The 107,263-nt window shown below is 48.6% G+C and overlaps 2 long non-coding RNA genes across 2 annotated transcripts; one reads left to right on the forward strand and one right to left on the reverse strand.

The window, feature by feature from the left end:
• The first annotated feature begins 31,954 nt into the window (after nt 1–31,954).
• LOC144110161 (uncharacterized) lies at nt 31,955–58,996 on the forward strand. Its single transcript, XR_013309732.1, has 5 exons — nt 31,955–34,152; nt 37,950–38,066; nt 40,243–40,339; nt 57,200–57,410; nt 58,773–58,996. It is a non-coding gene; the product is annotated as an uncharacterized LOC144110161 (long non-coding RNA).
• Nucleotides 58,997–60,680: 1,684 nt separating this feature from the next.
• Nucleotides 60,681–97,633, reverse strand: LOC144109515 (uncharacterized). Its single transcript, XR_013309614.1, has 5 exons — nt 96,907–97,633; nt 92,947–93,063; nt 80,039–80,183; nt 76,535–76,633; nt 60,681–61,047 (listed from the first exon to the last, which is right to left on the reverse strand). It is a non-coding gene; the product is annotated as an uncharacterized LOC144109515 (long non-coding RNA).
• Between the last annotated feature and the right edge of the window lie 9,630 nt (nt 97,634–107,263).

The raw sequence follows: 107,263 nt of genomic DNA on the forward strand, positions 1-107,263 counted from the left end.
TATAAAATATCCTTTTTGAGTTGTTTCTTATTACAACTAGGTAATTTTAATCTGAGACCCGCTTAAATTTAGCCTCCTTAGTCTTCCTTCAATACTTGGCAAAATTTTCAGAATAACAATACCAGTTTAGACGACTGGACGAATTAAGCTTTTCAGTTTATAATTAAGTGCTACATTACTGTAAGCCAGAACAAACGCTTTACCTGAGATTGGACATTAGCGACATCCTATATTTTGCATATGGCGTAATAATCCTTCCAAAGGTAAACTTAAATCTGCTCAGATGAGAAGATTAACCAGTAATTTACCACGCAAAAACTTCCTATCACTGCCAGTCTGCAAAATTCTGGCTTCTCGTAATACAAAAAAAAATATTTGCACGCTATGCTGGTCGGAAATTACAAAAAAAAAGCAGTTATACCCTCTTTATTCTGTGTAGTTTATTCCTATGCCCCCCCCCCCCCCCCCCAAGCCAGAGTTCATAATACCACATGTGTAAGTTATCAAATCAAATCAATTTATTCAAACATCCTGAGATGCTTAGGGGCACGGACAAAAAGCCAAAGGTGGCTTGACGAGGTCCGTGCCCCTTACAAGGCATACAGTGGAATACGCGGAATATTTAAAATACATGCAGTGAAATCAGCAGAAAACGGAGAAAACGCAGAAAACGCAGCTGCCCACAAGGCAGAAAGGCGTACAAAATAAAAAAAAACGAAAAATGCAGATAACGAAAGGCAAACAGAAACTTGAGGTGTACGGATCATGAAAAATGTAGTGCACAAAAGTGGCTAAGAATAAAAAAATGCACGGCACGAAAGTGAAGTGAAGAAACAAACGAGAACAAAATAACACACATCTCTGTAACTGGGCTTATTTCACAAACAAAACAAAGAATCAAGGCGGAAAGCTGGGCTAGTTGGTGTTTCATCATGAATTAAAAGACTAGCGCATATAACAGAGACACAGACAAAGAAGTAGACAGGACGAGCGCTAAAGAAACTCATAATATTGCCACGTACATTTCTTTGGTTAGAGAAACATGCTGCGCAGATCGCTGAACGACTTGTTGAAGACATCTCGGTTATCTTCACCGGACATTTCGTCAAGGATAGCTGGCAGACGATATTTCAACATTTGTTTCCCGTAATTTGTGCGGCATACATAAACTTTCCATTTTTCCGGATTTCGTGTACAATACACAGGATAATTTGTAACAAGTTCGGCTAGCACTGCTAAAGAATTGTCGTGTTTAATTATTTCTGACTTGTCGTGACGGATTAGTCTGCAGGAATATAAAGATTCTATACCAATTATATTAAATTTCTTAAATAATTCGGCTCTGTGTGAATAACGAGGGACTTTTGCAATAATGCGGATAGCACGTTTCTGTAAACGCAGCAGTTTATTAGTATTATTAAGCGTTGTGGTTCCCCAGACAAGCGCGCCATAATTCATTACCGAGGAAAAAAGGGAATTGTAAAATAATACGTTAACTGATATAGGAAAAGATGAACCGTAGCGGCGCAAATAGCCAGTCGTACGCGAGAGCTTCCCGGAGAGGTAGGTGATGTGGTCGTCCCACGACATATTTTCTGAAAAAATGACCCCTAGTGTTTTAAAATGGCGAACCACCTCAATTGTAATGTTGTTTATTGCAAGGGATGGAATACAAATGTCTTTTTGACGGGGATGAAAGATCACTGCTTTTGTCTTTGCAACGTTTATCTTTAAGTCATTCTCCGTTGCCCAAGTATTTATATGTCCCAGTGTCCTGTATGCTCGATCGGCTAAATTGATGCTCGATTGTCCAGAAAAAACACACTTGTGCAATCGGCGTATATAATATAGTCAGCAGATTTGTCGATATTAACAATATCATTGACATAAATGAAAAACAGGAAGGGCCCTAAGACCGTACTATTCCATCTTCTTAAGCAGGATGCGGTGATTGATGAGATCAAAAGCTTTCGTGAAATCTAAAAAGAGGCCTAACACGATATTTTTATTTTCAAAATTCTGTAATATCAGCTCCTTTTGAGCAAGCAAAGCTAACTCGGTTGATTTATTTTTTCCGAAGCCGTACTGAGCCGGTGTTAAAATGTTATGTTTGTCAGAAAAAGCCATCAAGCTTTGTAGAATTAATTTTTCGAATCCTTTGGAAATGACAGGAAGGATAGAAATAGGACGATGATTTGATAATTCATCTCGGTTCCCTTTTTTATAGATCACGGTTACCCTTGCGGATTGCATGCCAACCGGGAACAGACCGAACGACAGGCAGGCGTTATAAATGTGCATCAAATAGGGTGCTATTACATCAATAACATATTTAACTGGTGTGATTTGAAGACCAAGAGCATCTTCTGACTTACTATTCCTAAGCGATACAAACGCTGCAATAACTTCATCAATAGTGACGGGCTTCAAAAACATACTGTGGCCGGTACTTTGTTCCATGTAGCTGTAATTAGCAGTGGTGTTTCGTGCCTGTGCAACAGAGAGGAAGTAATCGCTGAAGGCATTGGCTAGGTCAACCCCGGTTAATTCTACATTATCTAACGTTACTTTCGAGACTGTTTCGGGTGACTCTCTGGTCAAAAGACTCAATATCCTCCATATGTCCTCTGATCGGCCAGTCGAGGAGTTGAAAAGATTTTCGTGATAATTCTTTTTAGCTGCACGTAGTTCTTTGTTGACAAAATTTCGGTACTCTTTAAAAAGTTTTAATGTGTCATGGTTCCTGGCTTGGAGAAATTTAGCATACAGTCGATCTCGTTTTCTTATAAGCTTTAGCATGTCGGTGGTAACCCATGGCTTACGAGCCTTTTTAGGTCGTTTTAGCGTAACAAGTGGAAAGCAGTCGTAATAGGCATCAGTAATTTTTTTCCATTAATTTACCGTAAGCTTCTTCAGGGTTTCTCAACTCAAGTACATCGGCCCAATTAAAGCCGGTTAAGCGGGTGCGAAAGGATGACAGCTTTTCTGGGTTGATTACACGGTACTGGAAAGGTCGTCTTGAGTGTCTGTTGGTGTTAACAATATGCTCAATAGACATAAAGATTGGATGATGATCGCTGAACGCGTAATTTATGACTCCACCTTTCTCACGAGATATATCAATATTTGTGATAAAGAGATCTAACACAGACTGTGAAGTTACTGTTATTCTTCTGAGTGACGCTATTACATTCTTGCATAGGTGAATGTTTAACAGTGTTTCGAAAGTTTCTTTTACGCTGGTTTCACCAAGCCAGTTTATGTTGAAGTCCCCACCTAGAATTAAGTGGTATTTGTTCTCGTTTACGTACTCCAAAATAGGATCCAGAAATGAAAGAAAACTGGCAGGTATCTCCAGATGGCGGACGATAGCAAACACAGAAAATGGTTGACCCTGACTTCAGCGTCAGTGTTTCGTAGTCTGGTGGGACAACACAGAATTCTGGCTGCAGCTCACAGTTCGTATTGTTCGAGGTCAGGGCACAAACACCGCCACCTCGTTGGTCAGTGCGATTAATAAAATATGATCGGTATCCAGGCATACGAAACACATCATTCTCAGTGTTGAACCAAGTCTCAGAAAACATTACTACATCAAACAGTACTCCTACTTCGCGAAAAAAACATTCTAAATTCGCGTATTTATTTCTACCAGACTGCAGATTGAAGTGAACGCAGGTAAACCGTGTCTGTGTGTTGGTGGTGGCATAGTTTCTAAGTTCCGACATATCCAGATAACTACCATACGGCGAAGCCATTATGAAGACAATAAAAAGTAAGGGAATGCAATCGGGTGTTACATCGTGTGTCTGGAGGTTCTTTGATGTAAGGCGTTTGTTGATCCATGTAGTCATCTAGAGCCACCCAAAAGCACGCACCTGTGTTTACGTTTATCAGTTTCGGTCGAAGCATAGGAATAGGGCGCCTGCCTTCGCTATCATTTGCATTGATAATCGGCCAAGGCAAGTTTTTAAGGTATTTGCTTTTCAGTAGTCTCATTCTGAATGCGCGCTGAGCAGCGCCCTTAGTAATTCTGCAGCTGTTTTCTAGTTCAGAAGACAAGCGGTGACCCATACTTATTTTTTTCAAGCAGTCTGTTCTACGCACGCGCAGGCTATCTGTGTGTCTCTACTGAATCCTGTGTAGGTCATTGTCGTTCTTGATAACAATCAATTCCGAGCCGTCAGACTGCCTGGCATATATCTTTCCTCCTCTGCTCCAGACATACTTCCATCCGGCTGCCTTTTTCTTAGCTAGGGCCAAGCTCAGAAGGCGCCGAAGAAAGGGACAAAGGTGATCATTAACGAAGACCGGCGATGTTGATGTGTTTCCGAAGTCTTTGCTGCTGAGTCGGCGTTTCCTTGCCTTTTCAACCAGTGTGTCCCTTTTCTGACGCCTAGTGAATTGTACAATTATGTTATTTGGTTTAGATTTCGAGGGAACACGACGACGCGCCTCTACGTCCTCAGCATTAACGGGTACACCAGTGAGCACTCCAAGTTTGCATACAATGTCAGTGATGTCTTCATCGGGGCTTTCCTCTATTCCTTTGATTTCAATGTTTTTGCTGCGTGAGTACTGCTCTGAGAACACTAGGCGGGACTCAGCATCAGCGAGGCGAGTTTGGGTGGCCTGTAGTGCAGCATGCAATGCAATGTTCTCTTCTTTCAGGGCAGAATTCTCTACCTTGGCAGCATTATAGTTTTCCCGCATTTCTTCAAAGACGCCGTTCATGTATTCCAAGCTCCGAGTATGTTCGGAGAGTTCGTTCCGAAGCGCTCTAATTTCTGCACGCAAGTCGCGGTCTACCGCTTCTCGCGCAGCTTTAATTTCAAGGCGGAGTTCATCACGCAGGTCACTTATCTTCTGCGACATGGCCCCTTTAGCACAACCAACAAGCACACACAATGTAACGCAATACTGGCAGCAGTGGCAGCAGACAGAACATGCAACAATCCTGTACTAACAGAAGGAGAGATTTTGTAAACCAACCTGCAAAATGTGACAGATAAGGCGTCAGGCTGTGAACGATGCGCTGCCACCGCTGCCAAGAAACCGTCGTGTGTCCAGCTGCTCCTTTTAAGCTGTATCCAGTCGTCGGTGGCGCCGCATAGGATGCGCAGAAGCCAGTCCAAGGCGGATTTAAAGTGGTGGCGAAGGCTGGGCCGAAAAGTGGTTTAGCGCGACTGCAGCACAACTAGAGGATGGGGTGCAAAACACTCATATAAAGAAATGATAAAGCTACAAAATTGGAATGTTATCTGCCAATAGAAAAGAAAAAATATATTAGCACCTTGTTTTATGAAAGAGGTAAGTCATTTTATTAAAACCTGGCAAATTTTGTATTTTTGCAACACTCTTGACCTGCCCCCTATTCATGAGTGTGCGGTGCATTACAGCGCGTCTTTGCAGGCCTTGTTTCGATACCCGGCTAACCCGGCCACGCCAGTGTCTGGAAGTGTTGCTGCCTTTCTATGCTGCCCCTCCTTTACCAGTCACTTTCATTGCGTTCCCAATTGCACATTAACAAGGCCATAACTAGCAGGAACTCGAGCACACAAGGCGAGCACATTTGACTGGCAAAGGTTGGGGCGCGCTGAAAGGCAGCAACCTTCGAGAGGTACGGGCTCGAAAACGCGGATTCTACAGAAAGACCGCTTTATAATTCGCGCCAAAGCATACGTATGCGTGACGTCATTCTACGTCACGTTTGCGTAGTTTGCCCCCCAAAATCTAGGGGGCGCTGGAGTGCCCACGAGCCGCCATTTTTTGGGCCAATGGGCGTCTATGGAGCCTTCGCTACCAGTGTACATCTACCTTGGCCAGTCCTTACACCCAGGGCGCAGCGGCACGGTAGATTCCGGTAGATGCCATTATGATATTCCATTGCCTTGGTGGATCAAAGTATACCGGATGTTCCAGTGAACACTCTCAAAAATAGAGTTTTTGGGGATAAAAATATGGATTTTTCGGCATGGTATTATAAGTGTTGGCGGGCACGAGAAAACTGGTGACTCGTCCTAAGTAGTAAGCTGGGTATCTAATGTTTGTAATCAGCTTCTTTGCTAGTAGAAGTAGGCACCTAGTCGCATGAGGAGACTTGCAGCCGGTCATTAGTAATAGACGTATCAGTTTTTAGAATCTCAAAAACGCGATTACCCTTGGTGCTGCGGCTCGACAAAGTATGGGCTTTTCGACTTGTTACGTGCACTGGATCGGTTGCCTTTCCTGCATGATTTCGAAAGCGCATGTATTTTCGCACGATAGAGCCAGACTTTTTGGGGCCAAAGCGGTGAAAGGAGTCGTGTTTTCGGAGTTGTAAAAACTAATTCGGCTATTGATAACGACAGGCTACAAATCTCTCTTCGAAAAGTGTGCCATGACGCATAAGTTGAGAAAAGGGGAAGGAATGCGGGCGATAGAGGGAGTGAAGACCCGTTGCGCATAGGTAGTCGCAGTGGTCCACTTTACATAGTCACGTTCGCGGTTCCACCGCAGGCCCACCTCCCATGGAGGAGCCGTTTTCTAATAGTATACGTCGCTGGGCACGTCCACAACAAGTGCCTCACATCACAAATGTCCGGTGCAGCGCCACAGTGAGGACACCTGTCAGTTGCTGGCATGTCTTTTGCACGCCACCGATGACGGACAGATGGTGTCAGAGCCGCCTCTGCCCGAATCCGGCGCACGGATACCTCCTCCTGCGGAGTAAGACCATGGGGGAGAGGGTGCGAACACGGAGGAGTTAGAGCGCGTGTTCGCTGGCGCAGAACTTCGGAATCGTAAACATGGGACTGGAACGGATCTGGGGGAAGAGGGGAAGTTGGCGGGTCGTCTGATGTGTGAAGATGAGTCATTGCATCCGCTTGAATGTTATGTCAATTTTGAGCATGGCTGCGAATCCAGTGTTTGCGCACATGACATGGATACTTCGCGCAGAGCACATGAATTGATTGTGAAATCTGGAATGTACGTCGAACAGTCTTAAGTTGTTTAAGGGCGGCGCGGGAGTCGGTGTAAATACGAACTGTATTGAATGTTGGAACGAGCGGAAGGGAAGCAATGGCATTATAACTGGCTTGAAGTTCCAATGCCAGGGGAGTGCACGTGTCCGTGGTATACGTCGCGCGAGAGTTGAGATGCGGATGAGATGGACTATACACAGCAGTAACTCCCCTCTCTGCAGTATGGGATGCATCCGTGTATAATATGCACCCTTCAGGCAGATACGCTGCTGATACCGACGGGGAAACAGTGGGGATTATTAGTGAGCTGGCAATATGACCACGGTGGAAGTGTCTTTAAACGATGAAGTTGGAGAGACTGTTTTCGAGCTCTATTTGCTACCTATGGGTCGATGAGTTCACTGAGTGTATTAAGTTGGGCGAACTCCTGTAGCACAGGTATGGGTGCTAAACGAGGCAGATATGTTATGACGCGCATAGACTCACGATTGATAGCTTCAAGGGAGTCTGCGGGTAAGACGTTGAAATTGTGCCTGATATACTATCCGTGGCTGAAGGATAGAGCGCACAAGCTGGCGGGCCGTATGAGCACGTGCGCCACCAGAGCGCATAGCTATGCGACGAATCAGACCTAGAGTAGCGTGAGCCGATCTACGGGTGGCTGTCTGCCACGGGGTGCCAGTCCCAGATGTATGGAGGAGAAGACCAAGAATGCGAACAGTTTCTACCTGAGGAATCGGAGAATTATGTATCGTAATATTTAAAGGGGGTGGGGGGCTTTCCGTTAGCCGGCTTTATTTCCAGTGCGAATGCAACATGATTTAGTAGGAGAGAGTGTTAGACCCAGAGGTAGGAGGCGAGATGTCACTACATCCAGCGCGTGCTGAAAGACCAACTGATGGATAGACGCATTCCAAATCTCCAATTGCGGCTAGGCGCCTAACTCTAGTAGTTAAATGTTACTTATTAAATATTAGATGACCAACTTACTACTTAAGACTGTTCACTGGTTTTCGTGGCTCACGGTCGGCGCTTCCGAATGTAACCTGATGAGGCAGCTGGTGAAGGAGGGGGGGGGGGGGGCGGTACGACGGCCACTGCCTTCACGAAGTTAGCGTGAAAATCAGGAGTGCAGCGGCGGCTCCGTAGAGCCATGCAGAGGTAGAATTTCCAGCTGCGTGGCATCGGGTTGTCACGCCACTGCGCTCGGCGACTGCTTCCATGAAGTGAGCGGGCGGGCTTACGCCTCCTCACACATAAGCTGTCTTACCCGTCTGCGTACACCTTTGTTCCGTTCTTTCGCGTGAAAAAAATGTCGTTTTATATTTCTCCCACTTTTCTTATCTCTTGCATCCTTTGAAATTACAGTGGTATTGAGGGCCCCCGAAGTGTGGCGGAGTTTTTGTGCCCTTCCACTTTCAGGGGTTGTACCCTTCCATGCAACTGATTGAAAATAGGTGTGCTCTTGTTTCACTTTCATCGATACAGCATTTTCGCTTTGCCCAGTGACGCGTACGCTTGCGATAGATGAGTTTTGTACATTTTTTTTCTTTGGAGCTCTCTACGCCTCTCTTGTGGATTGACTTTTTGCATGCGGTGCCTTTCGGTGAATTCGGTCTATGATTAGCCGCTTTTTGGGTTCTCAGCCATTGAAAGATGAAAATCATACGGTGTGCGGCCAGTGTCGCGTGCTGTCATCTTCTCTATATGTTTCGCTCACCTTTTCGTGATGACTGTTTGGTTAACACAAATGTACTGGACACACGGGTCCCTTGAGTTAACCACCGTTCCGTTACTGACGACTTGCCCATCTGGCAACCTAACACGCTAACACGCGCATTGTGTGCCAAAAATGATCCTGAGTTATAGGCATTCAAGAACTCATCTAACGTTGTCGGAGATGAGAAAGGCGGCTTTTCGTAACATTTCTAAATGTTCGTTGCTAATGGTTCCAACCTGAAAGTGTGTTTAATAAGGTTCTCGCTCGCTGCACCCTATGATTGAAGACCTGGTTTTCCTTATTAGAGGATTTTATCAGTAAACACGCAAGAAAACCGCTATTACCTCGATTTCTATTCTGTATGATGCGTGTATTTTCTAAGGATCTGGCCTCGCCTTACAAAACGCCCGTCTTTATGGGAAATTTTTATTTCGTGTCTAAAAATGAATCTGTAAGCTTTGCCAACAAGCGCTACGTAGCATAATACTGATATTTATTGCTGTAGCCGGAATACTGCACTGTATTGGTTACGCTAAGGAATCGGCCTCTACTCCTGCACAATGATAGACGGTATTGCGCATATTAGTTTTTGTTGCTAGTGTTCGCGGAGAGTAAGCTTATGTAAGCGGGACGACTATGCTATTGTAAACTCACGGTTGAAAAAAAAATTTCATGACATAAGCACGAAGATGCTGATCAGAAGTACTCTCGCAAAGATTATTTGAACTCGTGTAGTAAGCTTTAGGTGACAGGTGGCAGATATAGCGAGATGATACTTAGAATTTCAGGAGCATGCTAAGCCTCAGTTACCTAAGTAGCTTCATTGAGAGAATGCGAGGGTATTTTTCACCCCATTACAATACCTGCAGATTTGAACTAGCATTTAGGGCACGGCCCAAGTGTTTACTTTACTTCAGCTGCTGCCTCGCCAGGAGTATGGCTTCCCCGCATAGTTGTAACTGGCGCAATGAGATGTGGCGCCAACAGCATAACAGCACTTAACGCAGGAAAAACGGAACAACCAGACGATTATGATGCAGTTCTTGATCTGCAAATGAGAAGATTCGTCTGAGAAATTAGGTTCTATCGGTCATTATATGTAAGTAAATTACAAAACAATGAATGCTACAGCCTTCTGCCTCCATGCGGTGTCCGGAATATTCGTTGAAGGTCACTGATTTCCACAAAAGGGAAGACGTGCGTGACCGCGCACTTCAGATATTTAATTCACTTCTTTTTATTTCCGGCCTTTTAAATATTTTCGACTTGGTTAATTATTGGTCTAAGGTGCATTTTCAAATATCCAATGCATTATTTTTAAGTATTGGCGTTCCTTGCGCCGAGTCCACATTCTTAGCAAAACGCCAGCTTAATAGGAGCGTGAACTTCTCGTTTTTCTCATGGCAGCCGAACCGCCGCAGCGACAGGTTCGCCTTGTACTAAGGAGCACTTTAACAGGAACGAACTGACCAAATTAAAGTCGCTGCCCTCTAAACAGGAGTTCCGTTGAGGACGGGAATTGGAATGCGAGTCGCCCTTGCTTCGTACACTACGCGATACCATCTGCCGTGCAGATACAATACAGCAACTTAAGCACGACTTTCCTGCGCATTTCTCAAGCGTGCTTATATGAGCTCGAGACATAGCAATAGCTACATATGTGTTAATGCGCCGCAAAGCAAATTTATAAGGTGCCTCAAGTCGTCTTGCCATTCGAGGGCTCTTAAGAAATACTTTGCATGGCCATTAAAAACGGTGGTTTTTATATATCAGTAGCTTAAAATGGTTCGTCTGAACATTATTTTATTCAGAGGGCCGCCACCTTGTTCGCTAAGCAAAGAAATAGCGAGAGAGACCGGCAAACATATCGCAGAGGGAGGAAGAGTCTTCCCTCTGGAGTGTCCACCGCTCTCTCTGACTTCACTGACCCCGTCTCCCGGCGGAGTTTTTCTTTTTTTAACTTCGCTGCTACCTTCTTTTTGAACCGATGTGCGTACGTGGCACGCGGCAGTGAGAAGGATGTTGCACTCGCCCAAAATTTTTAAGAGCACATGTTACGACTCTTCTGTTTAAAGGATACAAATGTATGAATATATAGAACAAAATGAAACACCGCATTAGTGACTTTCTATCCTGCTTATCTAGATTAAAGCAAAACGGAGTCCCCAGATTTCAGCTCACGTAACTCGAATGATCTTGTTCTGAATTCAGACGGGATTAAGAGGAGATGTAGCAGGCTTGCTGCCCAGCTGAAAAACGCTATGTACCAAGGGCTGCACAGCTATTCACAGCGTCACACGATAACAGAGTTTTAGCAATATACGCGAGGTAAAAAACTCCGTAACTTTCCAACTCATTTCAACATTTTGTAGAATACTGACTGCAGAGATTGAAATTGTATTCTTTCTATTGCTTATTGCAGGCATCCATTAACTGGAAGCAAAGTACTGACATTTTTGATAATCGATCTGAACAAAATACTTCGTTTGACATATTTATCCTGAAGTCACGAAGTACTTTACCACACGCACGCTAATCACACTTTACTACCTTCCATTTAGAGTAATCTAAATGATTGCATTACTTCCTATGGATTTGGTTACCAAATTTATTTATTTCAAATTATAAGCATGCGAAATCGAGCTATGCGTTTTATTGAATGTGGAACGTATTACGCTTATGTTCTCCCTTTTTTAAAAGTACTTCATATTCTTGTGAACTAATAAAATATATCCCGGTAATCATTCCAGTTCACCTAGTATTTAGTAGTAACTTCCTTTATATAATTGGTAACACTAGCTTTCAACAATCAAACGAACTTTCCGATACCTAAAGTAAGCACTAAATATGGTCAGCAGATGGTTGGATCCTGTGCAGTTAGCGCCTGGAACAACGTACCTTGCAGTGTTCAGTCTACGCTACCCCTTTCGTCATTTAAGCGGTCGTTACGTGTTTCCATTTTGTAAGAATTTTTTACCGCATGAATTATTCTTCTACTTTGTTCCCATGGGAGAACAATTTTAGTAATCTTTCCTTGGGATTGATTACATGTGTTATGCTGTCGCCTTTTTCTATTGTTAATGCCATCAACAAGAGGACGACTTATGTTAAATGCCTTAGTTTTTATATTTATGTTTTTCAATGCAATGTAATTTATTTTCTGTAGTTTTCTTTTAAAATTCTTCAGTTAATTTTATTGCACATAACATCTCATAAGAGGACCCACTGCGGTATGTCACTTCCGGGCCTCTTCCTGTAATACATTCATCAAAGTCTTGTACGTTTTTCGCATGTTAATATTTGAAATTGAACTTAGTTGCCTTTTCATCAAGGTTTTCATGCTAGCGGGAAAGTTGTTACTTCATATAAGATCCACGATGTCAAAATAGGAACCATATTTTCCAAAGAAGGCCAAGGAAGAGGAATTTGCAGATCATGGTGCCGGTTCTTGAACAGTGCTTGTTATAGTTTATCTGAAATATGAAGTTCCTGAATGTGCAAACGAAACAGGATGATTGTTATGACTTTTAAAATACGCAAAGAAAAAAGGTTGTGCAGTTTTCAGCACAGCATTGTCTTCATGACGCTTTGAACTCAAGAGAGTAGACAGTGGTGCAATACGGAACTATGAAAGCAAATTATCCCGGTCGTCTTCGCCCGCTAGCGTATTGCTTCACTGCCACGTGAACCAAAGAAAAGGAACAGTAAATAATAGGTAAATATATGAACCTTTGATCACACGCAACAACTTTAATTCGCTGAAGTACACAACTTTAGACAATCTTGATGACTAGGGCGTCCTGGTGCTCCATGACCGGGATGTTATGACCGCTTACTCTCTCGCTCTTATCTTGTCGCGCTCTCATCTGAATGCACACGCATGCCACTTTTAGAGCGCAGCTCTTAAACACCCGTTCCCGCTTTGCGCGGCGTCGACGTCATCCTTCGACGTAACCGAACGAACGAGGAGCGCAACGAAGGATGATAGACGGGGTTAGCGTTAAGACGCCAGAGTTGCGTACGCCGCCGTCCCTTCGCCCGAGAACGCTGGGTGCTTGCGGCGCGAACGCCGAAGAAAAAAAAAAAGGAACATATTGTTCTAGAACACGCTGGAAGTCGCGCGCTCCCGCAAGCGTGTCCCATCTCACGGCCCTGGTTCTGCCCTCCCCGCGACCTTAGTTAAGCGGGGCGCGAGGACAGGCAGTTCGAGATGGCTAGAGCCCACTCAAGAAATCATGGGCAGGGAGACGCTGCTTGACGCGAGCTGCGGCGCCTACTACTCCCGTTCTCAGCGCAGCCTACCGCATGCTGAAATTTCGTGCTCGCTGTGCGCGCTGCCCAAGCCCACAACCGTTTCCATTCGGCACTGCTTGCGAGTTGCATATGCGGTCGCCTATGGTTCAAGTACGGCAGCATCTGCACTCGGGAACAACATTACGAGAAGCGTAATCTTCGGCAAATTTTTTAATACCAGTGACAGCCGCACATTTGCAGTGGTCGCTGAATTCATGGACTTGAAATTTTTTAGTTCCTATAATTACGCCGAGATTTATCGCAGCGATTCCTTTGGAGCGTACGTGTGCACTAAATGACATTACATAGTGAAGGTATTAGCTTAGTTAATACCTTTACTCCCTAACATGATGCCGCACATCCGCAGTTATTAGAGTGCGTTGTGAAAGTCCCAATGACCGGACATAATCACATAGAACTCTGATTTGCATATTGTAGCAAAAGAATAGTGGCGTATGTTTTACCTTACTACGTTTCAGACTGAAATGTGTGCGTTCTAACTCCTGGCTGTTTCATGAGATGAAGCAAAGTGTCAAGGACATGCGCGTCGTTTCCGAAGAAGAGCGTAGCAGTGCGCAGGTATCGCCCTCAACCGGCGTCATCAGGTTTTCACGACGGTACACACAGACTAGTGGACTAGTGCATGGTGTCAGAGGCCATTGACCGCCTTAATTAAGGAACTATCAAAAGGCGACACTCTGCTGGCAAAAATTTGTGGCATCTTTCAATTCCCTCTGTTTTTAAGTCACAGCCGGAGGAGCATAACTTAATGGAATATCGCTGCTTTGTTAACGGAGCGTTCCATTTCTTGCTAATTCGAATATTAGCTGCCTGCATAAAAAGAAAACAAAATTTCTTTCAAATTACATTTTTTGTGGCACTAAACTCTGTATTTGCATGCGTCAGCATGTGAAGTGGTTTAGTTTCCCTGATATGCTGCGTATTAAGCTCTGGCAATAACAAGAACATATGCGCCAGCGATGAGGAGGCAAGTCAGCAATACGTACCCGTACTAAATTTTAGCCTCTTCCCCTTTCGTTATGCCCGCTTTTTGATCTATTTTTAGGTATCTCTAAGTAGCCGTCGTTAAGGCGATTTACCATTTGTCGTCAATCAAAAACTACCCTTCTCGCCTCCACTCGCTACATGCTGTTTGGTGGTTTTATTAGATTATTTCGTCTCGAAATGGTACAGACTAAAAAACGGCATTCAAGGTTCGCTGCAGTTCGCAACTAAAATCTGCAGGCCCCATGTGCTTTCTTACATCCTTATTTTGCACTGTCAGAACTGCCACTTGAGCACTTTTATGTATTTCAACATTCCTTCAGCGTTCGCTTCTATTGTTTATGTATATTGACTTAGGGCTTGCGGCACACTTTTCGTCTAAAAACGCGACTAAATTATTGGTCTTCCATATACCTTCTATTTTTTTTCACAATATTATGATTGATCCTGTTCATTTAGGAAAGTACATATGCATTCACAAAAAGTGATTCCTCAGAGCAAGGGGGTGAAAAACTAAACTTAATTTCTTTACTAAACAAGTAATATATCTCACCTGAGAGAAAGAGCAAAGGAGATCCACAAGCGCTGTTTTCCTTCTGGTGTTGTCGGCACGATGAGCCGGCTTTGTAACTCCTTTCCAACGTCAGTAGTCTACGTAACTCCAACCGTCATTGGGAATCGCAGGCAAGTGACGTTTAGTACTCTAGACGTGGCAGTGTTCAAGTGCTTTGAAAGAGCCTTTGTACATTGTTTCTATTCAACCCTTCCACCCAAGACGAGGCAAAGAGCGCCTACCTCTGCTGCTTCTATAGCGAACAATGGGCAGTGTGTAAAAATGCTCTTGTTGATGCTGCAGCGAAGTTTCAGAGAAACTGACTGCTCTTGAGCAACAACAAACAGTAGAACGCTGCGTAAGCTCAGATCTGTAGAAACGAACCTGGGCGAAGATCAGCGCTTTTATGAATGCTTTACTGCTTATTTTGTTCCTGTTCCTCAGCTCCTCCTTGGTGGTTCGGTCCGCGGCTTGTTTTCCTGTTTCGCAGCTTTCTTGCTTACATATTTTGAATGCAAAAGTTCCACAGCACTGCATATCATTTACTTTACTAACAAACATAGAGGCTTGAAAAAAAAGCTGCCTTACGAGCAACTTGGCAATTTTGAATTTCCTTGTGTTTTGGAATGCGCATTTTATTTATTTTATTCAACGTTACTTTTGTGACCCTTCTTTTCATCTTAGCGTAAAGCCCCTTACATTTAAAAATTTACAAGCGACTAGGAGCTCCCGCGTCGTGGCATTAGAGTCATCAAACACACCCTGAGAGAAAGACAGAACTAAGTTGCAATAAGCGTCAGTGATTAAAAGGCCTCTGGTCACGCGCTGGTTCTGCGATGACTGCGGGTACTGCGACCTGCGAAAACCAAGGCGCTGTAGTATAGACGCGAACACTGCAATAAATTATCTGTGCTATGCCGTAAAACGGCGTGGTGGCGCTCGGCTGCTGAGCTCGAGAACACGATACCAATAACGACCACGGCGGCCGCGTTTCTATGGCAGCGAAACGCGAAAGGCTCCCGCGTGCTGTGCGGTGTCAGTGCACGAGAAAGAACCTGAAAGTGGGTCTAAATTAATACGGAGCCCTCTATTATACCACCTCTTTCTTTCATACCTCTTTCATTGCCGCCTCCATTGTTTTCTACCCTCATGGCCGGTTCAGGTGTCGATCGAGAACCGAGATAGTTCCTCCAACTTTCATTTCTTACTCATTGCGATCCTGAGCAACTAAAAGAATTTAAAAGGTACCGTAGTCGTCTTGACAAGCAAATTAAAACGCAAGGATAGATCACTTCAATAGGGACTTTATGACACCTTCGGACACAGCAACAACACGGAAAAGGATAAACGCGCTGTTTGGAACCGGTAGCTCCCAAACTTCAGTCACATGAACTACATATTGGTGGAAAAACTATAACTGGAAGAGAACTGGCAAATACTTTCAGTGATTCCTTCGTTAATATGACTCTTTCAGCGGTCGTTGATGACACTATACACTATGCGATGCAAAAGTGTTCGCAATCGGTTTTCCTGAGTCCTGTTATGGAATCGTAGATTCAAGCAGTAATTGTGAAATTAGGAACAGTACTATTTGCGACTTTTTCGATATTAAAGTTCGCCCAGTGAAATGTGTAGCCGATATCATTGCCTGTCCTTTAACTTACATCTTTAATCTGTGTTTCAATGCCGGTATCTTTCCTTATGAGGTGCAGATTTCTAAAGTCAGCATACTTTATCAGAAAGGAGACAAGAACAACCTAGACAATTACCAGCCCATTTCAATACTGCCTATCTTCTCAGAGGTTTTAGAGAGTGTTCACCTTGATCGTTTGGTATTATTTACAGATAAGCATAATTTCATACATGACTCGCCATTAGGATTTCGAAAAAATCGCTTTACCGAATTTGCTCTGCTAAACCAAAAAGAACTTATCCTACAGAACTTTGAAAAAAAAAACTGCTTTAGGAAGATTTGTTGATTTCAGTAACTCCTTTGATTCTTTTAATCGGGACTTACTCCTGAAAAAGTGGAAAATGTATGGTGTACGGGGCCTCGCTCTTAATATGATATATTTACTGGTGAATGATATCGCATCCTGTTAGTAGTGAGACACATCATAGAAAAGAAAATATGTACACTAATCATTTACACAGACTCCCTAAGTGTTTTAGCTTCCATATGCTCTTGGAAGCGGTACAGGAATCCAGTCTCGAATTCCCTGTTCAACAAGCTCATGTTTGCTCGGAAATCTAAGCTTAAAATTACACTGTGTTGGGTGCCCGGTCACCGTTGCATACCAGGCAATGAGGAAGCTGACAGACTCGCTGTGCCAGCAGCTCTCTAAAAGACTACAGATAATGAGAAAATATCCTACCAGGACCTCAAACCACACATCAGGAACATGATTCGAACAAAGGCAAGAAGAGTGCGACACAGACATCGAAAATAAAAAGCACGCAATAAAGCCAAAGATAGGAATGCATAGTACAGAAAAACGAGAAAGATTAAAAGAAGTCGCTCTGTGCAGGCTGAGAATCGGGCGCACATACACAACACACTAATATATTTTAAACAACGCTTCTGCACCGCATTGCTTGAGATTCGGGGACCGGCTTATAGTTATCCATGTCTTACTAGTATGTCGCTTTGAGCTTTGAACCAGAAAGGAGACGTCATTTCCCTGAGTTTTACATGAATCAAATACCCGCACACCCATTCATCTTTCTCGGCGACATCCATGTTTTCCTTGGAAAGAGGTCTTAAATTTTTTTCAGAAGCAGGCTTTTCACGTGAAATCTCCAACCGACCTGGGCCTCAGCCCATTTCTCTCTCTTGAGACGACGGCTGAGCTTTCTTTCTAATGCGAAGCATCTGGTGCTTCGTCCAGGAAAGAATGGTTTAAAACCCATTAAAACCCACCACCATCATCATATACGTCACTCTATTTGTGGTGTCAAGATGCTTTATATCAGGTTTCTTGAGGCGAAGGTATTGTGCCACATTACGATACAGCTGGTAAAAAATGCCTGTATAAGGCGAGTGGTGTCATTTTCCTTCATACCGTGTTTGCTGGCTGTGATTCGGGCAACTTGTTCACCCCCGTTACGGAGCTTGTGTAGTATGCGTGAAATATTGCCCCTGTTGTTGATGTGAAGGCCGAGAATTTTGAATGTTTCCACATCAGGTATTGCGGTGTTGTTGATCCGGATTTCTATGGTGTCTTTGTTCCTGTACTGTCGAATGATAAGAAACTCTGATATTTCAGGGCGACATGTCAGTCCACAGCCTTGTGCATAAGTTCGAAGAGTCGTTGCCGCTTCCTAGAGAGACCCTTCCATTGTGCCCATACTACCAGTCGTGCTTCATATTCTAATATACAACGCATGATTGATGCCCGGAATCTGATTTAGTTAGGAGGGGGGGGGGGGTACCCGTTGTTCTCAATTTATCTTTATGAGTGTATTGCGTGCCGATGTTGATCTCTTCCTACCGTTCAGTAAGGAAGCTGCGGGTATAAGCATATGTTCATGTACAGTAGTGAAATGCTTGAAGATTGTCAAGTATTGGGGAGTGCTTCATGTTATCAAACGCTCCCTTCAGATCTAATGATAGAACAGTTCTGTTGCTATTTTTCTTTGCTGGATCAGAAACTTATTTCTTCAGTTGGAGGAGGATGTACAGCGTTGGTAGATGAGCCCCAAAGCCGAACATAGTGTGTGGTAGGAGCTCGTTTTCTTCGAGACAGTTTGATAGGTGGTTGTCACCACCTTTTCCATGAGTTTTCCTGCGCACGATGTCAGTGATATTGGGCGTAGGTTCGCTATGCAAACCTTTTTGCCTGGTTTAGGAATGAAATTCACATTAGCCATCTACCAAGGTCGTGGAATGCTGCCTGTTCGCTAAAATTCGTTGTAGTAGTGCGTGAGTTGTTCAAGTACTGTCGTACCCAGGTTCGCAAGCAGTACCACCGTCACCTTGTCTAAGCCCGGAGCACACGTGTACGGCGCGATTGCTGTGAACGGTCGCATGCTGGTGAAACGACAAGCTCTGCGAGATTACCTTCTGTTTTAATGAAACGAGATAATACTTGCATGTTTTTGTGACGGTGGAGTTACACTGCTTTTACAGGCCCGGCTTGGAGGTGCTTCAGCGGTAATTTATATGGCCCCTGGCGTCCAGTGCGTTTTTTCTGTTGTGCCCTCATCTAAATATCTTACGCCGGGCTCAAAACATTACTTTTCTCTTTAGTGCTATCGTCGTGATCACCGATACTTTCGTTTTTATTACTTTTTTATCGTAAGCAAGCCTTTCACCAAAAAGAGGGAAAAATAATTCTTCGCGGCTGATTAATGTGTGCTGCTCTCCCTTCGGAGGGAGGAATAGGAACGGACTGGCACTCTAGTTATCAGGGGGCATTCATGAGCCGCAGCGTCAAGCGTTGCCGCTCCACCGCTACGATGGTCGGTCACTTGCTCCGATCTTTTCTTTACCTTCCCCGCAGGGGGGCGTCTGCAGCTTGCAGGCGTTGGTGAGTGGCGACACCACGGGTTCCCGAGCATGCTCCCACGTCCACGTCCACGTGCCTTCTGCACGGTTGTCCAGCGCCTCTGCAGAGGTGATGGACACGACCCAGGGCAGCCCCGTGCCATCCACGTCGGGTGGTCGGCGGAGCTCTCTGGATCGGTCAAAAAAAGGCAGGCCCGGAATGAAGGGGCCATAAATAACTTAATCTAGTTTTTAACTACATAGGAAAACAAAATTAAGATGGCTTTCATAATGCATTGGAACTGTAGAGGTCTTATGAATAACTATAGTGACATAAAAGATATCCTAGGAGCACACGCTCCTGTTGCGTTATGTCTACAAGAGACAAACTTTGGGCCTCAAAACAATAATTTCTTAAGAATTATACTGTTTTCCGACGCGACCGTGAACAGGCGAGCAGGCGGTCGAGGTGTGGCAATTATAGTGATTAACGGTGTCCCGGCTAGTGAGCTTAAACTCAAAACTAGACTTGAGGCTGCAGCAGCCACTCTGCTTGCACATAAAACGATTACAGTGTGGTCTGTATATATTGAGCCACAGCTGAAAATAACACTCCTTGACTTATAGGGTCTTTTAAAGCAGCTACTAGAGCCATACCTGGTAGTTGGTTACTTTCATGCACATTCTGGTTTTTGGGGAAGCGAGAAAACGGACGCTAGAGGGCAGCTCATCGAGGATTTTATTCTATTCACTAATGTCTGTTTGCTGAACTCGCGTAAACCCACATACTGCTCCCCATCCTCGGGAAGAATGTGTGTTTAAGATTTGTCTTTTAGTTCACCGTCTGTTTTTAGCGTTTTTAACTGGAGTGTTTTCGACAATCTATATGGAAGCGATCATCTCCCTGTTATAATAGGTCTGTCATCTTCGTCAACAGTTATTCCAACAAACCCGCAGCGTTGGAAACTACATTTAGCTGAGTGGGCGTTGTTTAAAAAAAGCCAGTTTACAGGATATAATTTTAGAAAAGAGCATAGATGAGAAAAATGAAATGTTCACAACGTGCATTCTTTCTGCTGCACATGTATCAATTCCAAAATCCACAGGAGTGGTGCGCCAGAAGCACAAAATTTGGTACACACGAGAATGCAAGAAGGCAAAAAAAAAACTGCAGAATAAAGCTTGGGGAGTCTTTTGGAGATACCCAGCTCATGAGAACCTTATTTTTTTTAAAAAAGGCGAGAGCACATGTGAGGTGTATCCGGCGCACGGCCGAGAAAACTTCATAACAAACTTATGTCTCTTCTATAAACAGCTCAACCACATACAAAAAAAATGTGGGAGCAAGTTCGAAAATTAAATGGCCGCTACTCACCTTTCAAAACTCCTCTTCTCACAACACCTGGTACAAAAACGAGTTTAGGGAACAGGCAGACATATTGGGGGAGCACTTCGCTGTAGTTTCCGGTTCAGCACACTACACGCAGTTATTTCTTAAATACAAAAATATATTCGAAAAAAAGGCTCCTAGCAAGTGGAGGTACTAATGAAAAATATAATAGTCTTATTACACTTCAAGAAATCAACACTGTACTGTCTGCCGGAAAGAAAACTGCTCCAGGACCCGACCAAATACACTATGAAATGCTTGCCCATCTTTCCAAGCCTGCTGTAGAAGCACTTTTAAGATTCTTTAACAAAGTATAGATCTCGGGGAAAATACCCGAAGCCTTGAAAAAGCTATTATAGTACCGTTCCTTAAACCTGAAAAACCCCCAACCTCGTGTAGTAGTTGTAGACCCATAGCTCTGACTGGTTGCCTCGCAAAATCTTTTGAAAGTGTCCTTAATATAAGATTAACGCTTTTCCTTGAAACCTGTGAACTTCTTGATGGCGATCAGTGTGGTTTCAGAAAGGAATGCTGCACAACAGATCGGCTAGTTCGTCTTGAAAATACTGTTCGGGGAGCTTTCATTCATAAGCAACACTGTCTCGCTGTATGTTTCGATTTAGAAAGGGCATACGATACGGCCTGGCGGTTCGGGATTCTTCAAGACCTTACCGAGCTTGGCATCTGAGGAAGAATGTTGAACTGCCTAAAAGGCTCCTTATCTATCCGTTCATTTCATGTCCGCCTGGGTAGAACCCTTTGGAGAAATTTCATTCAGGAAAATGGAGTACCTCATGGGTGTATTTTAAGCACAACTCTCTTCGTTGTGAAAATTAACTCTCTTAAGAAAATAATCCAAGGTCCGTTATGTACTCGGTCTATGTGGACGACCTTCAAATAGCTTGTACATCCTCCAATGTATCAACAAGTGAAAGACAAATACAAATAACAATAAATAAACTGGCAACACGGTCGGACAGAAATAGTTTACGGTTTTGCCCACAGAAATCGGTGGCAATTCTGTTCTCACTCAGACGAGGCATACATATAGATCCCACCGTATACACCTGAACGAAATAGAGTTATCAGTGAAAAATGAGCATAAATATCTTCGTATATCATTTTACAGAAAGCTCACTTTCCTACCTCACATAAATGCGTTGAAAAAGAAAGCTTCTCAATACCTAAACATACTCAAAGTGCTGTCGAAAAAACACTGGGGAGCCGATAGGACATGTCTCACAAATTTACCGCTCCGTAGTCCGCTCCACCCTAAATTACGGATGTATAGTGTATGGATCAGTGAGGCCATCGTACCGTAAAAGGCTAGATCCAGTACATAATTTAGACTGGCGTCTTTCCACTAGTGTATACAGGACGTCGCCCATAGACAGTCTGTATGTAGAAACGAACGAACCATCACTTACAGACAGAAGAACGATGCTCACGTGAGCCTACATTCTAAAAATGTTCGCTTCCTAAACACATCTGTCACGAAATAGTCTGAAAGTACGCATCCAGAATACTGTTTCACAACAAAGCGCAAAGCACCAGGCCGCTGCTCTTGCGTTTTGAAGAGATGCGCGAAAATCTCGGCGTACTGAACACATTGCCTGGCATTGCTGGAATACGAGATCCACTGCCGCCATGGTACAATTTCCCGAAAATCTGTGATTTCACTCTTAAACATTTCGGCAAAAAACAAACTCCAGCACAGCGTATAATACAAGAATTTTTTGCACTCCAGGAAAAATACAGTACTTGCACTGCTTTTTATACAGATGACTCAAAAACAGATTTTTACGTTGGAAGTGCAGTCGTACAAGGGAATTGCAATCATATAGTGAAGCTACCACCGTGTGCATCAATCTTCACTGCCGAATGTTACGCTGTGTCTGTAGCCATTGAACAAATAGTAAAAGAGAACCTCGCAAACAGTATTATTTACACAGACTCCCTAAGCTTACTTACAGCTCTACACTCCAGAAATGCAGTCATTCCTATACTTTGTGATATCATACACAACATAGTAATAGCCACAGCTAAAGGACAAAATGTAAAACTCTGCTGGGTACCAAGCCATACCGGAAATAAAGGGAACGAAAGTGCGGGCTTGTGTGCTGCTCAAGCTCGTTATAAGCATGTAAAGAAAGTAAATATACCGTTTAAAGATTGCATTAACTTAATTCATCGTAAAATAAGACAGAAATGGCTGTCCGCGTGGAACATCAAAGTAAAAAAACAAACTACACAATGTAAAATCAGCTATAAGTGAATGGAAGTCCTGCACCCACCAGGAACGTTTCAAGGAAGTGCTTATCTGCCGTCCTCGTATAGGACACACGCACCTCACACACAATTTGCTGCTGACAAAACAAGATCAACCTGTTTGTGAAAAATGCTGACATGAGGTTACGATTAACCACATTTCGACTTCTTGTTCGAAACTGGAAAAACTAAGGAAAAAGTTCTTTACTCAGTTTTATAATGAATACATTCTTTTTCATCCCGCGCAGCTTTGATGAGGTGGTGCAATTGTTGATATCTTGTGTGTTTTTAGCTTTCTTAATGAAACGGGATTTCTCAAGAGACTAAACTTTTTACCCACTGGTTTGTTTGAATTTTAGTACACCCCAGCCACTTTCTCATGCCTGAGAAGAAGGCTGAGGCTTTTATTTTGATTGGTTGGGAGCCTCGATATCCTTGCGCAGCCAAGAAAAGCTGCTGAGGTTACCCAGCTCTCTTTAAAGCTTTCACTAGTAGCAATTTCTAAAATTTTGTGTGTTCACTGGGTAGTATTAAGGTTTGAGGGCCTCTACACCATGGACGATTCTTATATTTCTGTAACATTCAACAAAAGACTGTTCCTATACCTTGTTCTTGGCGCATGATGGCCTCAGTTGCCTATGTGCCATAAAACCCAACACAATACATTTTCTTTACCTGCCTGTAGACTAACTCACTCAACTTGACGTTCTACTCCAGCGATAGTATTCTAGTACATGGTACCATAACAGTACATTTTCAAATTGACAATATCCAATAGTAAATTAATTTGTGCGTACTGACGTAACACAGTGGGCTACGAGTCAAGCCGTGGTTCCTGACTGCGGATTAGTTTCTGGATGCTGGGGTTGTTTTACGTGCGCTGAAATGTTATTGCACGGGCGCACTGACATTTCGCACCTATCGAAATGCGGTCTATATAATAGTATGGTTTGATTTATTGATGGCGTTCTGTATTAAACGCTGCTGACCGTTTTCAGCTCAAACTCTGTGTATGAAATCATAATCGTGAAGTCTATAATGCACCATTTTCTTTCTCCAAATACCAATTTTCATTTTCAAGTTTGTAGCATGGCTACAAGCGAACGGAATGGGACAGCTACTTATCTTACCATTCGGCAAGATTACGTACACTGTTGTCATCGGCGCTACCATCATGATTGTCATCCGCAGTCTAAATATATTCTTAAGAAAAAAGGTGGTCACTTAACCTTGTGGGTAGTAACTGCCTTTCACATAAGTCCTCGTGTAAGGTAGCAATATTTTCTACATATAGAAGCAATGCAGGAGTCTTTCAGTACATTTACTGGTCCTGAAGCTTCAGTGTAACACTATGGGATTCAAAAGAGTATATGGTTCATGCGAACGAAAATCCCTCAACGGAAGTTGTACGCAGAGCGTGTCCACAAATTGTCAAAAGGGAGTGGTACCTCTTACGTACCTAAGGCGTCAGTAAGGTTTAATTGACTCCATGAGGCTCAAATTTGATGACGGTAAAGGCGAAATCCCGGTGATAGCACACTGGTGTACCTCAATGTTGCGGCAGTATTCCCGACTGCATTCGCAAAACATTTTTCAGCCTTTGGTCTTGCAGCGTTGCGGGTGACCTCATAGCATTCCTCTTTGCACATAGTTTGCATGTTTTAGTCAAGTTGGAGGCTAGCTTGCGACAAAGGTTCGGACCGATCACATATATGCACCTTCAGTTGCAGGCTTTCTGAAACTACCTTTTCCCTTAAGGCCCGGTTGAGGTGTCTACGGAGATGTCGAAATGTGAGAGCCACTGCACCCTTTCCTTTCCTCAAAAACATTTTTTTGTAATAAAATTGTAATGTAACCGGAAATGACAAAGTTCAGCATGTCGTAACCGGAAATGTCGAGGTGTCGAAGTATGCTGTGTTTTTTTTTTCCAAAACAGAAAGAGGCAGCCAAAAGGCCTGTTGGCCTGAGGAGGTTCCGATACCCATAAGAGGGGAAGGTTGCACAACAGTGCAGGAATTTTAAAAGTGATAATGAGATCATTTACACAAGAGCCAGGAAGCAAGTATAGCAATACAAGTATTGAGCATATATATAGAGCTTATGAGGAACAATTGTACTGGAAACACTAAAGAAATGCTGTAACTACTGTCCAGAGTAGTAACTGAACATATAAAGAGAAGGTAAAATGACAGCAATGAATACTGATAAATGTGCGACAAAGTACAACAATATGTTAATAAGTGATCATGGTAGACTAGGGTCAGTATCAACCAAATATATTTTTTTTTTCTAGAACAGTTCACAGAGAAGCTATACTCAGTTTGAAAACTAAATACACTCAGAGGGACTACGCGGTACCTCAAACTCGGTTTACCGTAGTTTGTACGGGTTCTTGGAACAGGTTTTTTTCGTTTTCCGATCGGGGTACGTCATTGCGGTGTAATCATTGAGGGTGTCATATAATCGATTTTTGTATTTATACTGCAGTTTTTAGCGGACTATGTTTTCTGAAAAGTGGTAGGGTTGGAAAAATTTTCGGTGTTCCATAATATCGTTCAAATGGCGGCAGTGCTCTTTTTTGAAGCAAGTGAAGTTTTCAGTGTGCCTCTTGTCGTTGTTCCCCAGATTAAAATGCAGCAAGAAAGCCTTCAATTGAAAAGAGCACAATGTATAGCAAGTTTAAGCCAGACAAGTATTAACGATGCAACCTTAGACAGGCATCCAACAGTTTTACATAAATACATAGTTAGTTTGGAGACATGACTGTCCTGTGAGAGGTTTGCAGTGAACGAGAGGCCAAGAGAATTTTTATTAATAACGCGACTTGTTCTTATATTGGCGTATATTATATTGACAGACTGAAATATAGGTACATTTATGGGTTAGGAGATAAGATAGTTTTTATCAGGTTTAAAGTTGCTACTATTTTGTAGTCACATGTGAAGTTTCCTAAGGTAAGAGTATACGCTTGTCTCTGACTCCAACATGGAGCAGGCACTAAAGAAAATATTTGTGCCAACCACATACATAAATAAACGTGGAGATTGTTGTATTTTGGAGATATCATTAATTAAAGAGATGAACAATAGTGTCCCTAATATTTACCCCGAGGTACTCGTTGTCTGATAGTACTGTCAGTAGAATACGCATTATTCACCTGAACGTATTGAGTTCTGCTACTTCAACAAATACGCAGCAATTCTAAAGCAATGCCATGGATGCCTTAGGTTTCTAATTCTTGCAACAAAACTTCATTTTGAACACAGTTGAAGACTTTACTAAACTATAGAAAGAGTCCAAGCGTATATCTTCGCTGTTCTGTAGTTTCAATAATTTTCTCCTCTACTGCCAATAAAGCTTGTTCTGCAGACTTGTTGTTCATAAATCCGTATTGGGAACTGTCAATAGTGTTGCATTTTTCAAAGAAACCTACCAATCTACGATTAATAGTACCTTCAAAAATTTTCCAGAAAATTGTAAAAACAGATATAGGTCGATAATTAGACATTTAATTTCTTACAACGAAAGTGGTGGGCATGTTGGTCACACATGGTTCTTGTAAACCAGCGCAACGGCTCGAAGCCAAAAAAGGAAGAGACTTCTCTTCCTTTTTGTCCCTTCCTTGTTTGGCTTCGAGCTGTTGCGCTGGTTTACAAGAACCATTTCATTTCTATCCCCTCCTTTGCATACCGGAGTAACTCTAGCTATTTTTAACGCCTCTGGAAATATGCCGGTCGCCAACATGAGATTAATGTTATAACTCAGCAGTTCACAAATATATACTGACGGTTACTTGAGTGGTTGTGCCCTTATGTAATCATGTCCCACAGATACATTATACTTTATGTCCGTAAGTGTAATAGGAAATTATGTGAACGATTGGGTTGGAAAATACTCTCAATGCGCAGCAAAATACTAAGATTAAAGTTCCCATTGCCCATTTCCACAGAATATTCATATCGTCAGGCAGTTCAGTGTCCTTGAGTTTACCATTCGGTGTCGTTATTTCAATTATGTCCCTAGATTTTTCCTTCTTAGTTAAATAAGCGACTGTACGCAATAATATCCTTGAGTGAATCTGAATCTGAAAACTCTTGAGTATGTTAATTCTTTTTAGCCACTTTGAAGTCCTTATTGAGTTTGTTTTTATATTTTTTAGTATTCGGCAAGCATAATAGCGTCATGTTTTCAGACGAATTTGTGGAACATTTCACTTTTCTTTGTGATTCTCTTATGCAAGCCCCCGCAAGGCTTCAGTCTCAAGGTGATGCAAGGCGCCACCATGGACCCTTAGCCCCGATACCGAAGCTCTCATCAGCACCGTAGCTAGGCTTCAAGTTGAAGGGTAGAAACCATGAACGGTGGCGGTCAGGGCCATGGTAAAGCTCCGGCCGTCTGTTTACAAGTCGGGGGGCTCCGGGATCTTCCTGAGAGCAAGACAGTGAACCAGCGGCGTCATTTTAGGAACCGTCAGCATACCCATATCGCATGAGTACTTCATTCAAAAAGCCTGATCGGTCCTTGAAAACCAACCGCGCCGCAGAGAGCTTCAAAAATACCCGACATGACTGTGACCGCTTTCCTGATTTCCTAGTTTTTCAATCTCTAGTAGACAACTAGCCAGTTGCTGTAATGTCTGTTTTTGTTATTGCTAGGACACTTGACAAAATGATTGGAAAAAATCACAAAGCAAAAAAACTCATGTGAAGTGTTCTAGAAAAATGACCCTAACACCCTTGTCAAGCAAGAGCAGTTTGCTCATCTCCTGGTGACCATCACCTCCACCGGAATCTAAACACTGTACAAGGTGTCATATTAGAAGCCAGTCGGATCCATGAAGCAGTCTGATCTCCTGGAAGACGTCCGAGATCAAGGTGTCATTGCCCTTCGCCGCTTCACCATAAGGAAAAACCATGAAGAAGTAGTGACACCCCATATCCTCCTAACATTTGAGTCGTCCCGTCTACCAGATGCTTTCAAAGCAGAATCCCTCCACAGTAAAGTTAGTCCATATATCCCAAACCCGAGAAGATCCTTCAACTACCAAATGTACGGACACGGATCTGAAACATGCAGTAGACACTCACTTGTGCGATGTGCGGTGCCCACGAGCACCCAACTGATAACTGCTTTTCAGCTCAAGCAGAATGTCCCAATTGTCACGGGTCACACGCCGCGTGCTCACGAACATGTGAGGCATTCCAGAACAAAAATAAATTAATTCAGATCAAGGTAACAGAAAACAACACTTTCTGAAGCTCGGAAGAAGCTCGCTCTTCTCTACGGAAGATTCTACACTAGCGCAGCACGCCGGGGGGCCAGAGGCGGTCTCATCAGGGTGGGCATTCAATAGAGCACCGCTGATGCGCGCCCATCTCAGAACCCCACCCCAAGCAGCCTCAGGCTGCGCCAACATTTTCATGTCCCAGAGGGGCACAGACTTCTTTGAAAACGCAGATAAACGAGAGAAAGTGCCTCCCTCTTGACAAATTCACATCTGCTTGCGCATCTCAACCGGACGCAATGGAGGTGACGCCGGGATTCTCAACGCCGGAGGCGCTGGGGGAGTCCCCCAAAGAAAGGCAGAGTTCCTTAGACCTCCTTAAACCCAAAAGACATCTGCCAGTCACGCCGTCTGATAAAGACGGCGACGTGTAAATAACTCCCACTAATCTTCGCTTCCTCACTAAAAGTATGACTGTCGAGAGCATTAGCTACTGGATCTGGCGAGGGCTACTTAAGAATATAGAAGACATATATGAAACACTCTCGCAATATCAACCAAACATAGTTTTCTTGCAGGAATAGCACTTAAATACAGCACACACAAACTTTCTAAAAATATGTAGTATACCTGAAGGACACCCAAGGCAGTGCCCACTCATCAGGTAGTGTTGCTTTTGGGGTCCAGGATTCGATTCCATCTCAATGTCTTGAACTGGCTACTGATTTAGAGGCAGTACGAGCCCTCACCTTTGGCTGAGCGGTAACCGCATGTTCCCTATACATCCCACTAGATCATAGCCTGTCCAAACTGACGAAATTGAAAAACTTACTGACCAGCTCCCGGAGCCGTTCCAGCTGGTTTGCAATTTTAGCGTACGCCACCCATTGCAGGGACGTATCGGAACAGATTCTCGAGGAGCGCTAATCCAAAAATTCCTGTTGTCGTCTGGCTTATGCATAATCTATATGAAAGAACCAATATACTTTAATGTAGCACACAACTCACACAGTGACAGACTGCTATTGGCTCTGCATTGCTCTCGGCAGCTACTGAGTGGGCTATTATAGATTATCTCTATGGAAGTGACCACTTTGCCATTCCTTTAAAACACACAGAAGATATCAACCCGAAAGCAATCAATCCTAGGAAGTTTAAGGAACAGATTGCTAATTGGAAGAAGTTCTGGGAACTCACAGCGTTGCCCTATTCATCAATTACAAACATAGGTATAGATGAATCTCAGTCCTTCATCACACTGCGCATTATAGATGCTGCACAGATGTCCTTTTCACAGACATCAGGTAAAGTGCGGAAAAAAACTAGGACCATAGTGGAACGCACAGTGCAAGGAAGATTGTCAGGACCAAAATAGTTGATGGTCAAAATTTCGCTATTTTCCTACTTTTGACAACATAATAAACATTAAGCGAGTTAAAACAAATGGCAGGCGTACTAGACATACATCCAAACGGGAAAGTTGGCAGTCGTTTCCCTCCTCTGTAAATTCTTACACAGATACGCATAAATTGCACAGTATACTAAAAGCACTTAATGGACATAGTGCACATCCAATCCCTCTTGTAAGCACTGCTGACGATACATTGAAGCACTAAGGAGACGCAGAAAAGAACACTTTGAATACACTATTAGCTAAGCGATTTATACAGATTCCTCCTTGCGATATAAGCGAGCTTTGGAGCGGAAACCTATTCACCAGAAAAGACCGTCAATAACAGGATACAACAGCCCATTAAATTTTCAAGTGTTTACGGTTGCCTTAGGCACATGTGGTAGCTCAACAGCAGCACCCCCTGACAGGGTCACATAAGTAATGCTTCGGCACCTGCATGAAGAAATTCTTGAAACTGTCTTGTGTCTGTTTAATAATATTTGGACTACGGGACATCTTCCCAAAACCTCGAAAGAAGCGATTATTGTGCTGGTATTAAAACAATTCTAAGAAGTCACACTCCGCTGCGATTATCGGCCAATCGCACTAACCAGCTGTTTATGTAAACTCTCTGAAAAAATAAATTGTTGCTTTGTGTATTTTTTGAATTCAGCGGTCTTCTTCACCATCACCATGCTTCATTTAGGGCTGGCTGGTCAACCACTGACCAGCTCGTTCCCACTGAATCTAACATAAGGGAAGCTTTTGTGCATAAACAGCACTTCTCATCTGTTTTCTTTGATCTAGAAAAAGCATACGATACCACATGGTGCTATGGTATCATCCGTGATCTGTTCGTCTTTGGGGTCTCGGGGAATATGCTGAACACCATTCAGAGTTATGGCTGAACGGACGTTCAAGGTCCTGGTAGGAAATTCCTTATCTAAGCATTGTACACAAGAGAATGGTGTCCCTCAAGGCGCAGTTCTTAGCTGCACTCTTTTCGCCGTCAAAATGAATTCACTCAAGAACGTTCTACCCTAATTTGTATCCTACTGTTTATGTGGACGATGTAGAAATGAGCTATATATCATGTAATTTGTTCGCCTGTGAGCGGCGAACTTGGCTAGGAGGAAATAGAAAAGCAAAGTGCGCAGAACAAAAGGGATTTAATCTGAACTCAGAAAAGACATTCAAATGACTTAATGGGCAAAAACAATCTAGCAAGGCAAGAGTAAGAAATGCGTTTGGTTACTTGCAGCATGTGCCACTGGCACAAATATTGCCAAAAGTGCTGAATGATGACGCGTAAGAAACGTACAGGGGCCAATCTATGATGAGGCAGGAAACTATATGCACAGCATACACTTGATATTCATACACCTTGCTTCCTGTCTTGTTGCTTTCTGTAAATTGCGCAGAGCTTGATTCGAGTTTACTGTCGGGTGAACTAGTGGCAAGTTGGTACGTCGAACGCACGCGATGGGACGAAGACGACAGAGCAAGAATTGCTACTTTGTGCAGTGGCATTGTTTCCCGTCGTTTTTGTTCCTAACGTAATTTTACCAGCTACAGAGGGCTCATTTTGCAGTCTGCTGTTTAAAAGCGGTGTCAGCTAATGCCAATCATTGTTCTTCAGCCAACAAACTACTGTTCCATACAGCACATCCTTTTAATAATATTTCATGTAGTTTCAGAGATATGTATTTATGTAGTCACTTAATTATCTAAATAACGAAATAATAATTCTTTTGTCATCATCTAAACTGAAAAATTAACCGTAATTTCATGTATACTCATGCCTCGTTTGTACAGGCCTCGTTAATGTGGACTCAAATTATGGGCAATTTTTCTGGGGACAAAACTTTTTCAATGCTTCTATGCTTCATTAACACGGAAACTTGCTAATCAGGTGGACATAGGGAAAATGCATAGAGCCCATTGTCGCATGTGTTCTTGTCGCATTAATGTTCAGAGTGAAAAGACGTAAAACTTTGGATTTGAGTTGATAAATCAAACACTGCCTGAATCATATACCTTTTTTACATATTGGAATTGCCATCACTCTGCTTCCGCCACTGACTGCTCAAAAGTTTTTGTTAACCTGTGAAATGCCAGACACACCGACTTGTCCTGCTCACACACTTTCCGGTTGCCAAAGCACTCCTCTTTTCGGTGTAAACAACATTGTGAGGGTTCGGCGAATCGCATCATAACCTAGATTGCTCATTGCACAAATTGAATTAAGCTACTTAAAAATAAAAAAAATTGAGCCGCTTGCTTAATTTATAACATCACAGGTGCCTATTCACAGGCCAAAACGCTAAGTTCACAGGCCACAACGCTATCGCAGATTAGCGGATAGACGAGAACTAGGTGTGGGAGTAAGCGCAAGTTCGCCGACATAAGGAAGTTTAGTATGGAGAGAATCGAGCATGCTCTAAAGAACGGAGGTAGCCGAAAAGCAGCGAAGAGGAAACTAGGCATAGGTAAAAAACCATATGTATGCGTTAAGAGACAAAGATGGCAGCGTCATAAGCAATATGGATATGAAAGATAAAGTAGCCGAAGATTTCCACACTAATCTAAACAGTAGCCAATGTAATCAGAACGTTATTAAGGGAGACACTGACGAACATCAATGCGTCATCCCGCCAGTAAAGAAAGAGGCAGTAAAGAGAACCTTAGGAGCAATGCAAAGGGGAAAAGCAACTGGTGAGCGTCAGGAAACAGCAGATCTGTTTAAGGACGGAGGGGAGATTGTGCCAGAAAAACTATCCACTCTTTATATGCAACGCCTAGCCTGGGCCTATGACCTGGACTGCACCAGAAGCTTGAAAGAACACTAATATTATCTTAATTTATATGAAAGGAGACGCCAAAGATATGAAAAACTACAGGCCGATAAGTATACTGTGCACTGCCTACAAAGTATTTACTAACGTAATCGCTAATAGAGTGAGGGAAACCTTGGACTTCAAGCAACCAAAGGATCAGGCAGGCTTTCGTCAAAGATATTTCACAATAGATCATATTCAGACTATCAATCAGATGAGAGAGAAGTGCGCAGAATATAACCACACCCTAAATATAGCCTTTATTGATTACGAGAAAGCATTTGACTCCATGGAAACATCTGCAACCATGCAGGAATTGTGCAACCGGGGTGTAGAAGAGCATTATGTGAAAGTACCGGAAGATGTCTATAGAAGCTGCATATCTACAATACTCCTTTAAAGTCAGCGAAAAAATTCCACTAAGGAAGGGCGTCAGGCAGGGAGACACGATCTCACCAATGGTGTTGACCGCCTTTTTACAGGAGGTATTCCGAGGCGTGAATTAGGAACAGTTGGGGATAAGAGTTAACGAAGAATACCTAAATAACCTGCGATTCGCTTATAGGAAATGAACTATAAAGCGTGATCAATGAGTTAGACAGGCAGAAAAAAACGGTGGGTATTATAATTAACATGCAGAAAACAAAAGTAATGTTCAACAGTCCAGCAAGGGAACAGCAGTTCACAATTGGTAGCGAGAGCCTGGACGTTGTAAAGGTAGTGACAGCTGAACCGGATCATGAGAGGGAAATAACTAGAAGAATAAGAATGGGGTGGAGGCTACCAATATCCGTCAAGACAGTGTGCAACAACTGTATCTTACCAGCACTCACTTTTGGGGCAGAAACGTGGAGGCTATCGAAAAGGGTTCAGCTAGAGTCAAGGACAACGCAGCGAGCTATGGAAAGAAAAATGATAGTTGCAACGTAAGAGACAGGAAGCGGACAGAATGGGTAAGCGAACAAACACGGGTTAATGATATCCTTGTGGAAATCAAGAGGAAGAAATAGGTTTTGGCAGGACATGTAATGTGAAGGCAAGAGAACCGCTGGTCCTTAAGGGTAACAGAGTGGATTCCAAGAGAAAGCAAGCGTAGCAGGAGGCGGCAGAATGTTAGGTGGGCGGATGAGATTAAGAAGTTTGCAGGCATAGGGTGGGCGTAGCTGACAAAGGACAGGGTTAATTGGAGAGACGTGGGAGATGACTTCGCGCTGCAGTGGGTGGATATCTCGTTAAACAAAGCTAACCATGCTGCGAAGTTTTAACGCCTTAACGCTAAAGCTCCTGTTTTGCAGAAACTGGGTCGTCGTTGTGGGCGTTGTGAGTGAAAAATCTCCGAAGAAGCAACCAGGTGAGCAACCTAGGTCACGTGACCTTGTGGCGTAATCATAATCTGCCCACCGGATTGTGTTCACGCTCACCACAGTGGCATGTGGCAGTTAATTTAATTATCGGTCGCTCAGGAATAGCAACCTGGGTCGCACTAAAAGCAAAGGTCGCTGCACCTGCCATTGCATTGCAGTAGTGGCGCATCGCTTAATCGCTGCACCACAACAGCAGTAGCGGTATGATGACTGATAGGGATCTATGAATGTAAAGTCGGGAATGACCAATTGTGCATACTTGACCATTAATTAAACCCATTACCTTCTCGCGTCATGTAATGAATGCGGAGCTTAAGTGTCCTCTTCAATTTTTTATTAAATTTTTCCAGGTCAATGGCATCTCTTCCTCGAGGCAGTGTTTTAGCGTTGGTGGTGGTACATGTGCATTGTCAATTGCGAATTCACAGTTTTGGGCCTAGGGCGTGCGCCGACAGAACTGAGAACGACATTGCGTCACCTGCTGACAAAGGCTGTTCATCATCAAGGAGTGTCTCCTGGCTTCGACGGATGACAGGTGCCGGTCTATGAACCAGGCGCAGTGACCATCTTATCATCCGCCTGCAAATACCAGGATCGGTCGGTGGCCTAAAGGAATGCGGAATCCACATGACAAAAGGAATGCTGCTTTTTCAGGTCAGTAACCCTAGCTTGGTTCGACCTTTCTCGCATATTGTTTTGCCGGTTCTACCCCGGTGTTACTTGCTTGCCTTAGAACTCACTCGCAGCTCAAAGATTGCACGCGTCGCGGCTTTCGTTTACTGCCTTGTATTAGTTATATATTTTGCTGCAACTTTTATACTTTTACGTCGAGCTTAGCTCGAGGATATCAAGTTTAGAGATTTTGCTGAGGCTCCTAGATCGAACAAAGTATCATAAAGGTGAAGCCTAATGCTAATGAACTGACTGAAGTTAATAGTAAACTCGCCGTTGACGACTTCAGCGTACGTGTCACGTCACTACAATCAAGAATGTCGAGTCCTGACCAAATCGACAGCGCAGATGATGAATGCAAGAAACGGTGAAAAGAGTTGCCGCGGATGCTGGGTTCAGTGATGGAGAAGTTTGGTCATTTGGACATCCAAAAGAAGCTTTGCGATATGCTCTTCCATGGTGCAACAAATACGATCTCAGTGAGAGAAATGTCGGATCGGAAAAATACGTACCCTATGCCCGTAAATCGAACTTGAGTGCTTAACTGGTAAACATGAAGAGTGCTCACAGGCTGGGCCTGTCCAGGTCTTACAAGGATTGTCCTTTGCTAGGGAGTTTCGTTTTCTAGACTGAGAAGCAGCTTTTACGGCGAACTAATTAATTAAAAGAAAGAAAAGTTAGCATTTCATACGAAGGGGTACGCAAAAAGTACACGCTTATGAAATTTATCGAAATTTAGAAAAACATTGTCAACAAGGTCAATCTCGGGTGCGATAATGTTCACAACTAGGGAGAAGTACGTGTACGGTGGTAATAAAGTGTGATAGCACCTGTCACGTGACAGAACCAGCCTAATGCAGCGGTGGTTTTCTTTCTCGTATTTAACTGCCGAGACATTGAAAAGAATAGTAATGAATTTGGAAGACTCTTTAATAATGTTAAGCCTTCTGCTATTCTGATCACCGATTCATGGTTAGCTAAGGAAGTTGCTGATGAAGTATACTCAGATTGGTTCAGATATAACAAATGGGACAAACTTGCATAGAAGAGGTGCTTTTATTCTTGTGAGTAAAGGGATTTCTTCCCACCAGGTAAATAAAATAATGTAAATCATCGGGTTTGGCGTCCCGAAGAGACACACGGACTATGTGACACACGGACACGGACAGTGCTCCAGGTGAATTTGGACCACATTGCGTAAATTTACGTGCGCTAACATCGTCCTGTACACAGGAGATTTGTATTTATGGCCGGCGCGGCCGTAAGAAGCACTGAGAATAGATTCACAAGCGGCGAAAAACTACTACGCATAAAGTTTTTTGACACTGTTTACTATTTACCTGTAGGGACTCAATGCTAAAAATAGGTGTATCAGCCTTTTTGCAAATCTATTCGTTCTGACCATGATTTTAAGCTGCCTGAATGCGCTATGAAAGAACAGAATTGGTCGGGATGTCCCTCCTTTTGAAGACCATAAGGAAATGGCCTAGATTATGAAGACGCGTTGTGGGTTACATGAAATGATGCTTTCTTGTCTGTGTTGTGAAAGTGCATGTCTCAATAGTGTTTTTCTTGTGTTTCCTGCACCCCTGCCATAATACCTTCAGCACGGTGGGTTCGTGGATAAACAAACAAATAAGGAAATAATGAATAATCACTGAATAAAAAAGAAAAACACGTCTGACTATACAGCCAAACAGGTATAACACCTATGAGAGCTAAAAGAAATCATTGATGCCCTACAGTGCACCTAGGATTGTGAGAGGAGCAAAAATCGGCGGGAAGTGTGCATAACGCAATAAAAAAAAACTTATTAATTGCGAAAATTTCTTAGGAGAAATTGAAAGCAAGTCTCGACACTGGTGCTGTCACCGTCGTTTTTCGCTCCGTTCGTGCAGAAATCAGTCGTGGGGCCTGAATGCATCATGGCCGGGCGTGTAAATCGCGACAAACATGAATATGAACGGGATTTTTTCATCGCGCAGAAAGAACGAAAAACATTATCAGTGCAAGCAGTCAGAAAATGTCGAGCTTACGCTCACTGGCCGACTGCAAAACATGCTGCGTTTCATGTGCAGCGGGGGCGCTGTTATTGCTAAGCACGGCATGCGTTTGTCAGGAGGAACGCTTGGATTGAAATTTCCCCCAAATTTTCGAACATCGCCGCGCTTAGTAAATTCCAAACAGTTTCGTGCGTAAACGCCGGCATTGTTTCATTGCCAGTATCCCGCCAGCAGTGAGATGTTGTCTTCGCTTTTAAAAAAAATTGGTTCTACTCAGTCTATTATTTAATGCTTTTTTTTTCATAGACCGGTGTCAACGTGGCGATTGGAATAGAAACATGCACATAGTAAAAGAGTGTGCCTGCTGTAAAGAGCAAGAAAATGTTCAAAACGTCGCTAAAAATTATGCGTGCATGACAAAGCACACGCTCCGTTCAATGGGACATACTGGAACTTCCTTGCTTACAAATTACGTATTACTGGCCCTGCAGCCGTCAGCAGCGGGAACTTTACTAGTATGCTAACCAAGCGAACGGCTAAATCCAGCACATACTTGTGCATATTTCTAAAACACTCTTTAAGTAACGCAGCCACTGTTGCCTCTTCCCTTGACTGGTTCATAGGGTCATAAAGAACCAATATTCCATCAGAAAAATCCTGCGCAGAGACAAGATATAAGTGGGCAAGGACTGGGCTTAGTAGGTTGTGCGTGATGATTTTTACGCGCTATAGCGAACAAAGAAAAAAAAACAGACACTGGCAGGAGGGAGCGCGGTCCGTTCTGTCAGTGTGTTTCCTTTCATCTGTGTTCGCCCCAAAAAGTGCAGCGCATAATAAACATCAAGACCTAAGTAGTAAGACCAGTGTTTGCAAAAAAAGAACTACTTATTAATTCCAAGCTCCAAACCTATTCTGCCGTTAAAATTACGCAGAGACTATAGCATGTCAAAGCAGGTATACTCCTTCAGTCCTTCGGTGACTTTTCCGAAAAACCGATCTCCCTCAGAAAATTGAATATAAGAGAAGAAAAGCAGCTCGGAACGCCCAAGCTGTATCCGTGTGGAAATCGCTGGGAGCTGTGGTCCCTGCGTCTCCTGCGCTTTCTGCGGCAATGAAATCGACGCATGTTTGCTGTGGGGTCGGTTGTTCGCCACTATAGAATGAAATAACACGCACTTCTCCTTATCTGTTCTTCTGAAACTCACCGCTAATGCTTTCTCGCTTGCACCTTCTTGAGAACATGGGAGGTCCAGCAAGAGGTTTCAGGCGGTGTCGCTTAATTCGTATCCAGAGGGTCCGCACCAGTGCGAGACTAGTCTTGCAGCCGCTGTCGTTGCAATAGTTCGAGCAGAGAAAATCATTCACGCAAAGTGTCCATGTTAATCGTAGTGGCTGTGCTTCACGAACCCATGTCCTCAGTAGATTGGTATCCTTTGGATAGGCTAGAAGGGCTCGTCAGAGGCACAGACGGCGTGTCACAGGGAAGCAAACAGTGGAGGCACACACTATGGGAACTGCTTAGAGCCGAACAGTGTCCTGCTTAGCTGGTCACAAAACTACAAGCGACAGGTTCGAGCGAAGCAGACTTAAGCCACGAGGGATCGTGTACAGCAAGCGACGATGCTATCCGCGCTTCCACTAGTGGAAAGAAGCGCCGACGCAGCTCTAGTAGGGGCATGCTGTAGCTGCACCGGCCTAATTGGGTGCAGTAAAAGCGTGCGACGTCTCGACCACCAACTTGCTGCTGTCTTACACCCCCGGAACGAACTTGTGCAGGTCCCGACTGTGCTTCAGCGTGGCGTTCGGTGACTGGAGGTGGACGACGTGTTGTCCACGCAGCTCCATGAGAAGCTTTGGTCAACAGAGCTCAACGTTCCTGAGGACAGGCACACGGTGAGCACATCACTCATATTATCCTACGTGAGAATGCCACAGATTCAACTAAGTGGTCTGTAGCAGCAGCATGAGCGTGGACAGCGGGGCGAGTACCAGAAGGACGGCGGATGCCTAATGCATGTGCAATCCCCATACTGTCACAGTTGTCTTAGCCATTACGCTTATGAACTATTACGGGTAAATTATTTTTTTATAGTAGCGGCAAATAATGTTTATCAGTGTGATCTTCAAATTTGAGTTTCTACGACTGCTGAACTGGGTTTAAAATGAAGGCCGATCAATATTGAAACTCGCAGCAACACGATGCAATTAGATGCGCAAAAAGTACTGAAAGAGAGGAAGCCTCCGTGGTGGTTCAGTGGATGGGTTTCTCGGGTGCTGACCCGAAAGACACGGGATCGATCCCGGCTTTGGGACGTTAAACTTCATATAAACAAAACCAAGCTAAAACGGAGGCCAAGCTTCTATTTCCAGGGTTAGCTTTCCAGAGCAATTAGTTTTTCAAGACAGAGTGAACCTCATAATTAGAGCAAAAAAAAGAAAGAAACGCTGTTTTGTGTTGACTACTTGCGACATGCACGGACTTCGCAATTGACTCACAGCTCAAGGCATTTCGGAGCTGCTATAAATAAGACCATCCACTATGCTAGTGTACTTTCTCAAAAGGGCATTTACAAAGCGTAGTTTCTCAGACGTAATGCCCGAGGTTCGCCATTTCAGCTGCTTGTTTTATTACCCTGCAATTAGTAGCTATACTGCTGGACCCCGTCTTTTAGGTTCCGTTACCGTACAGGGATTTGTTTGTAGACAGCGATGACCCCACGCACACGTTCTTCCCAGTAATCAGGCTCATCTTCACGTTCTCAGGTACTTTCCGCGGAGAAAGATTTCTAGCTGATGGAGGCTAAAAATACTGCATTTGGTAACTACTCACGACGAGTAGGAACACAATTTAGTTAGCTATTGCGAAGTAACGTTTCATATGCGTGTCATTACCTTTGTGGCGTTCGCACGTGCATGTTCCCTTTCGTGCTTCTCTCGTCAGGACAGCTGCGCTGATAGGTGGTGACTTCCACATCGTACGCTGAAAGCTGATAAGAAATCTGGCTCCTAGCGTCCAATGGTGGCCATTAGGGTCGGGCATGGGAATAGTCGACACGTGGAAGATTCAGATCGCCGATCAGCAGTATTTTATTCTTTGTGTATTTTGACATATGGATTTGTAATTTGACTAAGTAATCATCGTTGACGTCAGGGGGCCTATAAAGCGCATAAAAAATGAAACCATGTCCCCAGCACGACAACTTAAGACACAGGCATTCAAGATCGGGGACGTCTTCAATTAAGGCGGATTCAGTTTGGTTTTTGACAATAACAGCTGCACCGCCGCCCCTTGAGGGCCTGTCCTTCCTGAATACCTTGTATGAGGGTGGAAATACGGCGTCATCACCTATATCATTATGTAGCCAAGTTTCTGTTATAACGCATATGTGGGGATCGTATTCGAGCAGTAAAATTTCAAATTCGTCCGCCTTATTTACAAGGCCTCGGGCATTAACATTGATTATTCTGAACTGTTTTTCGGGCTTTAAAAGGGCCCTACTGTCGTGAATGCGTGTTTTTTGCGCAACCAAATAGGTAGGAGCGGGGACCAGTATGCCATTTCAGTTCAGTGGGGACCTGCTTTCGACTACGCCTGAAGGCGAGTCCTGGGGCGAAGCGGTTCTTCTCCGTCGGTTTTTTTTTGTAATGGTACCTTGTCGTTTTTATCGTCATCCCATATGTAGGACAAAGATACTTTATCACCCTTATCACGGTTCGGTTTGGAACTGTCCCAGAGCTTTTTTCTAATACCTCTGACTTTGTGTGAAAAATCTTCACCAAGAGAAAGCGAGCTGTTTTTAAGTTTGAAAGCGTTTTTCATAATTTCACCCTTGCGTCGCGAATCCAGATGCCTAAAGATAACTGGCCTATCTTCGTTCGGTGCTGGCCTTCCTAAGCGGTGAATTCACTCTATGTCAACTTTGCTGTGTCCGAGCGTTTTTGCAATAATCTTTTCATTAATAGAGCTTTCCAGTGATTCCCTAGTCTCATCTCCCTCTTCTGGGAGGCCGTAAACAATTAAGTTTGACCTCCTGCTGCGATTTTCCAAGTCTTCAATCCTGTTCTCCAGGACTGCAACTAGGCGGTTCAATGAAGCAAGCTGGTCATGGCAGGAGGCGACTTTAGATTCTAGCGCTGACAGGGCGTCTATTTCGTCTTCAATGTCGGTGAGTCCTTTTTATTTTATGTCTTTTATATCTATTGAAATTTCTCTCAGTTGTTTCGCGATTTGGGACAGTTCGGGGCCTGGTTTGAGTTCGACATCTCCGGTCAGTAACAGCAGTCCTTTGAGGAACAGAGCAACTTGGCAGCAGACACTTGGGCACGGCAGCACAAATAGGAAGGGGTCATTGGAACGAAAGCATTTTCCGTAACATTTCCTCACCTGTGGAGTGAACACGAACGGGTTAGACACTTGCATCCTCATAGTGCCGCCGTGCCCAGTGGCCGTGCTGCTTGTCGGAGGGCAATATATAGTGGGACAGCTTGGGGGTGTTGTCCACGGGTCATGCGCACATCCCACGGAGCGTGTAGCCGCCGAGTGGAAAATTGGTGCTGTCAGGATTCTGTGGTGGGCAGCTGCATCAGGAACAGGCGGGCTTGCTGGTCCGATGAAAGCGCACAGGCTTCTCGAATATGGATGTATTTTGACGCAATATAGACGAAATTTGTTAGGGCACAGCGCCAAGCTTAACTGCGTTATAGAAATTGCAAGGACCGGTATGGATACTACTTACACACCTAAGTGGGATACACACCTCTCTGTCAATAAATAAGGAGACTGAGTAATTGCTAAAAAGGTAACTTCTCAACTTTAGTGTAGGAATATATTTAGCGGCTAAATTTTGAACTATTACCGATCATGATTCCACCCACCGAGGCTACAGGATATCCATAGGTGACCTAGTGAGGTTCAGAGAAGTTTCAAAAATTCTTGTGTGCAGTTATTGAAAGTATTACTTCAAATATCGTCAAGTGAAGCAATACTAACTGCGAACGATTTTTTTTTTAAAATTTACTACGCAATGTAACGACATTTCGAAGGCAACAGGTTGTTAGTCTGGAAGAGTTTCTAGTGCGTGCGCCCAGGCGTCAAGGGTTGCCTCCGCCGAACGCTACCTAGCCGTTCAAACAAGAATTGCCCGCGAGGTGGCCGAAAATCCGGTATCTTGGCACTTTGTGTCTTACTTCAGTTACCACATGCTGTTGCTCGCTCTTCTGCGCGGTAGCACAGAACATACACGTGATTAAAAGTAAGTCTTCTCAAGCATTGTACTTTGTTTACGGCAACAGAACATGGGTCAGAATGTATGCATTCCTGTAGTTGAAGAATCTGGGCGTAGGACTGATTAGACCACTAATTTTATTTAACCAGCAAACTTGTTCGCGCGTCTAAGGTGTATTGTGATGTGGTGCATAGCTGACAGTGGTACGCCAATAAATAGCTCTATTCTAAATTAGAAAGATAAAATTAAATAAATAAGCGAAAAAACAAACCAAAATAAAGCCTGGGTAAATTTCCCAGGTACCCGACACAGGAGAACCGGAGACACGAAAGAGCATCGTACGTCAAACCAGCATGCGTCAAAATAGCGCACAAAAAAAACAGCACAGCGACAAAACAGCGCCGGGGAAAATACAGCTCGACAAGAGAAGAAAACAGGAAAAAAAACAGCACGTCGTAAAAACAACCCATTGGTGTACGCTGCCGCGCTGCGTTAGGTGTGAACAATCAAAGCCCTAAACGAACGGTAAATCACAACACATACGGCAGCGACCACTGCAGTTAACGAGTGCTCGTTTCAAAGACTCGGTAAGGAGCAGGGTAGGGTAATATTCACGATCTCAAATATTTACTTTTTTTTTCTGGTGGGTAATGAAATGAATAACTCTGAAAAAGTTCTGTAAGCATCGATTCTGCGTGTTGACCATCGTGGTTCTGAATTCTGGCAAATACGTCCGACCTAGGGCTTTTGGTGTAGAAATTTCTTTTTCTTCAAAACTCTTACTGTAGGCAGTTGAATTTTCAGCAATGTTTTAAGAGGTACAGGCACTTCACACGCTGAAAATATCCAGTATGCGATGATTACTTTCAATGGTGGCAGCATTGCGCGAGCCGACATTTTTCATTTCGTTTCATTTATTGAAGCCTTAAGGGCCCGTGGGCATTACATAAGGCGGGGGCAAGAACAGTGTGTACAACATATGGTAGTAAAGCAGCTGAATGGGCTAGTTGGTTTTGCATCTTAGCGCTTGTCCCCTTCTTTCTGTCTGTGTTTGCTTGTGCGCTGTTTTTCACTAAGAAACATATGGTACCAGCTCAACAAAAACAAAAACAAAAAGCAATGAAACGAAACGAAGCAAAACATTAAAATTAAAACATTAAAATTAAAAACATTAAAGGAGATAGTAACACAGGATCAGATTATTTGATGAAGCCGAATACATCACGTAAGACACAGGTGATTCGCTAATTCAGTGCGGAAAATTGCTCGATCTGTGCAAGAAGCAATATTATCAGGCAGGGCATTCCATCGGGCTATTGCATCTGGGAAGAATGAAACATTCATAGCTGATGTGCGGCCTTTAATGGGAGCTATGGGATGAGTGTGGTTTAGGCGAGGGGATATTCTTGATGGCGGCTGCAGCAAAGGATGCCTGTTAATAGGGCGGTAGAAAAAGGAATGAAGGAGGCATTGGCGTGATACGATGCGACGTGATTGGAGACTTGGGAGGGAAAGGGCTCGTTTTAGTGCAGTGACACTACTATCACGCGAGTACTGTGACATGATGAACCGTGCAGCTCGATTTTGAACGGCTTCTAATTCATTTGTAAGGTATGCTTGTGAAGGGTTCCAGATGGATGAGGCGTATTCAAGCTTTGGGCGTACGTATGTCTGATTAGCTAGTTGTCTGATTTCAGGTGGTGCTGATGCTAGGTTCCGTCGCAGATAACCAAGAGTGCGTGAGGCCTGGGAGCATATTGAATTAATATGAGTGACCCATGATAAGGATGATGTCAGGTGAACGCCAAGGTATTTGTAAGAGGAAGTTCAGGCAATGGGAGTTGAATTAATATGGTATGTGCAGTTAATAGAGGTTTGTTTACGAGAAAAGGACATGAGTTGGCATTTGTCTAGGTTAAGTGGCATGTGCCATTTTTCACACCATGATGCAATTGTGTCTATATCATTTTGTAGCTTAATGGTGTCTTCAGGGGCATGGATGATGTTATAAACGACGCAGTCATCCGCAAAAAGTCGAAGTTTGGTTATTGTGTTAGATGGGAGATCATTTATGTAGATTAAGAATAACAACGGTGATAACCCTGCGCCCTGAGGGACACCTGATGTGACGTCAGTATGCGATGAGCTGCAACAGTTGGCGAATGTAAATTGCACGCGCCCTTTTAGAAAGTGCTCGAGCCAGATAAGTAATGTTTGCGGGATTCCAAGTAAAGCAAGTTTAGCTAGCAGATGATTATGCGGAACACGGTCGAATGCCTTGGAAAAGTTGTTTGCTGTTTAACCAGGACGCTGCACAGGAGTTGTCTGAGACTGACCGGCGGTTATTGCACTTTGCGAAATGGGCTACACTGCTGACCTGATAACTCATACATCAGCGTGCATTTATGGAGTTTAATTTTATTTTGAAGCTTTTTTTTCCACTTTTTTTTCTTTTTTCACGGTGATCTTCATTCAGTGAGCCGGCCCTGTTTCTTAATGAACCAGCGAAACGAGCACTCGTTAGCTACAAAGGCCTCTGTGTTGTGATTTACCTTTCGTTTGTGCCTATCATTGTTCACCCCTCCAGCGCCGCTGCACCGTACTCTGATGTGCTGTCTTGTCGTCGTGCTGTTTTCCCCTGCTTTCTTTTTTCGTCGTGCAGTTTTCTCGCTGTGGGGTTTTGACGTCATGCTGTTTATTCCCTGTGCTATGTTGTTGCGGTTCTGTTTTGTATGTGCTGTTTCGTCGTATGCTCGTTTGATGTGTGCTGTTCTTTCGTGTCCCCGGAAGAAAACCAATATTTTGGCTTTTTTAAAAGTTGGAAGACCTCTCCTAGTGGTTATAGGCAGCAGGTTTACTAGCAGTCTTGCGAAGTACTTTGAAAGTGTCCCGAATATAAGACTACCTTTTGTTTTTACTCCCGTGAGCTTCTTGACATCCATCAGTGTAGTTTTAAAAAATCATGCTCCACAACCGACCATCTTGTTGGTGATGAAAAAAAACAGTCCGGAAGCTTCGGTACATAAAAAACACTACCTTGCTGTCTTTTTCAAATTCGAGACGGCGTATGACACAATCTGGATGTTCAGGATTCACCAAGACCTTGCTGGTCCTGGCATCCGCCACGGGATTTTTAAATGCCTTAAAGAATTTTTGTCTGTTCATTCCATATCCACCTAGATTGAACCCCTTTTAGAGAACTGCTTAGAGAATGGGGTTCGTCAGGTGTGTATTTAAACACAACACTTCTTATTCTAGAGATGAATTTTATTCGCAAAATATTCGCAAGCTTCATTATTGAGTCAGTCTATGTAGACGATAGTCAGATACGCAGTTTACATGTCCTTCAGCATATCAACGTGTGAATGACAAACACAGTTAACAATAAATAAACTGGCCATGTGGGGGACAAAATATTTAGCGCTTTTCTCCACGGAAAACAGTGCCCATCCGTCTCATTCAAACGAGGCTACCAGACAGATCCCACACTACACCTGAATGGCACCATTTATTATGAATAAAAAATGGACACTAATGTTGTGGCATAAGTTTTGACAAAAAACTTACTTTCCTGCCTCTCATAAAATGCATTTAGGAACAAAGCTTCCCAATCGCTGAACAAACTCAAACTGTTTTCGCGCAAACACTGGGGTTCTGATAGGGCACGCCTTTTGCAAATTTATTGGCTTGTTGTACGCTCCTGCTTAGAGTATGATTGCATAGTTTATGGCTCAGCAATACATTCATACTCTTTGTACTCTCTGCCTTCTGTACGCGACTTCACATTAACATAATTTCAGAATAAACAAACGCCACACCCCGCAGGGAGGGGGAGGGGGGGGGGGGGGGGGGCGTCTGCAGCTTGCAGGCGTTGGTGAGTGGCGACACAACGGGTTCCCGAGCATCTGCAGGGACATCCCCGCAAGGGGATGATGGTGAGCAGTGCATCACCACGGACCAGAGCACCCGCGCCTAGCCGTGTGTGGCATCGCCGTGTCCGGTGAAAAGGGGATCCTGGTGGTTGAGCCGATGCCGAGCGTTTGGACCCTTAAGGCCCCTCGGCGGAGGCAACACACCACTTTGGCCCCAGCTTCCTGGAGACGGCACCTCCGGCCTGACCCGACCGGGGGAAATCGGCAGTCGTCTTTTCCTGTCCTTCTCTCCATCTATTTCTTTTCTATCTTCTTTCTGACTACTGTCCTGTCTCCTCCTCGTTTCCCGCTTTTTCCTTCCTTCATGGGCGGCTAGGGTTAACCCTATGTAGAGTAGCTACCCTCAGTTGCCCCATTTTTGGTTATAGTTGAGGTGTACAGCTGGCGTGGGCAGGAATTGCTTTCAAGTTCCTGTCCCGTCCCCTTGTTGGACTCCGTGGTGGGTGGCTGGCACCATGAATGAAAAACTAATTTTTTTTATGGCTCCCCTCCTTTCAAAAACAGATCACTTTCTCAAGACAGGGCGGAATGAAGCAGCAGATTTTTTTAAAAAAGAAACAAACATTTACCAAGTTTCACGTAATCCGCAGTCAAAGCGATGAAAAACAAGCAAGAATAATATCTCCATACCTTGTGTCTAAATGTTTAGCCGATACCTTGGGCCCTGGCAACAGGGGTCTCAAAAATGGCCAGCGGTGACCTTCTCCTTGATCTGCGTGAGTGCATTCAGCGCTCAAAACTTTCAAACACTGATTCTATAGGGGACATCCCGGTCTCACGAAATCTGATGCTTTCCAAATGGCTAAAAGTTTTGCGTACGAAGAAACGTATCGGCTTTGGAGTTTGCCGACACATCAGTACCAATTTCTTCACTCAATCGACCCACACCTTAGATCAAGACTCTCACCCAGAATTCCTCGACAACTCGAAGCACTTTATCACCGACTTCGTCTGAATGCTGCATATACAAATAGCCTGCGATACCGTTTTGGACAAATGAACAGTCCGCATTGTGACAACTGTGCTTCGATAGAAACTGTGGAACATATCCTGCTTGAGTGCCCTGCGTATGCTAACGAGCGTGCGTACTATGAACATTGCATGCAGAAGCTCTGCCCAGTGCCCCTAACAATGGACAAAGTTTTAGGCCCCTTAGCCTGCTTCAGGCAACAGAGACTTGCAATGAACTTTCTTTTTACATATTTAAAAGACATTGGACATCTCGATAAGCTCTAAATTCACTTGCAGGTTACCTTCATGCATTCTTATTGCAGTGAACTTCGTCAGCCCATTCGTCGGACTATGCACTCCATCATTTAATAGGTTACATCAATACTCGCCACTGCATCCTTAGTACCCATTTCATGGCTGCATTTTATCTTCGTTTTTTTTCCACCTCTTCCACGCTGCTCTCCTTCAGTCTTTATCTCCCAAATTCCCCTCCCTACGCAGAGTAGCATGCCAGCGATATTAAAACGCCGGCTAAATTCTCTGTTTCTTCATTAAAGAGTCTCTCTCTCTCTCTCTCCATAACAGCACATCGATCTCTGAACACTGTCCGAGGCGTAATATCAGAAACTGATTTTCGACCCCGCCGCGGTGGCTTAGCGGTTAGGGCGCTCGACTACTGATCCGGAGTTCCCGGGTTCAAACCCGACCGCGGCGGCTGCGTTTTTATGGAGGAAAAACGCTAAGGCGCCCGTGTGCTGTGCGATGTCAGTGCACGTTAAAGATCCCCAGGTGGTCGAAATTATGCTGGAGTCCTCCACTACGGCACCTATTTCTTCCTTTCTTCTTTCACTCCCTCCTCTATCCCTTCCCTTACGGCGCGGTTCAGGTGTCCAAAGAAATATGAGACAGATACTGCGCCATTTCCTTTCCCCAAAAACCAATTATTATTATTATTATTAAACTGATGATCGAAAGGCTCAGCGACCAAGACGTCATAGATGTGCACCGAATCAAGATCCGGAAGGACAATAAGGAAATAGACACAAAACACTTAATCCTTACTTTCAACACCAGCACATTGCCCGACACCATCGATGTGGGATATTTGAAAGGTAATGTAAGACCATATATACCTAACCCCTACAGATATTTCAATTGCCAAAGGGTCGGCCACGGCTCACAGAGTTGCCGCGGTCTCAAAACTTGCGCAAAACGTGCCTCGAAGGATCACCATTGTGATGAATGTGACGCAACCCCGCGCTGCGCAAACTGTGAAGGAGACCACGCTGCATATTCCAGAGCGTGTCCGTCCTGGAAGAAAGAAAGAGATAATCACCATAGAGACGAAGGAAAACATTTTTTTGAAAGAAGCAAGAAGGCGTTTTGCGCTTACGAACACATTCTCTTTCACAGCAAAACAAAACTTCGCTGATGTGGTGCGCAGGGGCGTAGCACCACACACACTCCGGCACTTGCCGAGGCCACTCCCACCGAGCCTATGGCAGGGCCATCCACGTCCAAGGCAGGGTCAGCGAAAGTTGTCCTGCCAGTGTCACAGCAGGGAGCGCCGGTCCATGGGTCGGCACTCCGCAGGACTTCCCCCCTCTTGGGAGGATTGAAACTAACAAACCCCGGCTTCTCCGCGGTCCTCCAGCACTTCTGGCGAGGTGATCAATGTAACCTTCAGTCCGCCCGCTCTGCAGCGGCGAAACAGCTCTCTTGAGCGAAAAAAAGACAGGCCCCACCGCCTAAGTAAATCTCCTTTCATTTCCTCTCAAAAGCAGAAACATGGCTTTTTTAATTCACTGGAATTGTAGAGGACTTATGCGGAATTACAGCGACATAACACATATTTTAGGGTCAATGTTACCCATAGTTTTGTCTTCAGGAGACCAATCTTGGTCCACAACATGTGCATATCCTGAAACAATATAAAAACCTTTAGACGCTATCGAGAGCAGGCAAATCGACTCTCGGGAGGTGTCGCGATTAACGTTCAAAGCGGCGTTCCTGCTCAAGAAATCAAGCTCAAAACAAAACTTGAGGTGGTTGCAGTCAGCATCGTCAGCTACAAAACACCAAAAATCTGTTCCGTATGCATACATCCACATTTTACAATAACAGTTCATGATCTACAAGAACGGATAGATGATCTTCCAGAGCCACATCTTGTAGTTGGGATTTTTAACGCTCACTCCCCTCTTTGGGGAAGCGAGCGCTGTGACACTCAGGGGCAAACAACCGAAGATTTTATTCCCACAAACAATATATGTCTTTTAAACACGGAAAAGGCCACATACTGCTCCCCAAACTCGGACAATATGAGCTGTTTAGATTTGTCTTTTAGTTCACCATCTGTTTTTAACGATTTTAAATGGGATGTTATCGACAACCCATATGGCAGCCATCACCTTCCTGTATTAATAAGTTTGACACCTGCACCAGAAATCATCCCAACGAAACCGCGACGTTGGAAGCTGCATTTAGCAGAATGGAAACTTTTTAGAGCACAAGCCAATTTAGAAGATATAGTTTTAGAAAACGTCAACATCGATGAGATAAACGAAATGTTCACGAATCGTATAATTACTGCCGCACAATTAGCTATTCCTCAGTCTTCAGGAGATGGTGCAGCAAAAACACAGTGTGGTGGACAAAAGAATGCAAGGAAGCAAAAAAAAACATATGATAGTGCTTGGGGTAAATTTCGCAGGTACCCAACACAAGAAAACCTCGTGCATTTTAAAAAGGCAAGAGCCAGAGCTCCGTACGTCCGCCGCAGTGCCGAGAAAGCTTCTTGGCAGAGTTACGTTTCATCTTTAAACAGTCAAAACACATCAGAAACAAAAATGTGGGATTTAGGTTCGAAAATAAATGGCACCTTCTCACAGTTTTTCTTCTAACAGCACCTGGCACACAAACAAGCATAAGGGAACAGTCAGACATTTTGGGGGAACACTTCGCTGCAATCTCCAGTTCTTCGCACTATACGCAATCATTTCTAAACACAAAAATATAGCCAAACAACAAAAAAACTTCGCATAAGTGGAGGGAAATACAATTTAATTACTCTCCAAGAAATAGAGTACTGTCTGCCAAAACAAAACTGCACCAGGACCCGATCAGATACACTACGAAATGCTTGCGCATCTTTCTCAGCCTGCCATAAGGGCACTCTTGAATTTCTTCAACAAAATACTCACACAAGGAAAAATGCTTAAAGCATGGAAAACAGCAGTGATAGTGTTATTCCTGAAACACGGAAAACCACCGACTTCCCCAAGCAGCTATAGGCCGATAGCCCTCACAAGCTGTGTCTCAAAATCATTTGAAAGTGTCCTTAATATAAGATTAACATTTGTCCTTGAAACCCGCAAACTTCTTGATGGCGATCAATGCGGATATAAAAAGGGATGCTCAACGACAGACCATTTAGTTCGCCTGGAAAACACAATATGAGAAGCTTTTTTACACAAACAGCACTGTCTTGCCGTTTTCTTCGATATGGAGAAAGCGTATGATACGACCTGGAGGTTTGGGATCCTCCGCGACCTAGGCGACCTAGTTATTCGCGGTAGGATGTTAAATTTCCTCACTGACTTCCTTTCCGACCGCTCATTTCAAGTACGCCTGGGATCAACCCTGTCCTGGAGCTTCGTTCAAGAGAACGGAGTTCCTCAACGATGTATTTTAAGCACGACATTGTTTATTATAAAATTGAATTCCATAAATAAAATAATCCCAAAGTCCATCCTGTAATCAGTATACGTTGATGATGTTCAAATAGCCTGCACATTCTCATACATTGCAACATGGGCGAGACAAATGCAGTTGACAATGAATAAACTAGTGACATGGGAAGATCAGAACGATTTCCAGTTTTCCACACAGAAAACAGTACCCATCCTTTTCTCGCTGAAACGCGGCACACAAGTCGACCCATTCGTACACCTGAACTGAACACAGATGCCCGTCAAAAATGAGCACAAATTTCTATGGATAACCTTTGATAAAAAACTCGCTTTCCTGCCCCCATATAAACACACTGAAAAAGAAAGCCTCCGGATCCCTAAATATACTCAAGGTACTGTCAGCAAACGTTGGGGTGCTGACAGGACATGCCTTTTGCAAATCTATCGCGCCATTGTACGCTCTACCTTAGATTACGGATGTATAGTATATGGGTCAGCGAGAGCATCGTATATTAAACGACTGGATCCAGTGAATCATTTAGGTTTACGTCTTTCCATTGGTGCATATCGGACATCACCCATAACCAGCCTATATGTAGAAACTAATGAACCATCACTTACAGGCAGAAGAACCATGCTTACCTGCTCGTACATTTTGAAACTCCGTTCCCTACAAAAAACGTCTATGTTACCATATAGCTACGAAGTGCTCATCTCGAACGTTCTTTAACAACAAACCTCAAGCTACCAGGCCACTGCTCTTGCGATTTGAAGAGATGTGCCAGAATCTTGGCGTCCTAAACACATTACCTGGTATTGTGCAAAGACGAGATGCACTACCTCCATGGCAGAATTTCCCTGCAATCTGCGATTTTTCTCTTACACGCTTCCGGAAGGAACAAACTCCAAAACAACATATCATATAACAATTTCTTGCACTAGAGGAAAAGTACAGTACTTTCAGAGCTTTTATAAAGATGGTTCAAAAACAGATGCCTACGTAGGAAGCGCAGTGGTACAAGGGAATTGGATTGAAATAGTAAGGTTTCCACAGTGTGCCTCCATTTTCACTGCCGAATGTTACGCGATCTCTGGAGCCGTGCAAAATATAGTGAATGAGAACCTCGCAAACAGTATCATATACACAGACTCGCTAAGCGTGCTTACAGAACTTCACTCTGGAAATGCAGTCACTCTTATACATGGTGATATCATACACAACATAGTAATAGCCACAGCTAAAGGACAAAACGTAAAACTCTGCTGGATACCAAGCCATACCGGAATTAAAGGCAACGAAAGAGTGGACTTCTGTACTGCTCAAGCTCGTTATAAGCATGTAAAGAAAGTAAATGTACCGTTCAACGATTGCATTAGCTTAATTAATCGTAAAATAAGACAGAAATGGCAGTCCGCGTGGGACAACGAAGTAAACAACAAATCACACAACGTAAAATCAGCTATAGGTGAATGAAAGTCCTGCACTTACCAGGAACGTTTTGAGGAAGTGATTATGTGCCGTCTTCGTATAGGACACATGCACCTCACACACAATTTCCTACTGACAAAACAAGATCAACCTGTCTGCGAAAAATGCGGACATGAAGTTTCGGTTAACCACATATTAATATCTTGTGCGAAGCTGAAAAAACTAAGGAAAAAGTACTTCACTCAGTTTTGTAACGAATACATTCCTTTTCATCCCGCACTTCTTTTAGGAGATGATGCAATTGTTGATGTATCACGTGTTTTTAGCTTTCTTAACGAAACGAAATTTCTCAAAAGACTAAATTTTTTACCCAATGGTCTGTTTGAGTTTCAGTACACCTCAGCCACTTTCTCATGCATGAGAAGAAGGATGAGGCTTTTATATTGATTGGTTGGGAGCCTCGATATCCTTGCACAGCCAAGGAAAGCTACTGAGGTTACCCAGCCGTTTTTAAAGCTTTTACTAAGCCATTTCTACAATTTGTGTATGTGTTCACTAGTTGGTAGTAAAGTTTGATGGCCGTTACACTAGGGATTATTTTTACATTTCTATAACATTCAACAAAAGACTTTTCCTATACCTTGTTCTTGGTGCATGATGGCATCAGTTGCATATGTGCCATAAAACTCAGCACAAAACACAAAAATGCCACATAAACGTATATGACAAGAATTTTCAGCACAGATGGGGAAGTGCAGGTAATGCAACCGATTTTATACCGATGGTTCAAAATCTGATCATTCAGTTCGAAGTGCACTAATAAAAAAACAATTTCGAGAAGACACTAAGGGTGCCACAGTGTGCATCCTTTTTCACAGCCGAGTGTTACGCAGGATCTTTGGCCGTAGAGAACATAATAAATTAGAACATTGTGAACAGCATAATTAAAGCGATTTTTTAAGCATACTAACTGTACTTAACTCTGATTACATTACGTACTGTATTGATTTCTGTAGAACTTTTCGCGTCTGTTAACTGTCTTATCTATATTGCTTATGAGTCTGCCTTCTTTGTCTCTTAAAGTGCACATCTGGTTTTTACCTATGGCTAGTTTCCTTTTCTCCGTTTTTAGGCCGCCTCCGTTCTTTTAAGCATGCTCGATTCTTTCCATATTAAATTTTCATTTGCGGTTGCCTTCGCTTATTTATTGCGTTGATAGCTCTGCCAGTTCTGTTCTGTCTATAGGCTTAGCCGCTTTCATGCTTTGGCGTTTCTTAATGCGATCTTCCGTCTCTTGAGATAGCTTGCCGGTATCATGTAGAATCACACTACCTCCTACTTCTACTGCCCACTCCGTAATGATAGCAGTGAGATTATCATGGTAGTGAAATAAGAGAAAAAGCGGTGCCGTAGTAGTCTCCAGAATGATTTCGTCAACCTGGGGCTCTTTAACGTGCACTCACTGCCTTACTACATTACCATGCAGCGTGGTTGAGGTGTCCACCGCGACTGAGAGTTTTCCATGTGATGTGAGCCGCGGCGGTGGCTGAGTGGTTACGGCGCTCGGCTGCTGGCCCAAAAGACGCGGGTTCGATTCCGGCCGCGGCGGTCGAATTTCGATGGAGGCGAAATTCTAGAGGCCCGTGTACTGTGCGATGTCAGTGCACGTTAAAGAATCCCAGGTGGTCGAAATCTCCGGAGCCCTTCACTACGGCGTCTCTCATAGCCTGAGTCGCTTTGGGACGTTAAACCCCCTAAGCCAAACCAAACCATTCACTGTTGAACATTAATGCCGTCCTTCTCTGTATGCACCGAGGCGTCAGTGACTGCACCAGAGCACCTGTGCAGAATGGCCTACGGCGGTGTCCCCAGCTGAAACTGCCGTCGTAGCACAAGGTCGCAATCGAGCGTCTTCGCCAACAACCGGAGACAGCGCTCGGAGTAGCCGTATGTGGCGTTACCCATTGAGCTTGTCCACGATGGCGCTTGTTGAAGACGGCCGTGGTGTCTCGTCCACACGCGGCCTTCCGGAAGTCACATCACTGCTGCAAAGCCTTGGTTCGACTCCACTTTTGCTGGCACCCGACTTGTCTAGGTTGAAAATTCCGTGCGAAAACCAGTTCTCCTGGCGCCTGGCTAGCCATCTTCGCCGATATATGCGAATATTTTTCCCAGGGGTGAATAATAGGGTTAATGAATACAAGTTTCTGGGTTGAGTAGGGGAGATAATTCGTTCTCCCTCCATTTAATCGCGGCTGTTTCAGTTCAAAAGCGCCCGCACCCCACCGCGTGATCGCGTACAACACCGAGCGCTCGCCGACCACGGCGGGCCGTGCTCTGAGGGAACAAAGGAACGACACACTGGCTTACACAAACAGGCCTTTATTGCTACAACAACAATAATGCCAGCTAGCAACAAAATACGCTGAGGAATCGAGGTCGTCCAAACCACCAGCAATATACCCCCCCCCCCCCCCCCCCAAACAACAAGGTTTGACGCCGACAGACTGAGGGACTTGTTGGCTGTAAGACTTGGGCCTTCGATCGTCACTGCTGAGTTAACTGCGCATCACGCCATGTGGGGAGACATCCGGATGAATTCGAAGGGCAGAAATCTTGTCTGTTTCGCATCTGACCACGACCTACAATGCCTTATACAATAGTTCTCCAACGTACGTTCGCGGGCTGTCTTACAGCAGTTGTCTGGACTTGGCGTTTGTGTCTCGGTGCCTTTCGTGACGCGTCCCGTGGTTTGCCGACGTAGAAACGCATGGAAGTGACCAAATTTCCACATATATTATTGTACCTGGTCTCGCTGGATGCAGATCTGCCATACATTTGCAACCAATAGACTGGTCTATGTTTAAAATCTTTATGGAAGAAGCCTGCAGAGAAGAAATTACAACATGCATTGAAGGGCGCATAAAAGAGGCTATGAAACACGCGAGATGCTTCTTCCCTTCAATGCCAAAGTTCACAGACTTCAATGTGGAGCTGCAGCGCCTCAGATCACCTCGACGAAGAGAAGAGAGAAGATACAGGCGCACAAAGTCGCTGCACGACTTAAGGGGTGCAAGGCGCACACAGAACAAAATTCAGCGCAGAATTCAAATCATGCAGGCTGACCGTTGGAAAGAATTCTGTGAATCACTGAATCCTCGACAGCCTCTCTCCCGCATCTGGAGTGTGGTGCGCGATTTGTGAACATCTCCTCAGCAGCTCCAACTATTCAAGTCTCTCGAAGCGAAGCGGAAATTGGCGAAGATTTTTGCGCAAGAATAGCAGGTCCCACGAACCAATCCACAACCCTGAATTGCTGCGCAGTGCATAGATCTAGGGATTCCCGAGGGAACCCGATGGAGTAACATGCTCTGTGCTTGCAAACCTTGGTCAAGAGGCTCGACGTGTTCTTTTAGACCATTTCAACTCATCATGGTGTGCGGGTACAGTTCCGAACAGTTCCGGACGCGTGGAAATCAAGTCGTCAGGTTCCACTCCTTAAAGTAGGGAAATCGCTGCTTGACCTAGCGTCGTACCGTCCAATCGCATTGGCTAGTTGCGTGGGCAAACTCATGGAAAGGATGGCACTTACGCGAATTGAGTGGTATCTGGAGTGCTATCAAAGATACCCAGATGTAATGTCTGCGTTTCGTTTGGGACGTTTTTCTATTGATTGCGTGAATGACCTGGTGTCATCAATTCAACATCAGAAGCATCTGAAGCGCTTGACCACGGCGTTGTTTCTGGATGTTAAAGGGGCGTATGATAACGTCGCTCATCAATCTATTTTGAACTCTCTGGAAGCTGCAGAACTTGGTGGTCGCATGTTCTGCTGGATACGCAGTTATCTATCCAATCGGTCACTAGTTATGCAGACTGAGGACGGACCAACATCTTGAGATTACACTTCCCGTGGGGTCCCACAGGGTTGAGTACTCAGCCCAACGCTTTTCAATCTTGCGCTTGTCGGCCTTGTTGATGTACTACCACAGTCGGCGAGAGTCCCAGTCGGTGCAGACGATATTTGTATCTGGGCATCAGGAGTTACGCGACCACAACTTCGAGCAAGGCGTCAAAAGGCGGAAAGCATTCTTCCGGCCTACCTCCGCCTGCAAGACCTGGAGATTTCTAATGAAAAATCTTCTGTTGTTGTCTTTGCAGACAAGAACGTGTCCCATTATCTTGTAAACATAGATAGGGTCACAATACCCTCCGAGATAAGCCATCGCTTCCTCGGAGTAATCATCGATCGTAATCTAACATGTAGCCCACATGTCTCGTACATTAAAAGGCGACTGACATCAATCCTTAACGTTCTCTCCTTTCTCGGAGAAAAAGTCATAGGGAGCATCAGTGCAGTCGATGTTCCAGCTGTACACGGCATTATTAATGGGATTCCATCGGTACAGTATCCCTACACAGGAAACTTGAGGAAAACGAACATACGGTGTCTGCAAAGTGTTCAGGCTCAAGCTCTGCGGACGTGCCTAGGAGTGCCAAAATGCGCGTCTACAGCCGCAACAGTACTCATCGCTCAGGAGAATCCAGTGACGACTACCTATGTCACAATCGAAGCCTTGAGAGCACACATTCGTAACCTCTCACGGACTCCCGCACACCATCTTGCCAGTCTTCCTGCTAACCGGTCGAGTAAATTGTTTGCAAAAATTATTGATGCCCATCGCGACTTGCACCAGCCTCTAGACCGTCGTCTTCATTATGGAGATTATGGAGTCTGCACCAACCTCGTGTGGTTCTTTCCACACCGGGCACAAAAAAAGAGGGCTGATTTATCGACCAAAACACTAAAACAGACCACCCTAGAAAATTTGCATGAGAAACACGGACACCGACTGCAAGTACATACCTATGGCTCAGTGACCCCTTCCAGTTCCTCGGGCTCCGTAGTCATCCCCGTAAGGACCATAGTTAAGAAAGTGCAAACATCACACCGGACTTCATCGACGGGTGCAGGACTTACTGCTATTTGTGTCGCCATTGAGCATATCAGTGAAGAAGCACCCCAGCAATTATCTGTTTTCACTGATTCAAAGGAAGCTCTCCAAGCGTTACAATCTGCTGGGTCCCATGAACAACTCGCCGAAATCCGAGAGCTCCACCACACAGCCATCAACAAAGGACACGATATTGTTTACCAATGGCTGCCAGGACACTGCGGGATCGCAAGCAACCACCGCGCGGACGAGGCCGCGCAAACTGCTCACCATGAGGGTGCTTGTGTGTCCATCCCCATCTCGAGAGTTGACGCAGCGGGTAGGCTTAGACCACTGTCCCGGAACAGCACGCTTGCCGTGTGGAATTCAGGCCATTTCTCGCATTCGCGTTTAAAAAACTTAGACCCAGATCTGAAGCTTCGGCTTCCATCCGGCCAACCACGACGTGAAGCAACTTTGTTGAATCGCCTGTGGCTTGGTGTAGCTTTCACCAAGCACTAGTCCTTAATAGGTGTGGCTGACAATCCTGCATGTGCCATCTGCTGGTGTGATGAGACTATAGCCCACATTCTTTGTGAATGCCCTGCCTACAGAGCCGAAAGACTGCCATGCACTGGAGCATCTAGACCTGCGCCCACTGACGGAAACGAAGATTCTCGGCCACTGGCCGCGGCGTTCGTAAGCGGTGATGGCCTCCAAGGCACTCCTCCGCTTTTTGTAGACTTCTGGCCTGCACGATGTGACTTTACTGAACGCTGTGACTTTACATAGTGACGTTAATTTACTGCAACTGTCTTTTCTCCTTCATCTTTTTCTCCCTTCACCCCGTTCCCCCCGCGCAGGGTAGCAAACCAGCTATTCGTCTGGTTAACCTCCTTGCCTTTCCTCCTCCTCCTCGGCCACGCTAGCGCTAGGGACACTTCGAGGCCGGGCGGAACGAGATACGAAGGCATGTCTCCCCGCCGCTTCCTCGCCCCGCTGGCGAAGAGTGGAGCCACGAGCGACGCGTCCGTTCGCGCCGACGATCCCAGACGAAGAGGATGATGCTGTAAGGTGCGTCTTATAATAAACTGCACATCTGCAAGCAAAAAGTTTAATTTTAACGTCCCACGCGCGCGTGCGTGAAGTCTCTGTCGCACTCTCCCTTGTTTGTTACAGTAACTAAACAGAAAATAGAGAGTTATAGCATATCATTGCCGTGTTTACGTTACCGTTTACCGTGTTACCGGACGCCGGATTTTCCGGTTAGCGCGGCGCACGACAGAAGACGTTTTAGCGCACTGTATCTCCCTTAACAAGTTACCGTAAAGCTAAAACTAGTGATGAGGATGGTTGATGCCCAGCTTTTCATTATATAAAAAATAGGGATGCATTGCAATCATTTCTGTGAAGTGAAATGGTACACCGACGACACTTCAACGGCTTTTCAAATGTGCCCGTGAAGCTAGACACCTTTGCCTACCCTGTCCAGTAGACAATTTCACTACGTAGACCTCAGTAAGCTTGCATACACAGCGCACATTGCGTTGCGAGCGCTGTAAAAAAAGCACAACTACGACACATGTTTGCCGTGCCGCATTCTCGCTTCTTTATGTGTTTGGATGTAAACACAGTGGCGCCATCTATTGGCAGTAAGTTAAAACGCGAAAACTCCGGGCCGGAGAAACTTTTTATTTTCTCCAATTACTGATGAATATAGCAAGAGAATTACCAGTTTTTGTTTTGCGAGGAAAAAATAATGGAAATATAGAAAAATGTTAAATCGGGCACTAAACTGAAGAGCTGCAGTGTAGTCGTTGCTATTTGGCTATGTACACAGCATATATTCAGGCTTAACTCCTCAAAAATCGGCAAATAATCTCAAAAGCACGGACTTGTTTTATTACTCAAACCTCACCGTATGAGTGAGAGTTTGCAAATTAAAAGCGAATGCTTTCATGTATAGCGAGAAATGGCGCCGAAGAACGTGGCGGCGGTGCTGTATTTGGTCCGAAACGGCCGTGCAGGACGCCGCTATGTTTGTTTACGAGCGAACGCTAACTCCCCGCAACGCTGAGATTCCGTAAAGTGCTTGCGGACCGGTAAGTGGCGGCGCATGCGCAGACGTCGCTTGCCGGGCCCGGTAAACGGTAACGTAAACACGGTAACGATATGCGCCCCTCCCTTGAGGCGATGCTGTCTCTGCACGGTTCATCGTGGGAAAGGCTACAAATGGGTCTGCAAGGGAGGTGCCCACAAACTGAACAGCGCCCTTTTACTGAGTCAAAGCTTTCTGTTAAAGGTAGGTTTTCTCGGGGCAAAATGTTAGGACTGGTGTCATTTAAATCATGATTTTGCAGTTGTTCTGTGAGCCATGAAACCTTAAATAAAGAATGTTTACAACGAAGGATGTTTTCTTTTTCTCTATTTTTGCAGACACCTTCTGGGACCATCTAAAGGAGCGGGGATGCAGCGATGAAGATATGGTGAATAACCACAAGCTGATGCCGCAATACCTGGCACAGAAGTGCTGGGACATTCGCCGCTAAGTAAGTTTCGCATTTAGTGGAACCTTCTTCCGGGCTAGTTGGTTGATTTTAGAGGATTGATGACCAACAGGATCCAACAGGCGCAGTTTTGTAGCTACTTTCGTGTTCAGTCGCAAGAATTTTATTTGGCGTGCAGACAATTTTATTTTTATGCATAGCTACACGGCAAAGGCCAGGTGTCTCTCAGCTATCGTTCGCATAAGCTAGAATAGCAGAAGAATAGAAATATCGATACAAGCTGCCCCTGGCTCACGGTGAAGAATTTATTTAGGTTTTGTTACTGCACCCGACGTAGCGACCACATCTTGATCGCCGCTCCTCTTGCTTTATCTGGCGCCACGAAATGTGAGCTTGTCAAGTCGCGGCCGCCCTGCAGGTGTTGCTTGACCGTTCAGTGCCTCCACGTCTACGCGCGATTGTTCCAATATGGCAACGCAGAGAAGGATAGATAGTGATGTCGACATCAAGCCATTTTACGCTACTTCGTATTGCGCTAGGTAGATATGATTGAATGAGTACAACAGCAGCCAGGACGTGGCCCTGTGGTACTTCAGCGCTCGTTCCTAGGTATGGAAGGTTTTTTATATTCTTCCGCGTGTCTGCCGAGAGCGTGGTTAACTATACCGTCTTTTAAAGATGGATTAGGAGCCTACGTGTGCAGTTATATATCGCATGAGCAGTAATAAGCGGACGATGAGACGGTATGAGCCTCTCCGTGCAGAAATGGGCTTCTGTGATCCGTGGTTTTCTCTGGTTGTACCAGAAGTTCTCGCGCTAAAGAAACATTAGAACACACCCTCCAACTTCAATCTTTTTTTAATTTCACATTGAATGTATTTGTGCGCACTGCGGCGGTCTGCCGTGCCGTCCTTTTCGAAAGTAAGAGTGGCGTGCAGACAGACGCAGTCTGCACGCCACTCTCACGACTGGAAAGGACGGCATGCACGGACTTCACGGACATGCACGGACACGCCACTTCAGGTGCGACTGCACCAGGGAGAAAAAAAAAACGAGTGAAAGCAGAACGGGAGTGCCCTCCGGGAACAATTCCACAGGAAGCAGCGGCAGGCATCCGCCCTTTGGATGCCCGGGGGACAGCGAGAGGAGATGATGTGTCATAAAGACACACCACCTCGCCTTGTCCACCACACAGAGCGGCCGAGTGTACAGCCGGGCGTCAAATCGCCCGGAGCGACCCTAGACGAAATCTCAGTCCCCACAGCGCAGCGACCGCTGGCATCAGCAGCACTGCAGACGCTGGGATTCGATCCAGGGTCTTCGCGAATGCGTGAGCAAAGCTCAGGCATGTTACCCACTCGGCTACCCTGCGGCACGGCTTCGTCGTGCTTCCAGCCAGTGCTGGAGCGAGAGGAACACGCTGGGCCGAAACGGCGCATGCGCAGTGTCGCTACACCGTTGGGCGACGGCGATGCAATCGCGATAACGACGAGCATAATGCGCGATATCGTGCGCACCTGCTGCACGGTCTTTTCGCGTCGCGGTGCAGACGTGTGGGACGCAAAAGCATTCACTGCCAGCAGCGGAGCACACATAACAGCGGAATAGGATAAGTTGACTGCTGATTTCGCCATGATTGAACGTTTGCAGCGGCAAGGAGATGGTATGAATTGTTTCTCGCCTACCGCAGGCACAGGTAGTAGCACACTGTGGATAGTGGTGGCGGAGATTTATTAAATGTTTTACAAATTCCACCACACCTTCCAAGCGCCTCCAATTTTCGGAAATAAAAACACCAAAAACAAAAACGATCGTCTTGGACGTCCAGACGATTCGTAACTCTTCGTTGTTAATTAGGAGGAGTTGCTATAGGTGCATATACATATGCGCATACAAAAAAGAATAAATTAAGGGCGCCCTGAAGCTAACCCTGAAGCCATGACACGACGACGTTAACTTTTATTTGCTACTGTACTGTACATGGGAGAAAACTATTTATTGTCCTTAAAGTAAATTTGTAGACGCGGACATGAATAAAACTGCGAAGAAAAGCAGACATTGCCGAGCTGCAATAAACCGACGTAATCCAACGCATCTGCAGCTCCAATTCAGTGCAGGGCCTTTTCGGAGCGCAGAGGACCTCTCTCCATCGATAGAATATCGATCTTTTCCTTATGCTCCGCTCCCTTCTGGAATTTTTACGCCTGGAAAGGAGGAGAACACACATTAGCATCTTTATTCAAAACGCGACAAAGACGAGGACGGAACAACTAGGCGAACGCTTGCGCTGAATTTATCTATTTATTTCAGTTACCCTCTTGGCCCCGAGAGCGATACAGTACAAAACAACAAAAAATAAGAAAGGAACAGGAAAATAGAAATACAGGAGAGAACTGGGGAGTAATCTCGTCTGAAAACCGGTAACCTAAAATACTAACAGCGCCTGGGAAACGTGGCTAAGTGGCAACACTCGTCAATGTTTGTCGTTAAAAACGAAGAGAGTAGAACGCAACATGAAACTACATAAAACACACAATATAACTGAAAACGGTCGAACTTAAGGAGTTAGAAAAAAACTTCTATGCGTTATAATGCAAACATAGGTTTTTCCTAAACACCTCTATATTGTTATTAATCACCAGTGCGGCAGGCAGAGGATGGCAACTAAAGATTTATAACTAGGGACGACGTTTATAGATTTTCGCGCAAAACGAATGCACAAAAACCACTGAATCGCATTTTCTGTGGTATTTTTTCTGTAAATACAGTTGGCGTCTCCTCTCCTTTCCAGGTAGGGTTTAGGACCTCGTCATTCGTTCATACACTTCTGCCGCAGCGTAGCAGCGAAAGCCGGACAGGAAGACCCGTGCTGGTGGAGAGTACCAGCTGCAGATATGAGATGGAAATCAATATTGGAATTATTATTGGAATCCGGAGAGGCCTAGAGCACCAAATTACGGTAGGATTTAACCACCCTACTCTACATCAAAATGTTCAAGCGAGTGTAATACTACAGAACATCGCTGGCTTACATTGCGGGCATGGGGGTTGCAGTGCGAAGCCAGATGACGTCTTACCTTAAATTTCAGTGGGCGAGGAAAAGAATGGAGGGCGTTTTTTTCGAATGCCTTGTAAGCCACAGGTAGATCCACAAAGCCGCGCCATTCTCCATGAGAGACACCTCTCCCGCGCCACAGAGAAGCTCTCCTCAGGAAGACCTCCTCCCGAATTTACTCACACAGGAGACACTAGGTCTGCCGGTACCGAACTGTAAGTAGACGAGAGGGACGTATGTTACGGAGTTTCCACTGCAATATAATATGGACGAAAGGTGAGGACAGGTCGCCCGCCTTGCAGCTCGCCTGCAGGTCTCCCGGCCACCGCTCGTCCCTACCTGGCTCGCAACAGGTCGGCGTCTATTCTTCGCCCACGAACACGTCGGAAAAAAGGTAGGCCTCCTGACTACGCGCAAGTCGTAGACGGTCATCTGTTCAACAGGACAGGTCGCGCTCTCCGTCTCCCATGCGTCGCCCGCCCGACAGCTTCGTCCACCCCTCTGCGTGTAGCCCGCGCGACAGGTAGGTCCACCCGTCTGCGCGTCCGCCCGCGCGACAGGTCGGTCTCCGACCGTCCGCGCGTCGCCCGCGCAACAGGTAGATCCACCCGTCTGCGCGTCGCCCGCGCGACAGGTCGGTCTCCGACCGTCCGCGCGTCGCCCGCGCAACAGGTAGATCCACCCGTCTGCTCGTCGCCCCGCGCGACAGGTCAGTGTCCGACCGTCCGCGCGTCGCCCCGCGCGTCGCACCATCCGCCCTTCGCGACACACGGTGCCCCTTGACACCGCGTCGCCTTTCCGCGCGACACGTGCCCCGTCCGGTGCCCCCCGCGACATGATCGCCGCCCCCTCCTCTCCGCGTGACACGCCGCGCCCCATTCCCTGCTTCCCCTGCGCGACACGTTCCCCCCTGCCCGCGTCCGCGTCGCCCCCCCCCCCCTGCTCCACGTCCGCGCGACACGTGCCCCCTGCCACTCGGTGCCCCCGCGACACGACCGCACCGCCCCCCCGTCTCCGCGGGACACGCCGCGACCCCCTGCACGACATGTGCCCCCCTGCCCGTGTCCGCCGCGCGACACCGCCCGTCAGTGCCCCTACCCGTGTACGCGTCGCCCGCGCGACACCCCGCGCCCCATCCCCGCTCCTCATCCGCGTGAAACGCCTTCCCCGCGTCCGCCGCGCGACCCGTGCCCCCTGCCCCTCCGTGCCCCCCGCGACACCACCGCCCCGCCCCCCTTCCCCGTGTCCCCGTCCCCCCGCGCGACACGTGACACGACCGCCGCCCCCTGCACGACACGTGCCCCCCCTGCCCGTGTCCGCGTCGTCCCGCGTCCCCCGCGCGCCACGCGCCCCCCTGCCCGTCGGTGCCCCGGCCCGTGTCCGCGTCCCCCCGCGCGCCACGCGCCCCCCCCTCCTCGTCGGTGCCCCGGCCCATGTCCGCGTCGTCCGCGCGCCACGCGCCCCCTTTCCCGTCCGTGCCCCCCCTTCCCGTCCGTGCCCCGGCCCGTGTCCGCGCGCCACGCGCCCCCCTGCCCGTCGGTGCCCCGGCCCGTGTCTGCGTCCCCCGCGCGCCACGCGCCCCCTTCCCGTCCGTGCCCCCCTTCCCGTCCGTGCCCCGGCCCGTGTCCGCGTCCCCCGTCGGTGCCCCTGCCCGTGTCCGCGTCCCCCGCGCGCCACGCGCCCCCCTGCCCGTCGGTGCCCCCGGCCCGTGTCCGCGTCCCCCGCGCGCCCCCCTGCCCGTCGGTGCCCCGGCCCGTGTCCGCGTCCCCCGCGCGCGCCCCCCTTCCCGTCCGTGCCCCGGCCCGTGTCCGCGTCCCCCGTCGGTGCCCCTGCCCGTGTCCGCGTCCCCCGCGCGCCACGCGCCTCTTCCCGTCCGTGCCCCGGCCCGTGTCCGCGCGCCCCCCCTCCTCGTCGGTGCCCCGGCCCGTGTCCGCGCGCCCCCCCTCCTCGTCGGTGCCCCTGCCCGTGTCCGCGCGCCACGCGCCCCCCTCCCCGTCGGTGCCCCCGGCCCGTGTCCGCGTCCCCCCGCGCGCCCCCGCTTCCCGTCGGTGCCCCGGCCCGTGTCCGCGCGCGCCCCCCTTCCCGTCCGTGCCCCGGCCCGTGTCCGCGCGCCACGCGCCCCCTCCCGTCCGTGCCCCTGCCCGTGTCCGCGCGCCACGCGCCCCCTTCCCGTCCGTGCCCCGGCCCGTGTCCGCGCGCCCCCCTCCTCGTCGGTGCCCCGGCCCGTGTCCGCGCGCCCCCCTCCTCGTCGGTGGCCCCGGCCCGTGTCCGCGCGTCCCCCCTCCCCGTCGGTGCCCCGGCCCATGTCCGCGCGCCCCCCCTTCCCGTCCGTGCCCCGGCCCGTGTCCGCGCGCCCCCCTCCTCGTCGGTGCCCCTGCCCGTGTCCGCGCGCCACGCGCCCCCCTCCCCGTCGGTGCCCCGGCCCGTGTCCGCGTCCCCCGCGCGCCCCGCTTCCCGTCGGTGCCCCGGCCCGTGTCCGCGCGCCCCCCCTTCGCGTCCGTGCCCCGGCCCCGTGTCCGCGCGCCCCCCCTTCCCGTCCGTGCCCCTGCCCGTGTCCGCGCGCCACGCGCCCCCCTCCCGTCCGTGCCCCTGCCCGTGTCCGCGTCCCCCGCGCGCCACGCGCCCCCTTCCCGTCCGTGCCCCGGCCCGTGTCCGCGCGCCCCCCTCCTCGTCGGTGCCCCGGCCCGTGTCCGCGCGCCCCCCCTCCTCGTCGGTGCCCCGGCTCGTGTCCGCGCGCCACGCGCCCCCCTCCTCGTCGGTGCCCCTGCCCGTGTCCGCGCGCCACGCGCCCCCCTTCCCGTCCGTGCCCCGGCCCGTGTCCGCGCGCCCCCCCTCCTCGTCGGTGCCCCTGCCCGTGTCCGCGCGCCCCCCTCCTCGTCGGTGCCCCGGCCCGTGTCCGCGCGCCACGCGCCCCCCCTTCCCGTCCGTGCCCCGGCCCGTGTCCGCGCGCCCCCCTCCTTGTCGGTGCCCCTGTCCGTGTCCGCACGCCACGCGCCCTCCTGCCCGTCGGTGCCCCGGCCCGTGTCCGCACGCCACGCGCCCCCTTCCCGTCCGTGCCCCGGCCCGTGTCCGCGCGCCCCCCTTCCCGTCCGTGCCCCTGCCCGTGTCCGCGCGCCACGCGCCCCCCTCCCGTCCGTGCCCCTGCCCGTGTCCGCGTCCCCCGCGCGCCACGCGCCTCTTCCCGTCCGTGCCCCGGCCCGTGTCCGCGCGCCCCCCTCCTCGTCGGTGCCCCGGCCTGTGTCCGCGCGCCCCCCTCCTCGTCGGTGCCCCTGCCCGTGTCCGCGCGCCACGCGCCCCCCTCCCCGTCGGTGCCCCGGCCCGTGTCCGCGTCCCCCGCGCGCCCCGCTTCCCGTCGGTGCCCCGGCCCGTGTCCGCGCGCCCCCTTCCCGTCCGTGCCCCTGCCCGTGTCCGCGCGCCACGCGCCCCCCTCCCGTCCGTGCCCCTGCCCGTGTCCGCGTCCCCCGCGCGCCACGCGCCCCCTTCCCGTCCGTGCCCCGGCCCGTGTCCGCGCGCCCCCCTCCTCGTCGGTGCCCCGGCCCGTGTCCGCGCGCCCCCCTCCTCGTCGGTGCCCCGGCTCGTGTCCGCGCGCCACGCGCCCCCCTCCTCGTCGGTGCCCCTGCCCGTGTCCGCGCGCCACGCGCCCCCCTTCCCGTCCGTGCCCCGGCCCGTGTCCGCGCGCCCCCCTCCTCGTCGGTGCCCCTGCCCGTGTCCGCGCGCCCCCCTCCTCGTCGGTGCCCCTGCCCGTGTCCGCGCGCCCCCCTCCTCGTCGGTGCCCCGGCCCGTGTCCGCGCGCCACGCGCCCCCCTTCCCGTCCGTGCCCCGGCCCGTGTCCGCGCGCCCCCCTCCTTGTCGGTGCCCCTGTCCGTGTCCGCACGCCACGCGCCCTCCTGCCCGTCGGTGCCCGGCCCGTGTCCGCACGCCACGCGCCCCCTTCCCGTCCGTGCCCCGGCCCGTGTCCGCGCGCCCCCCCTTCCCGTCCGTGCCCCTGCCCGTGTCCGCGCGCCACGCGCCCCCCTCCCGTCCGTGCCCCTGCCCGTGTCCGCGTCCCCCGCGCGCCACGCGCCTCTTCCCGTCCGTGACCCGGCCCGTGTCCGCGCGCCCCCCTCCTCGTGTCGGTGCCCCGGCCCGTGTCCGCGCGCCCCCCTCCTCGTCGGTGCCCCTGCCCGTGTCCGCGCGCCACGCGCCCCCCCTCCCCGTCGGTGCCCCGGCCCGTGTCCGCGTCCCCCGCGCGCCCCGCTTCCCGTCGGTGCCCCGGCCCGTGTCCGCGCGCCCCCCTTCCCGTCCGTGCCCCGGCCCGTGTCCGCGCGCCACGCGCCCCCCTCCCGTCCGTGCCCCTGCCCGTGTCCGCGCGCCACGCGCCCCCTCCCCGTCGGTGCCCGGCCCGTGTCCGCGCGCCCCCCCTTCCCGTCCGTGCCCCGGCCCGTGTCCGCGCGCCCCCCTCCTCGTCGGTGCCCCTGCCCGTGTCCGCGCGCCACGCGCCCCCCTCCCCGTCGGTGCCCCGGCCCGTGTCCGCGTCCCCCGCGCGCCCCGCTTCCCGTCGGTGCCCCGGCCCGTGTCCGCGCGCCCCCCTTCCCGTCCGTGCCCCGGCCCGTGTCCGCGCGCCACGCGCCCCCTCCCGTCCGTGCCCCTGCCCGTGTCCGCGCGCCCCCCTCCTCGTCGGTGCCCCGGCCCGTGTCCGCGCGCCCCCCCTTCCCGTCCGTGCCCCGGCCCGTGTCCGCGCGCCACGCGCCCCCTCCCGTCCGTGCCCCTGCCCGTGTCCGCGCGCCCCCCTCCTCGTCGGTGCCCCGGCCCGTGTCCGCGCGCCCCCCTCCTCGTCGGTGCCCGGCCCGTGTCCGCGCGCCCCCCTCCCCGTCGGTGCCCCGGCCCGTGTCCGCGCGCCCCCCCTTCCCGTCCGTGCCCCGGCCGTGTCCGCGCGCCCCCCTCCTCGTCGGTGCCCCTGCCCGTGTCCGCGCGCCACGCGCCCCCCTCCCCGTCGGTGCCCCGGCCCGTGTCCGCGTCCCCCGCGCGCCCCGCTTCCCGTCGGTGCCCCGGCCCGTGTCCGCGCGCCCCCCTTCCCGTCCGTGCCCCGGCCCGTCTCCGTGCGCCCCCCTCCTCGTCGGTGCCCCGGCCCGTGTCCGCGTCCCCCGCGCGCCCCCTTCCCGTCCGTGCCCCGGCCCGTGTCCGCGCGCCCCGCTTCCCGTCGGTGCCCCTGCCCGTGTCCGCGTCCCCCGCGCGCCCCCCTTCCCGTCGGTGCCCCGGCCCGTGTCCGCGTCCCCCGCGCGCCCCCCTTCCCGTCGGTGCCCCGGCCCGTGTCCGCGTCCCCCGCGCGCCCCCCTTCCCGTCCGTGCCCCTGCCCGTGTCCGCGTCCCCCGCGCCCCCCTTCCCGTCCGTGCCCCTGCCCGTGTCCGCGTCCCCCGCGCGCCACGCGCCCCCCTCCTCGTCGGTGCCCCGGCCCGTGTCCCCCGCGTGGCGCGCGGGGGACGCGGACACGGGCAGCGGCACGGACGGGAAGGGGGCACCGACGCGCGGGGGACGCGGACACGGGCAGGGGCACGGACGGGAAGGGGGGCGCGTGGCGCGCGGACACGGGCAGGGGCACGGACGGGGGGCGCGCGGCGCGCGGACACGGGCAGGGGCACGGACGGGAAGGGGGGCGCGCGGACACGGGCCGGGGCACCGACGGGGAGGGGGGCGCGTGGCGCGCGGACACGGGCCGGGGCACGGACGGGAAGGGGGGGCGCGCGGACACGGGCCGGGGCACGGACGGGAAGCGGGGCGCGCGGACACGGGCCGGGGCACGGACGGGAAGGGGGGCGCGTGGCGCGCGGACACGGGCCGGGGCACCGACGAGGAGGGGGGGCGCGCGGACACGGGCCGGGGCACGGACGGGAAGGGGGCGCGTGGACACGGGCCGGGGCACGGACGGGAGGGGGGCGCGTGGCGCGCGGACACGGGCCGGGGCACGGACGGGAAGGGGGGCGCGCGGACACGGGCCGGGGCACGGACGGGAAGGGGGCGCGTGGCGTGCGGACACGGGCCGGGGCACCGACGGGCAGGAGGGCGCGTGGCGTGCGGACACGGACAGGGGCACCGACAAGGAGGGGGGCGCGCGGACACGGGCAGGGGCACGGACGGGAAGGGGGGCGCGTGGCGCGCGGACACGGGCAGGGGCACCGACGAGGAGGGGGGCGCGCGGACACGGGCCGGGGCACCGACGAGGAGGGGGGCGCGCGGACACGGGCAGGGGCACGGACGGGAGGGGGGCGCGTGGCGCGCGGACACGGGCAGGGGCACGGACGGGAAGGGGGGCGCGCGGACACGGGCCGGGGCACGGACGGGAAGGGGGCGCGTGGCGTGCGGACACGGGCCGGGGCACCGACGGGCAGGAGGGCGCGTGGCGTGCGGACACGGACAGGGGCACCGACAAGGAGGGGGGCGCGCGGACACGGGCCGGGGCACGGACGCGAAGGGGGGCGCGCGGACACGGGCCGGGGCACCGACGAGGAGGGGGGGCGCGCGGACACGGGCCGGGGCACCGACGAGGAGGGGGGGCGCGCGGACACGGGCCGGGGCACCGACGGGAAGCGGGGCGCGCGGGGGACGCGGACACGGGCCGGGGCACGGACGGGAAGGGGGCGCGTGGCGCGCGGGGGACGCGGACACGGGCAGGGGCACGGACGGGAAGCGGGGCGCGCGGGGGACGCGGACACGGGCCGGGGCACCGACGGGAAGGGGGGCGCGCGGACACGGGCCGGGGCACCGACGAGGAGGGGGGGCGCGCGGACACGGGCCGGGGCACCGACGAGGAGGGGGGGCGCGCGGACACGGGCCGGGGCACGGACGGGAAGGGGGCGCGTGGCGCGCGGGGGACGCGGACACGGGCAGGGGCACGGACGGGAGGGGGGCGCGTGGCGCGCGGACACGGGCAGGGGCACCGACGGGAAGCGGGGCGCGCGGGGGACGCGGACACGGGCCGGGGCACCGACGAGGAGGGGGGCGCGCGGACACGGGCCGGGGCACGGACGGGAAGGGGGGCGCGTGGCGCGCGGACACGGGCAGGGGCACCGACGAGGAGGGGGGGCGCGCGGACACGGGCCGGGGCACCGACGAGGAGGGGGGCGCGCGGACACAGGCCGGGGCACGGACGGGAGGGGGGCGCGTGGCGCGCGGACACGGGCAGGGGCACGGACGGGAAGGGGGGCGCGTGGCGCGCGGACACGGGCCGGGGCACCGACGAGGAGGGGGGCGCGCGGACACGGGCAGGGGCACCGACGAGGAGGGGGGCGCGCGGACACGGGCCGGGGCACGGACGGGAAGGGGGGCGCGTGGCGCGCGGACACGGGCAGGGGCACCGACGGGAAGCGGGGCGCGCGGGGGACGCGGACACGGGCCGGGGCACCGACGGGGAGGGGGGGCGCGTGTCGCGCGGACACGGGCCGGGGCACCGACGAGGAGGGGGGCGCGCGGACACGGGCCGGGGCACCGACGAGGAGGGGGCGCGCGGACACGGGCCGGGGCACGGACGGGAAGAGGCGCGTGGCGCGCGGGGGACGCGGACACGGGCAGGGGCACGGACGGGAGGGGGGCGCGTGGCGCGCGGACACGGGCAGGGGCACGGACGGGAAGGGGGGCGCGCGGACACGGGCCGGGGCACGGACGGGAAGGGGGCGCGTGGCGTGCGGACACGGGCCGGGGCACCGACGGGCAGGAGGGCGCGTGGCGTGCGGACACGGACAGGGGCACCGACAAGGAGGGGGGCGCGCGGACACGGGCCGGGGCACGGACGGGAAGGGGGGCGCGTGGCGCGCGGACACGGGCAGGGGCACCGACGAGGAGGGGGGCGCGCGGACACGGGCCGGGGCACGGACGGGAAGGGGGGGGGGGCGCGTGGCGCGCGGACACGGGCAGGGGCACCGACGAGGAGGGGGGCGCGTGGCGCGCGGACACGAGCCGGGGCACCGACGAGGAGGGGGGCGCGCGGATACGGGCCGGGGCACCGACGGGAAGGGGGGCGCGCGGGGGACGCGGACACGGGCCGGGGCACCGACGGGAAGGGGGGCGCGCGGGGGACGCGGACACGGGCAGGGGCACCGACGGGAAGCGGGGCGCGCGGACACGGGCCGGGGCACGGACGGGAAGGGGGCGCGCGGGGGACGCGGACACGGGCCGGGGCACCGACGAGGAGGGGGGCGCACGGAGACGGGCCGGGGCACGGACGGGAAGGGGGCGCGTGGCGCGCGGGGGACACGGGCAGGGGCACGGACGGGAAGGGGGGGCGCGCGGACACGGGCCGGGGCACCGACGGGGAGGGGGGCGCGTGGCGCGCGGGGGACGCGGACACGGGCAGAGGCACTGACGGGAAGGGGGCGCGTGGCGCGCGGGGGACGCGGACACAGGCAGGGGCACGGACGGGAAGGGGGGCGCGTGGCGCGCGGACACGGGCAGGGGCACGGACGGGAAGGGGGGCGCGCGGACACGGGCCGGGGCACTGACGAGGAGGGGGGCGCGCGGACACGGGCCGGGGCACCGACGAGGAGGGGGGCGCGCGGACACGGGCCGGGGCACCGACGAGGAGGGGGGCGCGCGGACACGGGCCGGGGCACCGACGAGGAGGGGGGCGCGTGGCGCGCGGGGGACGCGGACACGGGCAGGGGCACGGACGGGAAGGGGGCACCGACGCGCGGGGGACGCGGACACGGGCAGGGGCACGGACGGGAAGGGGGGCGCGTGGCGCGCGGACACGGGCAGGGGCACGGACGGGAAGGGGGGGCGCGCGGCGCGCGGACACGGGCAGGGGCACGGAAGGGGGGCGCGTGGCGCGCGGACACGGGCCGGGGCACCGACGAGGAGGGGGGCGCGTGGCGCGCGGGGGACGCGGACACGGGCAGGGGCACGGACGGGAAGGGGGGCGCGTGGCGCGCGGACACGGGCCGGGGCACCGACGGGAAGGGGGGCGCGTGGCGCGCGGACACGGGCCGGGGCACGGGGGGGCACCGACGGGCAGGGGGGCGCGTGTCGCGCGGGGGACGCGGACACGGGCAGGGGCACCGACGGGCAGGGGGGCGCGTGGCGCGCGGACACGGGCCGGGGCACCGACGGGCAGGGGGGCGCGTGGCGCGCGGGCACGGGCAGGGGCACCGATGAGCAGGGGGGCGCGTGGCGCGCGGGGGACGCGGACACGGGCAGGGGCACGGACGGGAAGGGGGCGCGTGTCGAGCGGGGGACGCGGACACGGGCAGGGGCACGGACGGGAAGGGGGCGCGTGTCGAGCGGGGGACGCGGACACGGGCGGGGGCACCGACGGGCAGGGGGGCGGGGGACGCGGACACGGGCAGGGGCACCGACGGGCAGGGGGGCGCGTGGCGCGCGGACACGGGCCGGGGCACCGACGGGAAGGGGGGCGCGCGGGGGACGCGGACACGGGCCGGGGCACCGACGGGAAGGGGGGCGCGCGGGGGACGCGGACACGGGCAGGGGCACGGACGGGAAGGGGGCGCGTGGCGCGCGGGGGACGCGGACACGGGCCGGGGCACCGACGGGAAGGGGGGCGCGCGGGGGACGCGGACACCGGCAGGGGCACCGACGAGGAGGGGGGCGCGTGGCGCGCGGACACGGGCCGGGGCACCGACGAGGAGGGGGGCGCGCGGCGCGCGGGGGACGCGGACACGGGCAGGGGCACGGACGGGAAGGGGGGCGCGCGGGGGACGCGGACACGGGCCGGGGCACCGACGAGGAGGGGGGCGCGCGGCGCGCGGGGGACGCGGACACGGGCAGGGGCACGGACGGGAAGGGGGGCGCGTGGCGCGCGGACACGGGCAGGGGCACGGAAGGGGGGCGCGTGGCGCGCGGACACGGGGCACCGACGAGGAGGGGGGCGCGCGGGGGACGCGGACACGGGCAGGGGCACCGACGAGGAGGGGGGCGCACGGAGACGGGCCGGGGCACGGACGGGAAGGGGGCGCGTGGCGCGCGGGGGACGCGGACACAGGCAGGGGCACGGACGGGAAGGGGGGCGCGTGGCGCGCGGACACGGGCAGGGGCACGGAAGGGGGGCGCGGGGGACGCGGACACGGGCCGGGGCACCGACGGGAAGGGGGGCGCGCGGGGGACGCGGACACGGGCCGGGGCACCGACGGGAAGGGGGGCGCGCGGGGGACGCGGACACGGGCAGGGGCACGGACGGGAAGGGGGGCGCGCGGGGGACGCGGACACGGGCCGGGGCACCGACGGGAAGGGGGGCGCGCGGGGGACGCGGACACGGGCAGGGGCACGGACGGGAAGGGGGGCGGGGGACGCGGACACGGGCCGGGGCACCGACGGGAAGGGGGGCGCGCGGGGGACGCGGACACCGGCAGGGGCACCGACGAGGAGGGGGGCGCGTGGCGCGCGGACACGGGCCGGGGCACCGACGAGGAGGGGGGCGCGCGGCGCGCGGGGGACGCGGACACGGGCAGGGGCACGGACGGGAAGGGGGGCGGGGGACGCGGACACGGGCAGGGGCACCGACGGGCAGGGGGGGCGCGTGGCGCGCGGACACGGGCCGGGGCACCGACGGGCAGGGGGGGCGCGTGGCGCGCGGACACGGGCCGGGGCACCGACGGGCAGGGGGGCGCGTGGCGCGCGGGGGACGCGGACACGGAGCGCGGGGTGGGTGGCGCGACGTGCGGAGACGCTGCACCGACCTCTCGCGAGGGCGACGCCGAGACAGGAAGGGGGAGACGCGGAAACGGGGGAGGGTACGTGACGCGCGGGCGACTTCGAGACAGGGGTAGGAACGAACGAGTCGCACGGGCGACTCGCGAAGGCGGGGGGCCGACCTGTCGCGCGGGCGACGCGCAGACGGGTGGACCTACGTGTTGCCCGGGCGACGCGCGGACGGTCGGGGACCGACCTGTCGCGCGGGCGACGCGCAGACAGGTGGGTCTACCTGTTGCGCGGGCGACGCGCGGACGGTCGGGGACCGACCTGTCACGCGGGCGACGCGCAGACGGGTGGACCTACCTGTTGCGCGGGCGACGCGCGGATGGTCGGGGACCGACCTGTCGCGCGGGCAACGCATGGGAGACGCGGGGACGGAGAGCGCTACCTTTCCTTTTGAGCAGATGACCGTCTACGACTGACGCGTAGTCAGGAGGCCTACCTTTTTTCCGACGTGTTCGTGGGCGAACAATAGACGCCGACCTGTTGCGAGCCAGGTAGGGACGAGGGGTGGCCTGTTCTTCGGGAGACCTATACTGCAGGCGAGCTGCAAGGCGGGCGACCTGTACTCACCTTTCGTCCATATTGCATTGCAATAAAGATTCCGTAACATTCGTCCCTCTCGTCTACTTACAGTTCGGTACCGGCAGACCGGTACCGGCTAGTGTCTCCTGTGTAAGTAAATCCGATGATTCGGGAGGAGGTCTTAGGCTTCGTCTTCAGGGTTTCCACATTTTGCGTGCTTCCCAATGAGGCGCGGGAGAGGTGTCTCTCGTGGAGACGTGGCGCGGCTTTGTACCTGGGACGGAACTGGTTTCCGCCGGGGGAGGAAATGCAGATTAAAGAATGGTAAAAAAGCAGTGTATGAAAGTTTATGTTTAAGAAGGTCTGCAGGCTGTTTTTATCTTCGCAATTCCCGTGCGTCGACGGGTGGCGTATTTTGGGTAATAGTGGGTGTGTGGCTGTTAGAATGCACTTAGGAGAGCAGAAAGTTGGGCTAGTTGGTTGATATGCATACTGAAGAGGCATCCGTGGAAGCGCAACATCCGTGGAAGTTCTACAGCTGTTGTCTTGCTGGAGTGCGTCCATTTTTTGCGCTGACAAGCTTACAAGGCATACGAAAGAAACGCCCTGTATTCTTTACCTCACAGAAAGGGTACACTTCTCTTTTCCTCGCCCGCTGAAATTTAAGCTAAGACGTCACCAGGCTTCGCACTGCAACCCCCATGCCCGCAATGTAAGCCAGCGATTTTCAGTAGTATTACACTCGCTTGAACATTTTGATGTAAAGTGGGGTGGGTAAATCCTACCGTGATTTGGTCCTCTAGGCCTCTCCGGATTCCAATAATATTGATTTCCATCTCATATCTGCAGCTGGCACCAGGGATGTTCTGTCTGTCTGGTTTTCGCTGCTACGCTGAGGGAGAGGTGTATGGACGAATCATGAGATGCTGAACCCCGCCTGGAAAGGAGAGGAGACGCCAACTGTCGTTCCAGAAAGAATACCAGGGAAGATGCGATTCAGTGGGTTTTTTGTGCATTCGTTTTGCGCGAAATGGCGTCTCTAGTAATAAATCTCTTGTTGAAATTCAGCGCATGTGTTCATCTAGTTGTTCCGTCCTCGCCTTTTTCGCGTAGATAAGGATGCGAACGTGAGTTCTCGTTTGGAGGCATAAGGATTCCAGAAGGGAGGGGAGCATAAGGATCGATATTCTATCTATGTAAAAGGCCCTGCACTGAATTGGAACTACATATGCGTTGGATTATATCGGTTTATTGTAGTTTGGCAATGTCTCCGCACTTTTGTTGATGTCTGCGTCTCCGCATTAACTTTAAGGAGAATAAATAGAATTCTCCGTACAGTACAGTCACTAACAACCGTTAACGTAGCGGCGTGATGGCCTTCCGGCAGACCTTAAGTTTTCTTATTTGCATGCACCTATAGGAACTCCTCCAAATTAACAGCAAAGAGTTAAGGGTAGTCTGGACGTCCAAAAGGGTCGTAACTGTTTCGTTCAGAATTTTAAAAAGGGCTATTCTAGTTTCTGCGATGTTCTTTCACTTGGAAGGACAGGAACTTCGCTAGAGGTGGTCGCTCTTTGACACGATTTTGTTTTCGGTGTTAATTCAGCTGAAAAATTGAAGGCGCTTGGAAGGTGTGGGGGAATTTGTAAAACATTTCATAAATCTCCGCCGCCACTATCCACAGCGTGTTGTGCTTGTACCTATGCCTGCGGTAGGCGAGAAACATTTCATACCATCTCCTTGCCACTGAAAACGTTCAATCATGGCGAGATCAGCAGTCAACTTATCCGATTCCGCTGCTGGCAGTGAATTGTATGACGATGTTTTTGCGTCCCACACGACTGCAACGGAAAAGACCCTGCCGCGGTTTTGCACGATATCGCGAATAGCGCATTATGCTCGCCGTTATCGCTGTCGAACTTCATATCTCGCGATTGCATCGCCGTCGCCCAAGGGTGACGACACTGCGCATGCGCCGTTTCAGCCGAGCTTGTTCCTCTCGCTCCAGCACTGGCTGGAAGCACGACCAAGCCGTGCCGCAGGGTAGCCGAGTGGGTAACATGCCTGAGCTTTGCTCACGCATTCGCGAAGACCCTGGATCGAATCCCAGCGTCTGCAGCGGAGCGATCGCTGGCATCACCCGCTGTGGGGACTGAGATTTCGTCTAGGGTCGCTCCGGGCGATTTGACGCCCGGCTGTACACTCGGCCGCTCTGTGTGGTGGACAAGGCGAGGTGGTGTGTCTTTATGACACATCATCTCCTCTCGCTGTCCCCCGGGCATCCAAAGGGCGGATGCCTGCCGCTGCTTCCTGTGGAATTGTTCCCGGAGGGCACTCCCGTTCTGCTTTCGCTCGTTTTTTTTTTTCTCCCTGGTGCAGTCGCACCTGAAGTGGCGTGCAGACAGACGCAGTCCGTGCGTGCCGTCCTTTCCAGTCGTAAGAGTGGCGTGCAGACAGACTGCGTCTGTCTGCACGCCACTCTTACAACCGGAAAGGACGGCACGGACAGACCGCCCAGATGCCGCTTGGGGTTTTTTTTTAATTGGACAGCAGTGTGCACGAACACTTTCATTCAAAGAAAAAAAATTGCAGTTGGAGAGTGTGTTTTAGCGCGAGAACTTCTCAGGGAAAAATCCCCGGATCACAGAAGTTCACTATGATCTCTGGACGGAGAGGCTCATATCATGTTATCTTCGGCTCAATACGCTGCTCATCTGAACTATAAATTTGCACGTAGGCTCTCTGTCCAAAATATGAGAGCGGTCGTGTTGAGGCCGACCGTTTATCTTCAAAAGACTATAGTTAACTACGGTTTCGGCAGACACGTGCAAAAATATAAAAAAACCTTCGATATCTATAACGCGCGCTGAAGGACCCCAGGGCCACGTCCTCGCAGCGGTTCTGCTCATTCAAGCAGTTCCATGAGCTTCTATCCTGCTGTGTAACAATCGCACGTGCACATCGAGGCACTGAATGGTTCAGCAACGCCTGCAGTTTGACCGCTGCTCGGAGACTTGCCAAGCTTACATTTCGTGGCGCCAGATAAAGCACGAGGAGCGGCGATCAAGATGTGGTCGCTACGTCGGGCGGAGTATCAACACTAAATTATATTCTTCACCGTGAGCCAAGGGCAGCTTGTATCGATATTAATTTTCTTTTGCTATTCTAGCTTCTGCGAAGGATAGCTGAGAGACATCTGGCCTTTGCCGCGTAGCTATGGATAACAACAAACATAATTGCACGCCAAATAAAACACCTACGCACGAAATTACTCTCAAGAAGTAATTCAAGAAGGAAGTAGCTGCAAAAATGCCCCTGTGGTCTCTTATTCGTTACTTTACCTCTTGTACTCGTCATTTAGGCTAAGTTTGTTATCAATCCTCCAAATTGAACTAACTAGCACTCAAGAGCATTCCACTAAATGCGAAACTTACTTTAGCCGCGAATGTCCAGGTATCACGGCATCAGCTTGTGGCTTTTCACCATCTCTCCTTCGCTGCATCCGCATTCCTTTAGAAAATCCGAGAAGGTGCCTGCAGAAGTATAAAAATCATTTGGGCGTAAATATTTTTTATAAAGGTTGCATGGCTCACTGAACAACTGCAAAATTATGATTTGTATGACGCCATTCCTAACATTTTGCCCCGTGAAATCCTCTATTTAAAAGAAAGCATGACCCAGTAGAAGGGCGCGGCTCAGTTGTGTTAACGAACGTGCTGCCCGACTCCAAAAATATTCGCATATATGTCGATGAAGGCAGCTAACCAGGCTCCAGGAGAATGGGTTTTCGTGCAGAATTTGCTGCCTGGACCAGTCGGGTGCCAGCAACAGTGGAGCCGGACCAAGGCTTTGCAGCAGTGACGAGACTTCCGGATGGCCGCGTTTGGATCGTGTACCATAAGGGCCATCGTGGGCAAGCTTAATGGGCCGGCTCCTCCGAGCACTCTGTCTCCGGTTGTTGGCGAAGACGCTCGATTGCCACCTTGAACTATAGTGCCAGTTTCTGCTGGGGACACCGCCGTAGGGCATTCTAACACAGGTGCTCTGGTGCAGTGACTGACGCCTCGGTGCGTACTGAGGAGGACGGCATAAATCGTCAAACAGTGAATGGTCAAACAGTGAATGATAATCTCACTGCTGTCATTACGGAGTGGGCAGTAGGCCGGATGATTGTACAGGATACTGACGCGTCGGTGCATACAGGAACAATACTGCCTAGAATCCTGGTCGTCACAGCGGCCGAACTCGGGGAGCGGTTGTGCGAGACTCCACATAGTGAACCAGGAACTGTTTTTCGATGATTGATTTTTAGTTCGACTAAATGTTCTCTAGTTTTTTACGTGCACGTTATGACTATCTGCCAACTCAGCAGGGGCGCTGTTCACTTGCTTTAATGAGTGTGCTGAGGAAGTCGGGCGCCCGCACTCAACCAACGACGCAACAATATTAAGTCATTCTCCAAAATGAGAAATGAAAGAAAACCACTGAACCGCCTACATTACGCTCATGTTAGAGTGCTGAAATTCATGTCTCACGCTGATAATGATAAGACATTAGTCGCGTTTCCAACTTAGGAACACATTTAGACGGTCCTTGGAGATTTGCGGAAAAATATGAACATACTTAAATTGCATTGTCTTTAGTTATACCAACCCAATCAGAGAATGCGAATGTGAGCAAACAAATAACAAAATAAGATGCAGGTCGTCAAGCCTGCAGAAGGCTTTATTCTGCATCGACAGCCGCGCGCATGCACCCTGTGATGTTGAAATAAATTTCTGATACTGGTTCTGTACAAATGCTATTGCCCGCCGGTCTACATCCACAGCCAGCCAGTCAGCCACATGCATTGCTCTCACCGTTCTTCATCTGCTCTGTGCTCCTAACGCCAGCCGTGTTCTCGGAAGAGTACCGTTTGCTTCTAGTCCATAGAACCTTCTATGCTTCTATTGCATAGAACAATTCATTATTTTTATCACCTTTCAATCACCCCAATAACCTGCCTAACTAGACCCACTGCAGGGCAAAGGCCTCTCCTATGCCGCCTTTCAGTACATCGGAAACAATAAAATGGGTTAATCTCCATCTGATATAATCCCCATATTTATTATTTTATCGATATTTTTCTTTGCGCATCATCCTGACGTCATTCTCTATCGATTAAAACCATTCGTTTGATCCCACTTCTACTGAGAACACAACACCACAACAGCTGCGGACGTTTTGTGGACACAGCCTCACCAACATTGGCAAGTAATGCTTGGATAACAGCGGTGAATCTCTGGCATGCGCAAAACTAAATGGCATTCCCACTCTAGTGCACACTGAGGTTTTTGTTTATCTGACAGCGTTGTTTATCTGTTTATCTGAAGTGCTTTCTTTACAGGAAGCACTTCAGTTGTGCTCTTGGAAAATGCTTTGAAAGCGTTCCTATCAGGTTCCTTCCTGCTATCACTTCCGTCCCCGATAGTTAGACAGTCATCGGATTTCATTGCACTTGATGTTGAAAAGATGAAAGCATCAGTTCTAATAAACAATTCTGGAGTCAGGCAAATTTGCAACAATCAAAATCCACTTCGATCATAAAATCTCGCCTATGTGATACATATACCAGAAATGCTAACCTAGTTTAGGAAATTAGATGTCGCCCAAACTTATGCAAAAGATGTTGAACACACATCACACTGTTTATTAGCGGCTCATTTAACATCAAGTGTCACATCTGGCCATCTTTAATTTCTTTCTGAAAGAGGACCCAATCTCTGAATCACATAAAGGGGCTTTCCTGTCATTCTTGTAAAGGTGCTATTCGTTTGTAGACACCATTTATAATTTGCAATAGCAAATGTTTTCTCCTAGAGGCATCATTGCATGCCTCTTTTACAACTTGGTCCCAAATGTGTTTCAGGCTGCATTAAAGTTGCCTACAGGAGCGCCAACCAGTTCCGATGCTCTTCCAGCTACTCGTCATAACATTTGTTTAAGTACAATTGCTTCTTAATAGTGAAATAACGCATTTATTGCTCATTAGGAAACAGCTTATCAGAGCCATGCCATCACAAAGAAAGCTATGAATATGTACAGCTTTGCTTTCTATCCGTATGGCGGAGCTTTGGTATATGCTTATCAGTAATTATTCGATTATTTCAAATCTACCACAGTTTGCGGCCTGCTCTGGTCATACTGGGCTGAGATGACTTTACAATACGTATATATTTCTTTTTCATGAATATTAAAACTTTTGGGCAGCTTTGCGCTACCATTTAAGCACCGAAATGTCGAGTTAACCTGGCAAGATTACACATTTGGCAAAAAATTAATGCAGTTTTCATGCGTACCTCGATATTGACTAAAAAGACAGTTTGCAGGCACGAACAAACAAGTAATGTATAGAAAGCTGTGCCCACCTGTCCATCCTCACTGCTAATCCCAACTGTATGATGAATGTTTTCCGGTTTCGCTAAAACTGAGAAATACAGCAATGAGTGGTTGTCGCTAAGGCGACCACTCACAACCACTTGGAGTACTTGCTACTGAACTAAGGTAAAGCTATTTGTTATAGGCAGCAGAACTAATTAAGCACAATCAAATTGCCACGCATTATCGACTACATGTTCACATTCCTTGTGCAGCAGTGGTTCATTGGTAAGAATAATTTGTTGTCCATCTATACACCCTAACAGGAACCAAACTTTATTTAATATTAATTATACATTTATTGATGTCATGCTTACACACACACAATGAAACTTACTGAACTGAAAGGAAGAAAAGTATATGCTGAATTTTTTTTAATACACACAGGCTGAAAAATGAGAAAATTACGTATGCTCTTGAAATCCGGCACCAACATGCAAGAAGATCAATTTTCAATTTGTCTTCAGTCTTCAGGTAGTGAGAGGAAGCGCCGTACAGTACTTTGGCCAAAGTGTGCTTACCGCCAACCATCGCTTGTCGCTCCTAGCGTGCTGGTTGGTCACGGCGAGCAAGGAGCGCGCGCTGTTGACTAGGGTGCCTCGATGCCAGCGCTGCGCCGTACAGGGTGGAGACACGACCTTCGTGGGCGCCATCTTGGGGCAAGCGCTGAAATGCGGGGCTACGGAGCGTCGGCCGGTATCCTTCTTTAGAACGCGCTTTCGCTAGCAGGCTGAGCTGTATAAGGTTTCTGCATATAAACTAGAAAAGTTAATTGCAGGCTGTATATTATTTGCTTATACCATAGTCAACCTAGTTAACATGTCTTTTGAACAAGGCTTGAAGACAGGGAGCTCCATCTCACCACTTAAAGAGCTGGCTCCAGACACTGTGAAAAGAGAATATTGACAGTATTGAAGCTACAATAGTAGCTGTCAAAGCATTCCCACAATTCTTTACAAAATATGCCTAAATGGCATTCTTACATATAAACGACAGAGTAACTGACCAAGGCGGTGGTCAAACATATGATAAAAAGGATGGTACTAAGTATCTCTGGCTCCGGACAGGCTGCCATTGGAAACTCATTCTGGCAATGTGTAACTCTAGACACTTATCCAGTCAAGCTGGCCTAGCAGTGCTGTTCGAGGAACTAGGATGTGATAGGGCCTAGTGATGTTAAAAAAGCTGCTGAGGAGGAGGAGGAAAGGCAGGGAGGTGAACCGGACGAATAGCCGGTTAGCCGGTTGCTACCCTGCACGCGGGGAAAGGGGCGAGGGGAGAAAAAGGTGAAGTAGAAAAGACAGTTGTGGGAAATTAGTCACTGTGTAAACTCACAGAGTTCAGTAAAGTCACAGCCTATCATGCAGGCCACAAGTCTTCAAAAAGCGGAGCAGTGCCTTGGAGGCCTTCACCGCCGACGACCGCCGTGGCCAGTGGCCGACAATCTCCGTTTCCGTCAGATCGTTATGCTTCCGTCAGGGCATTTACAAAGAATGTCTCATCACACCCGCAGATGCCACATGCAGGGCTGTCAGCCATACCTATTAAGAAGGAGTAGTGCTTGGTGGAAGCTACACAAGCCACAGGCGACACAACAAAGTTGCTTCACGTCGTGGTAGGCCGGATGGAAGCCAAAACTTCAGATCTGGGTCTAAGGTTTTTAAATGCGAATGCGAGAACTGGCCTGAATTCCACGCGGAAAACGTGATGTCCCGCGATAGTGGTCTAAGCCTACCCGCTGCGTCGCTCTCGAGATGGGGATGGACACACAATCACCCTCATGGTGAGCAGTTCGCGCGGCCTCGTCCGCGCGGTGGTTGCCTGCGATCCCGCTGTGTCCTGGCAGCCATTGATAAACAATATCGGGCCCTTTGTTGATGGATGTGTGGTGGAACTCTCGGATTTCGGCGACAAGTTGTTCATGGGACCCAGCAGATTGTAACGCTTGGAGGGCTTCATTTGAATCAGTGAAAACGAAAAATTGCTGGGGTGCTTCTTCACTGATATGCTCAATGGCGACACGAATAGCAGTAAGTCGATGAAGTACTGTGTGATGTTTTCACTTTCTTCAAAAGTTTTAACGTACCACCACTGGTTTAAAAGCTTTAGCTTTATTATGAAAGATGTAATGCAGAAAATTTAGAAAACTTAATTTTGTCTGAAGAGTAATCTCGGATGGAATATTCTTCCTAAAACTGCGAGAAATGTTTTTTCTTAGTCTCTCGAACTGTGTACAGGAACATAAAATGTGGGTTATGGTGACCTCTTCTCCGCATAACTCGTATGTAGATTTTCGTGGTTTGGAAGAAGAAAACGGTGTGTAAGGTGCGTGTCTAATACGGAGGCGACATGAAATGACTCCAATAAAATGTTCTTGAGTTTAGCCTTGTTCCACTCAGCTATGAAGGGTTTACTGTCTGTAGTTTATAATTTAAAATTAAAAAAAATAATATTCTATTTACCCTGCCATTTATCTTCCAGCTTGCATCGTACTAAGTTCGCATCATCTTTTTAGAGGATGGTTACACTCTTTACTTATTTGTGCCGGGCCTGTGCAGTACAGGTATCCGTTTTCTAAGTTCCACTAATTCGGACCTGGCTCTTAACCCAGTAAAATTTTATGACTGGTCCCTTTGTTGTGGCTACTGTTATATTGCGTACGATATCGGCGATCATTGGCATAACTGCATTCCTATGGTGAAGTATCATGTTTAAAATATCGGTGTAAATTATGCTGTTCACAATGATCTCATTTATTTTCTCTTCTACAGCCAAAGATCCTGTGTAAAACTGGGCTGTGAAAATGGATGCACACTGCGGCAGCCTTAGTGTCTTCTCCAATTTGTTTTGTAATAGTGCATTTCCAACGTAACGGTCAGATTTTGAAAAATCGGTATAAAATCCAGTGTACTCCCTGTACTTCTCCGTCAGCGCCAAAACTTCTTATCATTTGGTGTTTGTTTATTTTGAAATGATGTTAATGTGAAGTCACATACAGAAGGCAGAGAGTGCAAAGAATATGAAGGTCTCGATGAGCCATACACTATCCAATCATACTGTAAGCAGGCACGTACAACAAAGCGATAAATTTGCAAAAGGCGTGCCCTATCAGAACCCCAGTGTTTGCGTGAAAGCAGTTCGAGATATTCAAAGATTGGGAAGCTTTGTTCTTATGTGCTTTTATGAGAGGCAGGAAAGTAAGTTTTTTGTCAAAACTTATGCCACAAAATTTGTATCCATTTTTTATTCGTTATAAATGGTTTCGTTCTGGTTTAGTGTGGGATCTGACTGTCAGCCTCGTTTGAGTGAGAAACCGATGGGCACTGTTTTCTGTGGAGGAAAGCGCTAAATTTTTTGGCGAGCCATGTTGCCAGTTTATTTATTGTTGACTATTTTCCATGTTGATATGCTGATGGACATGCAAACTTCGTATCTGAAGATCGTCTACATAGACTGAGTACATAATGGACCTTATGAATTTTTTGCAAAAAGAATTGATCTCTAGAATAAAAAGTGTTGTGCTTAAATACACACCTGAGGAACCCCAATCTCTTGAATGAAATTCCTCGAAAGGGTTGAACCAAGGTGGATATGAAAAGAGCAGACAAAAGTTCTTTAAAGGATTTCAACATGCCGCCTCGGATGCCAGGTTCAGCAAGGTCTTGAAGAATCCTTAACATCCAGGTTGCTTCATATGCCTTTACGAAGTCGGAAAAAGCAAGACAGTGTTTCCTGTGTACGAAAGCTTGTCGGATTGTGTTTTCAAGACCGACAAGATGGTCGGTTGTGGAGCCTGATTTTTAAAACCGCAGTGAAGAATTGCACGGGATCGAAAGACAAAAAGTAATCGTCTCTTCAGGACACTTTCAAACAATTTATCAAGACTGCTGGTAAGGGCTATGTGCCAATAACTACTAGCAGAGGTAGGTGGTTTTCCTGTTTATAAATATGCAACTATAATGGCTTTCTTCCAGGGACACGAAAACAGCATATGGGGATGCGAAAGAACAGCGCACGTCAAAGCAGCATGCATCAGAACCGAGCACAACAAACAGCACAGCGACAACAAAGCACAGGGACAAAACAGTATGGCGTCGAAACACCTCAGGGAAAAGACAGCACGCGTCAAAACAGCACGCTGGATGAAACGGCCGAGCGAGGAAACAGAACAGAGAAAAGCAGCACGATGAACAAAGAAAGCAGGGAAAAACAGCACGAAGAGCACACCGGGGTGCGGTGCAGCGCTGCTTGAGGGGTGGACAGTCATAACCATAAACAAACGGACGATCACAACACATATGACAAAGACCTTTGGAGTTAACGAGTGCTTGTTTCGCTGGTTCCTTAAGAAACAGGGCCGGCTCATTCAATGTGGCAGAGCGTTGCTTCAACGGTGCATCTCACAAAACTAGTGGCAATGCAGTCCTTGATTGCTCGGCTTCAATTATCTATTTGGTTTCTGTATTATGTAAGACTCTTTCCAAATAAGAGATAAAATGGCCCGGTAATCTGCTCTGCGGTAAAATTTCACAGATAGTTTATCTTGCGTTATTTTCTAGGTATGTTTCTTGCAGCCTTTCATGTTGTCTTTACCGAAGCATAACATAGTGTATTACCAATTCGTTATTCCTGTTTCATTTTTGCTGCAACCTACAAGCCATATTGGACAATAAACATTCTGAGAAGCGAAATTTTCTTAATCCATTCTACAACTCATCTTGAGTAGACTTCCACCTGTGTTTTTCTTGTGTTTTCTGAAAAAAAGGGTCATTTGCCGAAAACTGTTAATAAAACTGGGTTCCAAGGGAAAAAGAGTAGCTTCGGTAAAACGTCGCGAAAATTGATTTTTCGGGATAATCCTCTTCGAAGTGAAAAAAAACAGCTTCAGTATAAAATTACTCTCAATAAATACACGCTGATGTATGAATTTTCAGGTAAGCAGTGTAGGCCATTTCTCAAATTATAATAACCGCCGGCAAGTCTCAGAGAACCACACTGCAGCGTCCTGAAACTGTCGACTCGGGCAATACTGCCGTCCTTAACAATAAGCATCGCATACTGGATATTTGCAGTGTATGAAGACCCTGTAGCTCGATCCTAACAAAATTGCTGAAGATTCAACTGCCGGCAGCGAGAGCTTTGAATATGAAGTTTTGTACACCTAGAGCCGTGCGTCGGGCGTTTTTTTCCAGAAATCAGCATCAGGATGGTCAACTCGGAGAATTGATGCTCCTAAAACAACTTCTTCAGCGTTATTCATTCCATTACCCACCAGAAAAAGTGAATATTTGAGATTGCGAATATTACCCTACCCTGTTCCTTACTTCATCTGTTAAACGAGCACACGCTAACTCCAATGGTCGCGGCCGTATGTGTTGTGATTTACCGTTCGTTTATGGCGATGATTGCTCACCCCTCAAGCAGTGCTGCACCGTATTCCAATGTGTTGTCCTGTCGTCGAGCTGTTTTTCCCTGCGCTTTTTCATCGTACTGTTTTTTGGCTGTGATGTTTCCTCACTCCGTTTTGTCCGGTGTGGTGTTCTGAGGCGTGCTGCTTTTTCCCTGTGGTGTTTTGTCGCTATGCTGCTTTCTGCCTGGGCTGGGTTGTCGCTGTGCTGTTTTTCGAGCGCTGTTTTGACGCCCGCTGTTTTGTCGTGTTCTGTTCTTTCATGCTGCCCTGTTGTTGGACGCTGCGGGTATTTCTCCCTATAATCAAATTTGGTTAGAATATCTTAGAAGAGCCTCTACGGTAGGTTTAGAGAGATTAGCTAGCATTTTCTGGCTGCAGTCTGTTCACCAGTGGAAAATACTGCATGATTTTCTTGAACTGTAACTCAATTATAATAAGGTATGTTTGCACTGCCACTTTGTTTAGCTTCTTTTTTCACTTTTTGTTTCACTACCCGAGATGACTGAGGAATTATGTTCGTCTACACTGATGTTATACGAAACCATTTGATCTAGGCTGGCCTTTTCTCTGTCTCCTAAATGTAGCTTCCAACGTCGTGGTTTTGTTGGAATCACTTCAGGTGCAGCTTTTAGGTTGATTAGTGCAGGAAGGTGATGGATCCCATAATGGTTGTCAATGACATCCCATTTGAAATCACTAAACCCCAGGGATAAGCTAAAAAATACATATATACAGCTCATACAGCCTCGAGATTGGGGAGCAATATGTAGGTTTTCCAGTGCTCAGCAAGCAAATATTATTACAAAGAATAGAATCCTGTATTGTTTGGCCTCTTGAATAATTTTTTACCCTTCACAAAATATGAATGAGCGTGAAAATTTCTAACTACTGAATATAGCACTGGTGGCAGGTATAAAAGGTCTACGTTCACTCTAACGTGATGTTCGATATACATACAACACACTGTCATTGTTTTGTGAGTAAGCAGAGTGGCTGCTACAGCTTCAGATTTAGTCTTAAGTAAAAGCTCAGCTTCTTGTATTGGGGATCTAGGTCTGTTCCCTATCTACACAAGACAACAGGTGAGAATATGGCTGAAATGTCTTATGCCATTTGAGTTAATTACAGTATCCCTCAAGAGAAAAGGATACACCAGCCGTATCTTGCCAGAACTCACCTACGTGGCAGAACCGTGGATGCTAACGAAAAAGATTCAGCTTAAGTTAAGGATAATGCACCAAGCCATGGAAAGAAGAATGATAGGTGCAACCTTAAGAGACACGAAGCTGGAGCAGGACAGGACAGGAGCAGGAAACAGTAGGTGAGAGAAAAAAGGCGGGTTAATCACATGCTAGTAAAAATCAAAAAGAAAACATGGGCTTGGTCAGGGTATGCAACGCGAAGGCAAGGTAACCGCTGCTCCTTAAGGGTAACGGAGTAGATTCCAAGAGAAGGCAAGCGGTAGGCGGATGAGATAAAGAAGTCAGCTGGCAATGAACAGGGTTAATGGGAGAGAGATGGCATAGGTTTTTGCCCAGCAATGGGCGTAGACAGGCTGTTGCTGATGATACTGATGACGTTCCGTTCGACTTTAGTCCATCGGCCCCGGCTTTTGCTGCCGGCAAGGAATGCACGCAAACCTCGACGAAAGTGCATATCAGCTAGATGAACGTTCATGTAGAGCAACTGGGTGTACTGTACAATTTTAGCTGCGTCTCGTACCTGTAATGTTACAGCTTTACCGTAGAAGGCTGCAACTCGAATGAAAGGCATTACAATAGATCCTTTCGTGTCGGCGCCTCACATACCGCGTGTGTTTGTATGATGCTCCGGGCTGAGAAATTCTTCTCTTCATCTCTTTACTGAGCCAATCCCGAGTATGTGGATGTGTGCGGTAGTTCTGAGATATTTTAACCATTTGTGGCAGAAGTCCCGAGCATCAAACTGGACGACAGAAGCAGCACTCGCCTCGGCTGCCGTAAGTGATATCTGTGCGGCCACATGTAGGTCCGCGCAGATGCCTCGAGCAATGCGCTCATGAGGGCTTTAGATGAAGGACATGTTTCAAGTAATCAAACATTTGTCAAAGCCTATCCGCCTTTCCACTGAGCAGAATGCAACGAAGACCACGCACTCGTACCGCGCTCAACAACTCGCCAAACACGTTCGTCACATGGATGTATGCGCGCGTCTGAGCGCGTGTTCAGAGCTGGAATCTGCAGCCGCTCTCGTGAAGGCCTCGAAAACCATCGCAACATCAGCCAGGCGTACGAAATTACCAGCGGAAATATTTTTCGAATATCAGAACTATACGATCGTTATAAGAAGTAAGAATTTGTGCTTGCGAGGAGGTGAGACTATCGAACTGCGATCACACGCCCACACGCAAAACAAATAAATATACAGAGAGAACTACCACAAAAGGTCTCATAACAGATTATACACAGATTATATGCACCATAGTGTAGTCGAAATGGTCTGGTCGAAAATCGCGCTAGGGCTCGAACAAAACATTGCATTAAGAACCGCGGTCCTTCTAGTCCGTATAAAAATGACCGCCAGCGTTTCCCGCTACAACACCAACTACCATACTAGCAAAGAAACATGGAGGTTTAAATTAAGCTCAGGACAGCGCAGTGAGCTATGGAGAGAAAAAGGATGGGAGGAATGTTAAGGGACAGAAAGAGGCCAAAGTGGGTCAAGGATCAAACACGGATTAATGGCATCCTAGTCGAAATTAAGATGAAGAAATTGGCTTTGGCGGGACATTAAATGCGAAATCAAAACAACCGATGGTCCTTCAGGACAACAAAGTGGATTCCAAGGGAATGGGGGCGTAGCAAAGGGTGGCAGTAATATACTTGAGGGGGGGGGGGGGGGGGCGAGATTGAGAAGTCCGAAAGGAAAATGGTGGCCGCAGCTGGCCCAGGACAGGTTGAATTGGAGATATATGGGAGTCTGGACATGCCTTTGTTCGGCAGTGTGTGTATCCGTGCTGACGATGACGATAATGTTGATGAATCCCATGGTTCTGGCCCGAACAAAATCACCTCTTGCGTGCGAGCCGCTGGCCTAGCGCCACTGCCCGCTCATCGTCCTCTTACACGTGGCAGATATACGGGCTTTCACACTGACTCGGCTGTAGAAAACATTCGTGTTGGGTTGTGTAAGCATACATATACTTAGGTATAGGAGAAATTTTGCGCACAATTTTATACAAATGTGAACAATCGTCGCTGGTGTAGAGTGCTTAAAATCTTAGCATTTGCTCGCGATGACAAAGAAAAAGAATGTTTAGAAATGGGTACTATTGAAACGTTTATAGTGGGTCGGGTAGCCTCGGCGGCAACACTTGCCAGGGCAAGGATCTCGATGCTCCCAACAAATCGACTAAAGATCTCACGACATTAATTCAGGAATGACCAAGTGGCTCAGGTTCATCTGGCTATGCACTGGGTCACGATTTACATTTTTTTAAAGAAAACCTGCTTCTGTTAAAAATCTGACACAAGACATGCCCACAATTGCTTTATCACCTATGAGCAGCGCTGGATAAAAATTGATTCATTAATTATAAAACGAAGAAAATCACTTTTTCCTTAGAATGGTGAATTTCGGGCATGAAATTAATTATTTACTTTATGTTTACTCCCCATTTACATACCGGTTTGTCTTTTTGCGCTACCAGGAAGTTGTAAGATGCGTGTGGCCATATGCAGACAGCGGTTAATGACTTCCTTGAAAAGTTCCTGGTGGTAGATGATTTTCATTCACCTTAAACTGGCTTTACCAAGTAGAATTTGTTAATTATTTTGGTGTTCCAAGCGGATTGCCATTCTTTTCTTGCGTTAAACTGCATTGCAATATTTGTAGGGCACATTTACTTTGTTAATTTGCTTGCCACAAGCTTGTGCAGCGCACAAATCTGCTCTCTCGTTGCCTTTTAAACCGACATGACTTGGTACTTAGCTGAGTTATATTTTTCTTTTGAGCTATGGCTGCTGTTATGTTGTGTATGATGTCGCAAAGCAGCGGAATGATTGCATTTCTAGAATGAAAGCTGGTAAGCCCACCTATTGACTCTGTGTATATAATACTGTATGCGAGGTTCTCATTCACTATTGTTTCTATGGCTGCACAGATGGCGTAACATTCGGCAGTGAAGTGGATACACACTATGGATGTCTTACTATTTCATCCCAATTTCCTTGAATCACTGTGCTTCCAATGTCAACATCTGGTTTTGAACCATCTTTATACTAAGCTGTGAAAGTGCTGTATTTTTCCTCCACTGCAAGAAATTCTTGTATTACAGCTTGTTCTGTAATTTTTTTGCGAAACTGTGTAAGACTGAAACCACAGATTTTAGGAAAATTGTATTTTGGCGGCAGTGAACCTCGCCTTCGAGCAATGCTTGGCAGTATATCTAGTGCAAGAGCAGTGGCCGGGTGTCTTGCGGTTTAGTCCTAAAGTGTATTCTAGATGGGCACCTTGTAGCGTTGGGATATCAAACATGTTTGTGCAGTGAGCAGATTTTTGGAATGAACGAGCATGTGAGCCTGCCTCTTCTGTCGGTAAGTGATGGCTCGTTTCTACATACAGACTATTTATGGGTGACGTCCTGTATGCAGCGATGGAAAGACGTAAACCTAAATTATGCACTGGATCGAGTTGCTTAAGGTACGATGGTCTCGCTGACCCATAAACTAAACATCCATAATCTAAGGTAGAGTGTAGTACATGGCGATAATTTCGTAAAAGACGTCCTATCGGAACCTCAGTTTTTTCTTGAGAGTACTTTTAGTATATTCAGGGATCGAAAAGCTTTGTTTTTCAGGATGTTTATGCGTGGCAGGAATGTGAGTTTTTGCTGATACTTTCTCCTAAAAATTTGTGCACATCTTTTGTGGGCAGTGCGACTTCATTCAGAAGAATTCTTATGTCTTAGTTATTGGTTAACAGTCGCCTCTTATTTCCGTAACCTCAGGAGCACCTCCAGGTGCTGTGTTATGTCCACTCTGGGTTCTAATTCGTATTACTGATCTTCCTGACAGTGTTTCTTTCCACATTAAACTTTTTTGCAGATGATTCTGCACTATATCGTATAATTACTAGTCCCTGTGATGAAGCGTGTTTGCAGACGGACCTGGTTACAACACTACAATGTGCAAACACATGCGCTTTTCTAGCCAATCTCGTGCTAACGCCACACTCTATCTACATAATAACACTCCGTTTCGCCTGTTTCATCCTAAAAATATCTCGCTGCTCACACAACTCACAATATCTCCTGGAAAGTGCACGTGAACTATGCAACTAACCAGGCCAACCACATACTCGGCTTCTTACGCCGCCATTTCACTGTTGCAAATAGTTCCGTTAAGCTTCACCTGTACAGGTCGTTAATAAGACCGAAATTAGAATACGCATGTTCTATTTGGAATCCTAATAAAATATTTCTAATTAACTCTTTATAGTCCGTTCAGAACCGCCCGCATTTTTTTTTAAATAACACACGAACACCAAGCGCATCTCCAATAAAGTCTGTGCCGTAAATATCTTTACTTGCCTTTTCAAGCGGATTTATTATACTAACCCTATTCTCAAACATCAGTTACTGCTTCTTCCATCTTATATATCCTCACGCACTGATCACAGCTTTAAGGTAAGAATCCCGCACTGCAGAACAATCCTATGCTTGAAGTCCACGAACTACAAATGACTGGAACCACCTCCCTGCCTTCATCGCTGCCATCACCGGTGTTGAAAATTTCAAGACTACTGCTGATTTTGTATGCCGCTCCTCTCTGTAATTTCTTCACGCCTTGAGAGTATTGTAAAATAAATAGCTAGAGAGTGGGTACAGTGTGCAGCCCTCTTCTAAGCGAGAACAGTACAGGTGCTGTTTTTTGCGTGGAAAATTTGAAACCATTTTTATATGCCCATATCGGAAGTTTGTTTACTGTAGTTGTATTCCCTCTCGCATGTTGCTATGTTTGAGGATGTGCAGGCTATTGGAATATCATCAACGTAGACTGAATACAAAATGGACTTCGGGATTATTTAGTTATAGAATTCTGCATAAATTAACTACTCAGTATTCATTGATAACCTATTAGCACGTCTGAAGCGCATCCTAATGCGCTAAACCGCTCGGAGTGATATGCCACAAAATGTATTTTTCTAGGCGAAAAAACCTGCTTTATAAAATTGAACACCATAGGCGAAATAGCTGGTGTACAGCAGAGGCCACCTCAAAAACAGGAGCCACCCTAATAGCCACCATCGGGCGCTAGGAGGCAGATTTGTTATCAGCTTTCAGCACACAATGTGGAAGTCACCATCCATCAGTGCAGCTGTCTTGACGGGAGAAGCACGAAATGGAACACACACATGCGAGCGCCACAAAGGTAATGAATGGCACGTTTATGAAATGTTCCCTCTCAATAGTTAACGAAATTGTGTGCCTACACGGCGTAAGTAGTTACCAAATGCAGTATTTTTAGCCTCCATCAGCTAGAAGCTCTTTCTCCGCGGAAAGCACCTAAGAACCTTAAGATGAGCCTGATTACTGGGAAGAACGTGTGCGTGGGGTCGTCGATGTCTACCAACAAATCGATGTACGGTAACGGAACCTGAAAAACGGGATCCAGCAGTATAGATACCAATTGCAGGGGATAAAACAAGGAGGTGAAATGGCGAACCTCGCGCTCTACATCTGAGAAACTAAGCTTTGTAACTGCCCTTTGAGAAAGTACACTAGTAGAGTGGATGATGTTATTTGTAGCAGTTCCGAAATACCTTTCGCCCCATAGAGCTGTGGGTTATTTGCGAAGTCTGTGCATATCGCCAGTAGTCAACACGGAAACCGCGTTCCTTTCTTTTTTTACTCTAATTATGAGGTTCACTCTGTCATGAAAAACTAATGGCTCAGGAAAGCTAACCCTCAAAATGCAAGCTTGGCATCCGAGCACCACAATCACTGAACAGCCACGGAGGCTTCCTCCGTTTTGGTTTTCTCTTCCGCATCTCCTCGCATCGTGTTGCTGCGAGTTTCATTATTGATTGGCCTTTATCGTAAACCCAGTTCAGCAGTCATAAAAAATCTACTTTGGAGATCACACATATAAGCATGATTTGCCGTTAGCATAAAAATGATTTGCCCGCAATAGTTCATAAGCCTCAAGGCTACAACACATCTCTGACAGTATGGGGACTGCAAGTGCCTTAGGCATCCAAGAAAATATGGCTTTCTGCAGTCCTGCTGCATCCCGCCCAGTTGTCCATGATCGTGCTGCTGCTAGAGAGAGCGATATACTTTATGGAATACAGGAGAGGTCTGCCTGGTTTTTAGCCCAGCATGCTCTTCCTGGTGAGGGTGAAAGAAGAGGAGCGGAAGAAGAGGGTGAAAAAAGAGGAAGATTGAAAAAAGGAAGGGTGAAAGGTGAAACCAAGCATACTCAACACTCACGCACATGATTGTCAAAGGGTCATGTCCATCAAACCCGTGTCGCTAAGAAAAACTAATAATGTTTTTGTCCTCGCGCTGCCGAAGCCGCACCACTCCACGGTTCAGGGTGCACAGGGCAGTCCTGACAGAGTCTTAAATCACTTAACAGCGCCTTGCGAGGGTTAATAAATATTTGGAAGCGGCATACAAAGTGCTTAAGATTCTCGCGCACACCACATGTCGGGCACAGAGGGCTACTTGATGCACAAATTTCGTGAATATAAAATTTAGCGAAGGCGACGTCCAGGCGAATTCGGTGCATCCAATTGCGATCACGTCTATTTAACTTTCGTGGCATGCGGAAGTTACAAGTAGGACAGATACGAAGTTGGGGTCTATTTGTTGGGCTAGATTTGTGTCTGCCAGGATTTAGTAGCCAGAAGTCTCGCGCCACCACAACGAGAAAAGGGTATGGTAAAGAGCAAGGTGGTGTCACCATGTTGCTGCTACAGACCATTTAGTTTATTCTGCGGTATTCTCCCGTGCATTAAAATGAGTGATGTGCTCACCGTGTGCCTGTCCTCGGGAACGGTGAGATCTGTTGACCAAAGCTTCTCATGGAGCTGCCTGGACAACACGTCCTCCACCTCCAGTCACCGAACGCCACGCTGAAGCACAGTCGGGACCTGCACAAGTTCGTTCCGGGGGTGTAAGACAGCAGCAAGTTGGTGGTCGAGACGTCGCACGCTTTTACTGCACCCAATTAGGCCGGTGCCAGCTACACCATGCCCCTACTAGAGCTGCGTCGGCGCTTCTTTTCATTAGTGGAAGAGCGGATAGCATCGTCGCTTGCTGTACACGATCCCTCGTGGCTTAAGTCTGCTTCGCTCGAACCTGTCGCTTGTAGTTTTGTGACCAGCGAAGCAGGACACTGTTCGGCTCTAAGCAGTTCCCATAGTGTGTGCCTCCACTGTTTGCTTCCCTGTGACACGCCGTCTGTGCCTCTGACGAGCCGTTCTAGCCTATCCAAAGGATACCAATCTACTGAGGACATGGGTTCGTAAAGCACAGCCACCACGATTAACATGGACACTTTGCGTGAATGATTTTCTCTGCTCGAACTATTGCAACGACAGCGGCTGCAAGACTAGTCTCGCACTGATACGGACCCTCTGGATACGAATTAAACGACACCGCCTGAAACTTCATGCTGGGCCTCCATGTTCTCAAGAAGGTGCAAGCGAGATAGGATCAGCGGTGAGTTTCAAAAGAACAGATGGAGAGAATTGCGTGTTATTTCATTCTATAGTGGCGAACAACCGACCCCACAGCAATCATGCGTCGATTTCTTTGCCGCAGGAAGCGCAGGAGACGCAGGGACCACAGCTTCCAGCGAGTTCCACACGGATACCGCTTGGACGTTCCGAGCTGCTTTTCTTCTCTTATATTCAATTTTCTGAGGGCGATAGAGTTTGCGGAAAAGTCACCGAAGGACTGAAGGAGTAACAAATCATACCTGCTTTGACATGCTGTAGTCTCTGCGCAATTTTAATGGCAGAATAGGTTTACAGCTTGGAATTAATAAGTATATAGTTCTTTTTTTGCAAACACTGGTCTTACTACTTATGTCTTGATGTTTATTATGCGCTGCACTTTTTGGGACGAACACAGATGAAAGGAAACACACTGACAGAACGGACCGCGCTCCCTCATGCCAGTGTCCGTTCTTTTTTCTTTGTTTGCCCCGTAAAGTATAGCGCGTAAAAATCATCACGCACAACCTACTAGGCGCAGTCCTTGCCCACTTATATCTTGTCTCTGCGTGGGATTTTTCTGATGGAATATTGGTTCCTTATGACCCTAAGAACCAGGCAAGGGAAGAGGCAACAGTGGCTGCGTTCGAGTAATAGTGTTTGCGTGCACAGAAACAAGTACAAGTACGCTCTAAATTTAGCCGTTCGCTTGGTTAACATACTAGTACATTTCCTGCTGTTGAAGGTTGCAGGGGCAGTAATATGTAATTTGTAAGTAAGGAAGTTCCAGTATGTCCGATACTGGCAGGACAGCTGGAACGGAGGGTGCTTTGTTATACACGCATAATTTATAGCGACACTTTGTACATTTACTTGCTGTTTACAGCAGGCACACTCTTTTACTTTGTGCATGCCCCTAATCCAATCGCCACATTGACACCTGTCTATGAAACAAAAAGCATTAAATAATAGACTGAGTAGAACCAATTTTTTTAAAAAAAGAAAAGGGAAGACAACCTCTCACTGCAGGCGGGATACTAGCAAAAAAAAAAAACATTGCTGGCGTTTACGTACGAAACTGTTTGGAATTTACTAAGCGCGGCGATGTTCGAAAATTTGGGGGAAAATTTCAATCCAAGCGTTCCTCCTGACAAACGCATGCCGTCCATAGCAATAACAGCGCCACCGCAGCACATGAAACGTAGCATGTTTTGCAGTCGGCCAGTGAGTGTAAGCTCGACATTTTCTGACTGCTTGCACTGATAATGTTTTTCGTTCTTTTTGCGGGATGAAAAAATCCCGTTTATATCCATGTTTGTCACGATTTACACGCCCGGCCACGAGGCATTCAGGCCCCACGACTGATTTCTGCGCAAACGGAGCGACAAACGACGGCGACGGCACCAGTGTCGAGACTTGCTTTCAATTTCTCCTAAGAAATTTTCGCAATTGATCATTTTTTTAATTGCGTTACGCACACTTCCCGCATATTTTTGTTCTCACACGTCAAGGTGCACGGTCGGGCGTCTATCATTTCTTTTGGTTCGCATAGGTCTTATACCACTTAAGCTGTATAGTCGGACGTGTTCTTTATTTTTATTCAGTGATTATTCATTATTTCCCTATTTGTTTCTTTATCCACGAACCCACCGTGCTAAACGTATTATGATAGGGGTGCAGGAAACACAAGGAAAATACTACTGAGGCATGCAATTTCACAACACTGACAAGAAAGCATCATTTCACGTAACCCACAACACGTCTTCATAATCTAGACCATTTTCTTATGGCCTTCGAAAGTAGAGACATCTCGACCAATTGCGTTTTTCCATAGCGAATTCAGAAAGCTTAGAATCATGATCAGAACGGATAGATTTGTAAGAAGCTTGATACACGTTTTTTTATCGTTGAATTCCTACAGCTAAATAATAGTGTCAAAAAACTTTATGCGTTTTTCGGCGCTTGTCATTCTATTCCTAGTTAGCGCTTCTTACGGTCGCGCCGGCCGTAAATACGAAAACTCCTATGTAGAGGACGATGTTAGCGCACGTTAATTTACGCAAGGTGGTCCAAATTCCCCTGGAGCACTCCACTACAGAGTTCCGCATTGCCCGTGTGTCTCGTCGGGACGCCAAACTTGACGATTTACAGTATTTTATTTACCTGGTGGGAAGAAATCCTTTTACTCACAAGAATAAAAGCACCTCTTCTATGCAAGTTCGTTCGTCCTATTTGTTACATCCGAACCAATCTGAGTATACCTCATCAGCAACTTCCTTAGCTAACCATGAATCGGTGCTGAGAATAGCGGAAGGCTTAACCTTATCTAAGAGTGTTCCAAATTCATTAATATTATTTTCATTGTCTCGGCAGTTAAATAAGAGAAAGAAAACCACCGCTGCATTAGGCTGGATCTCTCACGTGACAGGTGCTACCACACTTGTATTACCACCGTACACGTACTTCTCGCTATTTGTGAACATTATAGCACCTGATATTGACCTTGTTGACTATGTTTTTCTAAATTTCGATAAATTTCATAAGCGTGTGCTTTTTGCGTACCCCTTCGTATGAAATGCTTGCCTTTCTTTCTTTTAATTAATCAGTTCTCCGTAAAAGGTGGTTCTCACTCTAGAAAGCGAAACTCCCTAGCAAAGGACAATCCCTGTAATACCTGGACAGGCCCAGCCTATGAGCACTCTTCATATTTACCAATTAAGCACCCAAGTCTGATTTACGGGTATAGGGTACATATTTTTCCGACCCGATACTTGTCTCACTGAGATCGTATTTGTTGCACCGCGGAAGAGCATATCGCAACGGTTCTTTTGGGTGTACAGATGTTAAAACTTCTCCATCACTGAACCCAGCATGCGCTTCAACTATTTTCACCGTTTCTTGCATTCATCTGCGCTGTCGATTTGGTCAGGATTCGACATTCTTGATTGTAGTGACGTGACACGTACTCTGAAGTCATCAACGGCACGTTTACTTTCAACTTCAGTCAGTTCTTTTACATTAGGGTTCACCTTAATGACATTTTTTTTCGTACTGGGAGCCTCAGCAAAATCTCTAAACTTGATATCCTCGAGCTAAGCTCGACGTAAAAATATAAAAGTTGAAGCAAAATATATAACAACAACAACGCAGTAAACGAAAACGGCGAGGCAAGCAATCTATGAGCGGCGACTGAGTTCTAAGGCAAGCAAGTAACACCCGGGGTAGAACCGGCAAAACAATTTGCGAGTAAGATCGAAGCAAGCTGGAGTTACTAACCTGCAAGACCAGCATTCCTTTTGTCATGTGGATTCCACGTTCCTTTAGGCCACCCACCGATCCTGGTATTTGCAGGCGGATGATGAGATGGTCACGGCGCCTGGTTCATAGCCTGGCACCGGTCATCCGTCGAAGCCAGGAGACGCTGCTTGATGATGAACAGTCTTTGTCAGCAGGTGATGAAATGTCGTTGTCAGTTCTGTCGGCGCACGCCCTAGGCCCAAAACTGAATTCGCAATTGACAATGCACATGTACCACCACCACCACCACTGCTCGATGAAGAGATGCCATTGCCCTGGAAAAATTTAATAAAATATTGAAGGGGACACTTAAGCTCCGCATTCATTGTATGACGCGAGAAGGTAATGGGTTCAATTAATAGCCATTTATGCAGAATTCGTCATTCCCGACTTTGCATTCATAGATTCCTATGAGTCATCATACCGCTACTGGTGTTGTGGTGCAGCGATTAAGCGATGCTCCACTGCTGCCCTGCAATGGCAGGTGCTGTGACCTGTGGTTTTTGTACGACCCAGGTTGCTATTCCCGAGTGACCGATAATTAAATTAACTGCCACCTGCCACTGTGGTGAGCGCGACCACAATCCGGTGGGCAGATTATGATTACGTCACAAGGTCACGTGACCTAGGTTGCACTCCTGGTTGCTTCTTCGGGGATTTTTCACTCACAACGCCCACGACGACCCCGTTTCTGCAAAACAGGAGCCTTAGCGTTATGGCGTTAAAACTTCGCAGCATGGTTAGCTTTGTTTAACGAGTGATCCACCCACAGCAGCGCAAAGTCTCCTCCCATGTCTCTAATTAACCCTGTCCTTTGTAAGCTGCGCCCACTCTATGCCTGCAAACTTCTTAATCTCATCCGCCCACCGAACCTTCTGCCGCCTCCTGCTACGCTTGCCTTCTCTTGGAATCCTCTCAGTTACACTGCCACTCCGTAAGTACCTGCCCTGCCAAAGCCTATTTCTTCCACTTGATTTCGACAAGGATGTCATTAACCCGAGTTTGTCCGCTTACCCATTCGGCCCGCTACCTGTCTCTTAACGTTGCAACTATCATATTTCTTTCCATAGCTGGCTGCGTTGTCCTTAACTTTTGCTGAACCCTTTTCGTTAGCCTCTACGTTTCTGCCCCGCAGCTGAGTACTGGTAAGATACAGCTGTTGTACACTTCTCCCTTGAGGGATATGTGTAAACTGCTATTCATGGTCTGAGAAAACTTGCCACATGCGCTCCACTCCATTCTTATTCTTTTAGTTACCTCCCTCTCATGATACGGATTAGCGGTCACTACCTGCCCTAAGCGGACATATTCGTTTACCACTTCTAGCACCTCACTATCAATTGTGAACTGCTGTTCCCTTGCTAGACTGTTGAACGTTACTTTGTTTTTCTGCTTGTTAATTATAAGACCCATCGTTCTGTTCTGCCTGTCTAACTCAACGATCACGCTTTACAGTTCATCAGTTATCAGCGAATCGCAGGTTACTTAGGTATTCTCCTTTACCTCTTATTCCTAACTGTTCCTAATTCAGGCCTCGGAATACCTCCTGTAAAAAGGCGGTCAATACCCTTGGTGAGATCGTGTCTCCCTGCCTGACTCCTTTCCTTATTGGAATTTTTTTGCTGACTTGAAAAGACTATCGTAGATGTGCAGCTTCTATAGACATCTTCCGGTACTTTCACATAATGCTCTTCTACACCCTGGTTGCGCAATTCCTGCACGGTTGCAGAAGTTTCCAGGGAGCCAAATGCTTTCTCGTAATCAATAAAGGCTATATATACAGGCTGTGGTTATATTCTGCGCATTTCTCTCTCATCTTATTTATAGTGTGAATATGATCTATTGTGGAATATCTTTGACGAAAGACTGCCTGATCATTTTGTTCATAGAAGTCCAAGGTTTCCCTCACTCTATTAGCGATTACGTTAGTAAATACCTTGTAGGCAGTGGACAGTATACTAATCGGCCTGTAGTTTTTCAAATCCTTGGCGTCTCCTTTCATATAAATTAAGATAATATTAGTGTTCTTTCTAGCTGCTGGTGCAGTCCAGGTCATAAGGCATTGTACGTACAGAGTGGCTAGTTTTTCTGGCACAATCTCCCCTCCGTCCTTAAACAGATCTGCTGTTGCCTGACGCTCACCAGTTGCTTTTCCCGTTTGCATTGCTCCTAAGGGTTTCTTTAACTCCTCTTTCTTTACAGGCGGGATGACGCATTGATATTCGTCAGTGTCTCCCTCAATAACGTCCTGATTACATTCGCTACTGTTTAGATTAGCGTGGAAATCTTCGGTTAATTTATCTTTCATATGCATATTGCTTATGACGTCGCCCTCTTTGTCTCTGGTTTTTACCTATGCCTAGTTTCCTCTTCGCTGCTTTTAGGCTACCTCCGTTTTTTAGAGCATGCTCGATTCTCTACCAAATTTCCTTATGTCGGCGAACTTGCGCTTGCTCCCACGCCTAGTTCTCGTCTATGCGCTAATCCGCGATAGCGTTAGTAAGTAGTTAGTGGATAAAAGGGGAAGAGGAAAGGAAAGTGCACGGGCCTGTGACTGATGTTATCGCACCACCACCACTGCCGGCATGCAGATAGGGAGGAGAAGGATAGGTAGAGATTCAGAGGGAAGAGGAAAAGGGGAGTATAAAGATGTGGGAGACGCAGTCGTAGCAGTCAGCTGCCTTAGCCAAGCAATAGCAGTCCAGGCCATGTGTCTTCCACGAAGATGAGGAGAGACCGGAGCGCCTTGGAAGCGTTGGGGCCGATGGGGAAGAGGAGGGCATTGGCCGAGTCGGATGGCAGGCTCAAGCCCCTGTAGCAGGCAGCTAGCTTTGCCTTGTGGATGCAAAGGTGGGGCAATCGAGGAGGAGGTGATCTGTAGTCTCCTCCATATGGCCGCAGCGAGAGCAGTCTGCAGTGAGGGCCAAACCCTTGCGATGGAGCCTAGCCCCGGTGCAAGAAAATCCGATGCGGAGCCGGAGGAGGAGGGACCTCTGCCGTCTAGTGATCCCCTTATCTGGCAAGCGTTGAGCGGGTATCCCTTGGGCAACCCTGGGGTCCGGGTGCTTCATTAGCAGCTGCCGCTCCGTAATGGTTCTGGCAACATCCAGGGACGCCGCAGCAGTAGAGCAGGGGTACGGCTTCCGTGGGCAGCCTTGGCCAGGGCATCTGCTGCCTCATTGTCTGAGACTCCGACGTGGCTGGGAATCCAGGCCAGGGAGATAGAGCAGCCACGGGAACAGATGCTGTGCAGATGCTAAGTGCATTAGCCTTGAAAATAAAAATCGAGATCTTGAAATCCGGCTGGTAAACTCAGAGCAGTATTCAAGAAACTGCAATCTCGAGGTACGTGGAGTAGAAAGGCACGAAGATGAAAGCGTTTTCAGCATCGTCTCCCAAATCGGCTCGCTCATAAGTGAAAGCATATCTGAGTCTGACCTAGAAGCCTGCCACCGCGTGCCTACGCGAGATGTTGATAAAAGCCACATCATCATTCAGTTCAAATCACGTGCGAAGCGCGACAGGGCACTGATAAAGGCTAGGAAGCTTCGGCTTAAAAACACTGATCTTGGATTTGACGGGACCACTGGCGTATACATAAATGAACACCTTTGCCCCACGCTTAAACTGCTTTTGGGAAAGGCTATCAGCAAAAAGAAAGAGCACAAATGGAAGGCTGTATGGACACAAAATGAAAAAATTCTTGCCCGGAAGACCGATGAAGCGCCGATCATTCAAATCAGACATGAGGATGAGCTTGACAGAATATGCTGAACGCTTTCGATATTGCTGCTTGCTCCTCAAACATGGAATACTTTGAGTTTGTGTTGCCCCACAATCTTAAACTGCAAAACACCTCGCAAACATCAGTTCTGCATATCAATGCTCGGTCTGCATCTAACAAGGGTGATGAGATATCATACTTTCTAGATCATTTTTCATTTAAATCTGATTACATACTCATGTCTGAAACATGGTACCACAGTGACAGTAAAATAGTCGATATTACTGGTTATAACCGGTTTCTTCAAAATCGGTCTTGTGGGCGTGGAGGTGGCGTCGCAGTCTATGCTAAGGATAGCCTAACTTGTGAAATAATCTCCAATTTCACTGTGACAACAGATGACTATGAGCTTGTCACCTTGCGTCATTATAATGAAGTTGTTTCCGTCTTGTACCGTCCTCCACAAGGAAATATCAAACCGTTTCTAAATAAACTTGATGAGTTATTGGAATATGCCAGCAGAAACAAGTTTTGCTTAATTGTTGGAGGGGACTTTAAAATTAACGTTTTATCAGATAGCAATCATGCAAATGAACTCAGAAATATGATTCAAGCTTCTGGCTTTACAAACTTGATCACCTCGCCAACCCGTATTACAGTGTCAAGCTGCTCTGCCCTTGACCTTCTAATTATCACGGTCACATGTATTGTTACCAGTGACATCAGTGACCACTGTCCTGTTTTTATGACATATGTCAAAAACACAAAATTAAGCTAGAAACTCGAAGAATCATTCAGTTCTCAGCATATCTCAAACGACTCGCTCGAGTCGTTTAAAAACAGTATCAGTACGTGTGACTGGAGCCCTGTGTTTAAGTCAACTAAAGTTGAAGAAGCATACTTCGAATTCATAGAAATAACTACGAGAGTGTATACAGCACATTTCCCATTTAGAACACTAAAACGTTCTAAAAAGGCGAAGAAACCTTGGGTGACACGCGGGCATCTGAAACGAATCAAACAGAAAAACCGTCTGTACTTTCAGTTTCTTCGCACACGGACGTAGGAAAACCTTAAAGAATTTAAAACCTTTAGAAATGAGCTAAATACTACGCTTAGGCAGGCAAAGAAAGCTTATTACGAGCATCTTTTTTCCAACATAGGCAAAAAACGGCCAGATATTATTTGGAAAACAATAAATAATGTACTCGGCAGAGGTAAAGCCGATTCGTCTCCTGAAACTTTAACGGTCAACGGCACCGACCTAATTGGTGAAGCTCTTGCTGATAATTTTAATCACCACTTTACCAATGTCTCAAATCATTACAACTACAGCTTAACAACATTGCCCAAATTAGCATCAGTACCCCTGAAACCATCTTCCTTCGCCCTACTGACGAAACTGAGGTACACAGGACATTTTTATGTTTAAAAAATAGCAAGGCCCTTGATTATGAAAACATACAAATAAAACCAATAAAGTACGCGATTGAATTTCTGTGTCCAGTACTGTCTTATATATTTATGTCTTATATAATTGTAATGTCTTATATAATTTAGCAATAGAATCGGGTACCTTTTCTGAGGGCATGAAGCGAGCAAGAGTTGCTGTAATCTTTAAAGGTGGAAACAGAAATGAAGCAACTAATTATCGACCGATTTCTATATTACCTGTTTTCTCCAAAGGACTAGAAAAGATCATTTATTCACGCCTAATAAATTTCTTAGAACTAGGGTGCTGACCGATTGTCAGTTTGGATTTAGAAAAGGTAAATCTACGGAAACGGCGCTGCTTGCAATAAAAGAAAATATACTACAGAACACTGAAAAGGGAACATATACGCTCGGTCTTTTTGTTGATTTCAGCAAAGCTTTTGACTGTCTCGACCATAACATTATTCTTAAAAAACTCACTTCATATGGCATCCGCGGAAAATCTCATGATTTGCTTAACTCGTACCTCAGCAATAGAAGCCAGTGTGTCTGTATTAGCAACCACCAGTCATCCTTACTTCCAATATCTTGTGGTGTACCACAGGAGAGTGTATTAGGCCCGCTTCTGTTTAACTTATACATAAATGACATAGTTCATATAGACAACAGTGTACAATTCATTATATATGCTGATGACAGTACTGTGCTTATTTCTGGTAATGATCCCAATGCCCTTGTGTCACATTGTAATGATGTACTTGAAAAATTGTCTGTCTGGTCCCAATTAAATCGCATCGAAATAAACACCCAGAAAACGAAAGCTATTTTATTTCGAGCCAGAAATAATAAAATCATTCCAGAAAAGTCTCTAATGATTCAAGATAAAAATATTGACCTTGTCGATACTCACAAAATTCTCGGTGTCTATTTTTCGTGCCATTTGAGTTGGGACACTCATGTCAACTATGTTGCAAGGAAAATCTCTTCAGTGACTGGAGTTATGTCGCGATGTCGTACTGTTCTGCCGCAAGAAGTTAAACATCAGTTATATAACGCATTATTTGCCCCGCACGTGAGCTACTGCAGTTTGTTGTGGGCAAGCACCACAAGAGCAAATATTGAGAAGATAATAGTTCTGCAAAAAAGGTGCCTTCACCTCTTAGCCAATATTGATCATCACTCTACGACAAGGCATCTCTTTGCAAAATACAAAATTATTAGTTTTGACTATCACTATGAACACCAATTGCTACATGCTTTCTATTTTTCTCAGCATGACAGCCAGAGTTTCCTTCGTTCGATGGCATTGCTGCAACCTAGAGCTACTCCTTCTTTAATTCGAATTTCCGAACCCTGGTTAGTCCCATACTTTCGCACTCAGTACAAATTGCAATCATTAAAACACAATATGCCAGTCTTATTAAATCCACACAAACAGGTAGCCTTCAAATCCCCAAAAGAGCTACTAGTACACTTTTCTCAATTGTAATTGATAAGAATCTATTGTTGTGATAAATCATGCAGCAGGTCTGTATTTCCTGATGCCTTCTGCTACTGAGGTGTTGGTAATTATAGTTAGCGTACTCTGGTTTTCTGGTAAATAAAGAATTGAATTGAATTCAGTTGAGTCTGGCGGCCAACTTGCGTACAACAGGCAGCCGGCCCCCTTGCTCTTGCCGAAGCTGGTGGGCCACCCTGGAGTCACTCAGAATGGCCGCAGACTGCAATGCGGGGTGGCACTCCAGAATGTCGACAGCCAGCTCTGCTGTGGTTGAGCTGGCCACGAACGGGAGCCTGGCCTGCCGGCTCTCTTCCAATGAAGGTGCAGTGCAGGCAGCTGCGGCAGACGGGCAGGCACCCATAAGGACCGACCCGTCCGTGTATAGCTGCGTGCAGCCGGCCAAGTCCTCCCCCAGGGTCGCTGCTGCCTCCGGCCGAAGGCCAACTGCAGGGGTGAGGCGCTTCGGCTTGGCTCCACGTGGTGGCATGAGCACCTTGAACAGATGGCCCATGTCCGGTCGTGGAGGGGGAGGGGGAGAAAGGCGCTCTGGCTGCCCTCCCACCAGCTGCTCGAGCTCCTGGGCAACCTTCCCCATTCGTGAATGAGGATGGCCGAGGAGGCGCTCCAGGAGGGGACGTCCGTCCGGGGCGAGGTGCAGACGCTCAACATGGCGGAGTGCCGTCCGCTGGGCCTGCAGCACCATGGGCCACATCCCGGCTTCTGCAAGTGTGGCCGGGACCTGGGAGCCACGGGGAAGTTCCAGGCACAGACAGACTGCAGCCCTCTGGGAGCTCTCGATAGCCAGCTCCTGGTGTATGGTCATCTGGACCAGCGAAAGGGCATACAGGAACTGAGCCCCTGCATGGCCTAGAAGAACCGGAGCCCCATTTGTGGAGTGATGCCGTTCACTCTGGCCAGGAGACTCTGGATGGCGCCACAGACCCTGGTTGCCTGTCTGCAGAATGCCTTGACAGCTGGCCGCTAGGTGAGGTGGTGGTCAATCAGGAGGCCCAGGTAGCGGCAGGAATGCCGCTATGGGAGCTCCCGTCCTGCGACGCTGACGCAGGTCTTCCCCGGGCGTGCTCCTGGTCGGATGTTGAGCAGCATGGCCTCGGACTTGATGGGGAGAGCTTCAGGCCAACCCGTTCCAGGTAGGAGCTGACCCTGGTGATAGCCTGCTGTACGTTCCTGATGACCTGAACCCTCTGGCGCCGTGGTTCGCGGCACCAAGGGGCAATGTCGTCCGCGTAGATGGCAATGCGGACAAGAAGTTTCAGTTCTTCTGGAAGGCAGCTGGGCCATAACCAAGTTGAAGACCACGGGGCTCAGCACGCTGCCCTGGGGAACCCCTCTAATGAGGGCCTGGGGGCACTGGTAGCGCCTCCAGCCCGAACGCATCTCGCGCGGTCCTCCAGGAAACCCCGGATGTACCCCCGGAGGTTGGCGGTGACACCAAGGCAGTCCACAGCCTCGAGGATTGCCTCATGGGAGACATTGTCAAATGTCCCCTTCACATCCAGGAGTGTGAGGCAGATGACGTGGCGGGAGTGACATGCATCCTCAAGGCTGGACACGATATCTGCTATGGCACCAGCAGTACAACGGTGCCTCCAGAACCCAGACTGCTGTTCGGGCAGGAAGCCTGTGGCCCCAGCGATCCACTCCAGCCTCCCCAAGGCCATGGGCTTCCCTGGGGTCGAGGTCAGAGAAACCGGCCTGTACGACAGCAGGTCAGCAGGTGGCTTGCCCGCCTTGAGGACCGGGATCACCACGGCTGTGCGCCAGGCTTCAGGCAGGCCGCCTGTGGACCAGACTTCGTTGTACGTCTGGAGCAGGCTTGTTCCGCAGCATCTGATAAGTGACGCCGTCTGGTCCAGGGGCACTGCGGCGCTCGGAGTGCAACAGGGCAGAGGAGAGTTCCTCCTCGTGAGGGCCGTGGAGCAGACGGCCGTGATGTCCGCAGCATGTCTATGTCTGCAGGCTGGCTGCATGTAGTTGCGCCTTGGGTAGAGCCCTGCAGGAGGAGGCTCCCGTAGGAGGAGGGCCTCTGCTAGCTTATCAGCCAGCTCCTGGTAAGTGATTCCCCCTGCCACTGCGATGGCCAGGTAAGAGGCCCGCTGGATGGGAGGCTCCAGTAGCGACCGGAACAGGTGCCACGCCCTGGCACTCCCTCTGGCAGCCACCAGGGAAGCACAGATACCTTCCCACGACTCTGCGGTAGACAGAAGAAATCTAATTTGGATGAGAAGTTGCTCTGTACTTTTCTGAAAGCAGATCCTTCGACCATTACAAATTCTTTTAATGATGCGTTTGTATCATCCATTAGAAAACTTAAAAAACAAACTGTTGTTTCTACCATTCAATACCAAGGCAAGAAAACAATTAATTCTGCTGCTTTTCCTCCTGTTGATCAAGATGAGTTGTGGAACCTTATTAGGACGCTACCAGACAGCAAACCACCAGGCTACGATAAGATTAGACTGCGTGATTTGCGAAACAATTACTCTAAACTTAAAGATGTACTTTTACATATACTTAATGGGTGTTTCAAGACCGGAGAAATACCATCAGGTCTGAAGATCTCAGTGCTAAGACCCATCTACAAATCGGGAAAAAGGACAGATCAAACAAATTACAGACCAATTGCCATACTTCCAGTCATTAGCATCCTGATGGAAAAAATTGTGCACCAATATATGACATGTTTTTGTGAGAAGTATTCTTGTTTGAGCACTACACAGTATGGTTTCCTTCGTAATATTGGTGCGGTTGAGCTTCTCGAAGATTGCTGTGATTTTATCAATGGTAACTTGGATGTTAATCAATGTGTTTTTGGATTATTTTTGGATTTATCGAAAGCATTCGATACCGTGGAGCACTCCGTTTTGTTACGTAAGTTGTAAAGTATTGGATTCCGTGGTCCATACCAACAATTTTTTGCAAGTTACCTTTCGCACCGTAAACAAGTAGTGAAAATTAAATAATCATTTAGTACTTTTTCTCATATTCAGTACGGCGTTCCACAAGGTTCTGTTTTGGGACCCTTTTTGTTTAATGTTTATGTAAATGATATGGTTAATCTAACATTAAATGCAAAATTATTTCAGTATGCTGATGATACAGCTTTAGTGATATCCCATGAATCAAGCCCACTCGCACTGAAATTACTTCAGTACGATATCAATAAAATAGTAGACGGGTTATCTGGAAATCAAATATACATAAACATAAACAAAACTGTGTTAATGTGTTTCAGAAATCCGCACAAGAATGTTGATCTTACCCAGTCGGTTATTCTGCATGGTAGCAACTGTGCCAAATGCGAATGTTCGCCACTACCCTACTCGAGCAGTGTTAAATATCTTGGCCTATATCTTAATTCCAACATGTGTTGGTCTTCCCAAATTGACTATTTATTAAAACGACTCCGTGCTCTTTCTGTGCAGCTTTATCGTATAAAATACACTACACCTATAAACTTGCGTCAGACTGTGTATAGATCTTTAGGAGAATCTATCCTTAGATACGGTGTTTCAGTGTATGGTACTTGTGCACCTTGTAAGATTAAGAAGGTAGATAGTTTCCTGTGCAGAATCTCCACTAATTTATTGTATGGCACTGCTTACGAGAAGTCCGACCATAACACCAGAATGGTTAAAGCAGGAGTTATTCCTCTG

This window comes from Amblyomma americanum, chromosome 11, assembly GCF_052857255.1.
Source record: "Amblyomma americanum isolate KBUSLIRL-KWMA chromosome 11, ASM5285725v1, whole genome shotgun sequence".
In the NCBI taxonomy this organism is placed as follows: Eukaryota; Metazoa; Arthropoda; class Arachnida; order Ixodida; family Ixodidae; genus Amblyomma; species Amblyomma americanum.